This window comes from Aulonocara stuartgranti, assembly GCF_965226115.1.
Source record: "Aulonocara stuartgranti genome assembly, chromosome: 23".
NCBI classification, from domain to species: Eukaryota; Metazoa; Chordata; class Actinopteri; order Cichliformes; family Cichlidae; genus Aulonocara; species Aulonocara stuartgranti.
In genome coordinates this window covers 51,762,306-51,884,201 of record NC_138958.1, presented here as the reverse complement: position 1 = coordinate 51,884,201, position 121,896 = coordinate 51,762,306, and the positions used below count along the sequence as shown (strand labels likewise).

General features: G+C 42.5%; 1 protein-coding gene and 2 long non-coding RNA genes across 3 annotated transcripts; 2 read left to right on the top strand and 1 right to left on the bottom strand.

Moving 5' to 3' along the window:
* Positions 1-17,253: 17,253 nt before the first annotated feature.
* LOC309700342 (muscarinic acetylcholine receptor M4-like) lies at positions 17,254-95,398 on the bottom strand. The gene is made up of 7 exons (XM_082523867.1): positions 95,067-95,398; positions 41,304-41,902; positions 39,243-39,397; positions 38,655-38,850; positions 38,463-38,552; positions 21,332-21,598; positions 17,254-20,578 (listed from the first exon to the last, which is right to left on the bottom strand). Exons 1-7 carry the CDS (start codon positions 95,119-95,121, stop codon positions 20,333-20,335), a joined length of 1,608 nt encoding a protein of 535 aa, XP_082379993.1. The 5' UTR covers positions 95,122-95,398; the 3' UTR covers positions 17,254-20,332.
* A 9,760-nt stretch (positions 95,399-105,158) lies between these two features.
* Positions 105,159-109,071, top strand: LOC309700349. Its single transcript, XR_014274646.1, has 2 exons — positions 105,159-105,445; positions 108,895-109,071. It is a non-coding gene; the product is annotated as an uncharacterized lncRNA (long non-coding RNA).
* A 7,107-nt stretch (positions 109,072-116,178) lies between these two features.
* Positions 116,179-120,185, top strand: LOC309701375. The gene is made up of 2 exons (XR_014274962.1): positions 116,179-116,369; positions 120,009-120,185. It is a non-coding gene; the product is annotated as an uncharacterized lncRNA (long non-coding RNA).
* Positions 120,186-121,896: the final 1,711 nt, after the last annotated feature.

Below are 121,896 nucleotides of genomic sequence, written 5' to 3'. Positions count from 1 at the left end.
AATTAAAAGGTTCAAATTAGGCAAGAAGAATCATGAAATAAAATAATTAGCTTTCAAAATAAAGATATTTAAAGATCAGGATATGCCAGATTAAAGTTAGCAGCTTTATGCACCTCTGACACTTTCACTGGATTAGAAATAAACTAATGATTTATCACAGAATGATCAGTAGGCAGCATGGATAATTCTTATGAATAGTATTAAAAGCTTTAAAGGAAACTGGTGCAATGTAACGCTTGTTAAAAAAACAACACTATCTGGTTCATGAGAAATTTCTTGATGCATTGGGTAAATTTTATGCCCGTTTTATGTTAAGCAAAGGATTTAATAGCCTACCAAAATAATTAAAAAAAGAGAATGATAATTTTCTTAACATTGTTTGACGTTTTGGTAAAGAAAATATCAGCTGACATGAGCCTTGCTCTCCTTTGGCCCATGCTGTATTATCTTCATTGCATCACTTGCATGCAGTCAGGAGTGAACTATGTCAAAGGTCAATCAAGGGTCTCTGTTAGTACATGACTTAATAATTGATCAACAAATTGATTTACTCTGCCTTACAGAAACCTGGTTGCAGCAGGATGATTATGTTAGTTTAAATGAATCAACACCCCCGAGTCATTCTAACTACCAGAAACCTCGAAGCACAGGCCGAGGGGGAGGTGTGGCAGCAATTTTTCACACCAGCCTATTAATCAACCAAAGACCCAGACAGACTTTTAATTCATTTGAAAGCCTGATGCTTAGCCTTGTCCACCCCAGCTGTAAAACTCAGAAACCAGTCTGAGTCACGTGGTGAGGTATTGGGAATGGCTGCGTCGTAGAAAAGCTCTGAACCCCAGCCGATATTATAATGAAAATTAAATTCTGAAACAACTCCTACTATGATACCACTCGACGTTGGGGAGCACTCTAACTAAACTGGAAAAGATTTAAAGTAAATTTGGGATGAAATATGGCATCCAGTCAAAAAAAGTGTATTGTGCAGTTGTGCCTACCAACTGTCGCCATTGGAGAAGCTAGCTCTGCCAGACCTGTTAACCAAGAAGAAGGTTGGAAGAAGCGATATAGAGGCCCTGTTTGCTGAGATTGCTAAGATCGGAGTGACGCTGAACGGGGTTGCAGCTGATGTGACGTTGATTAAAACTGACACTACAGAACTTAAAAATTCTGTAGCTGCTATCCAAACGAGGCGAACAGAAGCTGAAAGTCGTATCTCAGAGGAACAGGTGGCTGTCTTGGCTAAAGATAATGCCAAGCCAATTAACAAAGTTGATCAACTATGTGCCCAGATTGATGATCAAGAAAACAGGGCTCGTCGAAAGAACCTTAGACTGGTCGGATTAAAAGAAGGAAGAGAGGCCGGGCGCGATCTATCTGATTATGTACAGAAGATACTCTCAGATGGTTTGGGACTGACTGGAGGTGAATATGAGATCGAATGATGGGTGGAGGTGAAACTGAAACGCCTGACTGAGCTTGGGGTGATCACACCAGTGGAGCATAGTGACTGGGCTATGCCTGTGGTCCCTGTCAACAAGAAGGATGGCTCCGTGAGACTCTGTGGCGATTTCAAGGTCACTCTCAATTCACAGCTCTGTGCGGATAAGTACCCACTTCCACGCATCGAGGACCTGTTTGCTTCTCTAGCAGGGGGTCAGCATTCAGTAAGCTGGACTTAGCAAATGCCTATCTACAGATGGAGGTAGAAGAGCAGTCTAAGAAGCTGCTGACTGTTTCGACTCACCCTTACCCTTTTTACCCTTTTTAATTTTTCATATTTATTTCCTATCTTATTCATAGCCTTTTCCTTTTTTTTTTCTTTAGGTCACGAGCAGTTGTCTAAGCATTTCACTGCATATCGTACTGTGTATGACTGTGTACGTGACAAATAAAATTTGAATTTGACTCAAAAAGGGCTGTTCTGTTTCAATCATTTACCTTTTGGAGTGGCGTCGTCACCTGCGTTGTTTCAGAAGGCTATGGATCAAGCGCTTCTCAGCCTGCCATACACCCATTGTTATCTGGATGACATCCTCGTCAGTGGTCCTGACAAACAGACAACCCTTGAGGCAGTTTTGAGCAGGCTGGAGGAGTATGGCCTGCGTCTCAAACAGAAGTGCCTGTTTTTCCAAGAATCAGTGGAATACCTGGGCCACATAATTGATGCGGCAGGGTTACACAAATCACCAGAAAAGGTGCGTGCCGTTATGGAAGCTCCAGCACCAGCTGATGTCAGCCAGTTACGTTCTTTTCTGGGAATGCTCAACTATTTTGGACCTTTCATACCTGATTTAGCTACAGTCCTGAAGCCGCTGAATGAGCTGCTCAGTAAAGAGAAGAAATGGACATCAGCCTGTGAGTCAGCTTTCCAGAAAGCTAAAGAACATCTGGCCTCACCAGAAATACTCACCCACTACAATCCTGAACTGCCTCTCTGCTTGGCGTGTGATGCTTCACCATATGTAGTTGGAGCCGTGCTCTCACATGTCATGTCTGATGGCCAAGAACGGCTAATTGCTTATGCTTCACGGACTCTCAGCAAAGCAGAATGAAACTATGCTCAGATCGAGTGGGAGGGGTTTGCGATAATTTTTGGAGTGTGCAAGTTTCACCAGTATCTCCACTGTCACGGTCCTCAGTCTGTGGACTCAGTGTTTTTCTGTTTGTATTAGTTATCCTTGATTTCATGATGTGTTTTGATTCTCTTGGTTTTGATTTCTGTCTCTAGTAGTCCTAGCTCCTTAGTTCTGTTAGGACAAGGACAAGTGGATGCACGGTGTCGTACTGGAAAAGACTGGGCCAGTGTCATACAAGGTGAATGTGGGAGCACAAGGAGTGTGGAAACATCATGTGGATCAGATGCTGACACGACCTGAGCCAGTATCTCAGCAGGTTGCAGTGGATCCTCCGACAAGCTCTCAAATGTCACCAGCCCAGAGTGGTAGTGACACCATGCTTCACCCTTGTACATCCCCGCAGGAAGAGACTGTTGAACAAGTTCTGGGGACCAGAATACCTCCAGAAACACCCCAGTCTGTTAAACCACCACCGTCTGACTGTACACAGGTTACAGAGGAGACCTTACCCAGTGAGAGTCACTAAGCCGCCCACTCGTTATCGTGATGGGTGAGTATATTGAAGTAGTTCTGTGAGAATGTTGGGTTCAGAGACATTATTCTCAATTTAATACAGGAAGCAACATTAGTTCCAGTTTTCATGAATGTTGTAAAAACCAAAAAAAGAAGAAGAAAGAATAAGAAAAATAAAGAAAAAAAAGTAACCCTTTAGTTAAGGGAAATGTTTCTGTGCGCGGTGCCACAGTCGCATAGCTTAGTGGGGAGGAGATGTTACCAAAATATATGGTGTGCTATACAAGCTATCACCAGTAGTGGGCACCACCCCCCGTTATATGTGTGTGTGTAATTTCTGTGTTATGTTAATAAAGAGATGAAGTCGAAATATAAACAAGCTACCGTGTGTATCAGTCTGACTATAAGCCCTAATTAGTGTGCCGACACCATAGGAGGGAATACAACAGAAATAGATTTAAATTACTCTTTGTAAGGATTTTTTGTTCTCTGAAGATTTTCTCGGGGTCTGCGATTACGTCAAATCGAAATGATAGATGACACTATTGTGCAACAACACTCAGTAAAATGTCCAAAAAATTAGATTGAGATGTCAGGTCAGCAGATTGGTGGCCGAAGGGAGCTTGTTGTGATCGATGAGTCACTTTGGTCCCAAACGAAAGGTAAATTTTTGTGACTGTAATTTTATATTACATCCATACATTTATCAACCTTTCATAGTATCTTTTAGTCATTTGTGTTCTTTTTCTTTGTTTCTGCATCAGTAGGGGAGAGGAAGAAAATAACATCGAGGGAAAACAAGACCTATCTTGCAACTTTTGGAGAAAAGATCTTGAAGACATCTTGTTCCTGTGATTACCCTTCATGTCCGGATTGGTTCCTCAGTGATAAGTGATGAATGGCGGGCCTATCGTGTACTCCCAAATTTAGGCTATGAACACCATACTGTTAACCACAGCAGGTGGCATGTTGACCATCGTACAGGTGCCCACACCCAACATCTGGAGAGAGCCTAGAGGCCTTACAAAGAGCAAATCTGGAGACTCAGGGGTAACAGATAGACTACTGTCAGATCACCTCACAGTTATTGAGTGGAACGAGTGGCTCGCAAAAAAGCACAATAATGGTACATTGGTGAGACTGACATTTCCAAAAAATACAGATAATTATAAAAGTTAATGTTGCTACTGCTATTTTTTTCACCTTTTTGAAAATGTTATTTGAACACTTCATGTAAAGAGCTACAGGTCATATAGTTTGCATTCAGCCATGTTCTGTATTACTTCAAATATTGGCTGATAGTTTATTACACTGTTTTCATTTTTGTATTTGTGTGTCCAATCTGTAAGCATTGTTCTGATGTTTTTGTGACTGGCATCTTTAAAATACAGTGTTTTCTGGATCCACCCTGTGTGTTGTCATTTATTTTTTGTTACAATATATTTTAGAAACTTTCACATCTATAAATAGGCTGTAAGGTATATATGGTCCCCACTTTAGATGAGCTCACTCAAAATACTTTACTAACAAGTAGCCAATGGTTTGTAACTTCCTAAAGTTTATTAAGGTATTTATGAGTATTTATAGATAATCTATCGAAAAAGAAGTTGGTCGATAGTGAGTTACAGCTTTGGCAGCCTTTAAGTGACAGTTATAAATAAATTGTAAGACATCTGTTAAGATATAGCAGCTGACTGATGTAACCCTGATATCCAGTATTTATAAAAAGTCTAGTATGAAACTAGTATGTGTGGTACATGTAGAGTTTTTAGTGTTATATAGGGTGTGTTAACCATCTACTCACCTTTTACCAATGATTTTGTATACCACTGAACATCCTGAAATGACTGGTTTGTAACTGATGCAAAGTAGTATTTATAAATGATTAATCAATGATTTTTAGAACATGAAAACATGATTAATAAAAAGTGTTGTACATTAGCTTAATCATCATGAATAAAGTGTTAATAGCAGTGCTTGTAAACTATTAACTGATTATGAGAAATACTTTGTAGATACTGTAGGGATAATTAAGTAACCATTAACTACTGCTTAACAGATGATTAACTAATGCTTAATAGTGTGCACTTATTATAAAGTGTTACCTGTTGGGGCTTTATAAGAAAGCCAGAACATCTTACTACTCATCACTGACTGACGGCTGACAAAAAGTCAGAGCTCTGTTGAGCCAACCATTCCTTCAACGTTAACTAGTAATGACTTCATGAAGTTCTTCACAAATAAAATTCTTATCATTAGAGAAAAAATTACTCAAAATCATCTCTTTTTCTCCAATTGATCTTTCTGAGTTAACTTCAATAATTACTTCCTCCAAACCATCAACGTGTCTTTTAGACCCCATTCCTACAAAACTGCTCAAAGAAGTCCTGCCATTAATTAATGCTTCGATCTTAAATATGATCAACCTATCTCTAATGATCGGCTATGTACCACAGGCCTTCAAGCTGGCTGTAGTTAAACCTTTACTCAAAAAGCATCTCTAGACCCAGCAGTCTCAGCTAATTATAGGCCAATCTCCAACCTTCCTTTATATTAAACATCCTTGAAAGAGGCAAACAGCTAACAGATCATCTGTCACAGATTATTAGGTAGAAGACTCACTCGCAGGACTCTGAAGTTTTAGAGAGAAGGTAAGGGTTTATTTACAATGTGGCACCAAGTGAGGATATATACATATATACAGTGAGACAGATAACACGGGGCTCCAGGGAGTGGAGGGGTGTCAGAAGTGGAGGGAAGGTCCAAGGCAGGTGCACACACGCTCCTCTTCAAATCAGAATCAGAATCGCGTTTGTTGGCCATGTATATGCACAGACACATACAAGGAATTTGGTTCCTTGGCACAGCAATGTAAATCTCAACAATGTAATCAACACAATTCACCCACACACACACACACACACACACACACACACACACACACACACACATGTGGATATATACAGTTACAAATGCATACACGTACATACACAAACATACACAAGCTGTGTAAACCAACCACAAATAACCAATCTAAATCTTATATACAGAAAATACAGGATGACAGAAATGAAATGAAGTGAAATGAATACCACAGAATGTACATAAGGTCAGTTTCAGTCTGGCAGTGGGAGCAGTGTGACAGTTCAGCAGTATAGGAGGGAGATGGCGAGGGTCCTGTGTCGGGTGGTCCTGGTCTGCAGGCTTCTATACCTCAACTTCCTGCCGGTATGCAGACTCATCACCATCCTGAATGAGTCCAATGACGGTGGTGTCGTCTGCAAACTTTAGGAGTTTAACAGCCGAGTTCTTGGAGATGCAGTCGTTAGTGTAGAGTTAGTGTACCATGGTTTGTTGTTGTTGTATGTGCAAAAGGTCTTTGTTGGCACACACACGTCTTCACAAAAACTGATGTATGATGTCACAGTGTCCGTGAGCTCATCCAGGATCTCAGATGCAGCTTCAAAAACAGTCCAATCAGTGCAGTCAAAACAGTCCTGCAGTTCCTGCTTTGCTGCGTTGGTCCACTTCTTCACAGTTTTGACTTCAGTTCGCGTTGGCCTGAGGAGGGATGTAAACACCGACCAACTCAATCCACAACTCACTCAGATAGTCCACTCCAAAATGCTCATGCTCACTCACACATCCACAGGAATCCAGACAGCAGGGAAGACGGGCAGGGAATCTAGAAGGCCTGTACACAGGAAAACAACGTTAGGAGGAAACTCTAGGAAATCACAAGGAATGCTCAAAAGGCTAGGCTACACTGGACTAGGTAGTGTGACGATCCAGCGAGGAAGCAGCCTCTCTTACCATCTTAAGTAGTCTGCCAGCATCAGTGTGAATGAGCCATAGGTGTGTTTTCAAGGTCCAGTTCTGCCCAGGTGGGAGAGGCGAAGACCAAAACACACACCACGACCTCTCCAGGTCTTGAGAACCATGACAGTATCTGCAGAGGCTTATTTGAAGAGTTTCTATGTGCAGAAATCTGTGCCATCAGAAACTGAATTTGAATAAGTTAAATTTGAATTTGAATTGCTCAGATTGAATCTGAATTGTAACTTGAATAAATGCTTTTACAAACTGAATATGAATTAGCCTAATTTGAAATTCAATTTATTGGTTTGAAAATGATCATCACTGAATTGAAATTGAATTTTATATTTTGAAAATGAATTCATTTACTTTGAAACCGTATTTTATCCTTTAAAAATTTAGCTCTCGAATAATTTCAGATTCACTTCTCACCGTTCAGTTTCAGTTCCAAAATTCAGTTTTTTGGGACTTACATCCAGTTCCGGTTCAAGAGTAATCGAGGGCAGATTAATAGAACTACATTTTACTGGCGGACTGGCGGGAATCTACAGCGTCTTGAGCTGAATTAAGACTTCAGAAGTCATTCGTCATGTCGAATGACCAGCGGATGAACTCTCAGGTTGGTAATAAATGTATTACATGTATAAGAACAAGCGTCATGTTAACAAATGATAGCCGTACGGTAACTTTTATGCTTATTGTAGCTGTTAGCTAAAAACGCTAATTCAGCTTTGACAAACAAACATGATCGACTGTTTCTAGAATTCCAAAAAAAGAAAAAAGTTACGTTGAAACCAAACACACCATTGTTTTTCTTGTGACATTACCAATAAGTTTGATGTGTCACATGGCCCTCTTCCTATTGAAAAAACAAAAGTTGTATCCAAGATGGCCGACTTCTAAATGGTCACCATGGTCACCACCCATCTTGAGGAGTTTGCCCCCTCACATATACTAATGTGCCACAAACAGGACTTTAATATCACCAACCATTCCCATGTTATTACGGTGTATCCATATAAATGGCCCACCCTGTAGAGCATTCAGATAATAAGGAGATTCATTTATGTTTTATAATTTAGAGATTTCTGTTAGTCATTATTATACCTCAGATTCATCGACCAACAAGTCTGAGGTAGAAATTCTTTTAAATGAAAAGTCCCTCTGTGGATGTTGACTTGGGTACTAAGTTGGAGTGGGACCGCTCAAACACAGAAATAACATCAGCGATCAGAGACATGCATAATGGAAAATTGCTGCTTTCAGGCAGAATTTTTCAAAATATTTCCAGGTCTACTCTCCTTTGTTGCTGTCTGTGTTTGTAAAATCCCTCACTGCAAAAATGATTCCCCCGTCTGTTATTTCTCCGTTGCCTAAAAAGGATACGGACCCTCTTGAATGCCCCGTTTCTCTTCTGACACAGATGTCAAAATCCTTGCAAAGGTGTTGGCACGTCATCTAGAAACGGTGGCTCCGGAAATGATCTTAAGTACGTATTTAAGTTTGAGCAATTGAGCCACTTGCAATAGACAGAGCAGAAGGAAGCATGCAGATCACATGTTGTTTTATATCAGACCCTTGTTTGAGCGCCCCTAAATTGTTGATTATTGTTTTGAAATTTGGAGAAATATTGGGTCATAAAGTTAATATTCAGAAAAGTGAGTGAATGCCCATCTCTGCATACGAGGCACATATTGTATCTAACCTTTTCAAGATTAGCCATGGAAAATGAAAATATGTAGGTACAAGGGTAGCTTTATAAGGCCAATTATCAGCATCTGCTGTCAAGGCTAAAGCAAGATTTGGACCACTGGAATAGAATTTAAGTCTGAGCTCATTTTATTGAGCTTTACTTATTACTGTTTAATGCCCAGCATCAAATTGTAGTCACAAAAAGTCAAAAGTCACATGTTTGTAGTGAATGTCCCCTGAACACTAATTGTTCATGAGCTGAGAAACACAGGCCTACATCTTGATTTTTCAAAAAGCATATTCAAATATTAATAACAATCATCTGAAATAAAAGGGTTGAGGTGTGTGTTGTGCAGACTCTTTATTGTAATTGCACAGTCATACCTAGTGAAATGAATGGAATCGTCCCCTGTCCATAGTCGTCACTGCTTTCCTTACTAATGCATTAAACGAGTTATTAACAGCTTTTTCAAACGTCGGTACATCACACATTTTGACCAAGGGTGGTTAGCAAGAGGAAACTCATGTGTTTCAATTGGTTTACTTGCTAATGCTATGACTGCTGTCTGGTATGACAGAGAGAGAGAGATCGCTTTTGTTTTGGTACGTTTTAATTAATGTCGGTTTTTGATGATGGAACACCACTTCCCTGATGTATATACACAACCAGAAAATACCATGGCACAGTTTTAACCTATAGCTACCCTTGAAATTGAGCTGAAGTGGAGCTGACCATGTGGTACCTAATGCACTCAATGGCAGTGCAAGTGTAGCAGTTCAGGGTTTTTGGCTAAAAAGGCTTTTTTCCTAGAGCTTTGTTTGTGGTTTTTCCCTGAATGGTGTACCCCTCCCTTCCCCCCTACTCAGGTGACACTCCTGTCTCCTTTGGTGTCAGCTGGCTCCACTCAGCAAAAAGGAAAAGCTGGGGAGAAGCACTGCCCAGCCCCAGTGAGTCTTCTCTGGCAGTTTTAAGTGTCTCTTTATGATGAAAAGTATTTATTTATATAGTTTTACATTTTGTAATTATGATGTTTTTCTACAGTTTTGCTTCTTTCCGCCTGAGGATTTACTGTCAACTTTCCTTTGGTGATGGCTTTGATGAACCTAATAGCTTAGCTGTCTCTGCTTCATAACGTTTTAATAAAATCTTCTTTCCCCTTTATTTTGTTTGCTTTTTCAATCCACAGCCCGGATTCATTTTTGATAAATCGTGGTTTAGATTGAAAAAACAAACAAACAAACAAAGCTTTTTCAGTATTGTTAAGATCTTTTGTTGGGGACGTTCTCCGCCAATATAAATGTTGTCATCAGTGGTTGAGTGACAGGCGTTTTTTGTTTTCTTTTGTTTTTTGTGACACTGCAATTATTCTGTGAGACACAACACTAATATACTAGATCACACCTGTCATCTTTCAAGGCATTGACATAAAAGAAAGAAAATACGAGTCGACTTTTCGTGACTGTCGTGACTTGTAGGGTCTACCTTACAATATAAAGTAACTTCAGGCGATTGTTGTTGTTATTTAGTGCTGCGGTGAAATAAAGTGAATGGTTTGGGCTGACTGCATTTACATACAACTAAAGCCTCAGGGAGCACGTTTTAAAATCAGCCATTAAGCAGTAGCAATAAGTCCAACAGTAAGATGATGTTCCACTGAATATATTGCTCTCATTTCTAGTGCAGACCAATGAGCACATCAGAAGCCCATGTGCATCAGTTTTCTCCTCAGTATTAGTGTCTGTGACCACTAAATAAAATCATCTTTGTTTTATACTTTTGTTGTCCATAAACACAAGAAGTAGCAGAAAAATAAAAGCCATACAGTTTCAGTGTGTCCCTGAATGTTTACATGCTTTATGATGATTTGTGAATGTTAAATGACTTTATGGGTAACAATCAACTTTATGTCCATTGGATTCACTGTTTTCCTTCTGTTAACAACCTGCTCCTCCCGATCTAGGTCAGCTCTCATGTTCTGATCTCTGTGCTCCATTTCATTGAAATCAGCACTGGAATAAATTATGTGTGCAGTTTTATATGTGTGTTGCCATGGCTACAGTTTGACGTTGGCATTTTAGTGCCAGTGGGAGGGGCTAGTGCTTGTCTCCATCCTAGATGCTTGCTTAAAATGGAGGAAAGAAAATTGCATTAAAATATCACAATGCCATTTACGCGTGTAAGAAAAATGACACGTTTGTAACATCTTTGTTTTCCTTTGTCTCTGATTTCTTTTTCGTCATTGCAGCTTATAAGTACCCCTGTTTTTCTCAGCTGAGTAATGCAGGATTTTGCAGGATTTTGCAGGATTTTGCAGGATTTTGCACAACTAGTTTGGATCAGTGGTTTTCCATTGTTCAATAAGAAATGACATTATGATTGCATCAGTGAAACAGGTTTTTAGTCAGACAACGTTTGCAAATGTTCTTTGACTAATGTTCTTCTCCCTGTGTGTGTGTGTGTGTGTGCCTGTTTAGACATCTTTGTGGGGACCACAAAAAATTGGAAGTTTACTATACCTATGGGGATCAAAATCCAGGTCCCCACAAGTCTGAAGGCATTTTTGAGACTCAAAATTTGGTTTTAGTGTCAGGCTGACAGTTGGGTTATGGTAAGGGTTACGCATACAGTTCTGATGGTTAGGGTAAAGGTAAGCGACTAGGAAAAGCATTATGTCAATGAGATGTCCCCACAAGGATATGAATACACACCTGTGTGTGTGTGTGTGTGTTTTGTAGTCTGGAGGAACACTTGAAAAAAACAAACACACCTCACACACAAACTGACGGATTCCACTTTTCTCTCTTTTTCCTTCTCATGACAAGCTTCACCTCAGACAGTACACATAATACAAGCTTTTCCACACCAAATGTTTATTTGCATTACAGTTCTGTATCAGCACAAATTCTTTTCCACATATATTACAGTACATTAAAAAAAAATAATGCCAACTGTGTTTTTTGCCAGATGTTACTCGACTGCTTTGAAAATGATATGGCTGTTTAAATAGAGTTGTACATGAAAAAGTAGTAAGAGAAATTACACACAGCCATAAAGCATTGTGCAGACAAAGGTTTTCCCATCACCACTAGAAACCAAGGTAACCAAAGTACTGTACATACATGTTCAGTGTGCCATTACATTATGAAGTGCTTTCATTTTCAGGACCACATACTTACCTGGTACCAATTACAAAAGGAAATACATTTCTATAGGTTCAAAGGATTTCAAAAACCAAAAAGGCAAAAGTAGGTCACTGTAGCAGTGCAAGAACGCAAAACGTTTACACGTAAAAACATCCAGATTAACAGATGGAAGTAACACGTAATAGAGAACATGATGAGACTAGCCAACCCTGGTGACAGTCTGTCCTTCAGTCTCTCTCCTTCTCCTTACTGTAAAAAGCTGGGTGCTTGATTGTCTCTTGAATCTCAGGCAAAGAGGTGAAGTGAAAAATCAGAGAGAATCAACTACCTGACGCAGCACGATCTTTAAAAAAGAAGATGTTTCTGTATCTGGTTTAAGCTTACTGGGAGAAAAACGTCATTACTGGAAACACAGCGTGACTCGTGGTCAGTTCCATCGTCCCTTTAAGAGTCATTATGTTAACAGTGTTTTTGGGAACACGGTTCTAGTTTAGCTGCAGACATAGAGAATATAAACGATGGACATGACGTCAACATCTCAGCTTCCTGGCTGTAAATACTTTTATGATGACATCATCATGGGTTCCAGGTGACAGTGAAAAACACAAGAAATTCAGCTGGTAAATTATGTTCAGAGACTCACAGGACTGTGAGCATCACAGTCAGATACACCCCTCACCCATCATGTCCAGTTTCATCACTCAGTTCAAGCTCTTCACAAACTGGTGACTAACATCAGTGTTTCCACATCCATCTTTTATACTGTTTGCAGATTGAAAGCATGTACAGTACATATACAGATGGTTACCAGCACAAAGGAAACATCATACTAAGAATTTGCACCTGTGTGTTTCCTTTGCTTTGGCGTCTATATTACATGCTCAGCTAAAAACGTAACACTGGCTGTCTTAATGCAGGTATGTATTTATTCATTTATCTATTTTTATTACATTAAAAAACAAATGTATTTGTTGATCTTCAAAATGATAGAATGTCTGCTGTCACTTAACTGATGCCACAGAGTAGAAGTTTTATAGCATTAATTTAACAAAGATAGGACAACAATTCACAATGCCTATATAGATTACATAGGTACATGCTCTGTACATTAGGAGCTAAATACAGTTAATATATTTTAACATTAAGATCATGTCTCTTTGGAATGATTCAGTATGTGAGTACGTTGTGTATTTACAGCAATGCACTGTTTTATTGTAGTCACCTTTTACTACGTTTATATTATATAGTACATTTATATGTTATTTGTATGTATATATGTAGATCTCTGAAATGTGTGAAATTAAACAAAGTATTACATTAAGTTGTTTAGCCTTCAGGTAGTTGTAGTTACATTGTACAGGATTCTTCGTGAAGTGTAAAACAGAGAATATGATCTTTAACTGTCATGGCACAATTTTTCTGTCTTGTTTGGAAAAAAAATGCTTTTGGTGAATTTTTCTAATTCAGAGGAAAGAAACAGTCACCACACAAAAACTCATTAGTCATGAAGTTAAACTTAAACATGAGACAGGCCACACGGGGCTACTACCTGAGTCTTTCTTTGGCTATTTATTGGCTAATGGCTGATAAACTAAAATCATTACAAAGCATTTGACTGCAGATCAGATAAGATGGAGAGCGAAGGTGAAAGTACAGACAGCACAAACTGTAAACACACACAAAGTTCCTTTTATCCTCACTGTGGTTGCTTGAAAAAGACTGTAATGTTGTTAAATTACAGACTTTGATATTACACATGTTGTTGTGCTTTTAGCCCATGAAGTATGAGAGAGAGGACCTCATTTCTTTATATGGGGTAAACTGCTTTCACAAATGCAACTCTGAACTGTCCTCAACACTAAATCAGAGAAGCTGATTGGTTCATATATATATATATATATATTGCAGTCACCTGGATGGAGAAATACCTGACAGGAGAGAATAGGAGATGGCATAAACAGGGTAAATATGATTAAAGACAAATGTCTGAGTTGTATTTATGGCCACAACAAAAGCATTTAACTAAATAAGGTCAATGTTTGGCACTATTATAGCCTAATTGTGTCATTTAGGTTGTCATAAAGGATGCTCAGTGAAGCAGTCAGGCTTTCAGTATAACTCCACTGTAGATATGTCAGATAACCACCCGCAGTCCTTTATGCCAGTACTTTCTGCAGGTGAGCTGTCCTTGCCAACTATTTGAATATTAATCTTTTCCCCTGTTCTCTCTCCCTACTCCGTTTCTGTGTCAGAACTCTTATGTTTTCATAACATATAAAATACAGACTCTATGCAGTCCAGTGAAAATCAAAGTACAAAGAGGGTAAGTAGCAGCCAGGTGCTGCTATTCAAATGGACGTGATAATCCGATCAACAGCAAGTGTGAGTACGTCTGTAAAAGCAAACATTTAGGCAGTTTGGAGGTCCGGATCATTCAGCTGTGTGTTAGCACAATGCCACACTGTTACCAGGAGAGCACGTACCAGCAAATTCACCCCCATCAGACCGTGCGATACTCTAAGAAACTGCAAAAAAACCCTATCTCTAAGGGAGAGGCCAGCCACCCTTCGGAGGAAGCTCATTTCCGCCACATGTATCCGCGACCTCGTTCTTTCGGTCACTACCCACAGCTTGTGGCCATAGGTGAGGGTAGGGACGTAGATGGACCGGTAAATTGAGAGCTTCGCTTTAAAACTCAGCTCTCTCTTCACCACGACGGACCGGTGCAGCGTCCGCATCACTGCGGCCGCAGCACCAATCCGTCTGTCGATCTCCGGCTCCCTTCTCCCATCACTCGTGAACAAGGCCCCGAGATACTTGAACTCCTCCACTTGGGGCAGGAACTCATCCCCCACCCGGGGATGAGTAATGACAGAACAATTAGAAAAATACTGAACAAGTATGGTTTGTTTGCCAGTTTTTCCCAGGAGAAAGCCTCCCGTCTCACAGAAAGAACAGCACAGGTTTGCAAACCAGCAAACTTGGAACAATGCATAAATGTTTGGTCATAATGCACATGTCTACCACTGGTGCTAAACGTAGCTCTACAAGCTATTGAATCATCGTGGGTGTACTTGGGTTTTCATACAGCTGCATAGATTTATGACTGCTCGTTGTATTGCCAATTTGCTGAAGAGTGGATTGAAAAGAAACACCCCCCACACCCCTCATGAAGCTCCAAACATGGCGATAGAGTTCTGCACGTGATCTACTAACAATATGATCATTCATAAACACAAAAGCAGCCGAGTCATTCACCATAAAGTGAAGCACAAACAACGAATAACAAACAAATAAAAAACGACACAGCTGATGAAGAAATGGGTAATACAACTGCCAATGAAATAATACTCTTCAAGAGCAGGTTTTCTGCTAGTGTTTCGCTACGGGAACAGCATGCCCGTTCAGAGAGGCACCTGAAGGAAATCATTAGGATATTTGATATAAGGGGGAGTCCTTTTGTTAGAAATTGCTGGGGATTGTGTGGCCTGTGTGTTATACCTAACCTGTACAATGCATAGAAAAACACAACGTATTTATTTACTGTCACATCCTGCCCCCCCCGTGCCTGGAGAAGGTGATGATAGACACAAAGCAAGTCTGAAGACAGTTTGTTAAAGATTTGATATGTTATATCTATAAAATCATGTTCATGAACACAGAAAGTTGTGCTTTGATTTATGAAAGCAAAAACGTACACTCTGAAAAGCAGAAGACTGTGTAAAATAAACCCAATTCAATTTCTTATTCTTTCTTCATGCTTTTGTATAGTGCCAGTTAACAACAACAGTTGTCTCAAAGCGCTGTACAACAATAGTCCACCAATTAAAAAATCTGTCATGAGCATGCACGTGGCAAAAGTAGGAAGGAAAACCTCCATTTTAACAGGAAGAGGCCACTGGCAGAAACAAGGCCAGGGAGAAGGAACCATGTACTGGAGGATTGGAGAGGAGAGGAGAGGAGAGGAGAGAGACAAATGCATCAGAAGTGAGTGGAGAAGAAATGCCTAGTGTGTCATGGGAGGCCTGAAACTAAAGCCATTCTTGAGGGATGGTGGATGATCTCCGGAGCCAATCTTAGCTGGTTCCACAGGAAAGCGGCCTGAAAACTGAAGGCTCTGCCTCCCATTTTACTTTTAGAAACTTTAGAAGCTACAAGTTAATCATCAGTCTGAGAGCAAAGTGCTCTCTGGGGATAATATATCTGCTTCTTCTTGGTTCTGTACTGAGAAAGCACGGCATTGCTTTCCACTTTTAGGCTGATGACTGTCAGATCTATGTCCCTCTAAAGAAAAAACGCAGATACTTCAGACACATCTAAGCCCTGCAGAACACCGGCCCTTGAGGCCTGGAGTTTCCCACCCCTGCTGTACATGGACTCTACACCATAACACTTACCAGCACGTTTTACTGGCAGAACCTGATATCAACCATACACAGCAGAGATTTACTGGATACAAAAGATAATAAAAGTATCAACCACTTGTACAAGAAGGAGCAAAGCAAGGGCAACCGTTAACTTATAAAAGGCAAATGTACACTTTAGCTTCCTGTATGGTGGCAAAGCAAAATTGTTGTGACCTAACGTTTACATTCCAAAAGCTCCGCTGCACCTTGATTCAAAGTGATAGCACTTTTTACTGCATATCAAATTATCTCCAGTTTGCAAACACTAGCTTTCTGGTCTTTTATTTTCAGATAGTTGATAGAGGTCTTTGGGATATCATTATGTGTACTGTGGGTGCTCCTGTTGACTGATGTTCACTGAGTTTTCTCAACCAGAACTTACTGGTTGATGACTATATAGCAATTTTTGGTGCTATTGAATGCCTTCCGTGGTGACCATGCTGAGGCTACGATGGGCATTTGGCATGCAGACTGGAGCAGACTGGGATCAAACCTCTTTACTACGTGTGGAGTTTGATATAAGAAAGCAGAGTCCCTCTTTGTCCCTGGGTCGATTAATGCTTTGTCATGATTTTCTTTTTATATCCCCATATGAGCCATTTTTCTAGTTTCCCTTTATCACCACTAGGGGGTTGTATTTCATTTTATGTACTGGTTATGGTTATTTAAGGTGAAGGGCAGTGTTGGGAGGGTTACTTTTAAAATGTATCCCACTACAGATTACAGAATACATGGCCCAAAATGTATTTTGTAACATATTCCGATAAGTTACTCAATGAGAGTAACGTATTCTGAATACTTTGGATTACTTACAGTAATCTAATGTCAGTTGGTCTAATGTCTGACAGGTTCCTGAGCTATGCTAAGCTGGGACAGCCACATTATAAAAAGACACAAGTCCTTCTGAGCCAACAAGGATTTCATGCAGCTGCCTGAGCAAACACTTGATTTCTCAGATGGGATAATGACATTTGAATTAGGCCGAGTCTTACAAAACCTAAACCTTGTGTGAAATTCTGACCCAAATTCCCTCTTCATTTTTGAAAACTCACTATCAAACACCTTTGTGATATTTCACAGTGAGTTTTACTTGTGAGTCATAAACACATAAGTGTTACTACATTAAATAGAGTTAAAATGTATCCTAATAATATGGTGATAAATGACAGAGGTAACATCCTTACTTTTGATGAATTCTTGTGCTTCAGCCTGTGTTTCTTATTTTGTCTCCAGCATGAGAATTAGGGTTGGGAGACCAGGACTAAATCAGGGAATGAGTCCCTCTGTTCTCCTCCTATCATGCCCTACTTTTCTCCCACAAGCTCAGGATTGCTTTCTCTAATACTCTTTTCCCCATTTCTACCAGTCTCTCATTTTCATTTCCTCATATCCATGTCATATGTCTTTTCTCTCTCCTCTCTCAACCTGTACTCCTTTTTATCTCTCCTGTTATTTCAGCCATCTGCACATTGCACTGCCTTCTAAACATGGCTCTTGTTTTACCTCTGTGTGTGTGAATGACTGAATGTAGTGTAAAATGCCACACTACACTGAATAAAGCGCTATACAAATGCAGGCCGTTTACCATTCACCTCTCAGTCGACCTGCTAACTGGCAAGATTTTTAGAAATTCACAAATAGTTCTGTGAAGTGTTAATTCTAAAGAAGCTGTATGTGATGACTCGTAGACACAAGACAAATCTGCAAAACTGCAGGTCAATGTGAAGCAAACAGGCGCAGTAACTGCTCGCTCTTGCTCCATAATATGGAAAATCATTAGGGGCTCTCACAGAACAAATCCTCAATCTGAGCAAACTAACTGAAATAAAGTGAATAAAATGGGGGGTAAACAGACTTAGGGATACAAAGTTGTGCAAAGTTGTTAGTGCAGTTTATTGCAAGGAGCACTTGATCATCTGTGCACTTTCTGTGTGGATTTTTTTCCACCAAGTTTCTTGTCTAAGGACATGACCAGGTAAAGTGGTGATTCTAACCTGGCCATGGGTGTGGATACAAGTACATGTACACCGGAGAGGACTAATGTCAATTAGTCTTCTGACTCTGTCTTCTGACTGGCAGCCAAGGTGCAGCAGCGAGAGTACTGACAGGGACTAGAAAGAAAGAGTGAAGTTCTCTTTATTGGCTCCATGATAAATCCAGAGCACTTCGCTCTCAGACTGTTGACTAACTTGTTGTTCCTTGGATAAAGGAAGTATGGGAGGCAGAGCCTTCAGTTTTCAGGCCCCTCTTCTGTGGAACCAGCTTCCAGTTTGGATTCAGGAGACAGACACTATCTCTACTTTCAAGATTAGGCTTCAAACTTTCCTTTTTGCTAAAGCATATAGTTAGGGCTGGACCAGGTGACCCTGAATCCTCCCTTAGTTATGCTGCAATAGGTGTAGGCAGCTGGGGATTCCCATGATGCTCTGGGAGTTTCTACTTCACTCACCCGTATCATTCACTATGTGTTTACTCTGTCACTCTGTATTTAATCATCCGTTATTATTACTCTGTCTCTCTTTCACAGCACGCCACTTTCACATAGCCCCAGCTGGCAGATGAGCCTGAGGTTTATTCCTGTTTATTCCAGGAAGTTTTTCCTTCTCGCTGTTGCAAAGTGCTCGGTCATAGGGGGTCATGTGATTGTCTAGATTTCTCTGTATCATCATAGAGTTTACTTTACCTTCCAGTATAAAGCACCTTGAGGTGATTGTTGCTGTCATTTGGTGCTATATAAATAAAGCTGCATTGAATTGCATCATTGTTTAGTGTTAAATTATCAGTGTGAGTCTGGAAGCTATTTCTGGACTCCAGTAGTTTTACTGTATCTGAAAGACGTCTGGTGTTTTGGTGCATCTTAGTTTAAGCAGGTTGGGTATGTTAAGTAAAACTCTGTTTTATGCTATATGAACAAACTGTTGTTGCTAATCTCCTGTAGCCTCCATTTGAAAGGCACCGTCCAATGAATCTCTGGTATTCATTTGTTTAATCAGTCTTGGTTACTGGCAATAATAACAGTATTTCTTCTTACCTATTCTTCCTTCCCATTCTTCTTTTCTCCGTCCATCTGATATTTTGTGTTGTTGTGACTGTTGCTGTGTAACATCCCAGACTGATAGCAGAGTTAATAACACAGCCAGTAGCCAACTGCTCATGCCATGTCAGGGACTCAGAACTGACAGTAGGTTGAGCTCAAACTCTAGAGAATAGAGTCTAGTTTAACATTGCTTTCTTAGATATGTTAATGGTAAATGGCCTGTATTTATATAGCGCTTTTCTAGTCCCTAAGGACCCCAAAGCGCTTTACATATCCAGTCATCCACCCATTCACACACACATTCACACACTGGTGATGGCAGCTACATTGTAGCCACAGCCACCCTGGGGCGCACTGACAGAGGCGAGGCTGCCGGACACTGGCGCCACCAGGCCCTCTGACCACCACCAGTAGGCAACAGGTGAAGTGTCTTGCCCAAGGACACAACGACCGAGACTGTCCAAGCTGGGGCTCGAACCGGCAACCTTCCGATTACAAGGCGAACGCCCAACTCTTGAGCCACGATCGCCCCTTGTGTTAATACATCAAGAGATCCACCAGTCTATTTATACATCTAGCTATACATACATACATACATACATACATACGTACATACATACATACATACGTACATACATACATACATACATACATACATACATACATACATACGTACATACATACATACGTACATACATACATACATACATACATACATACATACATACACACAGCACAGATCAGGCAAAGCCACTTTCTCGGCCACATTCTCACGCATCACCACGCAGATCCAATCACTGACCTCTCCTTTTATAGCATCTACATCTTCATTTGAAATTAATTTCTGTGTTAGTGAAACCAAATTTCTACTCACAGTGCAATTTTGGGTAGCTTGACAGGAAAAAGAATAAAAGAATCTCTGGTTTACACTCACGTGTTGCTTGGACTGTATGAATAGGGAGCACTCATTCATTTGTAGAATAAATACATTTACTAATCTGCTCCAAGTTTCTGGTCTCTTCAGAAGGCACCCATCACCCAGTTCTGCTATTCTTCATTCAGTTCCTTCATTTTTCTTTCGCACAACTTCTTGCAATGATTTACAGCTTTGCCTTCCATCCTATCTCAAATATCCTCCTTCTATCTTATCTTGTTCCTATATTTTTATATTGGCATAGCAACAGGTTCTTGAAAGTCTTTTTAAATGTGGCATTGCACAGTGCATAACAAGCTGGGTTGATAGTAGAGTTGACATAACACAGCCAGTAGCCAATTGCCCACACTGTATCAGGGACACAGGACTGGCAGAAGGTTGAGATCAACACCATCACATTATACGGTGTCCATGTTATGATGAAAGCCAGCAGGATGGCAAAGATAGTCTTGGTTACCTATGAAGAATGGAAGAAAGGAGAGATGAAGAATAAATAAACCGGAACATGTAGACACAAAGTCCAAAGATAGATAATCTGTGAACTCTGTCAGCTCTTTGTTTCTCACACACTGCAGTGAGATGACAGTCACATAACTCACAGACGAGCTGACCATGTTAAGTATGCATAATGTGTATTATGTACAAAACGACAGTGCCAAACCTTTTAGTATGAGCTACGTTAAAAACATGTCCAAACGTGCTAAATTGCCCTGCACCTCAATTAATATTTGCACACACAGGAAAACAGCCGCTCACTGTTAGCTTTAGATAAAACATATCTGCTCTCTGTGTCTCGGGTAATCTCAAGGGTGAGACAGCATTAAAGCGACTTAAAGCTGAGATCCCAAAAGGTTGATTCTGTTCATCTGGACGTAGCGTTTCCAGTGAAAACGCTACGTCCAGATGAACAGAATCAACCTTTTGGGATTTCCTTACCTGGATGATTGAGCGTGCACCAGGACATTAAAGCTGAGATAATAGTGACATCTGCTTAACAACTCTTCCTATGACTGTTAGAACCACTGACTTACATACGCTGGGTTTTAGCTTGAAACAAAGTGAGTGAGGGTCTTCCTGTCATATTTTATTTATTCTCCAAGACTTCTGTTCTTTGCTTGTGCAGAGGCTGAGTCCGATAATCAAATCTAAATAACGAGTTCCTCTATTATTTCCATTATATGTCTTAAACTTATGTCGTGTATTAACCTACTTTCTTTTCTCTGGCAGCCATCTGTCTTTTCCTTCTCACTTGGCTTCTAGCAATGCTTGCAAATTTTCTTGCCACAGTTCGAGGACGGCTGATTGGGATTGAATGCCTCTCGGCTCCATCTACAGGTGGAACGATCTCTAAAGCTGTGATGCATTCATCCCCAGACTGCTTTGTCACAATCTTTAACTTGGACCACCTTGAAGAGGGATTGATCTTGTGGATGGCAGAATTGGTTGTTGTCGGTACTGGAGTGGGGTTTGCTAGCACCTGTAACAAAACAGAGTACTGTTAGGACATTTCACAGCAAGTTTGACCTGTGACTTGCACAGTATCCTGTCTTCCTCCCCTTAACCCCAACCAGTTGAGGCAAATGGCTTCCCCTCCCTGAACCTGCCTTTGGTGGAGATTTCTTTCTGTTAAAAGGGAGTTATTCAATATTTAAATGTTGATTGTATTATGTAAGGTTCCCCGGCAGCTGCAGCCCAACAATGATAATAGTCCAGCGTCACCTGATAGATGCCAAAAAAAAAGCTACATCAAAAAGTAAAGTTTTAAGCCTAATTTAAAAATGAACTGTTTCACCCATATTCATAAGGAAAGCAATATAATAACAACCACAACTTGAAGCAAAAGTTCACAGTCCTGGCAAAATTTGAGGAAAAAAGAAATCCACGCAACAAAAAATACTCCACTCCGGGTTTTCCAATGAATCCTATGACTTTTCATGACATGGTGTCAGAAGTAGTCAGTAGGGATAGGAATCGGTAAGAATTTAGCGATTCCCATGCCATTATCAATATAACTTGATTTGATTCCTTGTCGATTCTTATTGGCTCCACTTTGAGAGTCACCACCATGTCTAAGCAGCATATCATGACATTACATTCATGCAAAGTAATTTCATGCGTGTGGTCTAATGCGTGTGCATTTTAGAGGTATTTCCCCTCTTTTTTGTGTTCAGTGTTGGGGTCATTATTTAAAAGTAAAGTAAAAACGTTATTACCCGTATTACACAGAACACTTTTCCTAAAAGTAACGCAGTATTTTATTGCATACTGTCTTTGAATGTCTTTGAACAAAGACATTCATTACTCATTATGTTACCTTCATGTTACTCTGCAAAATGATCTGAAAAGCACTGTCTCATAATGGCCATTTAACAATATAAAGCTACAGTCCCACACACCAACACAAATCCCTATCCCAGTGAGGACACATGTCATCTTTGTCTTAGTATTTAGGTATGAAAACAAAGCTGACAACACAAAGCAAAGATGAAAACCAGCACAAGCAATCATTGCCGTGATTCTACTGTAGAAACATGAACAGGTAGAAATAGAAGCTGCAGCCTGACTGATCATCAGTTTGTTACAGGCTGGCTTCACCACAAATGATGGCTCACTTTATCACTATATACAGTAAGAGCAATGTCAGCATTTACTGAGCTTTAACACCACTCTGGGGTTCTTGGCTACCTTAGCGTTAGCATGCAGTTTTGCAAAAGGCGAAGTTGTGTTAACATTATAATGCAGTTGTTTCTGTCCTGGAGCAGTCGTCACTTTGCCATCTCACTCTCCATCCCTTTGTGCATTAATGATAAAAGTAATGTCCATGTCTATGGTGAAGAATGCACCATTATTTTTACTTCCGACACACGAACTGAAATCAGCTGATCTTAGTGAGAGGGCAAGAACCGATAAGCGGGATCAGTAGGCAGGCAGACTAACCATTCCAAGGAACTGGACTACTAGGAACCTATTCTTGATTCCATCCCTAGCAGTCGATCATCACGTCTCAGAAATGTAGCAGGAGAGGGAGGAAGTCTGTAGAGTTGCAGAATGTGGCATGGTGGAATAACTGAGAGAATCTCCCACTAAACATCGGGTTGGCGTTTTTGTCATTTTAATAATTGCATGCTTTGGTGTTTTTGTTTTGTGTGAGATGTGGGCCACACCCATGTAGGAGTGGTGATTCTACTTTAGAGCAGCTGCAAGCTATTTGGAGTTGAGTACAGGGAGCCGTTGAATGGTAATGATTTGAGACCTTCTCTATAAAGGAGAGAGAAAACAGGAAGGAGGAGTTGTTTTTTTGTAGGACACAGTTGCAGCAGGGAAGCCAGTTGACACTGAAGACTCCAGTATGAGAAGTGCACATTTTAAAGGAAAATAGTTCTAACCTTTTTAAATAGCAAATGGGGTGATATGATATAGTACCATATCACCCTATTAGAGCACTTCACTCTCACACTGCAGGCCTACTTGTTGATCCCAGAGTATTTAACCCTTTAAGTCCTACCATAGAACCAAGTCCGCCAGAGCTTACTTTATATTTTTACATGCTGTGGAGCCATTTTTGGGAGCATTTCAAGTTGCTATACATCAATACAACTGTTATAGCCCAAATTTTAACAATATGTATGCATTAAGTCCATAGTAATTACATAAATTGCAAAAAATTGCAATAAACTACAAAAAAAATTGAAAATCATTTTTGTTTTTTACATATATTTCTACTTAGAGATATTTAAAAGGTTTGTCCCTCAAAACTTTAAATACAAAAAAGTTGCAAAAAATAGTTTCCAACCACAGGAAATTTATTTTGAGCTGGAGCCTATCCCAGCTGTCATAGGGCGAGAGGCAGGGTACACCCTGGACAGGTCGCCAGTCTGTCGCAGGGCCAACACACAGGGACAAACAACCATTCACACTCACATTCACACCTAGTGACAATTTGGATTATCCAATTAACCTATCCCCACAAGCTGCATGTCTTTGGACGGTGGGAGGAAGCCAGAGTACCTGGAGGGAACCCACGCAAACACGGAGAGAACATGCAAACTCCACACAGAAAGACCCCGGCCTGATGTTGGAATTTAACTCAGGACCTTCTTGCTGTGCGGCAACAGTGCTAACCACCGTGCCACCGTGCTGCCTCCACTGTTCAAGCCATCATTCAGAAATGGAAGGAGTATGGCACAACTGTAAACCTACCAAGACAAGGCCGTCCACCTAAACTCACAGGCCGAACAAGGAGAGCGCTGATCAGAAATGCAGCCAAGAGGCCCATGGTGACTCTGGATGAGCTGCAGAGATCTACAGCTCAGGTGGGGGAATCTGTCCATAGGACAACTATTAGTCGTGCACTGCACAAAGTTGGCCTTTATGGAAGAGTGGCAAGAAGAAAGCCATTGTTAACAGAAAACCAGAAGAAGTCCCATTTGCAGTTTGCCACAAGCCATGTGGGGGACACAGCAAACATGTGGAAGAAGCTGCTCTGGTCAGATGAGACCAAAATGCAAAACGCTATGTGTGGAAAACTAACACTGCACATCACTCTGAACACACCATCCCCACTGTCAGATATGGTGGTGGCAGCATCATGCTCTGGGGGGGCTTCTCTTCAGCAGGGACAGGGAAGCTGGTCAGAGTTGATGGGAAGAAGGATGGAGCCAAATACAGGCAACCTTGGAAGAAAACCTCTTGGAGTCTGCAAAAGACTTGAGACTGGGGCGGAGCTTCACCTTCCAGCAGGACAACGACCCTAAAATTGAGCTTAGACCTGATGCAGAACCCTACAGCATAACCACACCACGTTGTATTCCTTTTCCTATTCTACCACAAGTGGAGAAGGAAATTAAAAGGATGATGGCACTCGACATTATTGAGGAGGTAACCGAAGCCACAGACTGGTGTGCCCCAATGGTGCCAGTTATTGAGAAGAAAAGAAAGCCAAGGACATGTGTGGACCTCATGAAACTCAATAAAGAAGTAAAAAGAGAGAGATTCATTTTGCCCAATCTGGAGGATTTTGCACCAAATAAAACATACGGCACCACTATATTTTCAATCTAAGGAGCTTCGAAAGAAAAGCATCTGTAATTCTTGAAGACGTTTCACCTCTCATCCGAGAAGCTTCTTCAGTTCTAAGAGTAAATAATTAATAATTGAGTGCTCAAAGAAAGTCAGGGATCAGTGATCACTTTGTCTGTTCAAGAGATTCTCTGCGAATGTGGGAGGCCATCCAAACCATAAGAATTATAAGGCCCCACCACGTTTGTGTGTTACCGACACCGCTCTGCCAGACGCACCTAACACATTCAATGCCAAGTTTGAGACCCAAAACAACGAGCCGGCACTGAAAACCTCCCCCTCACCAGACATATGTTTATATTTTAAATATAACGAGGGTTTTTATAGACAAAAACATGGATGCAAAACATGGGCTCCCCAGTGTCACCTTTTGTAGACCAAAAGGTGACACCGGGGAGCCAAATGTGGTGGAGTGTGGCTTGGGCGCAGCTGCAAGGGAGGCTGAGACACACCGGAGCTCCATCAGCTCATCACACCTCCCCTGTTTAAAAGAGTGTACCGGGACCTAAGGTGAGCTGATAGTGAGTCTAGTAGCTCGGGTTGGTTCCTGGCCGACACCGCCGTTGGGCCCACCCGTGTCCTTCGACTGCATGGGGGAGGGAGGCAACCCCCACGCCTCCCTTCCCATGAAGGTCAGCCTGGTCAGCACTAGGCCAGCCCGAGTTCGGGGGCAGCATAACGGAGGTGCCCTTCCTACCCGAGTTGGAGGTCGCCGTGCTGTCTGGTCCAGCGGTGTCCATGCCAGAGGCAGGTGCGCCATCTGGACCTGGCTTGTCTTCGCTGCAGGTCAGCGTGCTGGCTGGACCTGCCACGCCCATACTAGAGGTCGCAATGCAGCCTGGTGCAGTGGCATCTTCGCTGGAGGTCAGTGCGGCATCTGGTCCTGCACGCTGGCCACCTGTCAAGCCACCCGTGAGCCACGGGTCATGTCCACGCCTGCTGATGCGCTGCTGCGCCGCTGCTGCCTGCCATGCGGTTGGGCTCCAGATCAGCTCCGTCACCGCCGCTGGGCACGCAGTCAGCCACTGAACACGTGGTCAGCCGATCGACCCACCTCGGCACTGCGGCTGCTGGACACGCGGTAAGCCACTGGATCCAACTCACCCCTGCTGCTAATCCATAGGCCAGGGACGCTGATGGCCATCGCCGATTTCCCCTTCCGTTTGCGAGGGGGAGGGAGAGTAGGCTAGGCCAGATTGCTCCCCGGCCTAGGTCGGGCGATATGGGTATGTGGTGGGATGTGGCTTGGGCTCATCACACCTCCCCTGTTTAAAAGAGTGTACCAGGATCTGAGGTGTTGTTGTGCGTGGGGTTGTGGCTGAAAAGCTGAAACTGAGTCTCATAAAAGAGCAACCAAAATAATAGTGTTAAAAGTGTAAACTATGTGGTTGAGTCCATCATTCCCATTAAACCAACCTTTACATGGAGGAAGTGGAAAGAATGGCTCTTGGCTCTTTTAAAGGGACAGTACCTAGCCACTGGTACAGAAATGTTGATGACACCTGGGTCAAAATCAAAACCAAAGAAGTGGAATCCTTCAGTGCTCACATCAACTCAGTGGATAAAAACAAAGTTCACCAGGGTAGACCCAAAGGATAGCTGTTTGCCATTTCCTTTTTCCTTTCCAGTCACCTTTCTCACTCACTATGTATTAACAGACCTCTCTGCATTGAATCATATCTGTTATTAACCTCTGTCTCTCTTCCACAGCATGTCTTTATCCTGTCTTCCTTCTCTCACCCCAACCGGTCGCAGCAGATGGCCCCTCCCTCCCTGAGCCTGGTTCTGCTGGAGGTTTCTTCCTGTTAAAAGGGAGTTTTTACTTCCCACTGTCGCCAAAGTGCTTGCTCATAGGGGGTCATATGATTGTTGGGTTTTTCTCTGCATCTACTGTACAATATAAAGCGCCTTGAGGTGACTTTTGTTGTGATTTGGCGCTATATAAATAAAAGTGAATTGAATTGAATTTCTGGACTTTTCTGAATGCATTGAAGAGAATGGAAATCTCTACATTGAAGTTTACCAGAAGCCCACACACCAGGACCAATACCTATTCTTTGCCTCCCACAAGATGCATGGAGAGAAGGTCAGACACCAACTAAGGAGGATCAGAAGGACAAATGAAACAATACTGTCATCCCCTATGTAGCAGGTTTGTTAGAGAAACTCAGGAGAGTCTTCTCCAAGCATGACATCCCAGTGAACTTCAGACCCAGCCACACACTGAGACAAAAACCTCTACACTGGAGAAGCCAAACAGCCACTTCATAAACGCAAGGCACAACATAGAAGAGCCACCTCGACGGGACAAGACTCAGCAGTCCATCTGCATCTAATGGTCAAAGGTCACTCTTTCGAGGATGCCAATGTTCACATTTTGGACAGAGAAGACAGATGGTTTGGAAGGGAGTGAAAGAAGCCATCTATCTTTTGGCTCTCAGCGAAGGCGGTCGCACTTTTCTCCTCTCCTGCCCTTAGCTTCCCTGCTTAGCTTCTTATGTCCTTGTCTTGTCTTGTGTTTTTACTTTTCCCTGGAACATTCTCTCACAGTCTGTTCTCTAAAACCTAAAAGAGGAATTATGGATTGGATCAACTGGTCCCTAAATGCAATTGACACCCCTTAACGAGAGGTTTGGGCTTGGGTGAGCCTGAGTGCTGAAGATATCTACCTATTCGGAACCATGGTAACAGGGTTCTGGCTGATCGGAGCTGGCTTGGCCCTGACTTATCAAAGAATTAAGGAAGCGGAACCGGCTGTTCAAACCCCCACAAGGCTGCCCGCTGGGATTGGAACGATGGGAGAGGCGTGAGTTTCTCAAAATGGGCTCATTGAGTGCAGCACGGATAAGATCTTGGAGAGGCTACGGCTGCTGTGAATACTCAGAATAAGATCTCTGACTGCAGACTGGATACATCTCGGAAGGGCTAGCTCGGAATAACATCTCTGGGCGCAAATTGGATGACATCTCGGGGAGGCTCACTGCTGTGTGTTCTCAGAAATTGGCTCCTTGAGCACAAGAAATGACAACATCACAGAACGCAAGTATGGCGAAGCTCGCGGCTCTCCAACGGGAGATTGAGAGACCAGTGTTGGACTGTAGAACTGCTTTGAAATTCATATGAGTTGTTCGCACTAAAGTAAAAAAATACCATCACTTATGCAGATACCCCTTTGGCGCCATCAGCCTACCTTTCTGACATGTCTCCCCAATGTGATGTTTGTGTAAAGTTGGTCAGAAGGTTTCTTTGTAAGTGCGCATGCACCATTAGCGTGCTGCCTGCTGTAACCCTAATTTCCTTCGGGATTAATAAAGTATTCTGAAGGAAATTCTAATTCTGATTCTATTTCCACTGTAAACGACCATCTTTGAACAGAGGGAATAGCTTATGACACCAACTGTCTGCCATCTATAATCCAGTTTTGAGATCCCAGACGCCTTAATGCCCACTCACACCCTGGACTATTTGCCCTCGTTAAATCGCATGAAACCCCGAAACCCTGGCTGATTGTGACCTACACCTGTTTTCGCACCTTGTCTCGTGTGATTATGTAGAGGATCATTAAGGGGTCCATGTTCTCTTAGGGACCCTCCCAATAGGACTTCAATCTGGGACTCTCCAACAATTACTCTTAGAAATGAAGAAGCTTCTCAGGTGGGAGGTGAAACGTCTTCAAGGAAACTCAAAGAAGTCCAGATGCTTTTCTTTCCAAGCTCCTTAGACTACGATGACCTGGATGACTGAGAATCTTCGCAGACATATATTTTCAATCCTTGATGCCTCCAGTGGGTTTTGGCAAATACTGCTCAATGTTAAGAGCAGGAAGCTAACGCCATTCATCACGCTAGTGAGTCGCTTCTGCTTTTAAAGATTGCCCTTTGGGATAACGTCTCCTCCAGAAATATTCCAACGGCAGATTAGCACCCTTCTCAAGGGTTATGCCGGTACTGTGGTGGTAATGAATGACATCTTAGTGTTTGGAAAGGAAAAAGCAGAACATGATCACAACCGTAAGGCAGTGCTGCAGACCATCAGGCATTCTGGGCTGAAATTAATCCAAGATAACTCCAAGATTGGAAAATCTAAGATCAAATGTTAAAGACACGTCATTGTGAAAGATGGTATCAAAACTCATCCAGAAAAACTGTGTCACTGAAATGCCCAGCCCCTCAAATGTCTCTGAGCTTCGTCAGATGATATGAATGATAAACTGTCCGGGAAAATTCCTCCCAGACTTCTTCACCGCCATGCACCAAAGCTACAATTTGCTCAAATCTGTCGATGTGTGGACATGGGGGGAATTGCAGAAACAAGGATTCACAGACATGAAAGCCATGTCAACTACAACACTGGCATTAGCACATTATGACGCTAGCAGACCAACAACAGCAAGCACTGATGAGAGCAGCTCTGGTTTCACAACAAAAGGAAGTACTTCTTCAGATACACAAGGATCACTAAGGCTTCACTAAGTGCCACAGAAAAGCTAATATGACTGTGTGGTGGCCAGAGATTGGACGAGAGATCACAAAGATGGTGGAGCAATGTGAGTTCTGCCTGAGAAATAACCCCACTCAGAGAAAAGAACCACTAATCATTAATATTATTATAATCACTACACCAAATAGCTGCTGATATATGTCAACTGGACAGTAAACACAACCTTGTAGTTGTGGATTATTACTCGCGCGACATCTTGATTGTACACCTCCATTACAAGCCAGCAAGTGATTGCCTGCTTGAAAAGCCTGTGTGCCATTGTCTGTGATGAGCTCAAACGCTATCCCCCACCTCACATATTATCTCAGCAAAAACTGTTCAGTAAGACGTACAACACTGGTCACACAACTTCCAGTCCCCATTATATGCAAGCTAATGGTGCAACAGAGAGAGGCATTGCTATGGGGAGGAGGATTCTTCGGCAGCAGGACCCCAACTGGCTCTCATACGCTACCGTGCCACGCCCATCACAGCAACTGGCCTAAGTCCTGCATAACTAATGAGTGGCTGACACATAAGGACAACAGTTCTCGTTCTAGCTCAGCAGCTGCAACCTCATTATATTCATTACACTAAGGTACAACAAAAGGATCTACAGGCGAAATGAAATTATTGTATCTTCTACAACAGATGTCATTCTACACCTCACTTGTCAGAGCTGCGCCCTGGTCAACTTGTGAAACTGGATGGTTAGAAGGGTTAAAAGACACCTGCAAAAAACATTGCCAAAGCTCCATAGCCTGGATCATACTTTGTACCGAGGGTTTGCTCACTTGCAGAAACTGAAGACAGGAGGTTCCACTGTCTCTCTATCAGACTCCAGAGTTTCGGGCCTGTTTGGTGTTTCACCCGACACCCTGCCCGCAAGGATCCTGTATTGGAGGCCCTGCCAACCAGCTGTGAGAGAACCTTGGACAGAGAAATCAGCTTGCTATGGGGAAACAGCTTTACCCTTTAGGTGTGTGGAAGTATGCTTTATTTAGAGTTAATGGGGAAATTGTGGTCAATTTTGATTTGTTTGGTATTCATGCTTGGATAATTGGAAAAATATATGTGTACTGTTGATCACATTTTGACCACATGTTAATTTGTGGCCCCTGTTCCAGGCTTGGCACACAGTCTGGAAGACTGAGGAGACAAACTGAGTCCCACGACTGGACAAGATGTATTTAGGCAGGCACCAGCAAGTGAAGATTTCTCTCACTAGAATCTGGGAAATCACTTCAGGCATCTCAGGAAGTGGAAGTGCTGCTGGACCTTCTTGGTGATGGAGGTGGTGTTGGTGGTCCAGGTGAGGTCGTTTGAGATGTGAACTCCCAAGAACTTGATGCTGTTAACAGTATTTAACCACTTTTCTGAGAATACGCGCTTCTTTTGGGATACGGACTCCTTCTGACATTTCTTTGGAGGTGGAGGAACACCAAAGTAATTGCTTAAAGGAGCTTCTTCGACATCTTTAAGAGTTCTAAAAAAATGTCCTCCTCCAGAAAATCTTATGTACGCAAACGCGTGTTGCACCTTCTTATCGCGCGTCTTTTATTTTGAAAGCGCATGCGCACCTGCAGACCACTTATGTGCACCCATGTGTATAGAGTTTGCAGGATGCAAAGCGACCTTCAATAACAACTACTTCCACTGCTAATAAGAAATGACATCATTCGACCTGTGGCTTTGAATAAAAAAATTAAATAACAAAATTGCCGCGCTGAGTAGAGAATTTCTTGCCTTCTTAATGAGGTTGGGACCATCAGTTGTGCAGAAGTCAGGTTGGCGCACGGCTGACAGACCTATTAGACAACTGTTAGAATTCATATTATGACAAGAACCAATCAGCTAAGTAAAGAGAAACAACAGTCCATCAATACTTTAAGAACTGAAGGTCAGTCAGTCCAGAAAATTGCAAAACTTTGAATGTGTCCCCGAGTGCAGGAGGAGGTGTGAGGGTGTGGGGGTGCTTTGGTGGTGACACTGTTGGGGAGTTATTTAAAACTGAAGACACACTGAACCAGCATGGCTTTCACAGCATCCTGCAGTGACATGCATCCCATCTGGTTTGTGTTTAGTTGGACCATCATTTATTTTTTCAAACAGCACAATGACCCCAAACACACCTCCAGGCTGTGTGAGGGCTATTTGACCAAGAAGGAGAGTGATGGAGTGCTGCACCAGATAGCCTGGCCTCCACAGTCACCTGACCTAAACCCAATGGAGATGGTTTGGGATGAGATGGACCGCAGAGTGATGGCAAAAGGGCCAACAAATGCTCAGCATCTCTGGGAACTCCTTCAAGACTGTTGGAAAAACATTTCAGCAAGAATGCCAAGAGTTAAGAAAGCAGTAATGAAAGCAGAGGGTGGATATTTTGAAGATTCTGAAATTTAAAAAACAAAACAAAACACGTTTTATTTCACAATGTTTGTTCACTACATAATTCTATATGTGTCCATTCATAATTTTGATGCCTTCAATGAGAATCTACAATGTAAACATTCATTAAAATAAAAATAAATGAGAAGGTGTGTACAAAACCTTTGACTGGTCTTGTACACAAAAAATAATAATCAATAATCAAGTGTTATTGATGAACACATTTCCTAGTGTGTTTCAGATTGTCCATAAAAACACTTGATGTCCAAGAACAGAACAGATGTCAACATGTCCTATTTAAATAAATATAAATATAAAGTATCAAGAGTAATGTGTTCATAGTGTCATTTTCACTTAGCCTCCATCTCACCCTTCTGCTAGCATACTCTTGCCCATTTCCTTATGGTTGACTCCATGTACTTAACCTACATCACTACTTCTGCTCCACTGTTATACCTCCCGCTCCTTCACACACATGTATTCTGTCTTTCATTCCTCAATATACCTGCTGTGAATCCGTTCCAGTTCTTTCTAGCCAACCGCCTACACTGCATGACAACTGCCTAAATGCAATGCAGGCAACTGGCTTGAATGTGGCCCCAGAAAGTACCGGGTTTTTCTGAAAATTCACCATGAAATAACCCAGTAAAATGACTTACGCTGTACTTAAATTTACTTACAGTCGAATTATTTAATTGTTTCCTGTAAAAAAAGAAAAAACATGAAATTGCACATAGTTACAGAGTACATGTGCCTTAGTCACAGCTCTTACAGTGAAACATTTCACTGTTTTGCAGGTGCTGCAGGTGACTCCATAATATGACCGGCACCCCAGAAAGCACAGGGTACTTACAGTGGAATTGTTTCACTGTTTGCTGCAAAAACCTGACTTGTTGCTCACAATTACAGACATACTTGCGCCTTGTTGCCCTTACATTGCATGTAATTAAAGGGTACTTGCACCCTGGAAAATACAGGGTGTTTACAGTGTCATTGTTTCCTTGTTTCCTTCCTCATGGGACAATCTATGTATTTTTAAAAATTATTGAGTGACCTCCTAAGTTTACATTGATTAAAATTACCATGAAGAATTGCGGGCGCCTGGTGCGATGCATTAAAAACTTTGCATCGTCTCCAGTATGGTCCGAGTGGCAGCTTCCACACTGGTCCTTGGCCCTGGGCCATTTACACAACAGTAACAATGCACTGTGAAAATTCTCTTAGTAAGTGAAGCAAACGCAGGGAGACAGGTAAAACATCAGGAGAGAACAGGGATTTCTTCACCACTTTGTTACTCAACTAATTCTCATTACTATAAAGGCAGAGACCCCTGCCGAGGGCAGAGGTTCTCCAAAACCACTGATTTCCAAGTCAGAGTGTAAGTCCCGCTGCTGGAGCCAAGTCTCCTCAGAGGGATGAGGCAGGCATTTCTGTACTCAACAATGCCACCTTTATTATGTAAAGTCTCTGTTGCACTTCTCATCTGCCCCTCTGATTTAGTTCTCCAGCACTTGTTAACCATGGAAAAAGTATGTCAAAGGATTTTGCTGAGTAAGGGTCCCTGAGCTGCATGTTGCTGACATCAGGATCCTGAAGGAACAAAAGGGACTCTCGACTGTATCGAAGAATAGTCGAGAGTCCAGATGTCCAACACTGACAGATAAACATCAGGGTGAGGAAAATTAAAAACTAAAATGAGCCATAGTGACTCAACATCGACAGTCGTGAAACAAATGATTAACAAACATACACACTGCTGCTGCTGTATGTCTCCATTGTCCAGTGCCACGTAGTAACCCTCGGCTTGGCTCTAAACATTTAGAGTGAGCACTGAAGAGTCAGAGGACACAGCCAAAGTTTGGTACCATGAGCACAGCTTTTTGCAACCAACCTGCACCAACTGTGCACTTGTTTTGACATCTTCTTCTGGTTTTCCAAATAAATGAAGACTTATCCTGGCAACTATCAAGAATTAATTACTTATAATATTAAAATGTATTAAAGACATTGCACCACTCATGTTCTCATTCTGTGTAAACTGCCCTTTAATGCAGCAGTCACAATGACTATGTTACTAAAATATTATCAGGATATCTTCCAACGGTTCTGACACATCGTTCAACTGCACAGACTTTTTCCACCATTAAAGGAGGACAATTGTCTGTCATAGTATAATACAATGACATAATATCATACAGTGGGTAAAGTAAGTATTGAAGTATTGAACACATAACCAATTAGTAAATACATTTCTAAAGGTGTTATTGGCATCAATTTCTCACCAGATGTTGGTAACAACCGATCCAATCTATACATGCAAAGAAATCAAACCATGTCCCAAAGTTAATTTATGTGTAATACTGAGAAATGACACACGGGGAAATGTATTGAGCACATGAAGAAAAGAAGGCACAAAAAGGATGAAAAGTCATTAAACCAGGTGGAATCTGTCAATAATTAGAAAGTAATCCTGCCACTTATTGCAAATTAAGATTAGCTGTCAGTGATGGCCTATAAAAATGTGTCTCATTACAAAGGTGTCAGAAAAGAAAAATTTCACGATGCTCACAAATTTCAGAAGCTCTTTCAAGACATTTGCAAGTTTATTAATAACATTTTAACCCCAAAGGGACCCGACATGACTCCGTGGGTGTTTTTGCCTTTTTTTATTTCGGCACAATCAGTTTTTACTGTAGCACAACGGTGCTCTCCTCTCTCTGGCCTGGCTGCTACTGAAATAGAGAAGGCTGTGACAAACCAGCCCCCTGATACCACACCCTGAACCTGCTGCTCCCTCCTCCACCAACCACACCCCACCACAAACATATTTATGGCATTGGTTACAGAAGAATTTCTAAAGTACCATTTCTAAGGTACTACTGAAGGTACCAGTGAGTACTACTGGGGCCATAATCCTGAAGTGTGAAGAACATTTCATCAAAAACTGGACACAGAGTTTTGGACAGAGGAGTAAAAAGAATTATCAGAAAACTTGTCCAAGAGCCAAGTACCACTTGTGGAGAGCTATGGAAAGACCTGGAATCAGCAGGTACAATTGTTTCAGAGAAAACAATAAGCAGCCATGGCCTTTATGCATGCCAAACACGCAACACTTCATTGCTGGAAAAATCTCTGGCTTCATCCAAGCCTCCATCTTCATCTCCAGTCCGCACCTGGGTCCATATGTCTCGATATACGGTCTGCCTACACAGACTGTGACAGACAGGACTTATACTAACTCATAATAAAATGGATAATCAAACACACGGTGAATGAAAAGGGGTGAGAGAGGGAGAAATGCTCAGTGCATCATGGGAAGTCTATTGCAGCATAACTGAGGGTCACCAGATCCAGCCCTAACTATATGCTTTATCAAAATGTTTTAAGCCTAATCTTAAAAGTAGAGAGGTTGTCTGTCTCCAGACTTCAAGCTGGTAGCTGCTTCCACAGAAGAACAGCCTGTTGGAGCAGCAGGAATGGAGTCTAACAGACACACTGATGGTTTGGAGGAAGTAATTACTGAAGTTATCTCAAAAAGATCAATTGGAGAAAACATCTCTAGATGAATATCAATGGTACTGAAAGTATTGGACATAATGGTCATGTCATGGTCCCCGTGTCTCTCCGGCTGGCTCACGTTGGGCTACGGTGTTGTTTTTGTGTTTCTCCGTCCCTCTCGCTCTCTCCCTCTCTTTCCCTCATTGTCCTCAGTCTGCCTGGACGGAGCTAATTACTGGGCTCCTGCTTTTGGCCTACGCACCTGCGTTGATGGTCCGCACCTGCCACTGATTAGTTCCTGTTTTCCCAGGCCAGCTATTTAAGGTTGTGTCTCAGAGCAGCTCATCGCTGGAACGTTGAACGCCCGGTGTTCATAAAGCCCCAGCTAGTCTACAAGTTGTCTTTGTAATTGCTTGCTTCTGTGTAGGTTCCCTGGACCTGTTCCCTGGACCTGTTCCTGTTTCCTGCCCTGGATCCCCGTGTGGCTGTATGACTAGAGTGTGAGAGCAGAAAGGCGTGAGTGGCAGAAGAGGAGTGAGTGCAGACTGAGGAGAGTGTCACGGAGGACAGAGTGGACGAGCTATCACTGAAGATTCGTGTGTTTGGATTTCCTTCCCCCCCTGGAGCCCTGGACCCCCGCCTGTCACTTGTAAAATTATTATTCAAGAGACAGGCAAATTTATTATAATGTTGCAAGATTATAATAAATTTGTGAAGTAATTCATGAAGTCATTACTTCCTGTCATCAAGGTTAAAGTTCTTCTTCCATACGAGACTCACTCATCCATGTCTTTATAGGCCTTGCTTTGTGTTTTGGTGTGCAGTCATGTTGGAACAGGATGGGGTCATTACTAAACTGCTCCCACAAAATTGGTTAACAATTCCTTTCACTAGAACTAAGAGGCCGAGTCCAAGTACTTAGAAACGGTGCTTGCTGTCAGACAAGTTCTCCGGTCAACTGCCAAACCCAGACTCGTCCACTGGACAGAGAAGCATGATTCATCACTCCAGAGAACACGTCTCCACTGCTCTAGAGTCCAGTGGTGGCGTACTTTACACAGCTGCACTCAATGCTTTGCAGTGTGCCTGGTGACGTAAGGCTTAGATGCAACTGCTTGGTCATGAAAACCCATCCACGAAGCTCTGCACACCAGGGGTCGACAACTTTCTGTTGATGAGTGCCATGTAAAATTTCCTCAGAAGTCAATGTGCCATATCAACCACTGCATTAACAATAAATGTGATAATGCTGAACAGTTTCACACTATAATGAACAACTTAACAGCAAAGGAACTGTACAACAGAAAATGCAAATGCTATTTAAGGTCTCATCACAACAATGTTAAGAAAAAATAAACTGGGGCAATGTGACCTGTTTGTTAATACAGAGACACATGTTAATGTGATCCTGGTCTCCCACTCAGAGACACAGGTCTCCCACTCAGAGACACAGGTCTCCCGCTCAGAGACACAGGTCTTCCAGTGTCCAGCATTCAGAGGCTGCCTGAGGACTCATGTGAGAGAAAACCTGCTCACACAGACATGTAGAGCCAAACACTGTCAATAAGGCCTCTGCAATGTTCTGAAGACAGTTAAACCTGTCAGGTAGTGATGTCCAGCAGGTGCAGCTCCATGAACACGCACAGCTGTGGATTCCAGCTGTGTTGGTAGTTCATTCGGATGTATCCGTGTATCTCCGTGGTGCTGATGCTGCGCTGAGCCGACAGCTCCTGAAGCTTTTGAAGAGTCGGGATGTGGAAATTTCAACATCGCTTGAAAAAACTGCCAGCCAGCAACGTCCCTCTCACTGGTAGGCTAAGTGATTTTTAGCCAGTTACAAGTTGAATCTGGTAGTTGGGGTTGTTGGCTAAGAGACCGTCATTATGCGAGCTAATTTGCGATGTGCACTGGTGGCTTGGCCTTAGATACTTGCTTTTTAATGCACCCTCTCAAATTAATTCACTGCGTGTTGTGCCATCAGTTAACCCTTCACGTGCCAGTTGTGTCATGAGTGCCCAGGGTTGCCGACCCCTACTCTATGCACTGTTCTTGAGATAATCTGAATCTGACTCTGCAGAAAACTGCCAACCTCTATGCACTATGCACCTGAGCATCCGCTCTCTGATTTTACATGGCCTACAACTTCTTCCCAACTTGCTGTTCTTCTCAATGCCTTCAACTTTGTTATAATGGGGGTGGCTGTAGCTCAGGTAGTAGAGCAAGTCACCTACTAACTGGAAGGTGTCAGGATTTGTGTGCGGATGCGAAGAAGTGACCCAAACGCAGGACTCGTGGATAGTGATGAACAGAAGATGGTTTATTATAAAGAGTGGATGAACAGAAGATGAACGAACACTGACTGGCTGGATAACTGAGAGCACACACGGGAACGATGACATCAATGACACGAGGTGAACAGAAGGAAACTGAAGACTTAAATACTCTGAGTGATGACGATGACGATTGGAGACCGGTGAGTACACAGCTGAAAAAAGCGCTTGTGCGAATGGGTGTGAATGGGTGAATGAGGCGCTTTGAGTGCTCAGAGTAGAAAAGCGCTTTATAAGAACCAGTCCCTTTACCATAACACCACTAAAAGTCAACTGTGGAATATTTAGTAGTGAGGAAATTTCATGACCAAGCACAGGTGGCATCCCATAATGGTACCATGCTGGAATTCACCGAGCTCCTGAGGGCAACACTTTCTTTCACAAACGTTTATAAAAGCAGTTTGAGAGTAGGCTCTGACTGGAACAACTGAATTCAATGATTTGGATAAGTCAGTGAATACTGTTGGCAATGTTAGCTATGTACAAAGCTGTTCAGTCTTTTCACTTAAATTCTCTATGGAAATACGTATTTAAATAAAAGCAGTTGTATACATTTTAGACACAGACCTCAGATGTTATTTGGTTGTTGGAATTGTCCTTTGGTTCTCTGGGGGGAATAAAAGCTGTGGAGGAATCATTGGAGCTCTCTTTTTCTTCCTAGATAGATCAGACAGATAAACATAGTAGCCATGAAGTTTTCAACTGCTCACATGTTGTAGCCATAAGCACTCACTTCAAAGAATTATTAGTAGATGGTACCTGTGTGAGTCTTGGCTGTGCCAGAGGCTGAGGCTCAGCAGCTTTTGATTCATCCACTTTTCCATTCTTCACAGCATCCAGTGCAGTGGTGGTGGAGTCCAAACTGAGTTTTGGAGTTGAGTGGGGACTGGCATGAGGACTGGTCTCATTGTTGTTGTTCTGCTTCAACAGGTGACTATTCATTAGGCAGGGAGTTCTAGGAAAATGACACGTACAGTAACTGTTGTATTAAACAGAAATTTAAGAATGAATTGGTTCAAAATCTATATAAATGTGATAAACATGTCTGGCTGGATACATAGATAAGTTTGACATAAATGTCTACCACTTTGTCTACATTATAAAATCCAGAATGCTTCATTATAGATTTATTTATTGTTAATACCCTCGGTTTATTTTCCATGTTCTAGATACCATCAAATTTTAGTTAAGAGCAGCTATATATATAAAAAATCCAACGATACTAGCAACCTGCAAAATTTACTTTAAAAAAACTTTCTCCATCTTGTGGCTTGCATTTTTGTTGCTCGTCTTAAAGTAATTTGCAAGATATGCGAATGAAATAATTGGATTCCTTTGATGTCTTACTTCATTCCCTTCTTTTCTTTCTTCTCCGGTTTGTGTTTGGAGACCCTGCTCCTTGAGGCCAGGGAGATATGGATGTATAACACTGTCATGATGATGACAGGGAGATAAAATGCTGCTATTGCTGTTCCAAATGTCACAGCAGGATTAGAAAGGAACTGCAGGAAGGAAAGAAAGGAAAAATGTTACATAAAGCAAGTATGGTCAATATTTTTACTACATTTACAGATACAATATACATCATGTACCAGAACTTTGATTATTGTTGTATTTGTAAACTCACAGAATTAGTTATAGCATTTCTCCATTAAAGTTAATCACAGGTAAACATTTAAGAGCTGAGGGAAAAACCACGTTAGTGTAACAATAAGAATCCTAGCTGAGGTTGACTGGGGTAGACTGAAAACAGATAACACTGTTTATAAACTCCAGACCAACATCATTATACGTTATGGAAGCTACCTCTGCCAGCTGGGGGTATTTTTACTCCCTCTTGACTACTTCCAGGTATCTGAGCTTTTATTACTGATTCCCGATTACTGAAAGGGAACTTCATGAGCAGGCCTTTTGTGGTTTGCATTATTAATGACAAATAGATGAAAATCTGTGAGGCCTCACATTTTAAACTAACAATTACTAAGGATTTTATTCAGAATAATGAAAGACCATTCAATAATAACCTTTACAAAACCTTGCAGTCATTCATTACACATGAAGTTACTGATGGTTACAGCTTCCAAAGACAAGTAGGAATCTGACTTTAAGGAACTGAATTTATCTTTCCAGGATCTTACTGGTTTCTCTAATTGCTGTAGTCAAAGGAGCTTGCAAAGAGAAGCGTCTGGACTTCTTTAAGTTGCTTGAAGACGTTTCACCTCTCATCAGAGGAGCTTCTTCAGTTCTAAGGTCAAATGGTGGAGAGTCCCAGATATAAACCTAGTGGGAGTTTCCCCCCACAGAGGGACAAAAGGACCCCTGATGATCCTCTAATCGCCTGAGCCAAGGTGTGAAACTGGGTGTCGGTCACAATCAGCCAGAGTTTCGGGTGAGCTCATTGTGAAACCTGGCCCCACCTTATCATGTGATGTCCTGAGGTCAGATGGCCCAGGATGTGAGTGGCCGTTAAGGCGTCTGGGAAGGATCTCAAAACTGGATTATAGATGGCAGAGACACCAACTCTCTGCTTTTCTTTGCAAGCTCCTTTGACTACAATGACCTGGATGACTGAGAACCTTCACAGACATTCTGAACAAATGCAAATTCCAAGATACATTCAAACAACATGTATACAACACTGGTCAAAAGGTTTAGAACCCCCCAGTGTTTCCAGTTATTTATTGCATTTCGAGTCACTTGAGTCCAGTGAATAGCTTGAAATGGTATAAAGATAACTGAAGTGCAAGAGGTTTTAAAAAAAAAGGTAAGGTTACACAGAATTAGACAAAAAGGCCTTTTTAGGGAACTCAAAATGTATTTAAAGCTGTTCTGCAGCAATGGAGGTTGATCGAGTCTTGAAAGCTGGTGCTACTAATTCCAACTTTTCTGGATTGGGCAGCAGGATTTTTGTATTGTTTAGACATTTTTTTAAACAATACGATCAGGCTTTCAAACCAAAGAACTCATTACCAGCTGTTATACTCTACAGATCTGTATTTTAGTGGGTTGTTAGCCACTTTCAGTTTGTTCAGTGAGATAATGTTATTGTTCTAGTTTATCAGTTTGCATCTTAACCTTTTTATTACCAAAAACTAGAAAAGCTATCAAGACTGCCGAAATCACTGACATCTCTGGCAGTCACAGCTGAATCAAGAGTAGGCTAACAGCACACAGTGGACAGCAGGACACTTCTACTACTAATAACAAAATTAAGTTAATTATAATGATTCAATGGAGCCTTTCTGTTCGAGTAAACTTAAACTTACTCGAACAGAAAGAGTGAAAAACAAAGTCGATTCCTCAGTAACTTTGTAGACTCTGTGTTTGTTTACATTGCACTTCCTCATTCCCTGCTGTATCTGATCAATAGGATTTTATACACAACACTGTACATAGATTTTGTTGTACCTGAATATAACACTCTCCAGGTGGCACCGTTCTCTGTCCAACGATGAACTGCCAGAACAAGATGGCAGGAGCCCATAAGATGAATGACAGGATCCAAGCCGCTGCAATCATTAATCCTGCCATCTTAGTTGTCCTTCTTGTGGGATACGTAAGGGGTTTGGTCACACAGAAATATCGATCGAAGCTGATAATTAACAGATTCATCACAGAGGCGTTTGACACAACATAATCTAAAGCTAGCCACAAGTCACAGACCACCGGCCCAAGTGGCCAGTAGCCAACAATAATGTAGACTGTATACAAATTCATACTGAAAACACCGATGATCAAGTCAGCGCATGCTAATGAAAACAGGAAATAGTTATTGACAGTTTGTAGGTGACGGTTCACTTTGATGGAGAGCATGACTAAAATATTTCCTGTAACAGTCACAAAGCTCAACGATCCTGTAACCATAGCAATAAAAAACATCTCCAAAGCTTTGTATGGACTTCCTGTTCCCACTCCACTCTCAACAGCAGAACAAGATGTTGAATCATTGGTGGATATGTTGCAGGATGTGTTGGAGAACAGGTCAGTCGTTTGGTTGAGCAATGAGCCTAAAAGAAGAGAAAAACAAGAGGATCGATTGAGAGAAATACGCACTGTGCTGCTGTAAGGTAACAACAACAAAAGTTGATTTTTTTTAAATGTGGGAGACGGATTTAAACACCCACAGCAGCAGCTGGGTTTGTGACAGATCAAAATAGAGAAAGAAGGCTTTGCTTTCTAAACAGGGACAGTAAGAACATTTAGATGCAAAGAGGAAAAAGTAACAAGGTGATGACATCAGGGTAGACAGCTACATATAAAAACATTTACAGCTGTTTGAATTTAAAGAACTTAGTTGTAAACTTATTAGCTTCTCAATCTCATTATCCAGTATGTTCTGTCACACACACACACACACACACACACACACACACACACACACACACACACACACACACACATCTGTATCTTGTGTATTTTTTTAATGTTGACGACCCTTTGTGTTTTTGTTCTTATTGCATCGCTTTTATTTTTGCAGCCTTTGTTTTTTCTTTCCCCTGCTGGTCACCGTTGTCATTGCTGTGTTTCACATGTTTTGAGTAATTACTTGGACCGTTTCTCCCATTCTTCTTTACAAGCTCCATCAGGTTGGATGGGGAGTGTTGGTGAACAACCCTTTTCTAATCTCTCCAGAGATAATACATTGAGTTCACATCTGCGCTCTGGCTGGGCCACTGAATGTCCTTTGTTATCTTGGCTGTGTGATTAGGGTCGTTGTCCTGTTGGAACATGAACCTTCTCCCCAGTTCATGGTCCAGAATGCTCTTGAGTAGGTTATTATCAAGGATGTCTCTGTTCATCTTTCCCTCAACCCTGGCTAGTCATTCGCCACGTCATTGTAAGGATGGGCACCACTGTCAATAAGCACCTATGACTGCACACCAGCCCACCCAGCCAGCTTCATTGTCAAATATGCCTAACATCTCATCTCGCTCATGTCTGCACTTCCTCTGTGTCCTAAGCAAGAATAACCTGGACCAGAGGCTGCTGTCCTTCTATCGCTCCTCAGTGGAGAGCATGCTCTCCTACTGCCAGGGTGCTTGGTATGCATGGGTGACTACTGAGACAGGAAAGCTCCACAGAGGGTAATTAACACTGCCCAAAAAATCATTGTCTGCCCTCGGGTCAATCAGACTCACAAACAGCTTCTTTCCCTGGGCCATTCGGATTGTTAACAAACACTAACCTGCCACACCCCACCCGCCTCCCCAATCTGACCCATGATCTGAGTAACCGCCGTTACTCGGGCCACACACACTGACTCTATTCGGACCAAGTCTTTTTTTCTTTGCACTACTTTCACACACTTTGCAACCTGTTCTCTAATGTGTGTCCGTTCATCATGTGCCTTTCTTTTATTTTTGTATACATTCCTCTTGTTTTGTATATATTTCTCTTGGCTGTTATTTATTCCTGTCTACTATTTATATTTTATTCCAGCACAGTTGGTGTGGAGCAACCTCAATGTCATTGAACATGTACAATGACAATAAAGGGCTATTCTATTCTATTCTATTTTGCTAAGTGGCATTTTATACCTGAAATTAGTTAAAGGTTTTCAGAATAACTTTTTTGTCTACTCTTTAGACATTAAACATTGTGTCCCACAGAAAGAAAGCAACACTGAAAGTTCTGCCCAGCTTTGTCCAGGAAGATAAAACACACAGTTATTCATGAAGGGTTTGATCCATCCAGCCACAATTCTTTAAAAGAAAAATCATTTATATGGGTTTGGGTTGCAGGGACAGCAGCAGTCTTAGGAGCTTATCTGGGTGAACATCGAGATGTTCCCAAGCCCCCCCAGAGATATCATCTCTTCCCTAGTCTGCCCCTGGACCTCCTTCCATTTGGACACCTAGGAGGTGCATTATCCAGAGGTATCCGAGTCAGATCATGGAACCACCTCAACCGCCTCCTTTCAATGTGGAGGAACAGCAGTTCTACTCCAAGTCCTTCTCATATGACCGAACTCCTCAACCTATCTCTAAGAAAGTGCCCAGCCACTCATATCATGCCTGCGACCCGATTCTACCCAGAGCTCATGAAGTAAGGGTAGGAATGTAGACTGACCAGTAAATCGACAGCTTCACTTTTATGCTCAGCTCTCTCTTCTGCAAGTTCCTACCTCATGAAGCCAACAGAACCACATCATCTGTAAAAAGCAAAGATGAAATCCTGGGAGACCCTCCACCACTTGGCTACCACAACAGATTGGCACAGCATATGCATCAGTGCAAGTGCCACCCCAATCCACCTGTCAATCTGTGTCTCCCTTGTGAACAAGACTCTTGAACACCTCCACTTAGGGCAGTACTTATACCTGACCCGGAGTGGGCACGCCACCCTTTACCGGCTGAGAGCCACCATTTTGCTACGCCCAGCAATTCTGTCCTTAAAAATTATGAACTAAATTGGTGACAAAGGGCGGCCATAGTGGGTTCAAAACCACCGGAAACGATGGGTGCTGACTTAATGCCGACAATACCAACCAAGTTTCTGCTACCGTTGTGCAGGAACTGAATGGCCCGTATCAAAATACTTGACAACCTATACTCCCGAAGCACCACCCACAGGAATCCCCCAGGGACCCGGTTCTTCTACAAAAAACTGTTTGAGCAACCCCCACCCACCCTGAGCCAATCCCTCAACATGTTTGTACTCACTGCTGATATTGACGTCATATTAAATAATGTTTTGCTTTTTAAAGTAGTTTGAGAACAATTTGAGAGCCACTGCACCAATCCTGATTCTGAATGCACTGATGAGGTGGTCAGCTGTATCAGATGCTGCAGTCAGGTCTAAAAAGAGTACTAACAACAACACTACTACACTGCACTTATTAAAATGTCATTCATACCTCTCAGTAGAGCAGTTTCTGTACAGTGCTTCCCCCCTACAGTCAGAATGAAATTATAAAGTAAGTTGTTGCCTTTCGTGTTAATAGACTTTTTTTGTATATAGCACTTTTCTACTCAAGCATCTCACTTTTACACAAGTACCCAGTTTTCCTTCTGTGCCTAAGTGCTTTCTATCTAACATTCACACTGCGATTGGATGCAACTTAGGTTTCAGTATCTTGCTCAAGGATAATTTGGCATGACCAAGACACGCTGACTACACTGGATTAAGCATTTATGCAAAATTACGAACACTATAATAGTTTTATTTGATTTTGGCGAGAAATCAAGTCAAGCTGATCTAGAAAGTCTTACAAATCAGATAATCTCAGTACGACTTCAAATTTCCCAGTGTGAATCCTATTGGCAAATCTCATATAGGGTATGCGATTTAAGCTGTTTCAGCCTGCATACAGATGCTGCTCCCTCAGTAGGCTGTTTTTGCCAACCAACCTCCTTTCATGCTAATCATGCTGTTTCTGACTTAATTTTTTTCTGCTATCATGGATGCAGACTGTGTTCTGTGAGGGAGTCTGCTATCCTATCCCCGCATTAAGCTTTCCATGTATGCCTGCAGAAAGGGAGGGGGAAGGTCTCTGAGGCAAGCTGACAAAGGGAACACACAGCTCAGACGCTACAGTCAAATAATGTGTGTGGACAGAGCAGATTGTTGTTTGGTGAGTTCATGTTCAATTTGGCATTGTTGTTTAAAAGAAATAATATATTAACATGTGTATTAGTTGTATGTTAGTAATCTAGCTAACAAATTAACAGTACAGAGTGAAGCTAGATGACTAGAAATCTAAGAAGCCAACATGTGTGTGAGTTCTGAGGGACCACTTCAGCTCTGCGCTCCTCACGGGGAGAACATTGACAGCATGATCTCATCACAGACTACATTTCACTTCTGTGTGGACAACACTGTGCCCCTCTTGAAGGTAGAGTGTTTCTCCAATAACAAGCCCTGGATAAGCCCTGAAATAAATGCACTCCACAAGGAAAATAAGAGAGCTTTTAGATCAGGAAATAAGGAGGAGGAACTGAGAAGGAAGAAAACATCTACAGGAAGACGACGGAGGACCAACTGCTGCAGAATAACATCAGTGGGATTTGGAAGAGGCAGGAAATAATTTTAGGTCACAAAGCAGCCAAACGCAGTATGTGAGAACACAGGGCTGTGTCTCTGACGGGCTGGTCTGCTGTACTGGGGCCCTGCAGGAATGGTGCTGGGACCCTCTACACTGCAGACTTCTCCATCAGGCTGCCATCTACAAACGTTTTCTGATGACCCTGTCATAGTTGGCTTCATCACAGGTGAGGACGATCAGAGTACTGATGGTAGATTCAGGACTTTGTGAACTGGTGCCAGCTGAACCATCTCCTGATCATCACGGGGAACCCACCACATTGAGATAGTAGACTCTTAGAAGTACCCGGGTGTTCACCTGAGCAATAAAGTGACTGGAGTCACAACATGGATGCTCGTTACAAGAAGGGTCAGAGCAGACTCTACCTGCTGATGAGACATCTTTTGGAGAGTTGGGATGTGCTCCTAAAGACCTTTTTTGACTCTGTGGTGGCGTCAGCCATCGTTTATGGCATTGTCTGTTGGAACAGCAGATTATCTACAGCTGAGGGGAAGCGGTTGGATAAGCTCATCAAAAAGGCCAGCTTTGCTCTAGGATGCCCCCTCGACCCAGTGCAGGTGGTAGAAGACAGAAGAACTATATTTGAAGAAGAAAAATAATATCTCTCTTGGACAATGTCTCCCATGGGATTCATGAAGCTGCAGCAGACCTGCAGAGCTCCTCCAGTGACAGACTGCTGAACTAGATGCACAAAGAGGCATGATCATATAGCAGCTGTTAGACTTTATAACCATCACTGCTTCCAACACACACAAAAGGTTGTTTACATCCCACATTGTAAATATATGATCCTATTTATTTTGATATTTGTACATATAGTGCCGCAGAGCTGTGCACCTTTCTCCTCTTTTTTACACGTCTGCTCCTAATCTTATTGTACATGTGTATAGTGACAATAAAAGGCATTCTATTCTATTCTATTCTATTCTATTCTATTCTATCCCTGCTCTTATTTGCAGTTTTTCAATTTTCTTTAAATAGTCTGTCTTTGTTGTTTTTAAGCACAAATATACAACACTTTTTGTACATCTTTTTTTTTAAGTATCCTACTCAGATGCACATTTCTTTGAGTCTGAGCGTGGTATTTTTAATACTGTACAGTATCTTTCTTGCTTTTTTCCCTTATGTTGTAAGTTTGCCCTGTACAGTCTCTTATTTCTTGTTTTTTATTTTAAAATCTTCACTTTTGTGTGAACCTGCATGCTTGATAGGCCTGTCACTTTGCTGCTGGAACATGTGAATTTCACCAAAAAGGATATTTCTATTGTGTTCTATGCACACAAAAGAACAAAATAATCTTGAAATGTGCACAACAGGCTGATGAGAGGTATTACGACGGATTTCATCACTACCATCTCACACACTCATATATACATAAACAGCATTCCTGCAACGAGGCTCCAGACAGAAAGCTGCTGCGACTCTTGAACACAGGCGCACACATATGCATTCCACTAGTAGCAACTATCAGAATTCCTTTTGTATCAATGCTGAAATATTCATCTAAAGGAATTTATATTAAATTATACAAGCACAGCTGTTCACTGGTTTTATTCCTTATGTGCCTACAGCAGCTGCTGTATTTGACAGGAAATCTAAATATATATTCCATAACACTGCGTAACATTGTTTCAGGCTGACTTTTTAAAAATTGTTATGGACAGTCTATGTACAGCTGTACAGAGTACAAGCTTTGATCATTCAAACAAGGACAACACTGTCAAATAATATGGATAACTTTTCTTATTTTGAACGTGCAACTTAAAAGTTGCATCTTTCAATGGCAATGACGCCTACAGTGTGGTGACCTTCTGAATCCAAGTACTTCCATGGCTGGTATACCATTTAATGTCTTCTCTATGTTTCATGTAAATGTGCTTTCATGTGGTTCTACATATAACGACTTTTGCAGGCGTCTCACGTAAATGCTATTAGTATACATGAAACAAACAGGGGTAAAAGACAACCAGAATAGTCCAGAATAGTGTCCCAACACCTTCAATTATTGGAGACAGTTTAAATTAATTTTGTGAGCAGGACCACACATCATACGTTCCCCTTCTAGTTCTTTGTCTGTAGATATTCTCTTGCATTTGAAACTGTTTGTTCTCCTATCGACAACTAATCCTAGAAGAATCCTACTTACCCTTTTAATATGCTCACTATTGTCCCTCAGACCATCTGGCGAAGAACTCCATAGCCTATTTTCATCTCTTTCATGCTGTACATGAAACCTAACAAAACCTCTGACCAACATGCCCAGGATGCAGCAGAGCGGCAGAACACCACTCCTGACACATTCTCACTGCCTGAGAACATCTTGTTGCATTGTTTGGCCTTGTTTCTCCTGATGCGACGCCACTGACATGTTATAACTTGTCATAAGACAAGGCTGCATAGTGGTTGGAGAGGCTATACCCTGGTGGAAAAGCAACACCATTCAAATCGCTCTTGAGCAAACCGGCAACCCTCTATCTCTCTCCTCGTTTTCTTCTTTACAAAATACATCAACAGACATTCCCAGCACCGGAAGGCCAATTTCTTTCTCTTCAGTCCCTTCTTTATAAAATTCCTCAACTAATATTCACCCCAGCTCAGGATACTTCACAACCCAAAAACTGCACATCCACTCACACCTGCTTAGCTCCAGCTGCTCCTCCAAAACCCTAAACTACTGAGCCCACACTATCTCTAGTCAGGGTGCCTGTCGGGATGACTGTTGTTGTGATTTGGTGCTGTATAAATAAAATTGAATTGAATTCATTGACTTTGGATGTTGCTACTTTCAGTTCTGTTCTTTCTGTAGATGTGTCCATCCCCGCCAAATTGATCACACAATCCAACTCGCCCTCAGTAACTACCTATCCCGTTTTCTGGCTTCAGTGCCCACGGGGAACCTCATTTGTGTAAATCTCCTCCTCCAAAATTTACTCTGCCTTTTTGCACCAAACAATAGCTGCTCCCTCTTTTTGGACACCTCTGCAGTGCTCTGCCCATAATTCCTCAAGGCTATTCTTTAATTTCTCACTGATTCCAACTGATTCCAAATAGCTTTTCCCAGTAAAAATCTGGCTTTGACAACATCTCCTTGAGGTAACTGTTGTTTGGATTTGGCAGAATATAAATAAAATTTAATTGAAATAAACTGAGAATCTCACCAGCTTGAATGACATCACCTTCCATGATGATCAGCTGTCAAAAGCTGATAGTCTGAGCCCTAATGCTGCACCTTCTGCTGGTTTTAAGTGTTATCAGGGTAAATGGCCTGTATTTATATAGCGCTTTACTAGTCCCTAAGGACCCCAAAGCGCTTTACATATCCAGCCATCCACCCATTCACACACACATTCACACACTGGTGATGGCAGCTACATTGTAGCCACAGCCACCCTGGGGCGCACTGACAGAGGCGAGGCTGCCGGACACTGGCGCCACCGGGCCCTCTGACCACCACCAGTAGGCAACGGGTGAAGTGTCTTGCCCAAGGACACAACGACCGAGACTGTCCAAGCCGGGGCTCGAACCAGCAACTTTCCAATTACAAGGCGAACTCCCAACTCTTGAGCCACAATCGCCCCTAATAGGCGATATACAGAAGCCTTTTCCTCTAATAGGCTTCTGTATATACTTTGTGCTCCATTTTCGCCTCCCAAGACAAAACTGTCTCCCATCACCTTTGTTCATTTACAAAATCTAACCAGTAGTCGCTGCCTCACCTCACAAAGAAGGTCAAACTAACCAGCCAGGCAGCTCCATTTCCATATTCTATTTTAAGATAAACTCGTCCCTATGTCCTTACAAGGCTCCGTCCATTATCCTCATCCTCAAAGATTCCAGCAAACAGATCCTTTGTTCATCACAAAGTCTGGGCACGTCACTGCCAGATTTTTGTTCTTCTCACTCTTTCATCAAGTTTTCTCGCTGCCTGGAAATTCTCATGATCTCTTCTGTGGCCCTTCCTTCTGCACTGATGCCAACCAGATCTCATGAAGGCATCCTGATCAAGGTCATGGGACATATGGGTCATCACAAGCCTATCAGTTATATATTTGCAACAATCTTCAAGACCTTTGTAACGCGCAATCATCACTGCTTCTAAGGAATGCCTTTTTTGATTTGGATTTTGTTTGAGGTTAGCGCTGTGCAGGGTATACCCCAACTCTCATCACATGACAGCTGGAACAGCCTCTACCCTTACCACAGAATTAGATAAGTAAGTGAAATGAATTTTAGATAGAAAGTTGGTGTTAGAAATATGTTCATTTGTGTACAAAGTCACAAAGCCTAGCCTATTTTTATCAGACTTGACTGAATCTTCTGTATATGTAGATTTTTATGTTCCCTTAAAATTTGAAATGAAAATACATAATGTTTTAAAATATTTGTACAAATAAGCTCATTTTAATATGGCTGCTATGGCTGTTGAGTAATGAGAATGTTTTATAGGAGGGTTCAGATTTCAAGCCAATAGCCCATCAAGTGAGGGATTTACCAAGGAGATGCTCTGTCCCCATAGGCCTGAACCCCCTCAGTGAAATCATTGACAAGACTGGCTATGGATACAGAGTATAGAATGGAGCAACCTTTAACCACCAATACAAGGATGACATCAAGGTGCATGCCAGGAGTGAACGTGACATTGGTTCACTGATCCACACCACAAGGATAGCAACGGCATCTGAACGTCATTCAGACTGAAGAAGTGTAGTCAGATGGTAACAAAGAGAGGGAGGGTAGTCAGAACTGAGGGCATCACACTACCGGAAGGCAACATTGCAGACATCAAAGACAACTACAAGTACCTGGGCAACAGGCAAATGGAAACCACAAAGAGGCCGCTTGGAAAACTGAAACCACCAAGTACCTGCAGAGGGTAGGCAAGTCCTGAGGAGTCCGCTGACTGGTAAGAACACCTGGACCACACGGTGATCAGACACCTTGATGATAATAAGCTGACTAAAGGAGGAGATAGAAGCCACTGACATCAAGACAAGGAAGCTCCTTACCATGCATGGAGGGTTTCACCTCAAGTCCAGCAACCTGAGGCTGTACGCTAAGTGAAAGGAAGGAGGACGGGGACTAATGAGTGTCAGAATCACTGTCCAGGATGAGACGATGAACATCCATGAGTACATCAGGAAGATGGCCACAACTAACCACGTGAAGAAAGAACCCCGAGAAAGAAGAGCAAGAGGAGGAGCCATCATGGAAGGACAGGCTCCTGCACAGTATGTACCACCAGTAGACAGGAAGTGGCTGACATACAGAAATCCTACCAGTGGCTGGACAAAGCTGGACCCAAACACAGCACAGAGGCACTAATCATGGCAGCACAGGAACAAGCTCAAGACTCATTGAGGCTGGGGTCTATCACACCAGGCAAGACCCCAGGTGCAGGCTGTGTAAAGATGCCCCTGAGACAATCCAGCACATAACAGCAGGGTGCAAGATGCTAGCAGGCAAGGCATACATGGAACGCCATAACCAAGTGGACGGCATAGTGTACAGGAACATCTGTGCCAAATATAGCCTGGAAGTCCCGACGTCAAAATGGGAGGCGCCCCTTGATAATGACCGAGCTAAGATCCTGTGGGACTTCCAGATATAGACGGGTAAACAGGAACATCATCTAAGACAGGGACTCTAATCTCAGGTGTGATTTCTGAGGCTGGTGACTCGGATTAATTTATCCTCAGTAGCAAAGGTGACTCTTGGTCTTCTTTTTCGCCATGTCTCAGTGTCAAATTTGCATCTTTGTGAATGTCTCGTTTCCTGCTTTACTTTGGGGTGGGGTGGCTGTAGCTCAGGAGGTAGAGCAGGTCACCTACTGATTGGAAGGTTGGTGGTTCGATCCCTGTCTGCATGCCAATACCATTGGGCAACCCCAACTAACCCCAAGTTGCTCTCCGATACAGTGTGAGTGTGTATGAATGTTAGATTGGGTGAATGAATTAGTTGTAGTGCTCTGAGTGCTCAGATAGAGTAGAAAAGCTCTATATAAGAACCAGTCCAATTACTTTGACAGTCGTGTTTTCAGTTTTCCTTCTTTCCCGTCTTCTTATGTCAGATTAGTCCCAGTTGTGTTTCCTTCCTGTTTCCCATTTCCTCGTGTTGTTTTTCTTAGTCTGTTGTCATTATATATCCCATGTGCTATTATGTGCTCTGTGTTTCTTGTGTCCCTGGTAACGTCTAGATCCCTGTTTTCTAGTCTCTTATTTCTCAGTTTTCCGGTTTCCAGTCTAGGTTTAGTTTCCTGTTTTGGTTTTGTTTGTTTTCTGCTAATAAAGTTTTTGAGTTTACGTCTCTGTATACGAGTCCTGCATTTGGGTCCTTTATCCTGCCTGCCACAGCACTAAACATGACAATAATAAATAGCATCCCTTGGAAATGTTGCACTGTTTTTCTCTCCTATAAACTTTGTAATAAATTGCTTTACTCTCTCGTCCTCAGCAGTTGTACTGTCATCAGTTTCAAAAGAAACATGAGGCCGCCTTCATAATCCATCCGTCTTTCTGGGGGTCAGCAAACCCAAGCACTGGTGTAGATGTCAACTTCTCAATGAGGGTCTTGAAAGCTTCCTCACATGAGGGAGTCCATTTCTCATTAAAAGGGCGGTTCAGGTTGCTGTTTGATGGTGATTTGTGGTATTTCAGCTTCCTGGCAGGAACATAACCAGCTGTCAAATCATTCAATGGCCTTGCAATTTTAGAATAATCTTTGACAAACCTGCGATGATAACCGGTGAAGCCTAAAAATGACTTCAGTTCTGACAGGTTTGTGGGTCTGGGCCATGTAGTGAGTGCAGAGATTTTATCAGGATCTGTCTCCACTCCCTTTTCTGAGATAATGTGTCCTAAATACCTCACTGACTTTTCGAAAAAGTGACATTTTTCAGGTGAAAGTGTGAGACCAAATTCTTTCAGTCTGTTTAGAACTCTCAGGGGCCTTTCTTCGTGTTCCTCCAAAGTATTGGAGAATACTATAAGATCATCAAGAAAGACCAGTACTTCCTTGAGGTTCATGGAGCCCATGCATTTCTCCATAACTCTTTGAAAAGTGCTTGGAGCATTTGTGACTCCTTGGGGCATCCTGTTGAATTCCCAAAACCCAGTGGGTGTGACGAAAGCTGTCTTGTGCTTATCCTCTTCTTCAACCTCGACCTGGTAATATCCAGACTTTAAATCCATAACAGAAAACCATTTGGATCCTGACAGATCTGTAAATGCCTCCTCTATATTGGGCAAGGCATAAGCATCTTTGATTGTCTGGTTGTTCAACTTTCTGTAATCCACACATTGGCGGATCTGCCCATTTTTCTTTTTCACAACTACAATTGGTGAAGCAAATGGGCTCTCGGACTCTGTAATAATGTTGCTGTCGCACAGCTGCTCCAAATGAAGGCGGACAGCTTCATAATCAAAGGGATGAATGGGCCGTGGCCTTTGTTTGAAGAGTGTTGGATCAGAGAGCCGATCCTGTCTTTCCACTCGTTTGACAGGGGTGAGTCACCAAAATCGAACTGAATTTTGTCATTTTGTGGGTGGTGTAACACTGAGCATGTTTCTGCTCTGAACTTCCAGTTCGATTCCTACATTCAGACCTTGCAGGAGAAACTGAGAGTGGGACAGATATCTCTGTCAAAGGTCAGTGAGCTGGCAGAATGATATTGTGAGTTGTCTCATTTTTTTAGGAGAATGGGAACTTTAAAGGATGTGGGCCGTGACTTTGACATTACATAGCTGGAAAATACCTGCCAGAGAAGCATGCATGCAGATTTCTAATGAGAGGGGCATAAGTACAGTGCTCAGGAATGGTCATTTGCTTATTGAAGTCCTCATACAAGATGTTGAGGGCATTTGTACCAGTGAGGACTGGAATCTCTGAATTTGCTCTAATATCTGGGACAATTAGGGCTAGAACAGTTACAACTTTATCCTCCCAGTGAAACTCTGTGGGAAAGTGATGTCAACTTCCCCAAGATAAGGGACAATTTGGCCTGCAGCACCTTAAACCTCTAACAGATCATCTAATGGCAAAAGAAGATGAGAAGGTAAGTGGGTCAACTGAAATGATTTAGAAATTGTGGTAACCTGAGACCCTGAGTCGATGAGGCAACTATGTGGTAGTTCCCCAATCTTAACCTCTGCAAGAGACCTTGATCTGACTAGTCCATTTGGAAGGTGATTCGGAATGGATTCAACATGTTGTCGTTTACTTTGACATCTCTGTTCTGACTTGGGACTCTTTTGAATGTTCTTGGTTCCCGTATATCCCATTACAGGAAACTGCTCCAGTTTAAAGCTTGACCTTGGGGTGGCTGTAGCTCAGGTGGCAGAGCAGGTCAGCCACTAATCAGGAGGTCGGTGGTTCGATCCTAGGCTGCCTCCTGGCTGCATGCCAAATATCATTGGGCAAGATACTAACCCCATGTTTGCCTACTGGTGGTGGTCAGAAGGCCCGGTGGCGCCAGTGTCCGGCAGCCTCGCCTCCGTCAGTGCGCCCCAGGGTGGCTGTGGTTACAATGTAGCTGCCATCACCAGTGTGAATGTGTGGATGACTGAATGTAGTGTAAAGCGCTTTGCGGACTAAGTAAAGCGCTATACAAATGCAGGCCATTTGACCTTGCTGCTGGGCTTTCCATTCTTCCTGTCTGGCTTTTTAGTTCTTTGAACTTTTGATCAGCCACAGCCTTGTTTATAGCATTTTTGCAGTTCCTGGCTATGTGACCGTCTTCACCTAAAACAGAACCAAGCCATAGGCTCAGCTCTCACTGGGGTTTGTGGTAGAACTTGGAGTCTCAACCACAGGTGCGGGTGGCTCTTGTGTTTTTTCCATTGCTATAACTTGTAGCTTTCTTTGCTGTTTAGGTGGTTTTGTTGTCAGTTCCAGCTGCAGTTCTGCAACCTGCTTCTTTAGACTCTCAGTTTTAGAGATATAGGCCTGCAATACACTTGCACTTGAGTCAGTGTGATGTGGGAAGTCAGGAACAGAATGCATGTGCACAATAGGTTTTGTCTTACTAGACACAAAATGACGTTGCATCCTGTCCAGTTTAGAAGCCCTTCTGTCTTCCTCAGTCCTCAGCTCTAGCAGAATCTCTGCAAACTCAGGTGTGGTCTTTTTTTTTAGTTCCAGTTGCAGGACCAAGTTATGGCCCCAACAACCCCGTTTGAACTGCTTTAGCAAATGTCGACTTGCATCTGCTTGAATCACACCCTTCCTGCCTACAGCAGTGTTAAGGAGAGCTTGCAGCCTCTGTAGATAATCAGATGCTTTCTCGTCTGGATTTTGATTTGTGTTCAGGAACCTGGCAAATATCTCCTCACCATCCTCCATAAGACCACATGCAGAATCTAGCAGCTTGACATATTCTCGTGGATGTGCTAAATAACCAAGTTGCTTCACAACATCTGATGCTGGGGGAAGAAGACTCTCTAGTATTTTCCTCCGCTGAATGTCAACTGGAGTGCCATCACTGAACATTAGTTCAACATGCAAACACCATGTTTCGAAATCCACTTCTCCTGGGGGTTTTGGCACCCAGCCTGAGAATAAACGTAACCATTTGGATTGGCTATCTGTAGTGACAGAGTAATTTCTGATTACATGTTCCACTACTGTATGCTGTATCTCTGGTGGGTTAGTTACTTCATCTGTCACCACTGGAAGACTGGTTGGAGTAGTCTTTGGTTTAACAAATCTACAAGACTGAGATTTAGCTGAATGGGTGACTGGCTGGGATGTAAGGGGCCGTCTGTGGTCGTACTTCAGCTTTGCTGTCTTTATCAAGGGTGTAGTACTGTGGTCAGAATAACCGTCAACGTCAGTTTCATCACTTGAGTCAGTCAAAACAGGGTCTGACTCTGGAGTATGATGCAGTTCTGACCTTTCAATGCGACTAGCCTGCCAGTTTACATTCTTGTTGGTCACATTTTCAATCTCAAGGGGAAATTCTGACTCGTTATCACCCATCGTAATATCTGACTCAAACTCAGCAATAACAGTTTCCCCACACTCTGTTTATGCATTTGGGACCCTCAGATTCCTTGTTACCACCCCATACTTCTCCAAGGAAGCAATAATATCAGTATCAGAATCTAGACTAGTAACTCCAGTAATACTGATACATCCACCCCGTAGTTCTATACCAAATCCATCTTATTTCAATGTTGTCTTAATTGAAAGCTTATCACAATAATCACACAATCCCAAATTTAACTAAAGTGTGCAGAATCCTGTAATTTCAATATTAGCTGTACCTTTTCGTGGCTGGCTCACCACAAAAAGGTACTATGTAACACACGATACTTTACCACTACAGAATGTAGAGAAAGTTAGGATCTTAGGCTTATGTTCTCTAGGAATCGGCTAAGGAGCGAATGACACACAGCTAAAAGAACAGTCAACATTTATTCAAAACAAAACCATAAACAGTCATTCAACAGTTCACAACAGTTCCAGTAGTCCATATTTGTCAGTCCGTGTATTCAGTTTCATAGTCCAGACTTCAGAGTTCAGGATTCTTTTTAGTCTTTTCAGTTCAGGTGTGTGAAGTGTGTGTGTAGGGTGTTAATGTTAGTGGTACTACCCGGGTAGTGTATTGTTTTGAGATCTCATAAGCTTATCTGTCAAGAAGTAACACAATTGTCACTTCTTGGCAGGCTGGAAACCTTCCTGCATCACAGCTGGGGATCCTGAATCCTGGTTCGCAGCAGGTGAATTTACTGGCCTCGCTCTCACAATTTTAGACTCCAACAAAAAAACAACCGGAAATGAACAGAAACCACAAAAACAGAGGTACATCGGCATCAACAAAAAGTGTCCGCGTTTCCCAACAAGCGGAAAAGTAAAATCCAATTTCGTGTCTTCACTCATAACCTTTTTTAAACAAGGATTAAAGAAAAAGTCTCGGTGAGTAGCTCCGACCAGCATACGTAGCCTTAGCGTTGTTCTCCTTCTCTACATCAACTCAAGTTCACAAGCACTAAACAATCTCATAGTGCCACCTACTGACATTCTTTGGGAACAGCAGTTCATTTTCATGAGGCAAATTTTAGGTGGGTTGCAAACACAAACTGTTAAAATCCTTGAAGTGCAGGCTGACGAGGAGAGGCAGCGATCAGTGGTTTAAATAATTTAAAATCCTTACTCTTATCCAAGTCCATCCTTCTTGAAAAAAAAATCAGAAAACAGTTTTATTAACAGCAGTTTAATGTCCACCTGGTCCTCACTCAGTTTTTAATGCAAATGTGCTATCGTTTTTTTCATCAGATTTTGGGCTTAGTTCAGATAAAATAATTACTGTAGCTGATAAATCCCACAACCGCTTCCGTCAACATGTTGATGTCATCAGAGCTGTGCTGAAACATGTCCCAGTCTGTGTCATCCAGTGTATCTTGCAGCGCGGCCACTGAGTGGTCCATCCAGCGTGCGACTTCCCTCCTGATTGGTGCTTGCTGCTTTAACCTTACTTTGTAAGCAGGCATAATCCACCCAACCAGAAGCTGTGGGTGGATAGAAACATCCACGACACTCTGAGATCGCACACCGCCGCCTACAATGAAGGGCTCCGGTAATATGGACCAATACAAGGCTGCATCTTACAACGTGCGCAGCGCGGTCAGAAAGGCAAAGTGGAGCTACGGGGAAAACTGGAGTCACAGCTACAACAATGCGACTCTAGGAGCCTGTGGAAGGGACTGTGGACAATAATGGACTACAAACCAGCTTCTTCAGTGATGAATGCAGACGCTTCACTGGCTGTTGAGCTTAACATGTTTTATGCTAGCTTAGACGCTGCAGCAATTAAAACAAGAAATGGCTCAGCGAAGACAACACCTTCATCCTCACAGAGCATGCCATGAGGAAAGCTTTCAGGAGGGTGAACACGAGGAAGGCACCAGGACCAGATGCAATCCTTGGTCGGGTCCTGAGAGCCTGTGCTGACCAGCTAGCACCGGTGTTCATGGAGATCTTCAACCTCTCCCTGGCCCAAGCTGTGGTTCCCACGTGCTTCAAAGAGTTCAACAACAGCCCGCTTGCCACAATGATTACCGCCCAGTAGCACTGACTTCAATTGTGATGAAGTGATTTGAAAGACTGTGAAGAGATCACATCATTTCTTCACTTCCTCCCACCATCGACTCACTTCAGTTTGCTTACCGGACTAATCGTTCCACAGACGACGCCATAGCTCACCTGCTCCACACATCCCTGAGTCACCTGGACACTGGCAGAGGGAATTATGTTAGGATGCTGTTCGTGGACTACAGTTCAGCATTCAACACAATAATTCCCTCTAAGTTTTTCACCAAGTTGAAGGATCTAGGACTCAGCTCATCACTGTGTCAGTGGATCCTCAACTTCCTCACAGACAGACTCCAATCAGTGAGGGTGAGGAAGTCTCCCCCTCCATCTCACTCAGCACTGGAGTGCCCCAGGGCTGTGTTTTAAGCCCCCTGCTGTACTCACTGTACACTAGAGCAGGGCGATATGACCAAAAATATTCATCACGATATACATTTGAAAATTTGCGATAACGATATAACTGACGATATAATTGACACGAGACAAAATACTTTACAACTCCACAACTTTATCAGTGCAAAAAAAAAAAACCCATCAATGTATTTTCACTTAAACAAGCAGCTGTTTTTTATGTGCATTAAAGTTATATACAAAGTTATATAAAAATTTAACAGTGCAAATGCAAACTCCTCGCTGACAGTTTAACCACAAGGCGTTTCCAGTGGAAACTGGCCGACATATCCTCAGCATAACCATGTATAATATCCACTAAACTTAAAAAGAGGTTATACACACACAACACGGTAACATTATGTTGAAGCACAGTACGTATTATTGCACGAGGCTCCTGACTACGATAGCTGTAATGCTCCGACAATCCATCAAGCGGTGCGGCTTCGTAGCTTAGCAAAGTCGTACTGAAACATTTGACAGATTTTCGAGCGCCGTGTACATAAAATCGTTTCGAGGTCAGTAAACACAACCAGAGTTCATACATAAGGCACACGGGATTATAAGGGGCTCTGTCGACTTTCAGAGAAATCAAAGGATTGATTTTAAGTGCACCGTATTTTCCAAACAACACGGTAATAACGACGGCCCGCTAGCATGCGCTACCAAAAATAGTGCTTTGTTGTGTATCTGACGGACGAAAGCTAAACCAGTTCCACACCACTGAAGTTGCAGCATTTTTACAAACCAGTTCTGGTTCATCGTTTCATTCAACGATCTGCTTTCGCCTTTCTCATTCTCCGTCACCGCCATGCTTTTTCTGCCATGTGCGTATGAAAACAAAGACACTGTGCGCGCGTTTTACCCATATTCTATTTTACCCATAACGTTGCCCAACATTATAGCGGTGTTACCATGAACGGTTTGATATGGCCCAGCCCTACTGGCAGTGTTGCCAACTCCTCAGTAAGGAAAATCGCTATTGGCTGTCCTAAAAGTCGCTAGAAGTCGCTAAATGACGTCATTGCCTGATTTGCATAATTGATCATGCTAATCTAATTGTAACCTACGTTGTTGGAAAGAGAAATAACATCTGGAAGAGACATAAAGTGAGTAAAAAAACGTCCTAAATACATTTAGAGTTTATTTAGAACTACAAATTAAATTTCTTTTAGCAATTATTGTTTTTTTAATGTCACAATTCCAACCCTGCTCCTTTACCCGGGCTTGGACCGGCAAAAGTGACCCGAAATAGGCACTCTGGTGGAGTTACTTTGTGTGTGTGCGCTTATAAGTAGTTTTAAACCTTGTGATCCACAAAACAGCATAAGAGTAAAAGAGTAAAAGAAGAACTGACTGCGTTGCAGCACCCGCTGCTTGTTGAGAGTAAAAGCGATACGCGCTTTCACGTCTTTTTCAGGGTCTGAAAACTCGCTAAATATAGCGACAAAGTCGCTAAGTTGGCAACACTGCCTACTGGACACTTATGACTGTGTAGCCACATCGGACACCGCCTCCATTGTCAAGTTTGCTGACGACACTGGGAAGGGCTTGCGCTCCCTTAAGGCCAAAACAGAGCAAATGAGGAGGAGCTTCTTCCCCCAGGCTATTGGGGCCCTGAACCAGGTGTAGGACTGGACTCTTTCACACACATCACATCACCACACGCACTCTGGTTTTTCTTTTTGCACACTTCTTATGATTTCTAATTTCTTTTTATTAATAATTTCTTACGTAAACTGTTATTTGAACATTTTTTACTGTAAATTTCTAAGTTAAAATCTGTAAATTTTTGTAGTAATCTGTAAATCTTTAAATCCTACCGTCAATTCTTACTGTCATTTAATGGTCGGGCATTGCACAGCAATCAGCATTTCACCTCATGTCACACTCTGTATGGTTGTGTGTGTGACAAATAAAATTTGAATTTGAATGTGATTTTGAAAAAGAGGTTTTTGATCTCAACGGGACATTCCTGGTTAAATAAAGGTTAAATAAATAAATAAAAAATTTAACATTCATCTAGAATAACGACTGAAATGCTGAAAACAATTAGACTCAACTGTCTTTTATTAAAATGGAAAGGAGGCGACTCCTTGGATTAATCATACGCTAGGTCTTGTTTTGACATGTGGCATAAGACACTGAGCATTTAACAGTATTTCACAAAAACCTTCTTTTGTCTAATCATTTCTTAATAACATTTAGACTACACAGAACTGGATAATTGATGTCATTACAGTAGATGTCTTTCTGAAAGGGCGCTAAGTTTAAGGAAATAATTCATCTACTGTTGTCATGTGCCAAAACAATGCCGAGCAGCCACTTAAACTTTACGCACACAGAGGTGTACTATCTTGTTAATAATGTTGCATAGTCACTACAAACAAAGCTGGACGCTGTGGCTGTACTGTGGCAAATCACAGATGGTTGACTCCCTGGTATAATTCAAACACATGTGCCTTTAAAGCAGATATAGTCTCCAAAGTGCTAATTAAACAAACATGTAGGACAGCCTTTTTTCACATGTGTAATATTGGTAAAGTGACACTGAACGAATGCATTTATTACACCTTGGAGTACTCTAATTCATTGTTATCAGGATGCTCTCACATTTCCTTTAAAAGCCTTCAGTTGATCCAAATGCTGCAGCGAGAGTACTGACAGGGACAATAAAGAAAGATTTGTGTGTCATCATTAATAACTGCTAAACTCGGCCCCTCTCCCAGAGTGTGTTTTTGCTTTTAAAAGACATTTCAAAAAACAAAAAAATCGTTATACATGCTATATTTCTCAACAGTAGTTCCATCCAAATATGACCTAGTGTGTGGAGGCTGGGGGAAACACATGTAAAACCACCTATCTGCTACAGAGGTGTCATAGTGTCTGGGTCTTTGACTCGTGGTTTTGAGTTTTTGTTATGGACTCATGAGCCTTTCTTCTTGATATATGAAGTTATTTAAGTTATAGTTTCATATTGTTTAGTCTTGAGCTTAGTATTTCATAGTGCCTCTGAGTTATGTTATCTGCATTTCTAGTTTATGGTTTCTTGTGTGATTATGTTAGTTCTTTTTCATTGTGTTTTGTCATCAGCATCAGGTCCTTGCTTTGTTCTGTCAAGTTCATCCTGACCTGTTACGTCCCATTTTACTGTGATGGTCCCCCATCCCATCATCTGTGTTCCCTGGTGTTTCCAATCTCCAAACTTAACTCAATTATTGTCTCACACCAAAGAGCTGATTCTGTTCTAACACTTTATCATTGATCGATGGCACTGATTAATAGCCATTGATCAGTGCCATTCACAGAGTTGGGGAATGACTGCAATCACAATGTTGTGAAAATGCTACATGCAGATGAACCGAAACATTTTGTGGTTTACTTACCTGGATGATTGATCATGCATCAAGACAATTACTGTCTCAAATTTCCCTGCTTTTTGCTACTTTCTCCCACTTGCTGTATGTCTCATGTGTTTCTTGGGAGTTTTTGTGCATTCCTAGTTTTTGCCTGGTCAGAGTTATTTTGTATTATGTATTTTCTTTACTTCACTGTAACAATAGAGCTACTTTTTAGTTTATCCTTTGTTCCTGAGTCCTGCATTTGGGTCTTACTCTGCCTCCACTACTGTCCCTGAGAAGAAGAAAGCTTTAAGAAATCTAAATGGATCAGATTATTATGGACAAACTAATGAATTATTCATTTAATTTAATGCCTTAAAAATAACAATTTAATTGAGCTTCGCACTGAACTAATATTGTATAAATCAGCAATTTAAAAATAAAATAAGTTCACATTGAATTTAATTCTGTCTAGTGAATCTTTATTTGTTTAGTCATAAAAACTCATTTTGTTGTTTTGACATCAATCAAACATAAAACTAAAGTTCTTATCTTAACTTCTGTTTGTTTCCCAGAATCTGTTGTTGGACTGACTCCAGACTCCAGTACAAGAACCAACAAGGATTTCTGCAATCACATTCAACTCTCCATCACTTGACTGAAAGCATTCTACTGATGTAGTAAAACTCAAGTACAGAACTAAAGTACATTTACTTGAGTGATGTCATTATGTCAGATTTTGAGGTACGTGTATAATAATTTCCTGCTTTTTTAAAAATAGGCCACTACATAACGTACTAAACTAAACATAAATATAACCCACTAAACACTGGATGTTGGACAGATGCTCAGATTATGTCTATATTGGCTCCTTTGGTCCATGACCAATTCTGGACATCGATGTCCACACTAGGTCCACAATTTGAATGTCCAACATTGACCAAACTTGGACATCCATGTGATGTGCAACATTTGAACATTGAACTGGGTAATTTTGTGGATGTCATGTGGACGTCTATGACAGGTGTAGGAAATTTACATGAATTATAAATGTAATATTGTTTTATTTAAAAATATCAAACATTTTTATTTATTAAAATTTGTTGTATGTATGTATTTAGTAAGTTTAAAAGACCATTTGCATGATATATATAGTTTATTTTTACAAGTATCCTGTTTAATTGTGAAGAGCTCATGATAAAAAAAAAAGAAAAAAAAACTGGAGATTTAATATATCACTACTTAAAGATGAAGACTTTATTAAATATTTTAAAAAAGAGTGGACTTCATATTTGGACTATAATGACACTCCCGAAACATCAGCTTCTGTTCTATGGGAAGCAGGGAAAGCTGTGATGAGAGGTAAAATAATTTCTTTCTCATCACATAAAAAGAAAAAAGAAAACAAAAATATTCAGGAATTAGAAAAAAACATCAAATCACTAGAAGAAGCCTACGCGTCCCACCAAGATCAGGAAACATTGAACAAAATACGCAAAACAAAACTAGAATTAAATGAGATAATTGATAAAAAAACAAAATTCTTAGTACAAAGACTACGCCTACAAAATTATGAACATGGTAATAAATCCGGTCAATTTCTAGCAAACCAGCTAAAAATAAATAAAGAAAAAACAACTATATGTGCTGTTCAAGATTCATCTGGGAACACAATATATGAACCAATACAAATAAACAACATTTTCAGGGATTTCTATAAAACGTTGTATTCACCACAAATAAACCCATCTAAAAAAGAAATTGATCAGTTTTTGGACAACATAACTCTTCCAAAATTATTGGACACTCAAGCAATGGCACTGGATTCACCACTGACACCAGGTGAACTCCAGGAAGCTCTGATAAGTATGCCCAATAATAAGGCTCCAGGTCCAGATGGCTTTCCTGCAGAATTCTACAAAGAATTCTGGTCGATTCTAGCACCAGTTTTCTACAGAACGTTGTTGGAAATTAAAGAAAAGGGCAGACTTCCATCAAATACGAATTCTGCAAACATTAATCTCCTGCTAAAACCAGGCAAAGACCCTGTATATCCCTCAAGCTATCGTCCAATATCCCTTATAAATGTAGACCTTAAAATAATCTGCAAAGCTCTCTCAAAGAGACTGGAGAAAATAACCCCCCTCTTAATTCATCCTGACCAAACTGGTTTCATAAAAGGTAGGCACTCATCAACAAATACACGTAGATTACTTAATTTGATAGACTACTCATACAGTAAAAACCTAGAAACTACAATATTCTCTTTAGACGCAGAAAAAGCATTTGACAGAGTTAACTGGAAATTTCTATTTGCAACTTTACACAAATTTGGTTTTGGATCCTCTTTCATAAACTGGTTAAAAATATTATATAATTCCCCAACAGCTTGTGTTAGAACAAATGACCAGACATCCTCCAACTTCTGTCTCTTGAGGGGCACCAGGCAGGGATGCCCACTCTCCCCTTCACTGTTTGCAATTTTTATTGAACCACTAGCAGCAGCAATTAGACAGAATTCAGTAATTAAGGGCATAAAATGCAAGAACGTGGAACATAAAATCAGCCTTTATGCGGATGATGTGTTACTCTTTCTCCAAAATTCACAAACCAATATCTCTGGGGTGATTGAATTGATAAACTCTTTTGCAAGAATATCAGATTACTCAATTAACTGGTCAAAATCTACAGTCCTACCGATTAATTGCTCCCTCCATAATTCCTCTTCTACACCACTGCAATCGGGAAATATAAAATATTTAGGTATTAATGTTTCTCCCAAGCTTGCAGATCTAACTAAATTAAACCATATCCCACTTTTAAAGAAGGTAGAAGATGATCTGGCTAGATGGAAATGTCTACCCATATCACTCATGGGAAGGGTTGCCGCTATAAAAATGATGGTCTTACCAAAAATAAATTATTTATTCTCAATGATCCCAACTAAACCGCCACAAGATTGGTTCAGATCTCTAGATTCATGTATGTCCAAATTCCTTTGGAAAAATAAACCCCCACGTATAAGCTTAAAAACACTACAAAAGACCAAGGATAAAGGAGGACTAGAACTGCCTAACTTTCAGCACTACTTCTTAGCCAACAGGCTTCAGTTTATCTCAGGATGGCTAAAACACACCCTCTTAGATGAACCTTGGCTAGATGTAGAACAAGCACTTTGCAATAATCTAGAGATCTCAGACCTACCATTTATCAGCTCAAACATCCAACGACATGAATGCTTTAAAAGCATCAACATCAGCTCTTCTCTGACAGCATGGTGGGAGTTTCTAAAATTGACGGCGTCTTCATTAATCCCATGCAAACGTACACCTATCTGGAACAACCCTGACATATTACAAAACAATAATATGATAAACTTTTCAGATTGGAGTGATAAAGGAATCAAATATTTAGAACATATACTAGAAGGAACAGAATTTATCTCATTTGACGGACTAGTTACACAATATGGGATCAACAAGAAAAGATTTTTAGAATATCAACAAATTAAATCCATAGTAAAAAAGAAATTTAAACCAGGTCAAGTTGAACTACAAACACCACCAAGTGTGGTTCAATTTCTTACTCTTAAACCCCCCAAATTACTATCCAAAATATACAGAATGCTTTCTAAAACAGATGAATCAATATCACTTCCTATTGCAAAATGGGAAGCGGATTTATCAGTTAACTTAGACCTAAACTTCTGGTCTCAGATTTGCTTAAAAACCTTTCATCTAATTAGAAATCCCAGTCTTCAATTAATTCAATACAAAATATTACATAGAGTGCACTATACAGGTCATCGGATGTTCAAGATGGGCTTTACGTCTACCAACAACTGCTCACACTGCCAAACCAATTCACCGGACAATTATATCCACGCTCTTTGGTTCTGTCCACCAGTTCAGAAGTTTTGGCGCGAGATATGTGAAGACTTATCGAAGTGTCTGAAATGTAACATTCCAACTTCCCCCTTAGTGTGTTTGTTGGGCAGCTTAGATAATGTCACTTCAGAAAAGAATATCGCCCATATGGTTTTCACTGCCCTATGCATAGCCAAGAAAACAGTCCTCATGAACTGGAAAAATAAAAATAATCTTAATTCTAACCAATATAGAAATTATCTATTAGATTACATTAGTCTTGATACAGCCTCTGCCACCACATCAGATCAATTGCTCTGGGCTCCTTTGATCAGCTCCATCACCTAGTGGGGGTGGGGGGTCATAGTTTGGTCCCGCCTTCACTGTTGTGATTGGTGTGGGGGTAGGGACAGGCTTAGGGCGTCGGGGGGTTCCCCGGAGGCATCTTCCTTGGGGGGCTCAACCCGGGGTAGCGGTCATGTCCGGTTAGGGGCTCTGTTGGCTCTCAGGTGACTGTTTCCTCGCGGCTGCGTGCAGCGGGGCTAGGGGAGGGTCTGTGCTGACGGACGTGGGTTACTGACCTGGTAGCCTGGCTGCCCCTGGGTGGGTCCGGGATGGGCGTGAGGTTCTGGGGGCGCTCCGTCTCTGGGCTGGGGCCCGGGCCGGGCCTTGGGGGTTTGGCTCCTGGTTGGTGTGTTGCCGGGGTTGTGGGCGGGTGGGTGCATGGGGGCCCACCCCTGGAGCAGGGTGCCGCCGGTGCATCGAGCCACCTGGGGGGCTCTTCAACTGGTGGGGGAGATTGTCACATCTTGCAGGAGCTTTCCTCTCCTCAGGAGCTCCCTCTGCAGGAGGGGGAGATACAGGAGAGGTGGAGGAAGATCTCAGCCTGGGTGTTTATTGTCTTATGTAGTCTGGAAGATGAGTGGATGGTGGGGTGGGTGCAGTTTTCTCTGTGGTGGGGTTGGGTGGACTGTCCCGGGCTCTGTGGGGCCGGGGGGCGCTGCTGCACTGGGCCCCGGTCTGGATGGGCCTGGGCCCCCTTTCCCTGGCGGGTCACGGAGTATGGGGGTGCCTACTGGGGTCAGCGGGGGAGCTGGCCCCAGGGAGGGGTCACCTGCCCCTCCCTTCCTTCCCTCCCCATCTCCAGCTGCCTCCCTCTTCCCGCTCCACCACAACCACCCACACATGCAGGGCCTTGGAGTAGGGGTATGTCACCAGGGTGCAGAGGAGGCTACCCCCCCCCCCCCCCCCTCTGTCCCCTTCTGGCTGCCTCTGCCTCAATTTTATCCCACAACTTAGACATTCACATTACTCACACTCTCATTACACATACATATAGGATCTTGGGGGTGGGCACGATACACGGAATCCAAAGTACCATCAGGGTGTACACCCCACCCCTGGCGTCGTTTCCCACCTCTCAATTTTAAACACACTTAGACATTGAGGGCTAGCAGGAGGGACCATGCGCTTACCTGCTGCTCTCTGGCAGGTAGCTCCAAGCCCTCCTGGGTTTTAAATGCACCTTAGAACACACATGCATCAACACTACAATGAGCGGGTGGAGGGAGGTTTGGAGTCTTCTCTCACCCCCATTCTCTGCGACCTGCTGGAGCGGGGGGGCTAGGAGGAGGAGTTGGCCGTCCGACTGCGGTCTGGAGTGTGGGGCCTCCCTACTGCTGCGGAGTCGGGGTGGTCTGCCTCCCCCCACCGCAGGGAAAAGGGTAACACCACCTGGGTCTGGGTGCAGTTCCCCCTCCAGGTGAAAGGGTACCTAGACCCGGTTTGTAGAGTACGCTTGGGGAGTGTGATCGTGTGTACAGCGTCTCTTTATGTCTGTCTCCACGTTGGTTGAGTGTGGAGTAAGTGCATATGAGAGCATGAGGGTGGGAATGGATGTTTGTATCTGTGTGTGCCTGTATGTCTGTGTCTATATGTCAGGTTGGGTGTCAGGCGCCACCTCTCTGGGGACATCTCAGGCCCTCCAAGGTTTGGAGGCCTATCTCCACCCACCACCACTTCCCCTGCCAGTGGCGGACTCCCTCAGACATCGGTGCGTTGGTGGTTCTTTGTGTCCGGGGGTGGGCGTCCAGGTACACACCGGCTCACTCCTTGGCGGCCGCTTATCGGGGCCTGGAGCCTGGGGCTCGCTCGGGCCACTTCGGAGGTGGGGTGCCCCCGGCCTCTCGGCCTGGGGCTCGGTCACTCAGGCACGGCTGGCTGCCGGCGGAGCTCACGGGCGCGTCACTGCAACTCCCCCTGGCTTCTGCTCCGCGGCTGCTGAGTGAGCCCTCATCTGGGACTCTCCTCAGCTCTTTCTGGGACAGTGGCGCGGCTGCCCCTCTGTTGGTCTTCCTTGGTCTCTTGTGTTCTGGGGGCCTCTGGATGTCTGGAGTTTTGATCTCCTCCATACCTGCTTCATACCCTGAAGGACGGGGCTGTGGCCCCCCCACACCCTCTAGCAGATCATTACATGAAGGAACCTTTTAAAAAACAAAAAACAAGCGCGTCCATGCTCACAGGTGTACACACGGGTGATCACACCCACAAACTACACCCTTTTCGGCTCCTACCTCAAAGCACACTGTGTTCTGTTGATCTTATGTGCTGCACAATAATGTTTAATATTTAGTATTTACTGTCATATTCCCATATATCATTGTGATGCTGTTTATTCTATTACTCTTGTTCTCTTCTGCTTGTTTTCTTTTTTCTTTCTCAGCAGGTGATCCAGGTGATTGATAGATGCATTTTTTTTTCTCTGCCCGTTCTGTTGGTTTTTGTCTTTTGCCCTTCTCCCCCGTCCCTCTTCTCAGCTGTTTCTCTTTCCCTCTTTCTTTCTCCCCTTCTTTCCCCCAGTCAAGTCTGTCCCGTATTCAGTAAGTGAAAATAAAATAAACAATAAAAGGTGAATCAAATGGACCATTACGGCAAGGCTGGGATGGTCAATTTGGTAAAGTAAATCCGTTGGGCATCTTTCTTTGCCCTTAGACAACAATTCTGATGCAAAAGAGCCAAACGGGACAGGCCAAAAAAAAAAAGAAAAAGAAGAGCTCATGATTGTAAGACGAAGTGAATATGGCTATGATCAGTAGCTGGACTGAGAGAAGTTGCGACGGAGGGTACGCAATTATGGGCAAGCGTGTATGTATGAACTGCATTATATGCTTGCAAGTCTGTGCCGACACACACATTTGTAAACTGCCTGTGAGAAGCTGGGGACATGCTCAAAAATCCACCGTGCAGCTGTTCACTATTATTTTTGCATCAAGACATCTTGGAGATGTCCGCTGACTACTCTGCACTCCTTCACACATGGAGGACGTGCTATCGGCTCCAGATCATTTGATTTCCCCAGTCTCAGATGATTACTGGAGAATCATACAGTTATAAAGGTGTAAACAACAGTAAGGCAAGGCAAGGCAAGGCAAGTTTATTTGTATAGCACAATTCAACAACAAGGTGATTCAAAGTGCTTTACAGAGACATTAGAAACAAGAACAAATAAAGAGCATGATTTAAAATTGATTAAAACAAGCAAATAAACTAACTAACTAATTAACAAACAAACAAACAACAGTATATAAAATCAAAACAGATAAAATCAGAACAGTAGATAAAATCAGTAGTTAAATGTAAGTTTTGAAATTTAAGCTTAAAGTGTGGATTTGGTGCTTTATTCAAATGCAGCTGAGAACAGGTGAGTCTTCAACCTGGATTTAAATAAACTGAGTGTTTCAGCTGATCTGAGGCTTTCTGGGAGTTTGTTCCAGATATAAGGAGCATAAAAGCTGAATGCAGCTTCTCCGTGTCTGGTTCTGACTCTGGGAACTGATAAAAGACCGGATCCAGATGACCTGAGGGATCTGGAAGGTTCATACTGGGTCAGGAGGTCATTGATGTATTTTGGTCCTAAACCATTCAGAGCTTTATAGGCCAGCATCAGAACTTTAAAGTCTATCCTCTGACGGACAGGCAGCCAGTGTAAGGACCTCAGAGCTGGACTGATGTGGTCCACTTTTTTGGTCTTAGTGAGGACTCGAGCAGCAGAGTTCTGAATGAGCTGTAGTTGTCTGACTGATTTTTTAGGTAGACCTGTAAAGATGCTGTTACAGTAACCAAGCCTACTAAAGATGAATGCATGGACTAGTTTTTCCAGGTCCTGTTGAGACATCAGATCTTTTATCCTTGAAATATTCTTGAGGTGATAGTAAGCTGACTTTGTTATTGTCTTAATGTGTTTTTCTAAGTTTAGGTCTGCATCCATCACTTCACCCAAATTTCTCGCCTGGTTTGTGGTTTTTAGACGTATAGATTGAAGTTCTCTGGTGACCTGTAATCGTTTTTCTTTGGCGCCAAAGACTATTACCTCAGTTTGTTTTTGTTTAGCTGGAGAAAATTGTGGCACAACCAGTCATTGATTTCCTCAATGCATTTACCAAGAGCCTGTACAGGGCCTCGGTCTCCTGGTGACATTGTGATATATATTTGTGTGTCATCTGCATAGCTGTGATAGTTTATTTTGTTGTTGTTTATAATCTGTGCCAGTGGGAGCATGTAGATGTTAAACAGAAGGGGTCCCAAGATGGAACCTTGGGGAACTCCACATGTGATACTTGTCTGCTCAGATGTGAAGTTACCTATTGATACAAAGTATTTCCTGTTTTCTACGTATGTTTTGAACCAGTTTAGTACAGTTCCTGAAAGACCTGTCCAGTTCTCCAGTCGTTTGAGTAATATGTTGTGGTCAACTGTATCAAATGCTGCACTGAGATCCAGTAAAACTAGGACTGACATTTTTCCACTGTCTGTATTCAGACATATGTCATTAAACACTTTGGTCAGAGCGGTTTCAGTGCTGTGGTTCTGTCTAAAACCTGACTGGAAGGCATCGTAGCAGTTATTCTGTTTTAAGAAGTAATTGAGCTGTTGAGAAACTGCTTTTTCAATGATCTTACTTAAAAACGGGAGATTTGAGATCGGCCTGTAGTTGTTCATTTGTGTCTTGTCAAGATTGTCCTTTTTCAGTATAGGTTTGATTACAGCAGTTTTTAGTGGTTCTGGAAACACACCTGATAATAAAGAAAAGTTGACGATCTGCAACAGGTCTGACTCTAAAGTCTTTGAGACCTTTTTGAAAAAACTTGTTGGCAGGACATCTAAACAGCAGGAGGAGGAGTTCAGTTGACCTAAGATGTCCTCCAGGTCTTTGCTGTTAATAGGTTGAAACTGTTTCATGGTGTTTAAACAGTTTTTTGGTGGACACAGTACATATCCTGGATCTGCTGTTGATGTACCAATTGCTTGTCCTGGATTGTTGATTACCTGACAGGAAGACCACAATATGTACGTCTCCCACAGTGTGTGTCTGACAAGGTGATTAGCAACACAGTGGCACCACAGGGGACTGTCCTCTCCCCCTTCCTCTTCACCCTCTACACCACAGACTTCAGCCACTGCACAGAGACCTGCCATCTTCAGAAGTTTTCTGATGACTCTGCGGTGGTTGGATGCATCAGCAGGGATGATGAGACAGAGTACCGGGCTGTGGTCGACTCCTTTGTCACGTGGTGTGAGCAGAATCATCTGCAGCTCAACGTGGCAAAGACCAAGGAACTGATCGTGGACTTCAGGAAGACCAGGAAACACTTGACCCCTGTTTCAATTCAGGGGGTCAGTGTTGACATTGTGGAGGACTATAAATACCTTGGAGTTCACATTGACAATAAACTGGACTGGGCTAAAAACACCACAGCACTTTACAGGAAGGGCCAGAGTCGTCTCTATTTTTTGAGGCGACTGAGGTCCTTCAACATCTGCCAGAAAATGCTGAGGATTTTCTATGAGTCTGTTGTGGCCAGCAGAGATGGGCAGTAACGCGTTACTTGTAACGCGTTACTGTAATCTGATTACCTTTTTCAAGTAACGAGTAAAGTAAGGGATTACTATTGCAAAATCGGTAATTAGATTACCGTTACTTTCCCGTAGGAACGCTGCATTACTGCGTTACTAAAACCGTGATTTTTTTGCGAGAATGTCTCATGACAGTGACGTAAGCAAGTGCGACGTTGGTGACAGCAGCTGTGTGCAGATCAACAATGGACAATATATCGAGTGCGGGAGAGAGTATGAGCGTGCAGCGTTTAAAGTGTGGAAGTACTGACCTTACTTTGAGTTTGATTCCATAAAAAGTGACAAAAACATTAGCGTCCATCGTGCGTGGGAAGAAAACTTCTTTTTACAGCGAAAAAAACCCCTAAACTTCCAACAAGCACCGAGTAGCTACGACGTGATGGGAAACTCACAGAGACACTCGCGCGGATTCTTCAACTGACTGCAGCACACCTGCACCAGGGTAACCCTCCGCCTACCCTGCTCCTGCTTTACAGGTGAAAATAGAGCAAAAGGACCGCTGAGTCTTTGACTTTATTTATTTTCTGCTGTGTTTTACTTGCATCTGTTTGAAAGAGTGAGTGAAAACACAAAAAATATTTTATTTTATGTGCTGGAATGTGTAGAAAATAGGTTTAAATGTTAAACTAATTTATTCAAGTCAGAGAATGTTGCATATAATTAAATGTTTTGCTTGATGCATAAAGTTAAAAGATTAAAACTGATAAAACAAGTTTTAAAAAGAGACTTTTCCATTTGATTACATTTTGTATGATGGATTATGCAGAAAAAGTAGAATTGGGCTGAAAGATCTATCGCTTTATCACCTCTTCAGGTTGTAAATCGTGTTTTTAAAAAGTAACTAAGTAACTAAGTAACTAAGTAATTAATTACTTTTGAAAATAAGTAATCAGTAAAGTAACGGGATTACTTTTTTGGGGGAGTAATCAGTAATTAGTTACTGATTACTTTTTTCAAGTAACTTGACCAACACTGGTGGCCAGTGCGATCCTCTATGCTGTTGCATGCTGGGGGAGCAGGCTGAGGGTCGCAGATGCCAACAGACTTAATAAACTGATCCGTAAGGCCAGCAATGTTGTGGGGATGGAGCTGGACTCCCTCAAGGTGGTGTCGGAGAGGCGGATGCTGTCCAAGATAAAGACAATGTTGGATAACACCTCCCACCCACTCCATGACATGCTGGTCAGTCACAGGAGCTCGTTCAGTGAGAGACTGAGATTACCGAAAAGCACCACTGAACGACACAGGAAATCATTCCTGCCTGTGGCCATCTCCCTGTACAACGCATCCACTTAACACACTGTTTGCTGCTACAGCTACACATGTTTCTTTTCCAACTATTTATTTATAAGTGACTTATGTATGTATGTATGTATATATATGTATATATTGTACTATTCTTAGTTAGCGTATTGTCTGTCTTGTCTTAATGTTGGTTTAAAATGGAGCACTGTAACAAAAAATAATTTCCCCCAGGGATCAATAAAGTATTCTGATTCTGATTCTGATTCTGATTGTCTAATTTTTTGGATTTTTTCAGTGAAGAATTTGGCAAAGTCATTGCAGGCCATGGTCGAATGAAGTTCAGCTGCCACTGACACAGGGGGGTTTGTTAGCCTGTCAACTGTAGAAAATAAGACCCGAGCATTATGGCTGTTTTTAGTGATGATGTCAGAGAAGTAGGACCTCCTTGCATTCCTCAGTTGTAAATTATAATTGTGAAGTTTCTCTTTTTAAATGTCATAATGAACCTGGAGGTACAGAAAAATTAACTGGTAACCTATAGAAAACATGTCCACCCTCTGGAAACTTGGGACTACAGAGCCCATAGAAGCAGTATAAAAACGACGTCTAAAATACTAAAGACATTTGGACAAGTCAACACTAATCACTCAGTGGATGTTACAGAACAACCCCTTCAGTGGACCAAAACTGGACATCAGAAAATGACATATAAAAGACATCACTCTGACGTCACTTTACACAGCTGTTACTTTTAGGAATATTTGACACATGCTTTTAAAATCCCACATACACTATGGGTCAGAAGTTTTAGAACACCCCATTTTTTTCCAGTTTTTTATTGAAAATTATGCAGTTTAATATCTCGTCGCACTCTGAAATGAAAGCACAGTACAAATAAGCAATTGGAGTTAAAAAAGAAATCATGGAATCGATTTATAGACCAAAATGTATTCTAACCTTTGACTCATCAGTAGCCACCTTGGGCAGATATAACAGTTGAACACACACTATTCTACAATAGAAATCAAATATTCTCCCATGTCTGTTGCAGAAGTTCCCATAAATGTGGACCTTGTAGGTTGCCTTGCTCTTCTGACAGTTCATCCGATGGGATTTAAGTCTGGAGGCTGTGCTGGACTCCATGTTTTCAAGCTCACCATCTTGTTCTTTTTCCTGAGGTAGTTCTGGCACAGCTTGGACTGATGTTTTGGGTCATTATCTTGCTGTAGGTTCTGCATGGTGCTGCAGAATGCTGTGGTAGCCACTTTGGTTCAGGGTGCCTCTTACTCTGTACAAGGGTGGATCCAGGGTCGGTGACTATCACACAAGCTGTTAACTCTCAGAAACCTGTCCTCTGATTCAGTTGCAGCTTTGGGTCTGCCAGACCCAAAGTTATAAACCTTTGACTGGTAGTGTATCTTGAAGATGAAACCAGTCCTATCTATCCAAGTAAAAATTGTGCATAGTCAAGAATACATTTTAGATATGCATTGTTAACAGCTCTGCAAGACCGTATTTGTTTTTTCTCTCTCTCAACTTTTTTTAATTCAAGTTTATTTATTTAACATGCTTTTAACATGATTTTGGATTCAGAGAAATTGGACAGACTGCTCTGAAGCTTTATGTGATTCACAAACATGTAAAGCCTGATGATGAGAAAGTTCGATAATGAGGGTGTGGAACTGGTACCTCAGAAGGATTTCCCTTAGATGTGCCCATGCTTTTTGGACTGATTCACACTTAATCCACAGGAAATGCAAACTTCCATTCAAGCTCTTTTAGAAAGTGTCTATGTACCGTAATAGCAACAAAGGACTAAAAATGTAATAAAAATGCTTCATGATCTCACAAATACATGACTGAACAATTTAGCTAGCCAGCTTTTGGGCTGTTGACAGTTGTCTTTTGATCACTTCATTAGAAGTCATCAAAATGGTGTATCTTAAAAAGGAAAACAAGCACTTGGACTGCTTTTGTCATTTGTTTATTATTGTGTTTATTTAGTTTGGGACATTTCATGCTGCTTGTCATCATTCTAATGTAATGAAAATACCTCTCTAACAGCACGGTTCCTTGTGTCTAATTTGTTGTTCATCTAAATGAGAGAAAAAAAATATAATTCCAGTTTATTCTCAAACAGCTATTCAAAGTGCTGCAGAACTGTACTGGTTAATATGCCTGTCATCTCCTTACTAGAGACTGGCGGCGCGACCAAATGGTGCCAGTTTTCTGTTTTGATGCTCAGAATGATGTGTTAGTGATGAAGTCCACCCCCATTACAACGACCAGGTTCTATCATGAGTCGCTGTGTGGCAGGCAGGAGTTGGACCCAAAATGCAGGCACTCGGGCATGAGGTCTAAACACAAAGAACTCAGCTTTATTTGCTGGCAGGGGAAATTCATAAAAAAGCAAACTAAACTAAACTAAACTGGAAACTCATAAACTAAATTCACAGTGAGACACAGGGAGATCCACACAGCATGAGGGACGGCGCGACACTGACTCAGAGAAACACAGGGTTTAAATACACTGGGAAGTAACGAGGGGAATGAGACACAGAAGGAGAGCACGGCTGGGGGAATTCAGAACTGACGAGACAAGGAAGCGTAAACTGAACACACTGAGATAAGACAGAGACCTTCAAAGTAAAACAGGAAACACATAACACAGACTGAACAGAAGACACAGACTCACAGGCAGGCACTACAGAGGGAACAGAGACGTGGGACCAGGGCAGACACAGGCACTGACTGGACACGGGGATATAGCGGACAGGGGAGACAGCAACTAAGGATTACACAGAGACAAACCATAAGACACAACTCTAACAAAGAAACCAAAGAATAGGACTTCCGGATGTGCTTTGCCGTGTGAAGACGTGCGTGCGGAGGCTCCGTGTAAAAGTAGTCAAAATAGTGATATCGCCAGTTTGTTACCATTTTGAGGAAGCTCGGTTAATACGATTCGTGCTGTGGAGTGAACGAGGGTGCTCACGGGGCAATTTATGACCGAAAATGTCCAACCGACAGACCCGTGCCGGCGTAGAAAAGTTGCATGCGGATAGCAACCCTGCCGCCGCCGCTAACAAGGCCACTGCTAACCCAGCACGCGCCGACAACATGCCTCAGTGGGCTCAAGACATGATGTCCGAGATCAAAAAAACAAATGCTGAGATTACAAAATACAGAGAGGAGACAAAAACCAAGATCATGAGATGCAAGGAGGAAATAGAAAAAGGAAGAAAAGAGTCAAAAGCCGAGATGGAAAAGTGGGCTAAGAGTGTGGAAGATAACACTAAAGCTCAGTTTGAGTTGCTACGTGAGGAGGTGAGACTGGTAAGCGAGACGTCCGTCAGTCTGGCTAACAAGATGGAAGCGCGGAAAAAAGAAGTGGATGACACGCTGAACGACCAGTCTGACAGTATAACCAGCATGGAGACGAAATTGAAAGAATTGGAGAAGGAGATGCTGACGCTGAGGAGACGTAGTGAAGATCTCGAGGCGAGATCACGACGCAACAACATACGCATCGTGGGGGTAAGAGAAGGGGCTGAGACGGGCAAGACGCCGTCGGAGTTCATAGCTGGACTGCTGAAAGAAAAACTGGGGCTATCGGTGACACCGACGCTTGACCGAGCACACCGAACACTCGGCGCAAGACGAGACGGAGCCGGGGCTCCACCGAGAGCGTTCGTGGTGAGATGCCACTACTATATAGAGAAGGAGGAGATACTGTGGAAGGCGAGGGAAATGGAGAGAACGCCGGAAGGTCGGAGTGGACGGATTCATATCTTCCCAGACTACACCCAGGAAGTAAACAACAAGAGAGCAGCCTTCAAAGAAGCAAGGAGCCTCCTGCGTACCTACGGGGGGGTCAGATATGGGCTCCGTTATCCGGCAACGCTGGTGATTACACCAGAAGGGGGACAAACGAAAACCTTCGAGACCCCAAAAGACGCCATGGAGTTCATCAAGAAGACGCTGACTCCCGGGTGAAATATATGGGCTGGTCTGAGCTTGGCTACGTATAAGGGCTACACTGGTGTAAGGACTTAAATGTCTCAGGAAAGATATTGGTGATTGGATTTTGCAATATTGGTGAAGTACCACCTCATCTTGTTTTATATTTGAATATTTTGTTTAAGAAATTGCTTTATACTACTTACATGTTATTTTTGTATTACTGGATTTTATTTTCAAGGATCTTTTTGCTACAAGTTCCCCCCGACTGTTTTTTTTTTTTTCCCTCCCCCCTCTTTTTAGGAGGTGGGTAGCTTAGAGGGTGATATTATATTTTTAGAACCATGGGATATTTTGCACGGAGCCGCACACGGTGGGCTTGGTGTGTAGGAGATGGTGGACCGGTTGGCCACAAGGGTGCTTGTTAATGAGCACTGTGTTTGGGTTCGTATTCATATATGCAATGTGTTGTGTGTTACTTGTGTATGTGTGTGTGTTGTTTCCCCATTTTTTCCCAGACACCGTCCCTTTATTTTTTCTGTTTTTGCTGCCAGACCTTCAGGGTGTGATCCAGATGGTGGACGACATGGGAGCGTAGTGGACATGTTGGGCTGTGGACTCCTGGCATGGCACCGGACATGGCTGTGAGCGGAATGGGCACGAACTTGATTAGCTGGAACGTAAGGGCGATCAACAAACCGGCTAAACGGAGTAAAATCTTTTCATATTTAAGAGACCAGGGAGCGGAGATAGTATATTTGCAAGAGACACATTTGTTAAACAGGGACCACCTTAAACTGTGTAGGGGGGGTTTCAACCAGATCTATCATTCAAATTTTGATAGTAAGAGTCGAGGAGTGGCCATTCTTATACACAGGAATGTACAATTCATAGAAACAACCGCCATAAAAGACAAACACGGTCGATATGTTATTGTAGCTGGGAAATTATTCAATATGCCAGTAGTGTTGGCAAATATATACGCACCCAATTGGGATAATGTTCAATTTTTTAAGGATTTGTTTTCGTTACTACCTAACTTGGACACACATAATTTGATTTTGGGGGGAGACTTGAATTGTGTCCTAGATTTAACTCTGGACCGCTCTAGCCCAACACCCGGTGTGCTAAGTAAATCTGCTCAATGCGTTAACTCCTTTTGTGAAGCATATGGTATATTCGATCCATGGAGATATGCAAATCCAACTGTTAGACAGTACTCCTTTTATTCCCCGCCACACCAAACTTATACTAGAATCGACTTTCTTTTGTTAGACAAGAAATTGACCCCAATGGTAATGCATGTAGAATACCCTGGTATAGTACTATCTGACCATAGCCCAGTCACACTGAAACTTAAATTCCCTGACTATACACCACCTCAGAGGATGTGGCGTCTTAATAGTAGATTGTTGGCTGATGATGATTTTAAAGAATTCATCAATTCGCAAATAGTTTTTTTCTTGGATCTTAATGATACTCCTGATATAAGCAGTGGCATTTTATGGGAATCATTAAAAGCGTACGTACGCGGACAAATTATTTCATACAGTGCTGGTGAAAGGAAAAGAAGAATGAAACGTACCACAGAATTAATGACAGCAATAAAAGAAGTTGACCGGGCAAATTCTATGACTCCATCTGAGGAGCTGCATAGAAAAAGGATTTTGCTCCAGACTGAATATGACATTCTGACAAGTCAGCGCGAGGAGGATTTATACCTTAGGTCGAGACAAGATCTCTATGAGCATGGTGAGCGCGCCGGCAAACTCCTGAGCTACCAGCTGAAACAATCAGCAGCTGCTGGTATGATAGTAGAGATAGGAGACAATGTGGGTAATAAAATTATGGATCAGAAGGGGATTAACAATCAATTTAAATCTTTTTATGAGGACTTGTATACCTCAGAAATAAATGATAGGGACCGAGTGAAGAATTTTTTTGAAAACCTTGAAATACCACCACTAGAGGCAGCAGATAGAGATAGGTTAGAGGGACCCATATCTGTCATGGAGATAGACAAAGCAATTCGGGGTATGAAGACAGGAAAAGCGCCGGGCCCTGATGGGTACCCAAGTGAGTTTTATAGGACATTTGCTCCCGCACTGATTCCCTTACTTTGCAGAGTATTTAAGGAAGTTCTTGATAAAAAAGCTCTGCCCCAAACAATGTCACAGGCCTTGATCTCTGTGCTCCTTAAGAAGAATAAGGACCCACTTAAATGTGAGTCATATCGCCCAGTAAGTTTACTTGGATGTGATTATAAAATACTGACCAAGGTACTGGCAGCTAGAATTGAGCTTGTCATAAGTAAGATAATACATCCTGATCAGACAGGGTTTGTTGCAGGTAGACAACTCTCCAGCAATCTCCGCCGTCTGTTCAATGTAGTATATACTGCTGAAGATAACATTATGCCAGAGATTGTGATATCCTTAGATGCCCACAAAGCCTTTGATCGAATAGAGTATTACTATCTATTTACGGCCCTCGAAAGATTCGGCTTTGGTCCAACATTTTGCTCATGGATTAAAATAATTTATTCGAGCCCCCAGGCTATGGTGAGAACGAATAATATCATATCTGAACCCTTCTCTCTATTCCGGGGAACAAGACAGGGGTGCCCTTTGTCACCCCTGCTCTTTGATGTGGCAATTGAACCCCTTGCGATGATGCTGAGACAGGCTGCTGAATTGGTAGGGATACAAAGGGGGACACAAAACCATAGGCTGTCCTTATATGCTGACGATCTCCTCCTTTTTCTGTCAAACCCTGCCACTAGTATCCCGGTGGCCCTTGGTATTATCAAAGATTTTGGGAGGGTGTCGGGCTATAAAATTAATTTAGACAAAAGTGTTCTTTTCCCCATTAATAAACAGGCGAGGAAACTTTCTTTCCGGGCCTATCCCTTTGCAATACATAAGGATAGATTCGCATATTTAGGTGTTAATGTAACTAGTAAGTATAAAGATTTACTGGACTATAACTTTAAAGTTGCACTGGACAAAGCGAAATTAGATATGGAAAGGTGGGCGTCGCTCCCCTTATCATTAGCAGGGAAGGTAAATTCTGTTAAAATGATTATACTGCCGCGGCTCCTCTATTTATTTCAGACGATACCGATTTTCATTCCTAAATCATTTTTTAAGGAATTGAACAAATGTACGTCTGCCTTTATTTGGAAAAAAACTATCCCCAGGATAAGACGGGAGTTTCTTGAGAGACAGAAAGAAGAGGGAGGTCTGGCTCTGCCGAACTATATGCACTACTATTTTGCTGCTAATATACATAAGTTGTTATTTTGGGTCAAAGAGTTGGATGAGGATGAAACCCCAATATGGGTTCATATGGAAAGGTATGTCTCTAGCCCAGTGTCCCTGCGCTCCCTGGTCTGCGCTCCTCTACCCTTGAGCAAACATCTTTACACAAACAACCCGGTGGTATCTCATTCTCTGAAAATTTGGACTCAATTCAGATCACATTTTAAAAACAGAACCGCCCTCCTGTCTGCTCCCATCTATGGAAATCACTTGTTTCCCCCAGCCCTCGGGGGAACAGCCTTTAGGGAATGGCATAGAGCTGGGGTGGAATGTGTCAAACATCTTTTTAAAAATGGTACTTTTATGTCTGCTGCTCAACTGGAAAAGGACTATGGAATCTCCTCCAAGACTAATTACTTTAGATATTTCCAGGTTCGGGACTTTGTGAAAAAGTCATTCAGCCCCTCCCTCGAGCTTCCACAAAGCGGATGGACAGACGAGTTGATGGACACAGATCCGACTGCTAAGGGGACAATCTCCACGCTATATACACATATTCAGAATGTGGCTTCCCCCTCCCTGGACAATGTAAGACGGAAATGGGAGGAAGAATTGGGGCTGGACATTTCAGAGGTTGACTGGGGAGGGGCTGTAGATCTAGTACACTCTGCTTCTGTATGTGTGAGACACGGATTGATACAGTTCAAGGTGTTGCACAGACTGCATTTGTCAAGGGAGAAACTGGCAAGAATGTACCAGGGGGCCGATCCGACCTGCCCCAGATGTAAACAGGTACCAGCCAACTTATGCCACATGTTCTGGTCTTGTTCCAGGCTGAAAGACTTTTGGCCTAACATCTTTAGAACATTCTCATTCATTTCTAATAAGGATATGGAACCAATGCCTCTGACAGCCATCTTTGGTGTGGCACCGAGGGAAACTCAACTAACAGCCTCTCAGAGGAAGGCAATAGCATTCGCCTCATTGCTGGCAAGGAGATTGATTCTACTTAACTGGATAAAGGCAACACCGCCATCCCATAAACGCTGGGTGGAGGAGGTGATGGCACACCTCAAATTAGAACATCTCAGATTTACTATACAGGGCAACACCAAGAAATTCTTTAAGGTCTGGCAGCCTTTCATTTCCTATTTTGAAGATGAGTTTCCTTCCACTCCATAACTGGCAACTCACACCCCCCCCCCCCTTTTTTTTTTTTTTTTTTTTCCGTTTTCTTTACTTCCTCTGTCTGGGTATAGTTTTGTCTTACACTGTGCGGTAGGACTTGAGTTCGAGCTTTTCTGTATGAATGATATGCTTTCTGAAAACTCAATAAAAACACTTTGATTATTATTAAAGAAACCAAAGAATAGAAATGATAAATAATATATAAACTCAAAACCCTGGGTCAACAACCCAGGCATCCTAACAGGTTCTGCGTCTGACCTCTGCTGATGTGAGGAAAACTCTTTGCAGAGTTAACCCACGGAAAGCTGGTGGTCCAGATAACATCCCTGGAAGAGTGCTCAGAGAATCTGCAGACCAGCTGACAGATGTCCTCACTGACATCTTCAACCTCTCCCTGAGCACTGCTGTCGTCCCAATGTGCCTCAAGGCCACCACCATTGTTTCTGTGCCAAAGAAGTCCCCAGTGTCCTGCCTCAATGACTACCGTCCCGTTGCACTCACACCCATCATGATGAAGCTTCAAGAGGCTCATCATGAGGCACATTAAGACCCTGCTGCCACCCACACTGGACCCACTGCAGTTCGCCTATCACCCCAACCAGTCAACAGACGACGCCATCGCCACCACCTTACATCTTGCCCTTCAGTTCTTCAGACTTCAGTTCAGCATTCAACACAATCTTTCCTCAGCACCCGATTGGAAAACTCAGCCCGCTGGGCCTGAACACCTCCCTCTGCAGCTGGATCCTGGACTTTCTGACGGAGAGACCTCAGACAGTCCGGATCGGTAACAGCATCTCCAACACCACCACACTGAGCACTGGAGCCCCTCAGGGCTGTGTGCTCAGCCCACTGCTGTTCACTCTGCTGACTCACGACTGCGCACCAATGCACAATTTGATCCACATCATCAAGTTCGCCGATGACACAACTGTGGTTTGTCTCATCAGCAAGAATGATGAGTCAGCATACGGAGAGGAGGTGCAACAGCTAATGGCCAACAACCTGTCTCTGAACGTGGACAAAACAAAAGAGATGATTGTTGACTTCAGGAGAGCACAGAGAGATCATTGCCCACTTAACATCAATGGATCCTCTTTGGAGGTCGTCAAGAGCACCAAATTGCTTGGTGTCTACCTCTCCTGGTCCCTGAACACCAGCTCCATAACCAAGAAGGCTCAGCAGCATCTCTACTTCCTGCTGAAGCTGAGGAAAGCCCAGCTGCCATCATCTATTCTTACGACCTTCTACAGAGAGACTATCGAGAGCGTCTTGAGCAGCTGCATCACTGTCTGGTATGGTAACTGCACCCTATCAGATCTCAATACCCTACAAAGGATAGTGAGAAAAGCTGAGAAGACCGTTGAGGCTCCTCTCCCCTCCATCACGGACACTTACAGCATCGGCTCCATCCGCAAAGCCACCAGCATTGTTAAAGACCCCACACACCCCTCGTACACACTCTTCACCCTGCTGCCTTCTGGAGAGAGGTACCAGAGCATCCGGGCCTCACGGCCAGACTGTGGAACAGTTTCTTCCCCCAAGCTGTCAGGTTCCTGAACACTCAGTGACTGGACTGACACACACACACACACACACACACACACACACACACACACACACGCACACCTTCATACACGTCACTACCAAGCACTTATCACAATCACAATACTCAGTATTTTGCACATTGCACTGTCTTGTGTCTGTATCATCCTGTTCTGTCTAGTGTTGCACTGTCTTGTCTTGTATATTTTTTCAATTTTTTGCACTTTACGTAGTCCTGTGTTTGTCCGTTATATGTCATATGTAGCACCAGGGTCTCACAGCAACACTGTCTCATTTCACTCTGTACTGCATCACTGTACAAGGTTAAAATGACAATAAAAGCCACTTGACTCGACTTGTTTATAGTTTCAATTAAACAGAATTGAGGGAGAGAGCTGGGGGCAGCTGTCTGTCAGGAGCAGAGATGGGCAGTAACGCGTTACTTGTAACACGTTACTGTAATCCGATTACTCGTTACCTGAAAAAAGTAAAGTAAGGGATTACTATTGCAAAAACGGTAATTAGATTACTGTTACTTTCCCGTAGGAACGCTGCGTTACTGCGTTACTAAAACCGTGATTTTTTGCGAGAATGTCTCACGACAGTGACGTAAGCGAGTGCGCCGTTCGTGACAACAGCTGTGTGCAGATCAACAATGGATCACATATCGAGTGCAGAGAGAGTATGAGCGTGCAGCGTTTAAAGCGTGGAAGTACTGACCTTACTTTGAGTTTGATTCCATAAAAAGTGACAAAAACATTAGTGTCCGCTGTGCGTGGGAAGAAAACTTCTTTTTACAGCGAAAAAAACCCCTAAACTTCCGAGCAAGCACCGAGTAGCTACGACGTAATGGGAAACTCACAGAGACACTCGCGGATTCTTCCACTGACTGCTGCACACCTGCACCAGGGTAAACCTCCGCCTACCGCAGTCCTGCTTTACAGGTGAAAATAGAGCAACAGGACCGCTGAGTCTTTGACTTTATTTATTTTCTGCTGTGTTTTACTTGCATCTATTTGAAAGACTGAGTGTAAACACACACACAAAAAAATTATTTTATGTGCTGGAATGTGCAGAAAATAAGTTTAAATAGGTTTAAACAAATTTCTTCCAGTCAGAGAATGTTGCAGATAATTAAATTTTTGCTTGATGCATAAATAAAACTAATAAAACAAGTTTTAAAAAGAGACTTTTCCATTTGATTACATTTTGTATGATGGATTATGCAGAAAAAGTAGAATTGGGCTGAAAGATCTATCACTTTATCAGCTACTCAGGTTGTAAATCGTGTTTTTAAAAAGTAACTAAGTAATTAATTACTTTTGAAAATAAGTAATCAGTAAAGTAACTGGATTACTTTTTTGGGGAAGTAATCAGTAATTAGTTACTGATTACTTTTTTCAAGTAACTTGACCAACACTGGTCAGGAGTGGCTAGTGTCATCATAATATCTTGAAAACTGTTTGTACATTAATTAAACTGCTGCTGTACATTAATGTTAGTTTATCAAACTAACATTAATGTCATGCAGCTCATGCAGTGTAGAAAAGCGGTATCTGAGAACCAGTCCACAGATGATCGTGGCTCATTTCCTTTCCCGTTCCCGTGGGCAGACTTGGCTGGGGAATGGAGGTTAGTGGTGGCGTGTGGTCAGCGACCCCCCAGAGGAGAGGTGGTGCAGTGGGTTCAGGGAGCGGTGCCAGGGAGGCTGGCAGGGCAGCTGGGAGCAATTTACTAATCACACCCTCCCTATTTTAATAGGACTGGAGAGGGGAGCTAACTGGAGACAAGGCAGCTGGAAAGCTGCGGGAGCTCACGAGTAGATGTCACCATTGTAAATAAATGACCACTGCATGTTATCTAATGCAGCATTTCTAAACAGCTATGATAACATTTCATAAGCCAAAACATGACTGTGTTTATTGGAAAATCAGCAGATCAAACATGATGCTCAGAGCATTGTCGTTTATTTCTCCTTCTTTTTTTCTTAATTACATTTAGTCACATCTGATGCTGTTTTTACTTTTTTAAAAACCACATTGACCAATACTCATGTCGTGGTTACAATATCTGACACTAGATGAATTTATTAGCATTACAAAGGTTTAGCTGGTTATGATGACTAGAAGAATGAAGAGAAACCTTCCTGTAAGTATTGTTCTTCCATTTAAACCATAATTTGCCACGGCAATCATACCAGAATAAAATTAATGCTTTTAAAATCTTTATTTTGTGATCAACATCAGTACTCTCAATCCCAAGTTGTAATGGAACATAATGGAATGAGTGTTGTTTGATTTTGTCAAATACAAAGGGCTTTTACACAGACACACTCCTACTGAAACTGGTGTTATCTGCATCCCATCCAGGATGTAGATACGGTCTGATCCAGTTCTGGTTACTGAGAAAAAGGCTCTTTGTTCTGTCTCTATCAGTGCATTAATTGCCTCTCCTACATAATTATGTACTACACATTATTTTACACCAACTGATGTTCAGACGTCTCCAATCTGGAAAACATTTAATCTTATTAGAATGTGTTTGTCTTTGTAGAAGACATGTCAGGTAACAAAGAGGCTTAGTAAACAAAAAACAGTAAAAAAGATTCATGGCATTATCACTTCCTGCCATATCATTACTGTTTCAATGAGCTGCCATACTATGTGTAAAGTACTGTACATTACACAACATCAACACATATTACATATTAACAAATAGTTTTAAATTTAAACAGAAAAAGAAGGCAAGATTAAGCAGCTATTACATATTAGTAAATCTGAAGCACTGTTCTGGGCCCCTTGCACACATCCTCATCGGCTTGATGCCAAAACCCTGTCCTCTAATTCCACTATCACTCATTTTGATAGCAGCTTACTGGGAATGTACCAGTAATAATATCTGCAGTTAAAAAAACACTCATTCAGACACAAATGCACAGCCTGATGCAACATTGTATAATCAAAAGCCTGTAAAAAGTAGGCCATTACAAAACAGAAGTGGTGTAGCTGCTGTTCACAATCTGACTAAATAAATAAATAGTTCCAGTACTTATTTATCATAAATACTTGAAGTAATATCAGTAATGTCATGCAGTGACAGTAGGGTTAGCGTGGAAACTCTAAATTGCCCACAGGTGTGAATGTGAGTGCGAATGCGTGTCTGTGTCTGTGTGTTGGCCCTGTGACCGACTGGCGGCCTGTCCAGGGTGTACGCTGCCTCTCGCCCTACGACAGCTGTAATAGGCTCATGCCCCCCGCGACCCTGAGAAGGATAAGCGGAAGAGGATGGATGGAATTGTAAATTACTTCTTGGCCTATAATCTGTCAAACAGATCTTCTCGAGCTCCTCTCTCAGCCCTCGGTATTTCTCTGGCTTCTTGTGTTCATTTCCTTGATGTTGGTATAGCCACATCTATCACTACGGCCGTCTTCTTCTGCTTGTCCATCACCAGTTTGTCTCTTTGTATCTGGAAGTCCCCCAGGATCTTAGCTCAGGTCTGTCTCCAGGTTTGTCCAGTCACTGGTAGGATTCTTGATGTCAGCCATTTCTTCTATCTGATGGTGGTCCTGTGCAGGAGCCTGTTCCTCCCAATAGTTCCTCTCTTTGTTCCTCTTCTTTCTCGGGTTTCTGCTGCCAGATGTATTGACTAAGCACATGATCAGTTGTCCATCTGGCTCATGAATGCTTGTTGTCTTATCCTGGACAGTGGATCTGACACTCACTGGTCCTCGACCTCCTTCCTTTCACTTGGCGTACAATCTCAGGATGCTGGACTTACCCTCCATAAATGCTATATATATATCTCTATGTGACTTTTGTTTTTACACCGAGAAACATTGTAAATGACTTTTTGACAGGCAATGGCTTTTTGGCACACTAGCAGGAGGAGGAAAATAGCAGAGTGGTCTACAGCTTTTGAGAAGTGGAGATACGGAAATTACTTTTATTATATCACAAAAGGACAAGAGCATGATGGTAGGGTGGAAACTGTGTCCATGACAGAAACTTCAGCGTGCTACTTATACAGCTTCTGCACAGATAGCTTTGCTACCACAAAGCTAGCCAAGAACCCAGAGTGATATATGAAAGCTGAGTGCATGCCAACCCAAGCCCAGCAGCCATACTCAACAGGTATTAAGGCAGCAATGAGCAGTCAAGCTTGCAGTGTTGTAAGAATCACCGTGGTGTTGGTCTATTAGTCTATTTGGGCTGGTTTTCAGTTTTGGTTTGTGTTGCTGAGTTTGTGTTCATATGTAAAACCTAAAAGAAATATTGTCCTTGTGTAGGGATTTGTTTCAGTGTGCGCGACTGTAAACCAACGTTTATACTGTTAATTGGTAATTTTGTCATATTATGAAACAATGAAAAAGTAATTTAATAAATAGAGTAATAAATTCCTTTCTTTGGCAAGTAGTACATAATGAACTGCATCACTTTTAAGAAAAGTCACAAGTAATATGTACTTTTGAATTTTGTGAACATTTTCCTGAAAAGAAGCTCATTGGAAATCCTCCTCAAGTGACTGATTTAAGAATAACAACTGAGAACAGGGTATGGACTCATCAGATGGCTATTACTCCACCAGTAGTGTAGTTTAACAGTCTAATGCCAATGTGATCACAGGATATCACACTAATTTTGTTCCTCTTTACAGTACTGATGCTTTGTGGTCAGCAAGACCAAGAGCCAAAGGCTTTCAGGTTTACAAATGTGTCAACTTTCTAGAAACCCTTGAACATTTTGTCAAGAAAGAGGAAGAAAAAGAGAGAGAAATGTTCTACTGTTCTGTTACATTTTCAGTCTTAATTGGTTTAATCACATGCTCTAAATGGAGGCAAGATCCTGCTACACTTGGACACCACTCAGAACCACTCTAAATCTGTGAGAGGATGACTGATTTTTGATGTGTATGTACATTTTCTCCTCTTGGATTAGAGAAATTTAAGCAAAACTCAAGAGATAGTAACAGGAAAGCAAAGAGAAGGAACTGAATGCAGAGGACCCAGCCGTGCAGATTGCTACATTCTGTTTTTAAATGCAACTATAAGCATTTAGGTTGCTTGCTACACAAGCAGGAAAGGAATTTGAAATCTAGGGACCAAACAAAGGAAACACAGGTATGATTGTTGTATAATGCCGGGATAAAGTTTGTACCTGGGCCGTTTAATTTTGATGTCTATCTCAACATCAATGGGACTCAAAATGAGCAGGTAAGGAGGGTGTGTGCAGACAGGTGAAAGGAAAACAATGGAAAACTGAGGACATCTGGTGGGTGGACAAGGTGAGACAAGATGTACGGGGCAAAATAAAAGACAAAAGCAGGTCTCATGACTGAGAGAGTAGAAATTCTGCAAGTATTTTCTACATGTAATTTGCTAAAATTTGCTAAAATATTTATACATTCAAAAAAATACATCTTTTTTGACTGTGTCTTGATGCATGCTCAGTCATCCAGGTATGTAATTTCCAAAAATATTGATTCTGTTCATCTGGATGTAGCATTTTCAGTGGGAGAAAGTCCATTGTTCATTCAGTGGGCTGTTTGTCATTGTGCAAATGTACTGTTTGTAAAGTTGAGGAAACCTGCAGTCAGCTGAGACTGAAGAAGTCAGTTGGATGAGTGTTGATGTGCCATCTCCTCCAGGATGGCACATCAACACATGCCACTGGCCCAAGGTTGCTGTGTCTCCCAGTAACGTCTCAAGAGCATCGAAGAGATTGTAGGAGAGCTAGACAGCAATGGAAAATCATTAACCATCTAACATATTCAGTATGACTGGTTTGGTCAGTGATGGTCTGGGGAGGCACATCCATGGAGGGACGTACAAAACTATAGGCTAGGCAACGGCACCCTGACTAGGGGAACCCAGGACAAGCTGCACCAGCATGGGGTCTCACAGTATGTCCAAGATGCATAATAATACCTGGAGGATGAAGGAATTGATACCACTGACCGGCCCCCCACACTAGCCTCACCTAAATCCAATAGAACAGCTTTGGGACATGTTTCAGTCCATCTGACCCCCCCCCCCAGCTTACAACTCAGATGATCCAGGAGCTCAATGATGCCCTGGTCCAGATCTGGGAGACCCCCAGTACACAACTGCACAACTGATTGTCTCATTAGGAGAATGCCCCGACTGGGCATGCATACAAGTACGTTGCAAACTACTGAGTAGTTGGTATGAATGTCTAAATGTAGCATTTTGAATTGCTGCGAGGAAATTCAAAATGAATGAGCTTGCCTCATCATTCTTCACTTCATTATTTGGGGTGTCGTTGAATTCAGTCCTCTCTAGGCTGATAATTTTCATTTCTGTCAATCAATGTGGCCTCTTCTTACTTCTGTTTGTGTTGAATTCCCTCCTAAAGTATTTTATTATATTCATTAAACTGACTATGAGTTGCTGTAAGCTGTTTAGACTGGTTAAGTGGTATAATTCTGCATATTGCTGCATTTCATCATAAAAATAATAATATATCCTTTACATATAATTACATTTATTGTTATTCATGTGGTGCGTTATAATTCTATTCAGTGCCATATCCCCTACAGTAGGTTCATTTCCCCACACTCACTTCCAGCTCTGGTAGATAACGCTGGTAAACTAATTTAATAGAAGTAGAGTGATTTCAGCTTTTATGAATGATAAATCTTCCCACATTCCAATTTTTAGAGAGCTTCTCACATAAACATTAGCAATGATCTAGTAGGCCTAGAAGCATCTTTTCTCAGTTAGTTTGTATTGTTTAGTCAAAGGATAAGTATCACTGCTCACCGACCAGTTTTAGGAGATGAGATCAATCTTTTATACCCAAGAATAAATTTGGAAGTACATGCTATGACATTTTAGACAATATGATCTTCATAAAAAAACCCAATATATTGAAATAAATACACAAATGAAAAGAACAACAAAACAAGGGATCGAGTTAAAGTAAAAATCACTGCTCGGGGTAATTAAATATCAAAATTGTGTAATATGTAAAGAAAGCTTTGATGCTGATTCACTACAGGAGGAGAAAAGTGCCTCGGACACATTTATTAAGATCGTGTACAGCATAAGCTTATCTAGCTTCTCATGTGGAATTACAGATCTTAGATTACTGGTATATTTCTTCCCATAAACTCGATTCTGTTCATCTGGACGTGGCGTCTTCAGCGGGAGAAACGTTTCATCATCCAGGTGACTTCTTCGGTCTCAGCTGACTGCAGCAGTTGTCCTTCTTCTCTCCTGGATCACCTGGACCTTTCTTCCCAGCTTTGACAAACATTCAGCTTAGATAACCACATTTACTCAGGGCCTGTTTGATGGGATTTTCTGGCTGCTGTGTCTGTGGGGATGGTGTTCGCTCTGTGCTGTAGCGTCCTGATGACACCCATCAGCTGCTCCAGTCGAGGATGAGAGTCAAACCTTAATTACTGATCCATACGCGTCGGCTAACAGTACACATCAACTTTTAAATGCCCCCCATCACTGATGGAAATCTCATGGAAATGTGGGGTTGCTGTTGTGGTTCTATTTCAAAGGCCTGTATTTTCAGATCATTTATTACATTACATTACTATAAAGGGTGTTTTCACACTAACGTTTAGTTCTTCAAAAGTACATTTTACTGCTTTCATTTATCACAAATTGTGTTTTCTTTTACCTGATTATACAGGATACTAAATCTGAGTTGTTTCTATTTCTTTAGCTTCTCACAGTTGCCTCAAGGCCTCAGCTTTATTTGCTAAAGAAATGTCATTTTAGCTTGATTACTAAGGCAGTTAGTAATCAGACTTCTTCTGTCACTGCTGTGTGTGGCTAAGAACCCCCAACGTCAGGCAGGGCATTGCCACAAAGCATGCTCATATTTCAGGTAATTTCCCAAAAGCACACATTACACTTATTGTCTCACATAAGTTTTGTTTGGGGGTTTTGGGTTTTTTTTTTTATTTCAACATATTTTATTATGTAACATGTATTTACATAATACATGTTACATAATATATGTGAAAAGTGTTGCCCCTTCCTGATTTCCTAGTGTTTTCCATATTTATCAAATCTACATGTTTCAGATCATCAAACACGTTTTAATATTAGACAGAGATCATCTAAGTAAATACAAAATGCATTTTTAAGTTTAAGCATTTCAGTTTCACTAAACACACTCAGGCCTGACTACTGGCAGACCTGTTGAATCAAGAAATCCCTTAAATAGAACCAGTCTGACAAAATGAAGCAGTGAGAGCCCCACTGGCTCTCTCACTGAACCACGGTGAGAGCCATTATCCACAAATGGCGAAAACATGGAACAGTGGTGAACCTTCCCAGGAGCGACCAGCCAACCAAAAATAACTCTACGAGTAGGGCTGCTCAATTAATCAAATTTTAATCACGATTATGATCTGGGCTTTCAACGATCATTAAAAATGACTGAGCCGATTATTAGCCCCTCCCTCATTTATCCGCGACACCTTAAAGGCCGGTCCGTGAAAATATTGTCCGTGCCGCAAAAAAGGTTGAGACCGCTGATTAAGAGGACCCGAGGGAAGCTCGGAAAGCTAAGCAGAAGTTATTTAGAGAGGAGAGTGACTGCCGTTGGTTGAAAAGAGGTAAGAAATAAAAAATAAAAAAACTTCAGTGGTGTTGCACACTATTTTATATTATTTTTTAAAGTCATTATTCAATACATTGTTATCCCTTTAAAGCCGGTCAGAGCAGCACACTGTTTTGTGTAACTATTTTTAAATCCCTGTAGAACCTGAACCGTGTAAGCTAGCGCAATATTTTGTTTTGCATATGAAACTTACATCTTATGCCATCAGCTTGTCCTCGGTCACGGTTTCCTTCCACATAAACTGCATAAAAAGCGCTTGCAGGAACAAAAACATAATATTCCAGAAACACGCTTTGCCGATCCGATCAGCTGTTCGTAACACTTCGCACATTGAAACAGACTCACCGCTAACTATCACATGTCCGCCATTTCCTGCCCGAAACCGGAAGTGATGTCATTTTCGCGGAAAATGTCGTGTTTTTTTTTACTTGTAGGCCTTAAAAGCCTATACTGGTCATGTTTGACTTTTCTGAATAGTTGCTGGGATGCTTAGAACTCGAATTGCACTGCTGGAAATAGTTTATTTTGATGCACCTGCTGTTTTCTTTGCAAATTTGCATCATAGGATTGTTTTTGTTTTTCCTGCAGTATATAAAAATTTGTGTATCTCCAAAATAAAACTATGAAGACACTCAAAATAAATTTCCTGTGGTGGGAAACTATTTTTTGCAACTTTTTTGTATTTAAAGTTTTGAGGGATAAACCTCTTAAATTTCTCCAAGTAGAAATATATGTAAAAAAAACCAAAAACGATTTTCAATTTTTTTGTAGTTTATTGCACTTTTTTGCAATTAATGTAATTACTATGGACTTAATGCATACATATTATTAAAATATGGGCTATAACAGTTGTATAGCAACTTGAAATGCTCCCACAAATGGCACTACAACATGTAAAAAAATAATATAAGCTCTGGCGGACTTGGTTCTATGGTAGGTCTTAAAGGGTTAAATAAATATCGTCAAATAATCGAGATCTCAATTTCAGTGAAAATAATCGTGATTATCATTTTTGCCATAATCGAGCAGCCCTATCTACGAGCACAACGATGACTTATGGAGGTCACAAAAGAACCCAAGAACAACATTAAAGAACTGCAGGCTTCACATGTCTCACTAAAGGTCAGAATTCACGATTCAACAATAAGAGAGAGACGGGGTAAAATGGCTACTATGGAACAGCTTAAAGAGAAAACCATTGCTGACCAAAAAGGACACAAAGGTCTCACATTTGCAAAAAAACCATCTCGATGATCCCCAAGACTTTTGGGGAAATATTCTATAGACTGGTGAGACAAAAGCTGAACTTTCTGGAAGGTTGAGTCCCATTACATCTGGCATAACTCTAACAGCATTTCAGCAACATTAAAAGATGGTGGTTGTAGTGTGATGGCCGGGGGCTGTTTTGCCACGTCAGGACCTGGAAGAGTTTTTGTGGTAAAGGGAAACATGAATTCTGCTGCCTCCCAAAACATCCTGAAGGAGGATGTTCAGCCATCAGTTGAAATGCATTTGGGTTCTGCAGCAGGACAATGATCTACACCAACACCACCACCTCTGAATGTCTTGATGCATGGTCGATCATCCAGGTGAGGAAATCACAAAAAGTAGCGTTTCAGTGGGAGAAACATTTTGTTACTCAGTGACTTGGTTGGGGAAACCTGCAGTCAGCTGAGACTGATGAAGAGACGAAATGTTTCTCCCACTGAAAACGCTACGTCCACATGAACAGAATCAACGTTTTGGGGTCCACCTGTTGGAGTTTCCTAGTCCTGACCTGAATCTGACTTATCCCTCCACCGTGTTGTAAAGAACTCATTGCCGGTTATATCACTGTGGCTGTTGCTGCTAAGGGTGGCCCAACTACTTATTAGGTTTAGGGGGCAATCACTTTTTCACACAGGGCCATGTGGGTTGTTTTCCCCCTGATCATAAACACCTTTTAGAAACTGCATTTTGTGTTTACTTGTGTCATCTTTGTCTAATATTTACATTTGTTTGTTGGTCTGAAATATATAAATATATTTCAAAATATACAAATAAATAGGAAATCAGGAAGGGTGCAAACAATAAACACAGTGGTGTGAAAAGACCACACTGTATTTATTTGTTCAGTTTTTGTTTTGCACGCATGCTTGTCAATATGTAGCAGTACTCAGCTTTACCTAAGGAGGTAAGACTTTGTGTTTTCTACGGTGTATCTGAAGATGTTGTGAATTGTAACACTGGTAACGTTTTCCCTCACTGCATAATAACCTATCAGAATAACAAAGGTCTTTTCACACTAATTCATATAACTACAAACGCATAAAAACAAAAGCTTTCTTTGTTAATCGCTTAAGCAGTAGACACATCAAAGCAATAAACATTCTGTACCACTGCTGAAAAACACAAAGATTTTTCTCCAGTTTACGCACATTGTCTCTGCTTACATAGAACCTTAAGTAGGTCATAAAAGCACTTTATTTTACACAAAATGTTTGCAGTCACCAGCAACCTGGGCTTTAGTATCTTGCTCAAGGGCAACTGGCACTAGGAGATGCCAGGAAGCAAACAGCCAACCCTGCAATTAACAGATAACCTGCTTCTGTTATATGAGCCACAGCCACCTTTGTGCATGGCTACATGTACACACACACAGACATATTCTAGTTAGTTTTATCTACATGTCAAATACAATGTACATGCATATAAGCAGAACAAAGACTCCCCCCTCTGTACAGTGTAAATAGGACAGATCGGGAAAGAGAGAAGATATGAGAAGCAAAAAGAAGGAGAAGATCAGATAACTTACTGATGGGGGGGAAGTTGATGGGATAAACAGGAATAAATGGTGAGGAGAGGGGTTGTTACATCGACCCCCTGATGTTTTTATCAGGAACTAAAAGCTGTCAATTGTCTTATTATATTTATATTGGAACTCTTTTTGCATTTGAAATGCTGTTCTGTACATATAATATAATATATAGCAGCATAAGCACTCAGGAAAGAGTGCTTATGGATATGAACCTGATAACAGCATTTCATTAAATCTAACCTCCCCCCCAAGGATGTTCATGTGAATATTAAATCACTTACCTGCTGATCAAAGCATATTTTATTAGTTGAGTGGGCATATTACTGATAATAGAAAAATATGAAAGCATAAATACAGCTCTTATTTATTTACTGCAGTTCAGTCGCACAGTGTGTCCATCCTTAACAGTGTGTGTATGTTAGTCGTGGAATTTTGCGATGTTATATTAATTATTAAAATGTTTTCATTTTTGTTCATTCATAAATCAAAAAAACATACTTGTCATTGCACATTAATTCACTGACTTGTATTTCTGATACGTATTTTCTTTACATTTACCAAAGGACTGTGTTATTGTTATATGCCTTACCATATAAAGCGCCCTGTTGTCATTTGGCGCTGTATAAATAAAACTGAGAATAATTTAGCGGGTCTGGCTGTTCAAACAAGGCTGCTGTCGGCTTTTTCGTATCTGTATAAAATCCATTTAAATTACGCCCAAGACGTCCTTAAACTCACTTCACCCACCTTTTCAGGAAGGCATAAACCGCTGTGACAATATTTCTTTACAAGTCAATGGACTGCACAACTGATGACATTTATATGGAAGACCTGTATAGTTTTTGTCCTGTAAGTCATTTAACATCACACGCAAGTGAACATACTCAAAGCTTATTGGCAAAGCAGAAAAATATTCCCAAAAACCACTCACCATTGATGTTCCAGAGAGGCTGAAGCCCTCCAACTCCGTTACTGTCGTTACTCATGATTCATGGCGCTGAACCGACAACAGCCAAGACGAGACTTTTCTCTCCCTCCTTTTCTCTTTTTGCTCTCGTCCACGTTGTTTTTCTTTCTCCAAGTTTTCTACCCACTGTCACCCTTGCGTAGATGATGTTATCCTCCGCTCCGCTTTTCCGTCAAGCACACTCACAGTTCACATTATGTTCCTCCTGCTTGTGTGGTGTTTTCTCTTTAACCAGTTTTCATAGTGTAGTTTCCCTCCCTGGATGCGTTTTCTAATAATAATAATAATAATAATAATAATAATAATAATAATAATAATAATAATAATAATAATAACGGCGACAAAAATAAATTAACAGCTGTTATAGACTTAACACCTATCCATATCCCAGGCTTCGCTCATTGATCGCAAATCCAAAACGTGCCCGCTCAGCTTCAGCCACAGGGTTCTCGTTCTCGCGCGCACCGCACGTTCGTTCTCTCACAGCCTGTAAAGAAGGAGCGCGAGAGAGGAAGAGAGACGAGGAAGGACTTGTGATGTCATGTCCTTCAGCCAATCCCGGTAAATAACTTGGCATTGAACGTTGACTCACAGTGCTGTTGTACCAAAATGTTAGTTTAGGGATGCTAATAAGTCACTCCTGAGAATTAGCAGGTTGATATTCTCTAGTCTATGTGAAATACTTTAATTTAAAAACATGAAGTTCAGCTCAATGCATCTTTTTTTTTACTAAATTTGTGGTTAAGTTTGCAAAAGCTGGAGATGGGAAAGCAGAGAAAGGAGAGCTGTGATAAGAGCAGAGAGGAGTGGGGAAATGCATTTTCGTGCATTCAGCAAACTAAAGAGTTTAGAAATGAGGCTGTTTATAACCAGCAAGTAAAAACCAAATGCTATGTTATCAGTTTTCTTCCACAAGGAGTGAAAATCATTTGCAAGAAATACTGCTTCGAGCCATAAACTACCATAAACCCTTCACTATATCAACCAGCTGTCTTTGTTTCACTCATCTGAAATGAAATAGGTCCTACCCTTCAAAGGAGCCCAGCTGATGTTAAGCTGTCACTGTCAGCACAGTAAGTAGCTTTAAATGTGACAGAAAAAAGAAACACACATAACCTACTGGTGTTGAAATAAATGAATCACTAAAATATTAGACAACAAAAGAACATGTGCCCCAAAAGTGGCCTCTTTCTCTGCTCCATCACCTTTTCTGAGCAGTTCTGAGCGTCTCAGCTGAACGACTGAGGTGGGCTGCTAATCACAAGGAGAGTGGAAATAAGAGAAATAATGACGACCAAGCTTTACAGCTTGATGAACTAGCAACTCGTGGAAATGACAATGTTACAAGTGAAATACTTCAGCACTCTGGTAAGCCAAGTTAGCACATTAGAGCATATTCTATTAATAAAATGGTAATGTTAGATCCCTTCCAGCTACAGGATATTAATGTTTTAAAGACAGACACTGCAAATGATGACACACCTTCCACGAACCAGCAAATGCTGGAGAAAGCACTGAGATGATGTCGTTAAGAGGTTAGACTGAGAGGCTGATGTCTCAAAATGCAGAGGGCAGTTATGTGATAAAGGGAAAAATACAGAGAAACAAAAACAAAACAACACTGCTCATGCTGTGCAGCACCCACAGCCTAAAGTTAATTATTGCACGTTCCAAAATTACAGAGCAGCGTTTGAGTCTCTTTGCGGTGCTTATTTAAGTCTTATATATAAATATATACACTGCCAGTCAAAGGTTTGGACACACCTTCTCATTTAATGGTTTTTCTTTATTTTCATGACTGTTTACACAGCAGGCATCAAAACCATGAATGAACACATATAGAATTCTGTGGTAAACAAAAAAGTGTGAAGTTCCTCAAAACATGTTTTATATTTTACATTCTTCAAAATAGCCACCCTTTGGCATTCTCTCCATGAACTTCATCCCACATACCAGATCACACAATGTGCTTACACATGGCCCACATACCGGAAAGAATGACGGCCCTTTGGTAGCCCAGATCTGGTTTGCCAGAGATGGCCCACACATGGACCAGTTGCATTCACACTGGTGGTGCTGTGCTGGCCCAGAACAGTTTCAACACTGGCCACAGATGTGAGCCTAATGTGTACCTTAATCAAGCCATGTAATAACGAAATGTGCCGGAACATAATAGTGCAACAACAGCATGACAGAACCCTGTTCACACAGTGAATGGACTGCTTCTTATGTAGCACTTTTCTACTCTCCCAGGTTACTCAAAGTTCTCTATACAACGTGCCACATAGACAAACTTTCTCTAAGCTGAGTGCTTCCTAACTACATTCATACTCTTGACATGCAGACTGGAGGAGCCAGGAATCGAACCACTAACCTTCTGATCATTTGGTGACCTGCTCTACCTCCTGAGCTACAGCCACTCACTGGCAAACATGAGTAAACCCTTACTAGGGTTTGGATAAAATGTATGTTTCCATATTTAAGTCACAACTCAAAACACATCTGTTTAAACTGGTTTATTCGCTTTAGTGCTGATTTTATCTGTTGTCAAGCTCTGTTTCACAATTTTAACTTGTTTTATGTATTTTATGACTGTTGTTCCTTTTATTAATGTTGTTCTTTGTAAGGTGACCTTGGGTTTCTGAAAGGCGCCCTCAAATAAAATGCATTATTATTATTATCATTATTATTATCATTACACCCACAAACCTGTCAAACCTGCATTTGAAACGTTGGCTACCATAGCAGTATAGTATTGCAACATGTCATTTGGGTCTTCTAACTAAAATAGGAAAATAGGAACTTAAATAGTGCCTCATTGCCAGACCTGGCCCACATCTGGTTGACATGCACCCTGCCATGACACCAGTCAGTCAGAAGTGCCAGCTTGACGTTGGATCCGGTTTAGACCTGTTTTCTATGAGCCTGGGCCACATAACCCAAACCACAATCAGGCCAGATGTAGCATGCCATCACATAAGCAGTGCCATCTATGCCAGGCCTGGCCCATGTCTGGATGACAAACCACTTACCATGCCAGAAGTCAGCCAGCAGTGCCGGCGTGACACCAGATCCAGGCCAGACCCGTCAGCTATGTGGGATGAGGTCGTCACCTGAAATGTTTCTCCAACAGTCTTGAAGGAGTTCCCAAAGATGCTGAGCACTTGTTGGCCCTTTTGCCTGCACTAGTCCGTCTCATCCCAAACCATTGGGTCAGGTGACTGTGGAAGCTAGGCCATCTGGCGCAGCACTCCATCACTCTCCTGGTGTTGAAAATTAAATGATGATCCAAATACACACAAACCAGATGGGATGGCATGTTGCTGCAGGATGCTGTGGTAGCCGTGCTGGTTCAGTGTGCGTTCAAGTTTGAAATCACATCTCCTCCTCCATGCTTCATGGTGGGAACCATGCATGTAGAGACCATGCGTTGACCCTTTTCTGCGTCGCACGAAGACACTGCAGGTGGAACCAGAGATCTCAAATTTGGACTCACAGACCAAAGCACGGATTTCCATTGGTCTAATGGTCATTCCTTTGTTTCTTGGCCCAAAAAATCTCTTCTGCTGGTTGCTTTTCCTTTGTCCTGGTTTCTTAACAGCTCTTTGACCATAAAGGCCTGATTCACACAGTCTCATCTGTCTCCACTGAGCGAGCACACCTGTGATGTTAAAAGTATTTCATCATGATTCTCACTGAGCCAAGGGTTTGCAGCACTGTCAAAAGGCAAAAGCTGGCTACTTTCAGGAATCTATAATATAAGACATATTTAGTTATTCATCAATTATCTCTTTGCTACATAATTCCATATATCTTGTTTCATATATCTTATTCTTTCATATATTAAATGTCTTCAGTTTGTATCTACAATGTGGAAGGTCGTAAAAAATGAAGAAGAACCATTCAATCAGAAGATGTGTCCAAACTTTTGACTGGTAGTGTAAATAATTATATGATCAACAATGAGATGAGAGACTTTTTGTCATGGCTGGGGCAGCAGACGTGTGGTGGAGTTAAATGAGGACCCAAGATGCAGGAAACGGCTAGATGCAGGTGAGTGTTTGTTTACAAAGGGTGAAATATAAACCGAAACAAGGGTGGCGAGGACTGCACAAAGACACGAACCTAACCTGGGAAAAACTAATGAACCTGGAACACGAGATGAGAACAGACAGACACGGAGTAATACCAACTAACACAGAGTAATGCAGACGACGCGACAAGGAACACAGGCAGACACACACTATAAATACACACGAGGTAATGAGGGGAATGACACACAGGAGGGGAGCACAGCTGAACCACAAGACGAGACACAAACCTTCAAAGTAAAACAGGAAACACACAGACTGTTTTACAATACAAACTTGGGGACACGAACAGAACAGAGGAAAGACACAGGTAGGGCTGGTAAAACACTAAACACCAGATTCAACCCTAAGAACTAATACAAAATCAGAATTAGCACAAAACACAAGATGAAACCAAAAGGAAACACAAAACGCTGCGACCATGACACTTTTAGATGACAATGAAACCATTTCTGCAGTAAGAGGCCTAAAAAAGGAGATAAGATCATGAAAATCCCTTCTAACTGTGGTCATTCAGTACAACATGTGTCTGCCCAGATCCCAGAAGTGGGAATTAATGAGGTATAGCATGACTCTGAATTTCATCCAGAAAAAACCCAAAACTCCATCTTTCATCAGCCCAAAGGGATGATCGAGATATAAGACTTGGAGATGACACTTCCCTTTCTGCCACATAAATCTGAAAAGCAAATCACCAATTTCAGTATGAGTCTAAAAATGCAGACTTTCCCCTGGTGGTAACATACACTGAACAGTTCAAGAGAGATATTCTCCTCCCTCTTGTGAACTCAGTACAGACATTAGGGAATGCTCAGTTTGATGGAGTAATTTCACACACTGTTGGGGATTAAATATGGAAGTGGGGACATGAAGCAGGCTCTCCGAAACCACTTAAAGATGGGCACAATATTTGGTGATGTGGATATTAAGGAGCATTTGACCAAAGTACAGTACTGTGTCTGTGAAGGAAACCACTGGTCTGTATGGTCTTAGTTTTTTCTACAGCAGCAATTTAGCTGAACTGTATCCCAACCTCAGCTCTGACGTGTGACTCAAAGCAAAAGCTCAGAAATGCATCTGAGGTCAGGAGCATCTATCACCTCTTGCCCAGATTTATTAGATATTCTTGATATTCAAACACACGAGGGTGCAGTAATGATAATATTAAGTTTAAGTTATTAGTAAAATATTTATTTTACTCAGCATGTGTAACCTGCCTAATTTCTTTCCCTCAGCATTTTGACATGTCCCATTCTTCTTTCGGGTAGTCAGTGAACTGTCCATGGTGCTGAAGTTTATAGGCAATGACTCTTTCACTTACTTTAAATTTCAAAACACGGACAAACCACCAGAACACAAAAGTAGGAAAATGACGAGGCGTCCCCTCATTCTATTCCAAAAACAGCATTGTTTTAGTCAAGGCAGTTGGTGTCATTTGTTTGTTATGCTTAAAGCTGTTACCAGCTTGAATCCTTTCCCTTTTTTATTGGGGTGGGGTGCATATTACCTCTTTAAACAGTCCCCCAAACGCTTAAGGTCAGTACTGGTTATGGCAGTAGTAGTCTCTAATGGTGCACCAACAGCCACGACCCAGATCACAGAGGAACCTCAGATTTGGGGAGTTTAGTCAGCAAGTGTCCTGTGAACAATAATGCAGCTCTCAGTTATAGCTGTATCCAGTCGTCTATATGGATATAGACATATTGGATACTGCTGTACACAGTTAGAAGATGTGTGCTTGCTGGTAGTAGGAATAGAATAGAATAGAATAGAATAGAATAGAATAATCCTTTAATTGTCCCACAAGGGGAAATTTGGTTGTAACAGCAGCCAGAAAGACACAAATACAAACAACCAGGACACAGAACAGAAACATACACAATTTTTCTTACATATTTACATCAAGGAGAATGGTTACTATAAACAGAGTACTGTACAGTTATTAAATTAAATAAAATTAACTACAGATAAGAGGCAAACTCAGGTTGTAGTGATTAAATTATTGCAGTTACAGCGCAGACGTAAACATGTACAGTGGGGCAAAAAAGTATTTAGTCAGCCACCGATTGTGCAAGTTCCCCCACCTAAAATGATGACAGAGGTCAGTAATTTGCACCAGAGGTACACTTCAACTGTGAGACACAGAATGTGGAAAAAAAAATCCATGAATCCACATGGTAGGATTTGTAAAGAATTTATTGGTAAATCAGGGTGGAAAATAAGTATTTGGTCAATAACAAAAATACAACTCAATACTTTGTAACATAACCTTTGTTGGCAATAACAGAGGTCAAACGTTTACTATAGGTCTTTACCAGGTTTGCACACACAGTAGCTGGTATTTTGGCCCATTCCTCCATGCAGATCTTCTCGAGAGCAGTGATGTTTTGGGGCTGTCGCCGAGCAACACGGACTTTCAACTCCCGCCACAGATTTTCTATGGGGTTGAGGTCTGGAGACTGGCTAGGCCACTCCAGGACTTTCAAATGCTTCTTACGGAGCCACTCCTTTGTTGCCCGGGCGGTGTGTTTTGGATCATTGTCACGTTGGAAGACCCAGCCTGGTTTCATCTTCAAAGTTCTCACTGATGGAAGGAGGTTTTGGCTCAAAATCTCACGATACATGGCCCCATTCATTCTGTCCTTAACACGGATCAGTCGTCCTGTCCCCTTGGCAGAAAAACAGCCCCATAGCATGATGTTTCCACCCCCATGCTTCACAGTAGGTATGGTGTTCTTGGGATGCAACTCAGTATTCTTCTTCCTCCAAACACGACGAGTTGAGTTTATACCAAAAAGTTCTACTTTGGTTTCATCTGACCACATGACATTCTCCCAATCCTCTGCTGTATCATCCATGTGCTCTCTGGCAAACTTCAGACGGGCCTGGACATGCACTGGCTTCAGCAGCGGAACACGTCTGGCACTGCGGGATTTGATTCCCTGCTGTTGTAGTGTGTTACTGATGGTGACCTTTGTTACTTTGGTCCCAGCTCTCTGCAGGTCATTCACCAGGTCCCCCCGTGTGGTTCTGGGATCTTTGCTCACCGTTCTCATGATCATTTTGACCCCACGGGATGAGATCTTGCGTGGAGCCCCAGATGGAGGGAGATTATCAGTGGTCTTGTATGTCTTCCATTTTCTGATGATTGCTCCCACAGTTGATTTTTTCACACCAAGCTGCTTGCCTATTGTAGATTCACTCTTCCCAGTCTGGTGCAGGTCTACAATACTTTTCCTGGTGTCCTTCGAAAGCTCTTTGGTCTTGGCCATGGCGGAGTTTGGAGTCTGACTGTTTGAGGCTGTGGACAGGTGTCTTTTATACAGATGATGAGTTCAAACAGGTGCCATTCATACAGGTAACGAGTGGGGGACAGAAAAGCTTCTTACAGAAGACGTTACAGGTCTGTGAGAGCCAGAGATTTTCCTTGTTTGAGGTGACCAAATACTTATTTTCCACCCTGATTTACGGATAAATTCTTTACAAATCCTACCATGTGGATTCATGGATTTTTTTTTCACATTCTGTCTCTCACAGTTGAAGTGTACCTCTGGTGCAAATTACTGACCTCTGTCATCATTTTAAGTGGGGGAACTTGCACAATCGGTGGCTGACTAAATACTTTTTTGCCCCACTGTATGTTTGCTGGGAGCAGTTCTGGTTGTACAGTCTGACAGCTGCAGGGAGGAAGGACCTGCAGAAACGCTCCTTCATGCATCGAGGATGCAGCAGCCTGTCACTGAAGCAGCTCTGCAGTTCAGCAGCATTTACATGCATGGGGTGGGAGACTCTGTCCATCAGAGATGTTATTTTGGCCACAGTCCTTCTGTCTCCCACCACCTGCACTGGGTCCAGGGTGCATCCCAGAACAGAGCTGGGCTTCCTGATGAGTTTATCCAACCTCTTCGTCTCAGCTGCTGATAAACTGCTGCTCCAACATACCACACTGTAAAAAAATGACAGATGCCACCACAGAGTCATAGAAGGTCTTTAAAAGCGCTCCCTGGACTCCAAATGACCTCAGCCGCCTCAGCAGGTGGAGTCTGCTCTGACCCTTCCTGTAAAGAGCATCAGTGTTGTGGCTCCAGTCCAGTTTATTATTCAGGTGAACACCCAGGTACCTATAAGAGTCCACTATCTCAATGTCCACTCCCTGGATGTTCACCGCTGTCAGTGTGGTGGGTCTGCGTCTCCGGAAGGCCACCACCAACTCCTTGGTTTTCCCGGCGTTTATCAGCAGGTGGTTCTGCTGACACCAGTCTACAAAGTCCAGAGTCCACCGTCTGTACTCGGAGTCGTCCTCACCTGTGATGAGGCGACTATGGCAGAGTCGTCAGAGAACTTCTGTAGGTGGCAGCGTGGGGAGTTGATGGAGAAGTCTGCAGTGTAGAGGGTGAAGAGGAACGGTGCCAGCACAGTTCCCTGTGGGGAGGGAGAGGTGATGAGCTGTATGCCTCCTTGGTGTTGGCATACAATAAGTCCAATGTTTTATTGTCTCTGGTGTAGCAGGTAACATACTGGGTGAAGGTGGGGAGAGTGGAGGACAGGGAGATGTGATTAAATTATGTGTATAATGATGTTCTCATTTGGGCTGCAGGTACCTGTGATAACATTACACATCAACTATTTTTTTGATCAATGCATAACCAATATATATCAAAAAATAAACTGTTTTTTCACACATTTTCTGTATATGAATTTTACTTAAATCTTTAGTTTAAGAGGATGACGTGAATACATGAGAAAGAGATGGCATGTCATGAGAAATGTACCACTACACACCAAAGACAAGAAGGCAATCACTTAAACATCAACCAACATGCTCTGGTTGGACATATATGTATGCATTTGCATGTATGTATTTCTCTTTGTCAGTTTAACAGTTTCTGTTGTGCCCGTCACTGCTCCCTGTCTGTTTTCTTACCTGCTTCTTCCTGACCTTGTACTTTCTCCTCACGTTCCCTCTTTCCTCGCTCCCTTTGCACTGACAATCATACACAAATAGATTGTATGCAATGAGATGAAAAATTACATTAATATGAAAAAAATTCTGTTAAGATCACTAACAAAAAGTCCTCTCAGTGTACTTTCAACCAAAAGGCAAATAACCAAACCACATGAACATCTAATAAAAGATATAAACATTGATACACTGATCCAACATTATTCTTGATTGACGGATCATTTGATCTTACACTTTTACCTGATGTGGCTCCTTTTTTTGAAAAAACGTCCTTATATCCATTATGAACCTGGCTGTCTCTCTGTACACAAACACACACGCACACAACAGTTATAAGGTTAATGGGCATTCAGTCAGTTAGCATCCATTTCAAACAGGACAGTGGTAACAACAGCAGGCTGCGGACAATCTAAAGTTTTAGATTTTAAATAGGCTGTATACATTTCAATGGGAGCAACAGGACGGGTCAAATGTCGCTGAATTTACTACAGAGTAGGACGGATTGTAGGGCAGCAAACATCGTCGGAAAACACGTTTTCAACACTGCAGGTTACCTGGTGTAATGCTTTTCAGCTAAAAAGAAACATGGTCTGACTCCTACCTAACTGTAGAAAGAGTAACTGAAGGTTAAATGCAGCTAACATGCCCTGTTTTAAGCCAGGCACTTACACCTCTGCACCGCTGCGTCTCAGCCACCATCGCTCTGGCAGCCAGAGCGCTAGAGTCAGAGTAGGGGAGAGCTGGAACAAACCATTTTGGGAGGGGGGGTTATCTATACTTTTGTTGTTAAAATATTACGCCTCAAACAAGTACAGTACTGTATGCTTTTTATATTTTTAGTAGTGTGTCACACAAACAGCAAATATTCTCAAAAAAGTAAGAAATCTTTGGGGGTGCTTTGATTAATTTCGCACAATTACACTGTGCTATCAAGTTGCTTGACCATTACACAACTTAAATTTAGTCCCAACTTATCACATATGATTAGGTGGTGTATTTGTGAATCAATACAAGTTTGTGACATGTTCTTTTAAACGACTCAACCTAATAAATTAACAAGACACTGTGCTACATCGAGAAATATAGAAACCAGGTAACCAGGTACTGCTCAACAGTAGCCGGGGGTGGAGCTTAGCAAATGCGTCAGATGCGTTCTGTTCAAATGAATGTTGTCATAGCATTTATGGAAAAAACACATTTTGAAAAATGCTGGCAGAGCTGGTACATGCACTTTGGATTACAGAGGAGAAAAAGAGAGGAGAGGAAAGAAAAAGAGATTATTTTTTAAGGTAAGGACCGCTCGACAAGTGACATTTGCTAAAGTGGAATTATTAAGGGGACATGCAGTGTCCACGTTTATGTTCAACTTTTCTAAACACAGTGTGGAGGGACCTGTACATGTGTTGGTCTTCTAATGCTGGGCAGACACTGTGCGATTTTTTCAGCTCCTGCTCAAACTGTACGGTTGACTCGCAGGGGTCATAGGTCACGATGCAGGGTCTCACACTATACCGCCCGATGCTCTGATGCGACCTGAGTGCTCACACTGTGCCTCCATAAAATGAAGGTTATAACAGACAATCTGTCGCTCTCTCTCTCTGTCTTTCACTCACACAGACACACCACCACCATCAACTTTGCTAAATTGCTAATGAAAAACATTGATCAGCTGTGATTGAGCAGCAGTGTAGATCCAACTATTTTCACGGTTGTTGTGGTCGTGATCATTTTGTGAGGCCACATCGAAAAGGCTCGGATGAGCTTTCCAAAGTTCTACAAGTTGTTCCTCCATCGCTTGTGTCCAGATCACACGCTGCACTGCTGTGCTGCTCCGTCTTTTTCGCTGACATTTGTGTTTGCGCGTGCGCAGTGTGACAAACTGCGGTGACACCCTCACGACCAAGCGATTGATGATCGGGAGCTGGTCGTGAGGGGTTAATCGCGTCTCGTTACCCCACGTATACTATACGATGCATGACGCACGATGAAGGCCAAAATCGGGCCGATCGCCAAAACGGTCGCACGACTCAAAAATCGGCTCAAAATGGGCCAAAAATCGCACAGTGTAAGCCCAGCATAAGGCAGGGGTCCCCAACCCCCGGGCCTCGGACCGGTAGCGGTCCGTGAGTCGTTTGGTACCGGGCCGCGAGAGTTGAGGCTCTGGTGTGAAATGTCTGGTTTTCAGGGTTTTTATCGGTTTTAAGCGTTATTTTGTTATCGTTTTTATTGTTAACTCGGTTTTCCTGGGTCTTTTCACATGTGTTATGAATAAATCTTCTTTTTTTCGATACTGATACTAGTTTTATTTTTGTTGTATTTATCTGAGACACTGGTCCGTGAAAATATTGTCGGGCATAAACCGGTCCGTGGTGCAAAAAAGGTTGGAGACCGCTGTTCAAAGGTACCTTCTTGCTGCATAAATGCTTTAAAGAGTAGAATTTGATATTCGCTGCATGCATGTACATGGGTGCTCACATTTTGTAATTTCTTTAGTGTGATATAACCAAGCAAGTACTATCTTACAGCCTGTTCTTAGACAAATCATGTTTGTGTTCATTTTCCTGCCTACCGCTAGACTCTGAGTAACTGCTAAAATCTAAGAGGAATGAAAATGTTTGTATCTTAGGATCTGTTATCTTTTGTTTGGCTACAGAAACTATGTGTGTGTGTGTGTGTGTGTGTGTGTGTGTGTGTGTGTGTGCTTCTCTTTCCTAAAAAAAAAAGTGAGATTTGTGCCATAAATCAGGTCGATTATTTTAATTAGAATGTGTTTTGTTCAAATGAATGTTGTCATATTATTAATAGATTGAAACCTTTTGAAGAGTGCAGTAAGGACCGCTCAGCAGGTGACATTTGCTAAAGTGGAAATGTTAAGGGGACATGCAGTGTGCACGTTAATGTTGAACTTTTCTAAACTCAGTGTGGAGGGGACCGGAGTGTTTTTGTGGCGTGGGTGTGGTGTGATCCTGTGCGCGTGCAGGAGTAGCTCGGAGTGACATAATCTGGTGCGCGTGCGAGAGGTGGCCCGGATTGAGTGGTGGCTGGGTGTGGCCCCCTCTCGTGCGCGTGTAGGAGGGGCTTGGAAGGGTGTAATCTTGTTGCGAGTGCAAGAGTTTGTCCAGTGTGACACTCTCTTGCGCACGTGCAGGAGTGTGAGGTTCAACGCTGGAACGTTGAGCCTCCTCCCCCCCACTTCCGGACCAGGTTATGGATCGTTCCTCAGTGGGTTTGTGAGAGGTGGCCCAGATTGAGTGGTGGCTGGTTGTGGCGTAATCTTGTGCATGTGCAAGAGGTGTGTAGGAGTAGCTCAGAGTGTGAGGTTCATCTGTAGAACGTTGAACCTCCTGAATCCCTCCTCCCGGACCAGGTTATGGACCTTTCCTAAGTGCATGTGTGAGAGGTGGCCCGGATTGAGTGGTGGCTGGGTGTGGCCCCCTCTCGCACACGTGCAGGAGGAGCTCGGAGTGGTGTAATCTGGTGCGCATGCGAGAGGTGGCACGGATTGAGTGGTGGCTGGGTGTGGCCAACTCTCGTGTGCGTGCAGGAGGAGGTTGGAGTGTTCAATGTTCCAGCGTTGAACCTCCTGAATACCCCCTCCCGACCAGGTTATGGACCTTTCCTCAGTGCACGTGCGAGAGATGCCCCAGATTGAGTGGTGGCTGGGTGTGGCCAACTCTCGTGTGCGTGCAGGAGGAGCTCCGAGTGGTGTAATCTGGTGCGTGTTTGAGAGGTGGACTGGATTGCGTGGTGGCGTGGGCGTTGCGCACTCTTGCAGGAAGGGCTCAGAGTGGGTAATCTTGTGCAGGAGTAGCTCAGAGTGACATAATCTGGTGCGCGTGCGAGAGGTGGCCCGGATTGAGTGGTGGCTGGGTGTGGCCCCCTCTCGTGCGCGTGTAGGAGGGGCTTGGAGGGGTGTAATCTTGTTGCGAGTGCAAGAGTTTGTCCAGTGTGACACTCTCTTGCGCACGTGCAGGAGTGTGAGGTTCAACGCTGGAACGTTGAGCCTCCTCCCCCCCACTTCCGGACCAGGTTATGGATCGTTCCTCAGTGGGTTTGTGAGATGAGCCCAGATTGAGTGGTGGCTGGTTGTGGCGCCATCTTGCAGGACGAGCTCCGAGTGGCGTAATCTTGTGCATGTGCAAGAGGTGTGCAGGAGTAGCTCAGAGTGTGAGGTTCATCTGTAGAACGTTGAACCTCCTGAATCCCTCCTCCCGGACCAGGTTATGGACCTTTCCTAAGTGCACGTGTGAGAGGTGGCCCGGATTGAGTGGTGGCTGGGTGTGGCCCCCTCTCGCACACGTGCAGGAGGAGCTCGGAGTGGTGTAATCTGGTGCGCATGCGAGAGGTGGCACGGATTGAGTGGTGGCTGGGTGTGGCCAACTCTTGTGTGCGTGCAGGAGGAGGTTGGAGTGTTCAATGTTCCAGCGTTGAACCTCCTGAATACCCCCTCCCGACCAGGTTATGGACCTTTCCTCAGTGCACGTGCGAGAGATGCCCCAGATTGAGTGGTGGCTGGGTGTGGCCAACTCTCGTGTGCGTGCAGGAGGAGCTCCGAGTGGTTTAATCTGGTGCGTGTTTGAGAGGTGGACTGGATTGTGTGGTGGCGTGGGCGTTGCGCACTCTTGCAGGAAGGGCTCAGAGCGGGTAATCTTGTGCGCCCAGATTTTATGTGGGAGCAGCGCCCTTTCGCACATTAGCGAGAGGGCGCTGCTCCCACGCGTTTTTCCTGTCCCTGCAGGAGCAACAGGAACTGAAGGAGGAGCAGGAGCGGCTGGAGATGCGACAGGAGTAGCAGGACCTGCCGGACGAGCATGAGCAGCATTCTTCACCTGATGGAAGAGACAGGAGCAGCAGCCATCATTAATAAATGCAACATCATATCAAAATAATAAAATCAATCAGTGTCATTCATAAAGTTGAAGTTGTGTCACTTCAGTCTTCAGCACTTCCTCAAAACATGAAGAAATCCTTTCTCCTTACAAATATCTCTGCCTCACATGATTCTTTGATTAAAACTCATTGTTTAAGTTTATTGGTAAATATTGACACTGATACACACTGTGAATGTGTATGCCAGTGTTGGTGGTCATCTCAAGTTCACTGTACAGATAAATATATATATACGTATACATAAATATATGTAAATACGTATAAAGTATGCATTTTTAATGTGCCGTGCTCAGTTATGTTGCAGCGCTGACTCTACAATGTGGAAGGTCGTAAAAAATGAAGAAGAACCATTCAATCAGAAGATGTGTCCAAACTTTTGACTGGTAGTGTAAATAATTATATGATCAACAATGAGATGAGAGACTTTTTGTCATGGCTGGGGCAGCAGACGTGTGGTGGAGTTAAATGAGGACCCAAGATGCAGGAAACGGCTAGATGCAGGTGAGTGTTTGTTTACAAAGGGTGAAATATAAACAGAAACAAGGGTGGCGAGGACTGCACAAAGACACGAACCTAACCTGGGAAAAACTAATGAACCTGGAACACGAGATGAGAACAGACAGACACGGAGTAATACCAACTAACACAGAGTAATGCAGACGACGCGACAAGGAACACAGGCAGACACACACTATAAATACACACGAGGTAATGAGGGGAATGACACACAGGAGGGGAGCACAGCTGAACCACAAGACGAGACACAAACCTTCAAAGTAAAACAGGAAACACACAGACTGTTTTACAACACAAACTTGGGGACACGAACAGAACAGAGGAAAGACACAGGTAGGGCTGGTAAAACACTAAACACCAGATTCAACCCTAAGAACTAATACAAAATCAGAATTAGCACAAAACACAAGATGAAACCAAAAGGAAACACAAAACGCTGCGACCATGACACTTTTAGATGACAATGAAACCATTTCTGCAGTAAGAGGCCTAAAAAAGGAGATAAGATCATGAAAATCCCTTCTAACTGTGGTCATTCAGTACAACATGTGTCTGCCCAGATCCCAGAAGTGGGAATTAATGAGGTATAGCATGACTCTGAATTTCATCCAGAAAAAACCCAAAACTCCATCTTTCATCAGCCCAAAGGGATGATCGAGATATAAGACTTGGAGATGACACTTCCCTTTCTGCCACATAAATCTGAAAAGCAAATCACCAATTTCAGTATGAGTCTAAAAATGCAGACTTTCCCCTGGTGGTAACATACACTGAACAGTTCAAGAGAGATATTCTCCTCCCTCTTGTGAACTCAGTACAGACATTAGGGAATGCTCAGTTTGATGGAGTAATTTCACACACTGTTGGGGATTAAATATGGAAGTGGGGACATGAAGCAGGCTCTCCGAAACCACTTAAAGATGGGCACAATATTTGGTGATGTGGATATTAAGGAGCATTTGACCAAAGTACAGTACTGTGTCTGTGAAGGAAACCACTGGTCTGTATGGTCTTAGTTTTTTCTACAGCAGCAATTTAGCTGAACTGTATCCCAACCTCAGCTCTGACGTGTGACTCAAAGCAAAAGCTCAGAAATGCATCTGAGGTCAGGAGCATCTATCACCTCTTGCCCAGATTTATTAGATATTCTTGATATTCAAACACACGAGGGTGCAATAATGATAACATTAAGTTTAAGTTATTAGTAAAATATTTATTTTACTCAGCATGTGTAACCTGCCTAATTTCTTTCCCTCAGCATTTTGACATGTCCCATTCTTCTTTCGGGTAGTCAGTGAACTGTCCATGGTGCTGAAGTTTATAGGCAATGACTCTTTCACTTTGTTAAGAGATTTTCTACATTATACACTATAACCAAATCTCTATAATACAATATAATCAAGTAGGCCTTATATTCTAACCAAGTGTGCCTTATATTTCGTGTGTTCATATATTTTCACATAACCAAGCCTATTGTTGAAGAATCAGCTAACCAAGTTTATTGTTAAAGAGAACATAATGCATTCCTTACTTAAGTGTCTGAAATGTTTGAGATGTTTTGACAGCATGATATAATGATGCATTCTTTCCTATAATGTCTGTGATGTCAGATAAAGCATGATATACTTCTGTATTTTTAATCCCAGTGTGTGAAAGATCAGATAAGCTGATTTAATGCTTAACCTCTCGTCAACATCTGTTAAAAGAGGAAGTACTATGTAACCCATTTTTGCCTTATAAATAAAGCAAGCGAGCCTGTGCTCGGTGTGTGTGTCTTCTCAGAGGCATTCACCCGTGCGCACGTTTTCTAATTACACTCTGAGTCGGTCTGCAGTTGTCTCATTTCTCTTGCTTGTGTTTGAACAAATGTCTACCACTGACACACTTACTTTAAATTTCAAAACACGGACAAACCACCAGAACACAAAAGTAGGAAAATGACGAGGCGTCCCCTCATTCTATTCCAAAAACAGCATTGTTTTAGTCAAGGCAGTTGGTGTCATTTGTTTGTTATGCTTAAAGCTGTTACCAGCTTGAATCCTTTCCCGTTTTTATTGGGGTGGGGTGCATATTACCTCTTTAAACAGTCCCCCAAACGCTTAAGGTCAGTACTGGTTATGGCAGTAGTAGTCTCTAATGGTGCACCAACAGCCACGACCCAGATCACAGAGGAACCTCAGATTTGGGGAGTTTAGTCAGCAAGTGTCCTGTGAACAATAATGCAGCTCTCAGTTATAGCTGTATCCAGTCGTCTATATGGATATAGACATATTGGATACTGCTGTACACAGTTAGAAGATGTGTGCTTGCTGGTAGTAGGAATAGAATAGAATAGAATAGAATAGAATAATCCTTTAATTGTCCCACAAGGGGAAATTTGGTTGTAACAGCAGCCAGAAAGACACAAATACAAACAACCAGGACACAGAACAGAAACATACACAATTTTTCTTACATATTTACATCAAGGAGAATGGTTACTATAAACAGAGTACTGTACAGTTATTAAATTAAATAAAATTAACTACAGATAAGAGGCAAACTCAGGTTGTAGTGATTAAATTATTGCAGTTACAGCGCAGACGTAAACATGTACAGTGGGGCAAAAAAGTATTTAGTCAGCCACCGATTGTGCAAGTTCCCCCACCTAAAATGATGACAGAGGTCAGTAATTTGCACCAGAGGTACACTTCAACTGTGAGAGACAGAATGTGAAAAAAAAATCCATGAATCCACATGGTAGGATTTGTAAAGAATTTATTGGTAAATCAGGGTGGAAAATAAGTATTTGGTCAATAACAAAAATACAACTCAATACTTTGTAACATAACCTTTGTTGGCAATAACAGAGGTCAAACGTTTACTATAGGTCTTTACCAGGTTTGCACACACAGTAGCTGGTATTTTGGCCCATTCCTCCATGCAGATCTTCTCGAGAGCAGTGATGTTTTGGGGCTGTCGCCGAGCAACACGGACTTTCAACTCCCGCCACAGATTTTCTATGGGGTTGAGGTCTGGAGACTGGCTAGGCCACTCCAGGACTTTCAAATGCTTCTTACGGAGCCACTCCTTTGTTGCCCGGGCGGTGTGTTTTGGATCATGTTGGAAGACCCAGCCTCGTTTCATCTTCAAAGTTCTCACTGATGGAAGGAGGTTTTGGCTCAAAATCTCACGATACATGGCCCCATTCATTCTGTCCTTAACACGGATCAGTCGTCCTGTCCCCTTGGCAGAAAAACAGCCCCATAGCATGATGTTTCCACCCCCATGCTTCACAGTAGGTATGGTGTTCTTGGGATGCAACTCAGTATTCTTCTTCCTCCAAACACGACGAGTTGAGTTTATACCAAAAAGTTCTACTTTGGTTTCATCTGACCACATGACATTCTCCCAATCCTCTGCTGTATCATCCATGTGCTCTCTGGCAAACTTCAGACGGGCCTGGACATGCACTGGCTTCAGCAGCGGAACACGTCTGGCACTGCGGGATTTGATTCCCTGCCGTTGTAGTGTGTTACTGATGGTGACCTTTGTTACTTTGGTCCCAGCTCTCTGCAGGTCATTCACCAGGTCCCCCCGTGTGGTTCTGGGATCTTTGCTCACCGTTCTCATGATCATTTTGACCCCACGGGATGAGATCTTGCGTGGAGCCCCAGATGGAGGGAGATTATCAGTGGTCTTGTATGTCTTCCATTTTCTGATGATTGCTCCCACAGTTGATTTTTTCACACCAAGCTGCTTGCCTATTGTAGATTCACTCTTCCCAGTCTGGTGCAGGTCTACAATACTTTTCCTGGTGTCCTTCGAAAGCTCTTTGGTCTTGGCCATGGCGGAGTTTGGAGTCTGACTGTTTGAGGCTGTGGACAGGTGTCTTTTATACAGATGATGAGTTCAAACAGGTGCCATTAATACAGGTAACGAGTGGGGGACAGAAAAGCTTCTTACAGAAGACGTTACAGGTCTGTGAGAGCCAGAGATTTTCCTTGTTTGAGGTGACCAAATACTTATTTTCCACCCTGATTTACGAATAAATTCTTTACAAATCCTACCATGTGGATTCATGGATTTTTTTTTCACATTCTGTCTCTCACAGTTGAAGTGTACCTCTGGTGCAAATTACTGACCTCTGTCATCATTTTAAGTGGGGGAACTTGCACAATCGGTGGCTGACTAAATACTTTTTTGCCCCACTGTATGTTTGCTGGGAGCAGTTCTGGTTGTACAGTCTGACAGCTGCAGGGAGGAAGGACCTGCAGAAACGCTCCTTCATGCATCGAGGATGCAGCAGTCTGTCACTGAAGCAGCTCTGCAGTTCAGCAGCATTTACATGCATGGGGTGGGAGACTCTGTCCATCAGAGATGTTATTTTGGCCACAGTCCTTCTGTCTCCCACCACCTGCACTGGGTCCAGGGTGCATCCCAGAACAGAGCTGGCCTTCCTGATGAGTTTATCCAACCTCTTCGTCTCAGCTGCTGATAAACTGCTGCTCCAACATACCACACTGTAAAAAATGACAGATGCCACCACAGAGTCATAGAAGGTCTTTAAAAGCGCTCCCTGGACTCCAAATGACCTCAGCCGCCTCAGCAGGTGGAGTCTGCTCTGACCCTTCCTGTAAAGAGCATCAGTGTTGTGGCTCCAGTCCAGTTTATTATTCAGGTGAACACCCAGGTACCTATAAGAGTCCACTATCTCAATGTCCACTCCCTGGATGTTCACCGCTGTCAGTGTGGTGGGTCTGCGTCTCCGGAAGTCCACCACCAACTCCTTGGTTTTCCCGGCGTTTATCAGCAGGTGGTTCTGCTGACACCAGTCTACAAAGTCCAGAGTCCACCGTCTGTACTCGGAGTCGTCCTCACCTGTGATGAGGCGACTATGGCAGAGTCGTCAGAGAACTTCTGTAGGTGGCAGCGTGGGGAGTTGATGGAGAAGTCTGCAGTGTAGAGGGTGAAGAGGAACGGTGCCAGCACAGTTCCCTGTGGGGAGGGAGAGGTGATGAGCTGTATGCCTCCTTGGTGTTGGCATACAATAAGTCCAATGTTTTATTGTCTCTGGTGTAGCAGGTAACATACTGGGTGAAGGTGGGGAGAGTGGAGGACAGGGAGATGTGATTAAATTATGTGTATAATGATGTTCTCATTTGGGCTGCAGGTACCTGTGATAACATTACACATCAACTATTTTTTTGATCAATGCATAACCAATATATATCAAAAAATAAACTGTTTTTTCACACATTTTCTGTATATGAATTTTACTTAAATCTTTCGTTTAAGAGGATGACGTGAATACATGAGAAAGAGATGGCATGTCATGAGAAATGTACCACTACACACCAAAGACAAGAAGGCAATCACTTAAACATCAACCAACATGCTCTGGTTGGACATATATGTATGCATTTGCATGTATGTATTTCTCTTTGTCAGTTTAACAGTTTCTGTTGTGCCCGTCACTGCTCCCTGTCTGTTTTCTTACCTGCTTCTTCCTGACCTTGTACTTTCTCCTCACGTTCCCTCTTTCCTCGCTCCCTTTGGACTGACAATCATACACAAATAGATTGTATGCAATGAGATGAAAAATTACATTAATATGAAAAAAATTCTGTTAAGATCACTAACAAAAAGTCCTCTCAGTGTACTTTCAACCAAAAGGCAAATAACCAAACCACATGAACATCTAATAAAAGATATAAACATTGATACACTGATCCAACATTATTCTTGATTGACGGATCATTTGATCTTACACTTTTACCTGATGTGGCTCCTTTTTTTGAAAAAACGTCCTTATATCCATTATGAACCTGGCTGTCTCTCTGTACACAAACACACACGCACACAACAGTTATAAGGTTAATGGGCATTCAGTCAGTTAGCATCCATTTCAAACAGGACAGTGGTAACAACAGCAGGCTGCGGACAATCTAAAGTTTTAGATTTTAAATAGGCTGTATACATTTCAATGGGAGCAACAGGACGGGTCAAATGTCGCTGAATTTACTACAGAGTAGGACGGATTGTAGGGCAGCAAACATCGTCGGAAAACACGTTTTCAACACTGCAGGTTACCTGGTGTAATGCTTTTCAGCTAAAAAGAAACATGGTCTGACTCCTACCTAACTGTAGAAAGAGTAACTGAAGGTTAAATGCAGCTAACATGCCCTGTTTTAAGCCAGGCACTTACACCTCTGCACCGCTGCGTCTCAGCCACCATCGCTCTGGCAGCCAGAGCGCTAGAGTCAGAGTAGGGGAGAGCTGGAACAAACCATTTTGGGAGGGGGGGTTATCTATACTTTTGTTGTTAAAATATTACGCCTCAAACAAGTACAGTACTGTATGCTTTTTATATTTTTAGTAGTGTGTCACACAAACAGCAAATATTCTCAAAAAAGTAAGAAATCTTTGGGGGTGCTTTGATTAATTTCGCACAATTACACTGTGCTATCAAGTTGCTTGACCATTACACAACTTAAATTTAGTCCCAACTTATCACATATGATTAGGTGGTGTATTTGTGAATCAATACAAGTTTGTGACATGTTCTTTTAAACGACTCAACCTAATAAATTAACAACACACTGTGCTACATGGAGAAATATAGAAACCAGGTAACCAGGTACTGCTCAACAGTAGCCGGGGGTGGAGCTTAGCAAATGCGTCAGATGCGTTCTGTTCAAATGAATGTTGTCATAGCATTTATGGAAAAAACACATTTTGAAAAATGCTGGCAGAGCTGGTACATGCACTTTGGATTACAGAGGAGAAAAAGAGAGGAGAGGAAAGAAAAAGAGATTATTTTTTAAGGTAAGGACCGCTCGACAAGTGACATTTGCTAAAGTGGAATTATTAAGGGGACATGCAGTGTCCACGTTTATGTTAAACTTTTCTAAACACAGTGTGGAGGGACCTGTACATGTGTTGGTCTTCTAATGCTGGGCAGACACTGTGCGATTTTTTCAGCTCCTGCTCAATCTGTACGGTTGACTCGCAGGGGTCATAGGTCACGATGCAGGGTCTCACACTATACCGCCCGATGCTCTGATGCGACCTGAGTGCTCACACTGTGCCTCCATAAAATGAAGGTTATAACAGACAATCTGTCGCTCGCTCTCTCTGTCTCTCACTCACACAGACACACCACCACCATCAACTTTGCTAAATTGCTAATGAAAAACATTGATCAGCTGTGATTGAGCAGCAGTGTAGATCCAACTATTTTCACGGTTGTTGTGGTCGTGATCATTTTGTGAGGCCACATCGAAAAGGCTCGGATGAGCTTTCCAAAGTTCTACAAGTTGTTCCTCCATCGCTTGTGTCCAGATCACACGCTGCACTGCTGTGCTGCTCCGTCTTTTTCGCTGACATTTGTGTTTGCGCGTGCGCAGTGTGACAAACTGCGGAGGGTCGCTCACGACCAAGCGATTGATGATCGGGAGCTGGTCGTGAGGGGTTAATCGCGTCTCGTTACCCCACGTATACTATACGATGCATGACGCACGATGAAGGCCAAAATCGGGCCGATCGCCAAAACGGTCGCACGACTCAAAAATCGGCTCAAAATGGGCCAAAAATCGCACAGTGTAAGCCCAGCATAAGGCAGCGGTCCCCAAACCACGGACCGGTTTATGCCCGACAATATTTTCACGGACTGGCTGTTCTAAGGCAGGGGTCCCCAACCCCCGGGCCTCGGACCGGTAGCGGTCCGTGAGTCGTTTGGTACCGGCCGCGAGAGTTGAGGCTCAGGTGTGAAATGTCTGGTTTTCAGGGTTTTTATCGGTTTTAAGCGTTATTTTGTTATCGTTTTTATTGTTAACTCGGTTTTCCTGGGTCTTTTCACATGTGTTATGAATAAATCTTCTTTTTTTCGATACTGATACTAGTTTTATTTTGTTGTATTTATCTGAGACACTGGTCCGTGAAAATATTGTCGGGCATAAACCGGTCCGTGGTGCAAAAAAGGTTGGAGACCGCTGTTCAAAGGTACCTTCTTGCTGCATAAATGCTTTAAAGAGTAGAATTTGATATTCGCTGCATGCATGTACATGGGTGCTCACATTTTGTAATTTCTTTAGTGTGATATAACCAAGCAAGTACTATCTTACAGCCTGTTCTTAGACAAATCATGTTTGTGTTCATTTTCCTGCCTACCGCTAGACTCTGAGTAACTGCTAAAATCTAAGAGGAATGAAAATGTTTGTATCTTAGGATCTGTTATCTTTTGTTTGGCTACAGAAACTATGTGTGTGTGTGTGTGTGTGTGTGTGTGTGTGTGTGTGTGTGTGTGTGCTTCTCTTTCCTAAAAAAAAAAGTGAGATTTGTGCCATAAATCAGGTCGATTATTTTAATTAGAATGTGTTTTGTTCAAATGAATGTTGTCATATTATTAATAGATTGAAACCTTTTGAAGAGTGCAGTAAGGACCGCTCAGCAGGTGACATTTGCTAAAGTGGAAATGTTAAGGGGACATGCAGTGTCCACGTTAATGTTGAACTTTTCTAAACTCAGTGTGGAGGGGACCGGAGTGTTTTTGTGGCGTGGGTGTGGTGTGATCCTGTGCGCGTGCAGGAGTAGCTCGGAGTGACATAATCTGGTGCGCGTGCGAGAGGTGGCCCGGATTGAGTGGTGGCTGGGTGTGGCCCCCTCTCGTGCGCGTGTAGGAGGGGCTTGGAAGGGTGTAATCTTGTTGCGAGTGCAAGAGTTTGTCCAGTGTGACACTCTCTTGCGCACGTGCAGGAGTGTGAGGTTCAACGCTGGAACGTTGAGCCTCCTCCCCCCACTTCCGGACCAGGTTATGGATCGTTCCTCAGTGGGTTTGTGAGAGGTGGCCCAGATTGAGTGGTGGCTGGTTGTGGCGCCATCTTGCAGGACGAGCTCCGAGTGGCGTAATCTTGTGCATGTGCAAGAGGTGTGTAGGAGTAGCTCAGAGTGTGAGGTTCATCTGTAGAACGTTGAACCTCCTGAATCCCTCCTCCCGGACCAGGTTATGGACCTTTCCTAAGTGCATGTGTGAGAGGTGGCCCGGATTGAGTGGTGGCTGGGTGTGGCCCCCTCTCGCACACGTGCAGGAGGAGCTCGGAGTGGTGTAATCTGGTGCGCATGCGAGAGGTGGCACGGATTGAGTGGTGGCTGGGTGTGGCCCCCTCTCGCACACGTGCAGGAGGAGCTCGGAGTGGTGTAATCTGGTGCGCATGCGAGAGGTGGCCCGGATTGAGTGGTGGCTGGGTGTGGCCAACTCTCGTGTGCGTGCAGGAGGAGGTTGGAGTGTTCAATGTTCCAGCGTTGAACCTCCTGAATACCCCCTCCCGACCAGGTTATGGACCTTTCCTCAGTGCACGTGCGAGAGATGCCCCAGATTGAGTGGTGGCTGGGTGTGGCCAACTCTTGTGTGCGTGCAGGAGGAGCTCCGAGTGGTGTAATCTGGTGCGTGTTTGAGAGGTGGACTGGATTGCGTGGTGGCGTGGGCGTTGCGCACTCTTGCAGGAAGGGCACAGAGTGGGTAATCTTGTGCAGGAGTAGCTCAGAGTGACATAATCTGGTGCGCGTGCGAGAGGTGGCCCGGATTGAGTGGTGGCTGGGTGTGGCCCCCTCTCGTGCGCGTGTAGGAGGGGCTTGGAAGGGTGTAATCTTGTTGCGAGTGCAAGAGTTTGTCCAGTGTGACACTCTCTTGCGCACGTGCAGGAGTGTGAGGTTCAACGCTGGAACGTTGAGCCTCCTCCCCCCCACTTCCGGACCAGGTTATGGATCGTTCCTCAGTGGGTTTGTGAGATGAGCCCAGATTGAGTGGTGGCTGGTTGTGGCGCCATCTTGCAGGACGAGCTCCGAGTGGCGTAATCTTGTGCATGTGCAAGAGGTGTGCAGGAGTAGCTCAGAGTGTGAGGTTCATCTGTAGAACGTTGAACCTCCTGAATCCCTCCTCCCGGACCAGGTTATGGACCTTTCCTAAGTGCACGTGTGAGAGGTGGCCCGGATTGAGTGGTGGCTGGGTGTGGCCCCCTCTCGCACACGTGCAGGAGGAGCTCGGAGTGGTGTAATCTGGTGCGCATGCGAGAGGTGGCCCGGATTGAGTGGTGGCTGGGTGTGGCCAACTCTTGTGTGCGTGCAGGAGGAGGTTGGAGTGTTCAATGTTCCAGCGTTGAACCTCCTGAATACCCCCTCCCGACCAGGTTATGGACCTTTCCTCAGTGCACGTGCGAGAGATGCCCCAGATTGAGTGGTGGCTGGGTGTGGCCAACTCTCGTGTGCGTGCAGGAGGAGCTCCGAGTGGTGTAATCTGGTGCGTGTTTGAGAGGTGGACTGGATTGTGTGGTGGCGTGGGCGTTGCGCACTCTTGCAGGAAGGGCTCAGAGCGGGTAATCTTGTGCGCCCAGATTTTATGTGGGAGCAGCGCCCTTTCGCACATTAGCGAGAGGGCGCTGCTCCCACGCGTTTTTCCTGTCCCTGCAGGAGCAACAGGAACTGAAGGAGGAGCAGGAGCGGCTGGAGATGCGACAGGAGTAGCAGGACCTGCCGGACGAGCATGAGCAGCATTCTTCACCTGATGGAAGAGACAGGAGCAGCAGCCATCATTAATAAATGCAACATCATATCAAAATAATAAAATCAATCAGTGTCATTCATAAAGTTGAAGTTGTGTCACTTCAGTCTTCAGCACTTCCTCAAAACATGAAGAAATCCTTTCTCCTTACAAATATCTCTGCCTCACATGATTCTTTGATTAAAACTCATTGTTTAAGTTTATTGGTAAATATTGACACTGATACACACTGTGAATGTGTATGCCAGTGTTGGTGGTCATCTCAAGTTCACTGTACAGATAAATATATATATACGTATACATAAATATATGTAAATACGTATAAAGTATGCATTTTTAATGTGCCGTGCTCAGTTATGTTGCAGCGCTGACTCAAAACTCAAAAGAAACCCTTCAGATTTTTCAGCAATGTCTTCAAACCTGGTTTTTTGCTCTTCAAACATGGGAATTCCATTTAATATCACATATAATTGTGGGAGCCAAACTTAAGGTGCCAATGCTGTAATCCACAAACCTATGGGTGATGTCAGGGTGGCTGCATCGATCGCTTACATACAGTCTGTGGTTAAGATGTAGAAGTGCATCTTTTGTACCACTCTAACATAAACTGCATCAAGAAAAAAACATAAATCTATTTTTAAGTAAACTGAATTCACACATTGATCACACTTTCTGCTTCTTTTACCTGCACTGTTCACTATTGTCTGCAATGGATATTTAATCTCCTTTGTTTCAAGGCTTGAATTAGTCCAGCAGAAACTTCATTTAGATGAGAAAGAGAGAGAAAGTTGAGGGGTGATGATTATCCGGTTGTTCAGTCTGACGTCACTAGCCGTGTCTGGGCCTAAACTCCGCTGCAGGTCCATATATCAAACGATCACTATGGCATTACTGAGAGTTGAAAAACTGTCTAAAGTCTTTCATCTTTAATAAAATGATCAGCGTTCTGCTCTACCAGGTGTAACAATTGAGTTTAACATCCAGGCATCCATGAAAACGGAATTTATGACATTTAACGGAGTTAGAAGTTAGCAGGGAGTTAGCTCGCTAGCTTCTATCTAAATACAATATAGCATGTCCTGACTGCGGGGTTTTGGAAACAAATTAAAACGTACAGCTCTGCTATCACTTCCAGCATAAATGAAGACAGAAAACTAAACAGCAGTGACGTTTGTAGGGTTACTGAAGTTGGGCTAGCTGGTATATAATGATGTGCTACGTGACCGCTAGCGACACAGCTATGTTAGCATAATATAAACAAGCTAACTTTTTTTCCACTCGATAAAAGTTAACGTGAGTGTTCTCGGTGGTCAGGAACAAATGTAATCGCATGGCAGGATGCTGTAAACGGACCAAACTTCAGCCAGGAGAACAACTGAGATAATCCATCCACAATACGAGGTTAGTCATTCATATACTGCTGCATGGGCTGGGCTGTAGTTACATCCTAAGGTTTTAAAAACTGAGCTTAAATAAATGATTAGTGGTAATAAAAGCCGAGGGAGGTCAACAGTGATCACTGACTGTTTTAGGAGCTTTTTGAGATCAAATAGAAGAAAATACAAAACATTAAACATGTTAACAACACAAAAGCCATATTAAACGCAGACTACTTTAGACCCGGAAGTAGGATTCACTAAATATAGTGTGATATGATAAATATATCACAAAAATATAAATATATCCAATATTATATTACATCATAGCTTTGGTCTACAGCAATTGATTCATTTTGCCAACTTACTCCAAGAGCCATATTCTTGATATTATCTGTTGTTCTGGTGTTACTCCTTCAAC

Excerpts from the sequence above, each read along its gene's own strand:
- LOC309700342 (XM_082523867.1), bottom strand. The coding sequence starts at position 95,121 with ATGAGTAACGACAGTAACGGAGTTGGAGGGCTTCAGCCTCTCTGGAAC. Across the intron at positions 41,903-95,066 it reads GCCTCTCTGGAACATCAATG|GCTCATTGCTCAACCAAACG; the intron begins GTGAGTGGTTTT and ends CTCTTCTTTTAG. Across the intron at positions 39,398-41,303 it reads CTGGAGAGTGTTATATTCAG|TTCCTTTCTAATCCTGCTGT; the intron begins GTACAACAAAAT and ends TCCTTCCTGCAG.